The 144179-nt window shown below is 34.4% G+C and overlaps 7 protein-coding genes and 1 long non-coding RNA gene across 8 annotated transcripts in view; 5 read left to right on the top strand and 3 right to left on the bottom strand.

Annotated features, from left to right (window-relative positions):
• Window positions 1–19604, bottom strand: part of LOC136981801 (uncharacterized protein C3orf38 homolog) — a 21025-nt gene extending 1421 nt beyond the window's left edge. Inside the window, exons 1-3 of the mRNA XM_067278173.1 lie at window positions 19514–19604; window positions 500–641; window positions 244–428 (exon numbers count right to left, since the gene is read on the bottom strand). Coding sequence (XP_067134274.1) covers window positions 244–428; window positions 500–620 — 306 coding nt within the window. The 5' untranslated portion in view covers window positions 621–641; window positions 19514–19604. The remainder of the gene's footprint in view (window positions 1–243; window positions 429–499; window positions 642–19513) is intronic.
• Window positions 19605–19706: 102 nt separating this feature from the next.
• Window positions 19707–33043, top strand: Vps45 (vacuolar protein sorting 45). The gene is made up of 14 exons (XM_067278172.1): window positions 19707–19839; window positions 25105–25306; window positions 26763–26842; window positions 27194–27262; window positions 27333–27470; window positions 27552–27662; window positions 27729–27863; window positions 27935–28045; window positions 30209–30376; window positions 30452–30610; window positions 30678–30785; window positions 30857–30978; window positions 32452–32583; window positions 32660–33043. Exons 1-14 carry the CDS (start codon window positions 19747–19749, stop codon window positions 32721–32723), a joined length of 1692 nt encoding a protein of 563 aa, XP_067134273.1. The 5' UTR covers window positions 19707–19746; the 3' UTR covers window positions 32724–33043.
• Window positions 33044–44438: 11395 nt separating this feature from the next.
• LOC136981785 (uncharacterized) lies at window positions 44439–46109 on the bottom strand. Its single transcript, XM_067278158.1, has one exon. It carries the CDS (start codon window positions 46103–46105, stop codon window positions 44594–44596), a length of 1512 nt encoding a protein of 503 aa, XP_067134259.1. The 5' UTR covers window positions 46106–46109; the 3' UTR covers window positions 44439–44593.
• A 12637-nt stretch (window positions 46110–58746) lies between these two features.
• Window positions 58747–73635, top strand: LOC136981798 (QRFP-like peptide receptor). Its single transcript, XM_067278171.1, has 3 exons — window positions 58747–58841; window positions 72135–72565; window positions 72637–73635. The coding sequence occupies exons 2-3, from the start codon at window positions 72145–72147 to the stop codon at window positions 73533–73535; spliced, it is 1320 nt and encodes a 439-aa protein (XP_067134272.1). The 5' UTR covers window positions 58747–58841; window positions 72135–72144; the 3' UTR covers window positions 73536–73635.
• A 1619-nt stretch (window positions 73636–75254) lies between these two features.
• On the bottom strand, window positions 75255–82419 carry LOC136981799 (uncharacterized). The gene is made up of 3 exons (XR_010881771.1): window positions 82287–82419; window positions 80837–81138; window positions 75255–75365 (listed from the first exon to the last, which is right to left on the bottom strand). It is a non-coding gene; the product is annotated as an uncharacterized lncRNA (long non-coding RNA).
• A 7273-nt stretch (window positions 82420–89692) lies between these two features.
• On the top strand, window positions 89693–120855 carry LOC136981797 (lamin Dm0-like). The gene is made up of 11 exons (XM_067278169.1): window positions 89693–90227; window positions 100718–100850; window positions 103392–103541; window positions 108618–108788; window positions 112876–113001; window positions 114296–114516; window positions 114947–115181; window positions 117327–117431; window positions 117509–117625; window positions 117962–118084; window positions 119901–120855. The coding sequence occupies exons 1-11, from the start codon at window positions 89815–89817 to the stop codon at window positions 119940–119942; spliced, it is 1836 nt and encodes a 611-aa protein (XP_067134270.1). The 5' UTR covers window positions 89693–89814; the 3' UTR covers window positions 119943–120855.
• A 2611-nt stretch (window positions 120856–123466) lies between these two features.
• Window positions 123467–127360, top strand: LOC136981784 (U11/U12 small nuclear ribonucleoprotein 35 kDa protein-like). The gene is made up of 4 exons (XM_067278157.1): window positions 123467–123645; window positions 126519–126617; window positions 126695–126908; window positions 126981–127360. The coding sequence occupies exons 1-4, from the start codon at window positions 123535–123537 to the stop codon at window positions 127313–127315; spliced, it is 759 nt and encodes a 252-aa protein (XP_067134258.1). The 5' UTR covers window positions 123467–123534; the 3' UTR covers window positions 127316–127360.
• Window positions 127361–130129: 2769 nt separating this feature from the next.
• On the top strand, window positions 130130–141261 carry LOC136981805 (chymotrypsinogen B-like). The gene is made up of 9 exons (XM_067278179.1): window positions 130130–130569; window positions 138724–138890; window positions 138963–139194; window positions 139260–139373; window positions 139944–140163; window positions 140232–140364; window positions 140465–140630; window positions 140698–140840; window positions 140909–141261. The coding sequence occupies exons 1-9, from the start codon at window positions 130506–130508 to the stop codon at window positions 141068–141070; spliced, it is 1401 nt and encodes a 466-aa protein (XP_067134280.1). The 5' UTR covers window positions 130130–130505; the 3' UTR covers window positions 141071–141261.
• Window positions 141262–144179: the final 2918 nt, after the last annotated feature.

Here is a 144179-nt window from a genome sequence, read left to right as displayed (position 1 = left end):
TAAATGTCTTTTTCTGTTTCAATATTATACTAATAACAAAATTAATCGTTCTATATATTTTGTAATGATAAAATCTATGAGATGCAAAACTACGGACTGGAGGACAGAATCAACAAATATGGGAAGACCGAGAGAGAGGGTGGCGGTTACCACAAAAATCCGAGAAACCAAAGAATTAATTTTCAGATCTGAAGATAATTTGCAATTCAAATATTTACAATCAAATAAATAATATGAACTTACAACTTGGGTCGTATCAGAATTCCAAAATTTGAGACATTCCTTGATCACCATCCATTTTTCGGATGTTACAGAAACTATGACGTTATTTTCCTTTAGAAAATTAAATAAATATTCTTTCTTGATTTTTTTTCTTTTCAATAACTCGTAAGCCGACTCCGAGTAACTAATTATAGCTTTTATCGCTTCTGTCGGAAAATTAACAAATGTTAGTTTATTGTAAAACAAGTATGAGAAAATGCTTTTGTATCGTGCTTACCTTTTCTATTTTCTGCTTTAATTAAGCCTTTGGTAGTCGTAAACACGAGCGAATCTAGTGTAGAATCACTTAGTTTCTGGAGAATGCTGTTAATTCCTTCCTTTTCTTTCTCTGATAGCATAGTGTACTAGTTCTATGTCCACTAAAATTCAGTGAATAACAACAATTATAGCAATTTATATTATTGTAAATGCAATTTATATTATTGTACTATGTAAATAAACCTCCTGCAGGTTTATTTACTATATTCTGTAGAGGTGTACCAGTTAATCGCTAAACATACTAATGGGACTGGCTCGAGGGTTTGTGGCATAGGCCAATTTAGTTTTTAGCACTCGATCGGATTTTTTTATTCTAAATTTTCAAGCTTTACGAATTTTTCAAAAAGCATGTTTTAATGGAACATATTACTTCTGTTAATGCTTCTACTCTGGGGGAGAGGGCGCTTCACTGTAAAGTTCTTGGCTGCTTGAATTTAGCTCTGTGTTTGGATTATAAATTTTGCAGAATTTCTGTTATTTATTATAAGTGGTATATGTTTTTGGAATCTGTAGGAAATAAGGATTACAACGGTGCCATTTTTGTTACATTTGGATAAAAATCTCAAAAGTTATGACCTTTCGAAACTTTCGGAATTTGGATTCCGAAACACAATCGATTGATCACCTGATTGCTCGACAGGATCACCCCTGTGAGTATGCTTCTCAAATTTTATTACATTTGGACCAGTAATAAGGAAATTTTATCTACTTTCGGCGGAATTACGTCGTCACTTTGTGGGCTTCCGGCTGCAATTTCGGGAAAATTGTTGTACAGTTTTTGTGAGGACCGTAAAAGTTAAATTTGTACTAAGTTTCATCCCATTCGGTTTAGCCAAATTTGAATTATGGCGATTCTATTAAATTTTCCTGCACCTCAAGTTAATGTTCCATGGCGTTGCCATGGAAAAGGTTATTCTAGAATTCAAAATTCTATTTCAAATTATTCTATTTAATATTTCTATTTTAAAATTATTCTATTCAAAATTCTAGATTACAAGCTTATTTATTATTACATTATAGTACTTTTACATCATATATACACTACAACATGACTAAGTCTGGAAATTTGTTAGTCTCAGCTACCCGTTCCGCGGCTCTTGAAGTAATTTCAGAGCTCAAAGGATATATTACAAAAAATTCAACTGCTAAGTTTTCAACATCTAAACATACAGATTACATTCTGGACTGTATCAACCGTGTTATCAATATATATGAACAAAGCTCTACACTCAAACTGTTACATGAAATCTCAAGTAAAATTGACAAAATGTGCGACAACTCTGTAAAAAATGACAGTATACTAGTTAAGCAGGACGAGGTCCTTGAACGTTTAACTGCTCTTGATGCAAGTAAAAATGTCATTACTAATAATACACCTAAACTCTACAGCATGGCTCTCATGTCCGAAAGTAATGTTTCTATTAAACAGAAGAAAGCGCCTACAACGAGTAATGTTCTCTTGATTTACGATGCCAGCGATGACAAAAGCAGCGATAACATATGTAAACTTGTAAAGGATCGTGTTAATCCTTCAAAGATTAAAATTGGAGTGAATAGAGTTCGTCGAATTGGCAATGGGGGAATCGCTGTAGAACTGGAGAAAAACAAGGATATTGATATTCTTGATACGTATATCAAAGAACATATACCAGAGGTTAACACTAAACTTCCTAAAAAGAAGAGACCTCATCTGATGATTTTTTCCATCCCTAAACATGCTACTAAGGAAGAATTACTTAGCAATTTGTACCATCAAAACGAGTCATTACACTCCTTGTATTCTGAGGAGGTCTTTACTAACGAATTTCGTCTTAAGTTTACCACTTCGAAAAGACAAGGATATTTCCAAAACTGGGTTGTTGAGGTATCCCCATCAATGCGTAGACTTATATTGCATTTAGGGAAATTAAATATTGGCTGGTCACGCTGCAGGGCTGTAGACTTTTGTCCAGTCCTGCAGTGTTTTAAATGCTGTCGATATGGACACAGCACTAGAGATTGCTCTGAAAACATCATCATCTGTAGTCACTGCGCCAGGAATCATGCATATAAAGACTGTCCCAACTTTGAAGAGTTACCAACATGTATTAACTGTCGGCACAATCGCTTCGAGGACCTTAGGCACAATGCTAGAGATTCAGCATGTAAAGTTTTTCAACGTGTTAAAACAAGTCTAATAAGCTGGACTGATTATGGGACAGAATTATAGACACAGTATAAATGTGAGGCGCTAACGCCTACAGTCGCCACCAGTGGGCCTGGAGAGGATGACGTCAGGTTTCGTCAGATCTCCGCGCCTTTTTCGACCTGCCACGAGACAGTTCAGGTGTGTTCGACAAGAGCTCAGCTACCTCCGACTAGACAAAGGATTGTAGTGGCAAACGACCAAAGCCTACATTGGTGAGCCGGACATTAAAACTCATCGAATTCACAATTTCGCTTGGAGAACAAATATTTTACCAGGTACGTGACAAAATGAGCGAACCCGTGGTCGGCCACGTGGCCGTCAAGCCGCCGCCATTTTGGTCCGAGAACCCAGCACTCTGGTTCGCCCAGTTAGAGAGCCAATTCGTCCTCGCTAATATATCCCACGACAAAACGAAATACAGCCACGTAGTTGCGAGTTTATTGGAACGTATGGCTACCGAAGTTCAGGACATTTTGGCCGCTCCTCCGAATACCGACAAGTACAAAGCAATTAAACAGGCACTGATCGACCGCATGTCCCAGTCAGAAGCCCAACGTCTCGAAAAGCTTCTACGTACCGATGAGCTCGGCGACCGCACGCCATCGCAATTCCTTCGACGCTTGAGAACTCTCGCAGGTCACACGGTTACGGAGGACCTACTCAGAAGTATTTGGTTGTCCCGTCTTCCCACCGATATACAGAAGATACTAACCGTATCCGAGGGCACACTCGAATCTCTTGCTAAGATCGCCGACCACCTTAGCGAATTGTACCCCTCGACATCGAATATCTCCGCCACGTCTACGGCCTCTGCCACAGTTGATCCCAGAATCGCCGCGCTCGAAATGCAAATCTCCGAACTCTCAAAACAAATCTCCGAGATGTCACGACAATATGGCCGCTCTCCACCTCGCTGCTGGTCCTCGAGCCGTGGAAGACTCGGTCGACGCTCCCCACCTAACACCTTCCCAAACAATGTCTGCTGGTACCATGCAAAATTTGGCGCAAATGCCCGACGCTGCCGACCACCTTGTTCGATGGGAAACGAGAACGGGAGTCGGTAGAGACGGCGACTGATTCCAAAAATTTAAGCCGTCGCTTATTCATCACGGATCGTACGTCTAAAGTCACATTCTTAATTGACACTGGCGCCGATGTCTCCGTTTATCTGCCTTCCAAAGTGCCGCGCAGAAGACTATCAACTCTTTGCAGCGAACGGCACAGCAATCAAGACATACGGCTACGTAACAATCACGCCAGACTTCTCTCTTCGACGAAACTTTACATGGCGATTCATCGTAGCCGACATCACACAACCATTGATCAGTGCCGATTTTTTATCCCATTATGGACTTTTCCCAGACCTTCGCCCTGAAACAGAAACCTGAAAGGGCATCACCCTGACAGTTTCACTATTTAGACTTCATATCGCAATTCACCACGGACATCCGTCACGTCGAGGGTACAAACAACATCCCTGCAGATGCCTTGTCTCGAATAGAGCCTATCACACAGGCGATCGACTTCCGGGCACTCGCCTCCGCCCAAGAGTCCGACGACGAACTGGGACAGCTCCTCCGTTCCAATACAGGTCTCCAGCTTAAACGAATCACCATTCCGAACACCACGGCACAACTCTACTGTGACACATCCACGCTCAACGCCCGTCCCTTTGTCACCAAAGACTTCCGACAGCAGGCGATCGCCTCACTGCACGGGTTGTCACACCCCGGGGTGAGAGCCACATGCCGCCTCGTTAAAAAGTCCTTCGTGTGGCCCGACATCGAGCGTGACTGCAAAAAGTTCGTGCGTAGCTGTATTGCGTGCCAGAAGAACAAGATCACCCGGCACACCGTCTCACCGACTGGATCATTCGCCCCGCCAAATCAGCGATTCGACCACGTCCACATTGACATCATTGGACCGCTCCCGCCATCCAACGGCTTCACATATTGCCTCACGGCAATCGACCGTTTCTCCCATTGGCCGGAAGCATTTCCCATGTCGGAGATCACAGCTGCTGCCGTAGCCAAAACACTTTTTGATGGCTGGATCGCTCGTTTCGGCGTTCCACAGCGGCTAACGACCGATCAGGGACGACAATTTCAGTCCCACCTGTTCAAAGCACTCACAGCGCTGACAGGTACGTCGAGAATCCGCACCACCGCCTTTCACCCAGCCGCCAACGGAATCATCGAGCGATTCCACAGGCAAGCTCAAAGCAGCGATCAGGTGCCACTCTTCTGACCGCTGGACAGACGACCTACCCATCGTGCTCTTGGGAGTCCGGACCGCGTACAAGGACGACATCAACGCAACTGCAGCCGAGCTGGTCTACGGACAAATGCTGCGCTTGCCCGGAGAATTCTTTGTCAACAACAACGACAACACAGTTGATGCGTCCGATTTCGTCTCCGATCTCCGGGGCAGGATGCGACGACTGCGCCCCGTCTCACCGCGCAAGCACGGCAACCACCAAACGTTTGTGTTCCACGACCTACAGACCTGCTCCCATGTCTTCGTACGCCACGATGCCATACGTAAACCTCTACAGCCCCCATACGATGGTCCGTTCCAAGTACTCCAGCGCTCTGACAAAACGTTCAGGATTAACATCAACGGCAAGGAGGTGATGGTAACTATCGACCGCCTCAAACCAGCCTTTGTCGCCGACCCTACAACTTCCGTCCCAACCAGCACGGAAGAGGGACCCCCACCACCAACAGACCTCGAGATGACCCAACCACCCGTCACAACCCGCTCCGGACAATGGGTACGCTTCAACCTGAAGTATCGTTAACACTCGCAGGGGAGTACTGAGGCGCTAACGCCTACAGTCGCCACCAGTGGGCCTGGAGAGGATGACGTCAGGTTTCGTCAGATCTCCGCGCCTTTTTCGACCTGCCACGAGACAGTTCAGGTGTGTTCGACAAAGAGCTCAGCTACCTCCAACTATACAAAGGATTGTAGTGGCAAACGACCAAAGCCTACAAATGTATTGCAAGTTAATTTACACAGGAGCATTGCCACCAGCTCTCTTTTAGCCAGTGAAATCCATAAATATGATTTAATCTTGGTTCAAGAACCATACTGTATTCGTGATCAGCCTGCCTCTATTCCTGCCTATTGTTCTATAATTAAAGGTTCTACTAATACTCCGTGGGCTGTGATTATTGCTCCACATAGTAATATTCCTATACTTCATCTGACATCTTTCTGCACTGAATATATGGTGTGCATCAAGATATTCATTGGTGATATTAGATACATTATAATTAATATTTATTGTCCCAAGCCTCAGAATATTAATATCATTCTTTCAGATCTCCAAAATATAGTGGAATCTTACTCATCTTGCAATTTTATTATTGCTGGAGACATTAATTCTCATTCACCAGCTTGGGGTGGGGATATGCTTGACGATAGGGGCAAGACTTTTGAGGAGTTCCTGGCTCTGAATAACATGCTTCTCATTAATGATCCATGCTCTCCTCCTACTTTTAATAATGAACGGCATTTTTCTTGGATCGATGTTACCACATGCTCCAGTTCTTGCTTTACATTTATTACCGATTGGCAAGTATTAGAAAAGCACAACTTTTCTGATCATGCATATATTGTTTTCAAGATCTGTAATAGAGCTTTTTGTCCACCCCTTGCTTGCAGGGCACGGTTTAATCCCTCACGTGCAAAATGGTCTGAAATTTTTGATTATCTTTCATCTAAGATTATTTTTTCGGATTGTGATGTAAGAGAGGAGGCTAGACTTGCTACAGATCAAGTTATTGGGCACATCAACTTAGCATGTAATACTTTTATCCCCAAGACCATTCCCAAGCGTAGGCTAGTTCCCTGGTGGAATGAAGAGTTATCTGCACTATGCAGAACTAATACTCATTTACACCGTAAATACAAATGCTGTCGCAATCCTTCTGTCAGACAAAGGTGTCGTTCTGAATACTTGCAACATCAACGTATTTACAAAGATCGGATTATAAACATCAAATTGCAATCTTGGAAAGACTACTGCTCTTGTGCCTCAGAGAACCCTTGGGGCTATCTAACAAAAATGTGTACTGGTAAATTAAAAAAGAGTACTATTCTTACGACAATTTGCGCAGGAAATTATAACACTACAAACTTAGAAGATACCGTAGAGACCTTACTTGACAAGTTTTGTGTGGATGACACTGAAGATGAAAATTCTATATGGCATAAACGTTTGCGAGATGCTAGGTCACTTCCATTCTCTTCCTCTAAGACTGATCCCTTTTTTACACATAATAAGATAGACTCAGCCTTCAGAGAGTTAAAAACAGGCAAAGCACCTGGTACTGATGGTTTGACTGTCAATATAGCAAAAATGTTATGGAAAATTATTCCGACACAGCTGTTTCAACTTTATAATATGTGCTTGCGCCACGGTGTCTTTCCAGAGCTATGGAAAATGGCACAAATTGTCCCTATACCTAAATCGTCCTCTTCTCAAGATCTGAGGCCTATATCTCTCTTGCCTATCATGGGAAAAGTTTTGGAAAAGTTAATGACTAATCGCCTCACATGGCATCTAGAATCCTCAAGCAAACTCAACAACTTTCAATACGGTTTCAGACATCAGAAATCTACAACTAACGCTATTGAAACGGTGGTACAAAAAATCCAGAGCCTATTAGAAAATAACACCTATGTTCTTGGATTGAGCTTGGATATAGGTAAGGCTTTCGACTCAGCATGGTGGCCTTTGGTCCTTCATCAGCTTAGGAGCTTTGATTGCCCAAGTAACATTTACCAACTCTTTAATGATTATCTTGATAATAGAATTGTAACCTTTACTGTTGGTCACCTTTCTTTTCACCGTAATGTCTTGAGAGGATGCCCCCAAGGCTCAGTTTGCGGGCCTTTACTATGGATTGTACTTTTTGATCGATTTCTTTGTCAGGACTTCGGACAAGACGCTCTGATCGCCTATGCGGATGATGCTTTTGTTCTCTTTGGAGGAAAGTCCCGTGCTGACTTGGAAACTAAAGGGAATCTTGCATTGCAAAGAATACACAATTGGGGGATAATGAATAAACTTTGTTTCAATGCCGAAAAAAGCAAGGCTATTGTGTTTAGCAAACCAAGAAAAAGGAATCTTTATGCACGTGTTCCGACTCTTCGGATGGATGGCAGACATATAAAGGTGGTGAAAGAACTTAAATACCTGGGGATAATTCTAGACCATAAGTTGTCTTGGAGTAATCATATTGATTATATCACCAGACATACTGGATACATCATGCATGCTTTTGCCAAGGTGGCTAGGACGACCTGGGGCCTTAGCTACAAGGCTATGGAAACAATTTATGACAGCATTTTTCTACCTGTTCTAACTTACGGATGCGGTACCTGGGGCTCTGCTGTTGAAAAAGTACACCCAAAAAGAAAGTTGATTTCTGCACAACGTAGAGCTCTGCTGTTGATTACCAAGGCATTTAGAACATCTTCCAACGCAAGCTTGCAAGTACTTGCTCGCAAACCGCCAGTCGACAAATACATAAACTATTTACATAAAATCTGGTCGATTAAATGTGGTAATTTTTCTGCTTCAGTGTCAGACCTCTTCGATGGGGAGTCTTGGGAGGAAAACATTCCATATAAATATGCCATAAGTCCTTATACTAACTTTAGATTTAATGAGGTTTCTTCTACTGACTGTGTCATCACTATTTATACCGATGGTTCGAAGTGTGACAGTCATGTTGGGGCAAGTTTTGTAATGTACCGCAATGAGACTGAAATCTTTTGCAACTTATTTAGACTCGGTTCACTCTGTAATATTTTTCAAGCGGAACTTTATGCAATTTTGCAAGCAATTAAGTGGTGTGAAAGGGTAGCCAATAATACTAAAATTGCGATTATTACTGATTCACTCTCATCTCTCTCTGCGATTAGGAGAAAGTCTGCTCATCCTTTAGTATTCAATATACAACAACTATTAGTGGATACAGATAACGAATATTACTTTCAATGGACTCATTCTCACTGTAACAACTGGGGCAATGATCGGGCAGATGAACTTGCCAAGATGGCTGCCGAGGATCAGAATATAATTATCAGTTATAACAAGGTCTCCACAAAAGTGCTGAAAGCCGTTCTATGGAATCAAATGATCGAGGATTGGCAAAGAGATTGGAATTTAAATACATCAATAACTAGACAATTCTTTCCTGACATCAAAAAATTTTTGCACAACACCTGGATCGCTGTTACTCACCACTCTGTACAATTTTATACCGGACATGGTCGTTTCAATTCTTGTCTTACTCGTTTCACATCACACACTGATAACCTCTGTCCCGTTTGTAATGTTATTGATGGTAGTTTACATTATATTTTTGAGTGTCCTATGACTGAATGTGAAAGACACTATTTACGTGCTCTTCTAATCTACAAAAACCGTTCTTGGCCCTATGAAATACAAGACCTAACAATGGATAAGGACACACATGATTTACTTTACCAACTATTTGAAAAATATTTTATAATCACACCTATCTCCCGAGTCTTACTCATTGGAAAGTTTTACCTTCCTAATTGTCTATTTCTTTGTTGTATTATTTGATTCATCATTCGTTGAATTGGCCACAGTCCCAACTATTCACAGGACTTGTGGTGTCGGACATGATTCTTTCGGTCAAACCGTGGACTTTGTGTTTGGCTGAAAATACTTGTCTGTTCTGGACACATGTACTTCTGAGAATATTAAACCTGAACCACTTTCATTGATTGTGATATCATATGTGTATAATATACTTAGAATGGAATTTGTGCAATGTAATCGCCTCAACATGACGGTTGGACTTCGGTGTGGATGCGATTCCTCGTGGCGCTAGACGTGACTTCCTCAACTACACTTGACCTACCGTCATCATATGTGACATCCTCTGTGTGTATGGACTTCGTTACTTTACTTCGGAGGTATTTTGTGTGCAATGTTTTGCCTTATTTCAACTGCTGGATTTTAGCAGCTTAAGAAGAGATTCTCTTTTCTATCCTCAGAACTTTACTGTGGTTAGAATGACATTACTACTGATACGGTTTGCTCATTCTGTAAACACTTCGTTTTCTTAATCATCTAATTTAGGTACCTCTTTGATTTATCGTCTTCGTGTTTGCAAGACTTCAGTGGTATAGAGGAAATGTCTTTTTTTTCCTGGTGATATTGCTGCTGATAAAATGACTCTATTGTGGTCAAAGTGACCTCACAATACAGATATAGACTGCATATTCAACAGTATAGAAGAAATGTACTCGTTTTCCTGGACAGTACACCTGCAACTGACTGTAGTATTAGACTATATTTTGTTACCTTATACAGTCAAACCTGTTTTTATGCGCTCTTTTTATGTGCGATTATTTAGTTGTGCGATTCTTTTAATGCAAATTTTTAATCTTATGCGGTTGTGGTGTGACGGGTTAACGAGACCCACGTGTTACAAATAAAATATATCGGACTATCACAAATATTAAGAAAGTAATAATAATATTGATTTATTATAACAGATGCCGATTTACAGTTTACAAAATTAATACAACGTACACATATCGCGTTACTTTTAACACAACAATGGACCGTAATTTTCCGACAATTATAAGTTTCGGATCCACAATCCGATTGCATCGGCATATATAACTGATAGATTTAAATTATACTAGGCTAGATTAATATTAAGGTTAGTAATATTATAAAAATACTCCCCTTTTACTTCTCCCGTCGTTTGTTAGTTCAGGATCCTTTGTTCTCGTATCTTGTGGTAGCGACACAAGGGGAAGGGAGTAAGTCCGTATAGCGGGAAAAATATTCACCTCACCAATATAAGGGTTCTTTGTAGAGAGATAAGTGCGATCCTAATTCGTAACCTTCCCTCTGCTTCTCACAATCACCAAAGACGACACTATTCTCCAACGTCTGCACTCCGTAGCACCTTTCTCACGCTTCTTCTTACCCACTTCCACGTGCTTCCTCCTTCGCCGTCGTGACTCCGAATGACGAAAGTTGACCCCTTCACCTGGGTAGGTGACCCCACACTCGCCCAAAACACGCCATCAAGTCAGTGTTTTACGGTTGAAAGAATTAGATATTTAGGGTTAGTAGACTTAACATTAATTCTAAAAATATGACAATAATAAAAATAATAATAATGGTGATGATAAAAATATACATAATTACATGGGGGGGCTTCACCCACCACATCATCCCCCACCAACAGGTATCTTGGTTACATTGCATAGATTGACAAATCACTAGAGTCCATGATGTAGCAGGTGGTAGTTGATGCGCCGACCTCTCAGGTTGTACGGTTTGGGGACCACCCCCAGCTGATTTTCCTCCGGCTGCCTTCTGGCCACTTCTTGTTGCGACCCTGTTGATTTCTGACACCCTCTCTGACTGTCTCTGGTAGTTGAGATGATGCGGGGATCGAGTTCGTCGCCCTCCTCCTCATCCATATTAGTTGATCCGTGGTCTATTTGCGTCACTTTTGCCTTCCCCCGGCTTTTATAGTTCCTATCGGGGTGTGGCTTGTAATAAGGTTTAATCCTGTCTATGTGAACGGTTTGTTCTTTGTTATTGTTCCCAGCACTGATTCTAATGTTAACGTCATTAACTATACCAGTTATGCGGTGAGGGCCCAGGTACTTAGGGGAAAATTTCCCTTTCTTCGGGTCGCCATGGGGCCTCAATAACCAGACTCTCTGACCAACAGCGAACTTTCTCAATTTCCTCTTTTCGTTCCAATATTCGCGTGCTTTTCGTTTTCTTTCCTCGCTAATCCTCCTGGTAGATTCATATACTATACGTATCTTATCTACGAGTTGTTCACGGTATGACTCTACACTCTCAGCTTCTCTAGACGGTGTCTCGATATTAACTTCGTGCGGGAAGGTTGGGTCGAATCCATACATAATGAAATTTGGCGTGTCACGTGTCGTGGAATTTACGCTATTTCTATAGGCAAACATTGCGGCAGGTATGTATCTGTCCCAGTTACGGTTGTTGCCATCTGAGATTTTCGATACGATGTTTACTATTGTTTTGTTGGCCCTCTCCACCGCACCATTTGACGTGGGCCTATACGATGTGGTGACCTTCCTTTTTATTTTCAGGTTGGCACACAGTTCCTCCATAGTCCGGCTTGTTAAATTTGCTCCCCTGTCCGATATCAGAGTCTGCGGGCAACCAAAACGGCAAATGACATGGTCAAACAAGGCTTCTGCAATTATTTCGGATGTTTGTTGTGGGATGGGGATGGCTTCGGCGTACCTCGAGAAGAGATCGATCACCACCAGGATGTACCTATTCCCAAGGTCTGATTTAGGCAGGGGCCCAATCAGATCCATTCCTAGCACTTGCATTGGGTGACTGACTTTATTAAATTCCTGCACTGGTGCTTTCCCTTTGTGTCTGTTATATTTTTGGCAGACAGTACAGGACTGGACATACTCCTTAACTCTATCCCACATTTTTCTGAAATAGTATCTCCTTTGCACGTGCTGGTGAGTTTTATACACTCCACCATGTCCTGCCAGCTGGCTATCGTGGTGAAGGCCAATGACCTTTCCAATTGCGTCCTCCCCTACACACTCCCTAAAGCGGGACCTGTCACTGTCATTACCTCCCACGAAAAAGAGAGAGCCATCGATTATGTCAAAACTAGTAATGGGGAGGGACGGGTTGTCACCGTCCTTCCTGTTCCCTTGTATTGTGCGCTTTATGGGCCCAAACATCGGGTCAGTTTCCTGAGAAAGCACGATAATGTTACGTATGTTCTCACACTCGTTACTAGCCACGTCCGCACTTCTGCTCTCGGGTCTTGACAAGTAGTCGGCAACGACGTTATCGGCTCCTCGAACGTGTCCGATTGTGCAGTCATACTCTGAGACTTCCAAGGCCCACCTCATTAGACGCCGATTGTTGTTTTCCATGTTCTTCAAGAACATTAATGGGCGGTGGTCAGAGAAGATCCTTATTGGTCTCCCGAGGATGAGGTAGCGGAAGTGTCTCAGTGCAAATACGAGGGCCATACACTCTTTCTCAATGGTTGAATAGTTCAATTCACTCCCATTTAATCTCCGACTGTAGAACCCGATTGGTCTCACCTCCTGGCCCGGACCTTCTTGTTGTAGGGTCGCTCCAATGCAGTTGTCGCTTGCATCCGTATATAGCTGAAACTCAGCATCAAAATCAGGATGTCCCAGTGTTGGCGCCCCGGAAATTATGGCCTTTATCCTCTCGAAGTCAGATTCGTGCTCCTCGGTCCAATCAAACTTTACACCTTTTCTAGTCAGATTTGTTATGTTATTTATTAGCCCAGATAGACCCTTCATGAACGGGCGATAATAATTTATCATCCCTATGAATCTTCTCACTTCTCTCACGTTTTTCGGCGGCTTTATCTGTCTTATCGCCTCCACATTCTTCGGGTCAGGTGAGATACCTCTTGCGTTAATGATGTGTCCAAGGTATTTTATTTCCCGAACAAACAAGTGACACTTTTCAGGTTTTAATTTGAGCTCGTGATCTTCTATTCGGCGGATGACATCGTCTAAGAGTTCAATGTGCTCCTGTTCTGTTTTCGAGTAGAGTACGATGTCATCTTGAAAGACATAACATCCGTTTCCTATTATATCGAATAGGATGGTGTTCATCACTTTTTGAAAATAGCGTCCACTATTCTTTCCCCCTTGCGGCATACGGCAGAGTTGGTACTTGCCTGAGGGGGTAGTAAATGCGAAGATTTCTCTCAACTCTTTATCAATCGGGATTTGGTAATATCCCGAGCTGAGGTCCAGCACAGAGAATATGACACTACCTTGGAATTGGGTCAGAATATCGTCCACTCTGGCCATAGGGAAGTCTTGGCCAACTATGATCTCGTTGACTTTCCGTAAGTCAAGAGTCAATCGGACATCTCCATCGTCTTTTTGCACTAGGTGGATTGGGGAATTCCAGGGGGAGGTACTGTTTTCAATTATGCCGGCTTTCTTGTAATCGTCAATCTTTTGTTTTAGTTTTGGCAACAGGATGTGGGGGATCCTATATTGACGGGTATGTCTAGGTCTATTGTCCGTGATTTTGAACTGGTGAGTAAATTTCGAAGTTCCGTTTAAGTCACTCACGTGTAATGAGAAACATGCCCTATGTTTTATAATTATGCTCCTAATTTCCTCTCTCCATGGGCTATGTACACCAGAGAGGTCCACCTTGTCTAATAAGTCGTCATTCACTACTTCATTACATGATAGGGCAATTGTCTGTCCCATTGAAGCGGGCCTTACACCGTTTTGTACCATATTATCCAATTTCCTTATGATTGATCTATCCTTGGCAAGAAAATCAATTCCCAATACACCAAGATAATCCCTCGTGGGTTCGATATTGTGGACGATGAAATCATGACTCACTTCCCTCCCTTCCGAGTTAACCACGGTCAGTTCAACTCCTGTCGAGCAGAGGGTCGATGTGCTGTTTATTCCTTTTAGTAATACATTGATGCGGTGGGTTAGCGCACCCGCATCCTTAATTCCATTCACCAATCCTTCGTCGATTACTGACCGCTCAGCACCTGTGTCAATGAGAAATTTCACAGTTTGATTGCCGACTTTCACTGTGCACAAAGGTAATCCACCACGACCCTGTATCAGACTATTGGCCATCTTTACTTGGCATTTACCCCGTTGATTCTGGCCTCCATCATTGGGGTTATCTAGTTTAAATTTCCTTGCCATTTACAGTTTTTAGATATATGACCCAGCAGATTGCATCTATAGCATCTCGGCCCTGCTCTTCTCTCCTCGTTACCAGCCCCAATCTGAGTTTTTAGAGCACCGATGGCAGCCGTCAGCTTTTCGATGTCATCTCTCATTTGTTTTATTTCTGCCCGATGCTGTTCTTCTCTATCATTATTGGCACTATTAACTCTGCACTCTTGGGGCTCGTCCTCAATGGTCGAAGAGTTAATCTCACTTCGTTTCGAGTATCTATCCCTTTGTTTGACTATTCTCTCGGCTAACTCCACAGCCTCTTCTAATGTCTGCGGATCAGTATGGATAACGTCTTTTTGTATGTGGGGTACTAGTCCTTGCAGGAACTGATCTTTTAGCATGTCCCCTTTTATGCCTTTATATAGAGGGGAGCTCTTTTCTAGGGTTTCCATTGCGGTTTTTAATCTACAGGTGTAGCTCCTGATGGTCTCTCCTTTCCTCTGTTCTATATGAATAAAATTCTCCAGAGCGATGTTAGTATTGCATATTTGTGGGGAGAAGTGTTCAATGAGGTCTTCTTTGATTTTTTCAAAGTCCGATCCATGGAAGGATTCACTTTCGAATAAGTAGGTGAGTGGTCTACCCTTTATCCTGGCTCTTAATGTTACGAGTTTGGTTATCTGATCCCATTTCGCTAATTTGGCAACTTGTTCAAAGCAATTAAAAAACTGTGCGATGTTAATTGATTCCTTTTCGGCAGAGAAGAAGGGAATCATTCCCAAAAAACCAGAGACAATCGGGGCATCTTGCTGGCTGCTGGAGGGTCGTTCGTCCAGAGTTCTTTGTTCTTCCATAATTTCCGAATATACACAATAACAACAATATTACACTTATATATATATACACTAATAGATTCGATACGTGCGAAGACACTCGAATCCTGTCGCGGACGCCAATTATGTGGTGTGACGGGTTAACGAGACCCACGTGTTACAAATAAAATATATCGGACTATCACAAATATTAAGAAAGTAATAATAATATTGATTTATTATAACAGATGCCGATTTACAGTTTACAAAATTAATACAACGTACACATATCGCGTTACTTTTAACACAACAATGGACCGTAATTTTCCGACAATTATAAGTTTCGGATCCACAATCCGATTGCATCGGCATATATAACTGATAGATTTAAATTATACTAGGCTAGATTAATATTAAGGTTAGTAATATTATAAAAATACTCCCCTTTTACTTCTCCCGTCGTTTGTTAGTTCAGGATCCTTTGTTCTCGTATCTTGTGGTAGCGACACAAGGGGAAGGGAGTAAGTCCGTATAGCGGGAAAAATATTCACCTCACCAATATAAGGGTTCTTTGTAGAGAGATAAGTGCGATCCTAATTCGTAACCTTCCCTCTGCTTCTCACAATCACCAAAGACGACACTATTCTCCAACGTCTGCACTCCGTAGCACCTTTCTCACGCTTCTTCTTACCCACTTCCACGTGCTTCCTCCTTCGCCGTCGTGACTCCGAATGACGAAAGTTGACCCCTTCACCTGGGTAGGTGACCCCACACTCGCCCAAAACACGCCATCAAGTCAGTGTTTTACGGTTGAAAGAATTAGATATTTAGGGTTAGTAGACTTAACATTAATTCTAAAAATATGACAATAATAAAAATAATAATAATGGTGATGATAAAAATATACATAATTACATGGGGGGGCTTCACCCACCACAGGTTTTTTTTGTGCGATTTTTTATTTGTGCGGTATAGTTGGCGACTAGTCTCATGCGATTCATCATGTCTCACGTTGACTTATTATAGCTAAATAAACTTATTATAGCATAAATGCACTTATTATAGTAATATTATTGCATGAATATGCGAAAAATGAAATAATTTACTTTTTAAGTCAACAAAACACCACCTGGACAAAAATATGTAAAACAGACGATAGACCAGACGATGCAGTCAAGTGCTGACATCTGTTGTCAATAAATTCTATTTCGTACGGTTTTGAGTTATTTTCTATGTGAGACTTTTTTTATGCGGTCCCTGTTGACCGCATAAAAAAAATATTTTTTAAATTGTGTTGCGAAAACTATTTTTTTACAGCCATTCGTGAAGTTTCGTGCGATTTTTTTTTAATGCGTCTTTTTTAATGCGGTCCCTATCCCCCGCATAAAAACAGGTTTGACTGTATATACTAAGGATATGTAGTGTAAATACTGTTAACACTTTTGTATATAGCATATCTCTTATGAAAAATATTGTATTTGTTAATATTAATCTATATATATATGTATATCTATATATTATGTTTGTAGCTATTCCCATATCTTACATATTTAAAATTATCATTGTATTTTATGTACAGAAATTATGTTATCTGTAATACCTTACAGTTTGTGATATACTAGTGGTGGAATGTTCAATCTGGGCAAACTCACATTGTAGGGGTTTTTACTGTATCTTACGCGAAAGGTTTCAAATTTATGGGTTCATGCCATAACCTTTTTCCCGGTTGTTATACGTATCTGAATTTCGTATTGTTATCAAATGTTACCAATTGTCACCAACGGTTAATAACTTTGTCTCCTCTTATTTATCCGCAAATCATCTGATTTAGAAATTGTTCTCACTTATTGATGTATCTAACTAATTTATGTAAATCTACATTGTCGGGCTTTATTGTATTGTACGCTAAATATTCTATTCCTACAGATTTTATTGCAGCTTCTCCAAACTGCTATATATTTTAATATTGTAATTGTTAATACCTCTCGTCTATTAATAGCATCGTTACCCCTCTTATTACTGTAAGAAAATCTGTTACGTGATCTAACATTCTATTTTGTACATATTGTATATCCTTGTTCCTTGTATGTAACCCTGATAATGCTTTGCGAAATCAGGGCATATAACTCTGTTATGTTAATTAAATCTAATGAATGAAATAATGAATGCTTCTACTCTAGTTCTGTTTAATACTGTTACTGTTTTTTACAATGCTGGCACCCAAGCCTTTGATTGTACCTAGTAGCATAGAGCAAGTCCTGTGTACTAACTGGCTCCTCCACCGATTAATCCTCCAATAATTGGAGTAATTGGTAAATCATTTCATTGGAAAAACATATTTTAGTAATATAAAACTCATTAGTTTAGCAATTACTAATGGAAAAATGCGAGTACTAGAAATATTAAAACAATCGTGCCTATTTGCTCCGAATGGCATCGGTATAAAATCACCAAGAACGTATAATCTACATTTGACGTTAAAAGCATAATGAAACGTTATTCGGCGGTGAGAACCTTAGAAATACTGTACTGTGATAATTCTGATTACACTATTAAGATGGTAGGTGTAATATGGATGTAAATGGAGTAACTTAATGTATTTTATAATGAATTAATTTATTCATTTATGAAGTAAAAAATTGGAAATATAAACCCTCGGTACGTCACAAATATTAACATTCATAAGTACATAACAAAGATAACCGATCAAAACTCGACCGACGAAGGCATTCAGCAGACGAGTTTAACATATTAAGGGGCACGTATTTGACGGATAAGTTTTTAAGTAACAATTTACGGATTAATGTTAAATAAAAACAAAAAGCGTGCGCGACAAGCCCCAAATTAAGTTGCAGAAAGACACGGTAAGGCAAAAATCTAAAATAAAAAATAATTTTACTTTCAAACAAATAAAAAATTTTAACGAACAGACAAACATTTTGCATCGGGCCTATTACTAGGTCAGAAACATTTGTCCATTTGTTAAAATTTCGTGCCAGTTTGAAAGTAACGTCGTGTTTTTGTTATTGAGGTATATTATTTGGATACGAAGTTGTCGAGAACCTTCAACGAGTATCAAAATCCATATTTATTCGTTATTAGGATCGAAGTTAACTGACAAATAACGTGACGTTCTATTTGAATACAATCACGCAAAGAATAAGCCAGCTATTTCGGATATAATCACACAAACGGTAAAGCCAAAGAATGGCTTTACTCCTTGCGTGATTATATCCAAATAGAACGAAACTAATTGACAAATAATGCAACAATCTTAATAAATTGTCAGGAGTTTGGTTTGACACCAGATCATTAACATTTATTACAGACGAGATCACTCAAGAATTGGAGGTGACCTTCCAGTTTGTTTATTTGTTTTATTGGTATACGGAAACGCGACACATGGGCTATCTGTCAAGAGGGGAGTGCCTCCCAGGAGATCTTTATGTAAAACTGGATGTTACTAATGTGAAGAAAACCTGGAAAACTCCACATGGCCATCCCTGCGGCTGGGTGCAAACCCCCCACGGTTAGTGTTACCTTAGGTAGCCAAGATGGCGGCTCGTCTCCGATTCCAGCAAGGAAACAGTGGGATGCACGTTCTAACCTAACCTATTCTAATAAATTACCATAATTATTAGCAACCAAATTATTAGAATAGGTTAGGTTAGGTTAGAACGTGCGTCCTACTGTTTCCTTGCTGGAATCAGAAACGAGCCGCCATCTTGGCTACCTAAAGTAACATTAACCAAACCGACTACCGACTACCAGTATTTGGTGGTTTTATCCACTCCACTGGTGGGCATGCAACCTGACAGAGACATTAAGGGAGACAAAGAGAGTCAATAAAGTTTAAAGGATCCCTGCAGGGCTGCCCGATGAAGTTTATTAAAGGACCTCTCCAGATAGGACACCCATACATATCCAGAGCTAGAACCTTACGTCATTTGGGATATCAGCTTGACACTTAATCTGTACGCAAACAGAATTTACAACTGATAACGCGCTTACATCAAAAATTAAGTCGATTTCGCATAAAAATTTACGTTCAAAATACCATTTCAACGATTAAGATTTCGGCAAATTTCAAAATTATCGTAAAATAATTAATTTCGCTTTCAGAACCATCTTAAAAAGTCACGTGTCCGTTCGTTCTTGGCAAAATCTGCTTTCCGACGTCAATAAAAACGTCAAATTGACGAAATAAAATAAAAATAAACCGACTTACGAATCGAATTTCGGTAATTTAACATCGGAACGAATCCTAAACGTAAACCTCGCCGTTTCGAGGGTCTTCCCGCTACTACCACCGGAACTGGCAGGTGGCGCCGTTGTAGTTCCTTTTCCGGTCGTCAAACTCGGAAGGGAAGATGGCGCCGTTGTAGTTCCGTTTCCTGTAGGGAGGATCGAGGTGTGCGCATTGTATGTTTCTCGAATTCGTAAAGGATATAAACCCCGAAAATGAACGTAATCACGGCCATTAGGTTGTATATTAACAAAATGATCGAAGAATGTGGCATAGGGATGAAAGTACTGCTTATGGATAAGGAGACTGTAAGTGTCTACGTCATCTGAAATGTTTGTTTACATATCGCACGCGCCGTTTAACGGATCTTTTAGTGGTTTTTAAGTAGTTTTCTAGACGAAATTAAATCCGTATGCATTCTGCTGCTTTATCTTATATATAAAATTCTCGTGTCACAATGTTAGTTACCTTACTCCTCCGAAACGGCTTTACCGATTTTTACCAAATTTGATATGCATATTCAGTAGGTCTGAGAATCGGCTACTATCTATTTTTCATACCCCTACACCATCTCCCCCCTTTCAAAAATATATTTATATATAAATTAAGGCTTTTATGTCCAACAGATGGCGCTACCTTCCGACGAACTAAGTTTGCTTTTCTGTCAGGCATTATGCTTTTCTGTGAGAATGGACTGAAGCAGATCATTTTCTATCTATCTATATAAATAATATATAACGTTCGTTTGTTCTTTTCTATGTTGTTTATATTAGTTTTAGTTTACGTTGTTTAGCATCGCGCGTGAGTTCTTTTGTATTTTATTTAAATTTGAAATTGGTTATTCGGAACAGTATTCGAATGTTGTTAGCCTGACGATGGCCATGGAATGGGCCGAAAACGTTTGTTTATGATTAAAGTTAAAGGTTCTCAGCATCAAGGTGTTGTTGTCTTACAGTGTAATAGAGTCTGAGTGAGGTTAGGAGAATAACTATTAATTATTCCTATTTTATTAAAATTATTACTTAATATAAATATTAATATAAATAAAATATAACGTTCGTTTGTTCCTACCGATTCCTTTGAAATTTTGACACAACGTTGCATTCGAATACGCACGTGTTTTTATATAATATACATGTCGAAATTCCCCCCAGTGGGGGGAGATGGACGGGATTAAGGCTTACCGTGAAGAACTCGGCTTCTATTATACTATTTTACATGCGTTTTTTGCGTTTTTAATTGCGTTTTAATAGGTTACGTCAACAGAATATACACTAAAAAGGGATTTTTCGATATTCCCCAGCGGGAAAAGTGACGGGATTAAGGCTTACTGTGAAGAACTCGGCTTTTATTATACTATTTTAGATGCGTTTTTGATTGCGTTTTAATAGGGTACGTCAAAAGAATATACACTAAGAAGGAATTTTTTGAAATTTCCCCCACGGGGGAAGTGTTACACATTTATAATAGATACATTTTGAGCCACAACAACGCGTGGCCGGGTCAGCTAGTCTTATATATAAAATTCTCGTGTCACAATGTTAGTTACCTTACTCCTCCGAAACGGCTTTACCGATTTTCACCAAATTTTATATGCATATTCAGTAGGTCTGAGAATCGGCTACTATCTATTCTTCATACCCCTACACCATTTCCCCCCTTTCAAAAATATATTTATATATGGATTAAGGCTTTTATGTCCAACAGATGGCGCTAACTTCCGACGACCTAAGTTTGCTTTTCTGTGAGAATGGACTGAAGCAGATCATTTTCTATCTATCTATATAAATAAAATATAACGTTCGTTTGTTCCTACCGATTCCTTTGAAATTTTGACACAACGTTGCATTCGAATACGCACGGTTTTTATATAATATACATGTCGAAATTCCCCCCCAGTGGGGGGAGATGGACGGGATTAAGACTTTATACCGTGAAGAACTCGGCTTCTATTATACTATTTTACGTGCGGTTTTTTGCGTTTTTAATTGCGTTTTAATAGGTTACGTCAACAGAATATACACTAAAAAGGGATTTTTCGATATTCCCCAGCGGGAAAAGGGACGGGATTAAGGCTTGCTGTGAAGAACTCTGCTTTTATTATACTCAGCTTTTAGATGCGTTTTTGATTGCGTTTTAATAGGGTACGTCAAGAGAATGTACACTAAGAAGGGATTTTTTGAAATCCCCCACGGGGAATGTATACATTTATAATAGATACATTTTGAGCCACAACAACGCGTGGCCGGGTCAGCTAGAAATTACCTAGAAATAATTTATATGGCAAAACAACGTTTGCCGGGTCAGCTAGTATTTGATATATAATGCATTAGCTTACGTAAACGGTTCAGTGATCGAACGTCTTGGAAGGAGTTACTTTTAGGCCATTTTTACTGTGTACCAATTATACAAATCGGCTAAAAGTAACTTTTACTCGTGTATTTTAATTAGGATTCGTTGTTAATATATGTACCAGGCACCGCTTTATAGTTGGGTGGAAATATATTCGTATACAATACTTCGTACCGGGCGGAACTAGGATTGACGGAGATGCCGGCACCCTCTCTTGTTTGGGACAATGCGTGATGAGTTTGCCCACTTTGCTGCTAGCCTACCTTCTCTCTTAGACGTCCGCTTCTCTTGGTCTCCGGGCAAGTGCCCCGCTTCCCTTGTTGCGTCCCTGCTTGGTACGTGGAGGGATTCGGATTTAAGATTTTGCGGATGTTTTTAAATCTGTACTCGATAACCTTACATTATAGATGAAGTTAACTCGATAGCTAGAACCGGTAGTGTCTTTGACACCGTGGACCAATGCAAACACCTAAGTGTCTTGACATATTATTAAGAACTATCTGGATTGATTCTAGTTACAAATTCTATACGTCTCCTTATCATAAAGGATACAAGCATTCAAAACAAACTCTTAAAGAATAAGCATTCTGTTTCTAATAGCCTAAGATGAAAGAAAACAAGATTATTCTAAAAATCAAACTGTTTTTGGACAGTAATCGAAATCCTTGCAAATTTTCTGCTGAATATTTGAGTGAACAAAGCTCAGCAAGTATGCAAATTAAGATCTTTTTAGTTAATCACATAAAAAGTTTTTATTTGGCTGTAAAAGGATGTTTTCTTTCTCAAGTTACGGGCAATCAAAATGTGGCTTTGGTTCCACCCTAATAATTTTTACTCAGACTTTGGTGAAGATTTGCGAATAGAGTACATTTTATTAGAAGCTTATGTTAGAATATCCGAATTGTCCACTTGAAACTATCTTACCAAGTTTTATATTGTAATTGATCTTAGTCAAGGAACCATTAAATAACAAAGTTGGCTGTTTAATTACTGTGCATGTAGAGATGACATGATGTGCCTTCATGTTTTGGCTTACATCTTAGTAACTATGCGATACATGGGGCTAATATGATCGAATTTTATTGAAATCTGAGGGGGTCGAGCTGGGGACATTGGTCAATTGATCTTAGCAGTAAAAAGTAGAATATAGAATAATAGAGAATTGTACTGTATATAATAAATATTATGTAAAAAGTTAATTATCTATAGAAAACAAATACAAGGATTAATACTTCCTATGGTGTATAGCCTACAGAATGTGATTTTGGCACGTGACTTAGATTTTCAAGAAATATTAAGTTCAATTTCTCATACCAAAGAGAGGAAAATCTCGTATATCTACCACATTTTGAGACTAAAAGGTGGAGAACTTCAAACTCTGGCCAACAAACTGACAACTGTTTTCGAAGGCGGATTCTCAGTCAGAAAGACAAAGAGTTGGCAACTGTAAGATATCATTTACTACTCCATCTTTGCTACCCTGATGACGATTGGTCAAATTCGGCCCCGTCTTGTGGTTCATAATATGCTAGAGTTGTGTTGACAATCCAGCAAAGTCAATAATTATGATTGCATAAAATAGCTTTCTAAGACAATGTTTATCTCCGATAGTTCCCTTGTAACTATATATTAGTGATGCTCTTCAAGCTTTATATTCATATTTAGTTTTAAATTTGTTTTTCTCATTAGAAACACTTATTTTAAATGCTATTTTATAAAAATTTTTTTATTGGTTTTTCACTTAAATTTTCATCAAATATTTTATGTTGTTTGGCAGTACAGGAGACAAGTTTTAGAAGGAAATATTTACCGAAAGGTCCTCTTGTGTCAATGTTGTGCTGACTGCCGACTAAAGAATGATTTACAGTCCTTGCACATGCTGCTTAAGAACAGCGATGTTTTGAGAAATATGACGTAAGTAGACATGATAGAGTGTATTTACTCATTAGACAAGCCTTACATGGTACAGTTTACCACTTTTATAGTCTATAAGTAACAGAATAATAAATATTTATGTATCTAAACATAGAAAAGGCAGATTATGCAATGGTGCGGCTTAAGAACTGCTGCAAGTTATCCATACAAACTTACAGTAATTACAGCACTATCTAATGATTTTGTAATATTGTTTAAGCAATAAATAAGAGAATTTGCAGGGTTATATGCTAAAATTGTAACGGAATCAGTTGGAGAAAGGACAGTTTCTTATCCATTTACTTAATTGATGTCGGAAAAAATGTGCAGGCTTATCTTTTTCTCGACTGTACGAGTAAGCTGTACATCCTTTTACCGAGATGGTGTGCTATAATTTTTACATTTAATACCGCTGATATTTCTATGTATATCTAAAATAATGTTATATGCTTAACATATTTTCCAACATACCTAATTGTGTGCAAACTATTCAGCTTGTCAAAGACGTAGAAATTGCGCAGTAATTCACAAAGTAACTGCTTTGGTAGTAAACCACTTGATCATCTTGTGCACCAGGAAATGGTTTATTTTACTTGGTCGAGGTTTGGCAAGAAGAATCTAAGGGTACCGAACACGTCGGAAACAAGCACTTTTTCGAACACGTCAAGGCTTTCGAAATCTATAAATCGGCACATAAGGGGTATTCTATTGACTACAAGGACACAAACCTGACATCGAGTGCTGGAAGTCCTAGTTTGTATTCTATGCAATGTAATGCGACATGCATTCTTTTGATTTTTGTCTTTTAGTTTTACTCTTGTCACAACTATGTGGCATACTGTAGGATCTTTTATATTTAAACTGTGTTTGGCATTCATAAATTTCTGTTCTATTTCCACTGGTATTTGAAAATGATTGATGTTTGGAACATCGACCAGATGAAGGTCATTAAATATGACCAAAAATGTTAGATTTCCAGTTTAATAAACATTTTTTTGCAGCTGTGCAAGGTTGCATATCGACGATTTAACCGAATTGCATAACAGCAGATTGCCGGATTGTCCAATAGTTACAAATGAAATTTGGTCAGTGTATTCTCTATTGTAGCTGTTACATGAGATCAAACAGAATTACGATAAATGAGATTAGAGTACTACCAGCAAAGATTTTGAGATTTCAACTAGACTCAAACTTGAAACTCGAGTCTTTGGAGTTGCACGCTTAAACTGTCTGAACTTCTAGCCGTTATAATGTAATTTTATCATGTCTAACATGCAAGTATATAATGGTTGATTTCTTTTTTACAGATTAGCATAGTAAGCTTGGCATTCGCACAGTCCGAGATCTTACAGAAAGAAGTATACCTGTTTGAAAAAATCGAGATGGCCAGTAAAGACAGGGACAGTCTAAAACATTTGAAGTGCATTGCATTTTTACGTCCCACCAGGGAGAACGTGGAGTTGCTGTCTCAAGAACTCAAGGCTCCTCGTTACGGACAGTATTTTATATGTAAGTAAACTCTATTGCTTTCAGGTTAAAATTTTTCTTACTGGATTTAATTGCAAAATGTTATGCTATTGAAAAATTGATCTAGCAGATGCATAAACTGACATACAGATACACTAGTAACTCTGTAACAGTAACAGGCTAGAGACGGGCTCACAGAATATTGAGGCCATACAACAGTGGAAAATCGGAAAAGACTATTTTGAATTAAAAGTGTGGCCAAAGAAGGACGAAAATCCCAAAAGGCATTTCGTAAGATGAGAAAGAGTGTAGCCTGATAGAGAGTTTTGCAATTCTCTACACTAGTATTTCTGAACTTTTCTGAGGCTGTGGAACACCATTCATATACTTTTTATTACACAGAGCATTAGCATCAGTATTGATAAGTTTATTAAAATGTCATTTAAAATTACTTTAGTCCAAAAGAAATTTATATATTATTAATACACACTCAGAAATGAAATAATTACACATGAAAAATTTATTAGTTCCATTTTGGTCTTGTCAAAATAAATATTTTGATCATTGTTTCATATCATGTCAGAATATCAAATTTAAACTTCAATATTCCTGTGTAAAATAATCAAAATCTCTTTTACCTTTCCAATCACTTTTTTTCTAGATCTAATTTTAGGTCTTCTCGGCTTAAAACTCTTAGGTTCGTTCGATCTTGGAATTGGTGGCAAGGCCGAATCTGGTGGGAACGGCAGTTATGCTTAGCCTGTTTCTCTCTATGGTTGCAAATTCGGTGTCCTCAAAGTGGAGTTTGCACAGTTGGCAAGTCGAATATAGAAATTCTGTAGTCTTGTCAAGAAGATCCACTCTTCCAGAATTTAAAATCCATTTTCTGCATCTTTCTTTGTCTCTCAGAAAGCGGAAAAAGGAAAGTCCGACGCATTTATGATAAGAGTTTGTGCAATCGATCGCACAGCAGAAACTTGGTCCTTTTAAAACGAATTTCTTCTTTGTATTGCTCGTCGCTACTCAAAAGTTGCGACATTAAAGGCAGTTACGAAACATCCTAGTCTGTCCCTTCGTCCGAATCAGATCTAACTTGGCGGCTTTTCATGTGTTTTAATGTCGAGTTAAGTAAACATTTCATAAAGCTTATCCTCCTTTTTGTATTCCATGTTTACTATTCTTGGGAAACAATGACATAATAAACTAATAAACTGAAATGTATTAGATAAAATAGAAACGTGGAATTGTCTACGAATGTGAAAATTCAAATAAATTTGCAATAAAAACTTTAAAATGTTTCCTTTTTTTTTTTCTTTTGTGGAACTCAAGGCCTATGTTCCACAGAATATTGGTTAAGAACCACTGCTCTACATATATACAGATGTAGAGCAGTGGTTCAAAAGTGTATCAAAGTTAAATTATTCAATATATAGTATTATTTGAATATGCAGTTCAACTTATAATAAGAGTTGTTTCTTATTAATTTATTTTCTTCCAGATTTTAGTAATGTTATAAGTAAAAGTGATATTAAACTCTTGGCTGAAGCTGATGAATATGAAGCTGTTAGAGAAGTAGAAGTGAGTATGTTATATACTTATATACATATTTTGTATGACTGAATTATTTAAGTCCATATTTATCCGTGGGATGTGTTGATGTATCCGAAGCCTGTGTGGTGGATTCGGGAACACCACATGCATTGAAAATCTGGTATTTTTGCATCAATTCTAATATTGTAAGCTCTTTTCTCTAGGTGTCGGTCATCGAGGCACATTGATAAATTGTAGCACAAATATTTTGTTATGTGATGGTGCAGTGTTACCCCAATTTACAGGATGGTGATTATAAATAGGAGTGGTTGTAATTGGAGATTGTCTGCATAGATAATTTTTATTATTATAATTGATAAGATTATGTTTAAATTACAGGAATTTTATGGCGACTTTGTTCCTGTTAATTCCCACTTGTTTTCGTTGAATATCGTGGGATGCTATCAGGTAACATCATCATTTACACTTAAATAATTTATGTTAGATATTCAATTAAAGAATAACATAAAATTTACAGAGACATGGTTGGAATCAAGTTCATTTGCAGAGAACAGTTCAGGGTTTGACATCAGTCTTGCTTTCTCTAAAAAAATGTCCGCTCATAAGGTATCAGGCCTCCTCGGAAGCGGCAAAGAGGTTAGCGGATAACGTCAGAGTAAGTTTAAGGATGCGATACTCTCTCGATACATTTAATTATAGTTATTAACAGTTTTAAAATGATTTTATTGTAAATCAGCAAGTGATATCTAAAGAGGCGGCGCTGTTTGAGTTTCGAAGGATGGACGTCTTGCCGGTTTTATTAATCTTGGATAGAAAAGGTGATCCCATCACGCCACTTCTCAATCAAGTGAGTTAATTTTATGGGTTAAATTTTAAAAATGTAACAAAAGCAAGTAAAAAGACATATTTTCAGTGGACTTATCAAGCCATGGTACATGAATTGTTAGGAATTAATAATAATCGTGTGAATTTATCCAAAGTTCCTGGCATCAGTAAAGAACTACAAGAAGTACTTCTGTCGCCCGAATATGATGAATTTTATGCCAAAGTAAGTATTTTGTTGCAATTAAAATAACCTGTTTTTATTTTCCAAACATAAACTAAACCATCACCTTGTAGAATATGTATCAGAATTTCGGTGAAATAGGAGTTAATATCAAAGAATTAATGGAAGAATACCAGAAGAAGACTAAAAATCAACAGAAAGTCGAATCGATTGCTGATATGAAGGTAAATACCCAATTATACATTTTTTCTTTCTAATTGTTATCCCATTTATTCACAGAGTCTGCTTGTTTGCATTGTATTCACTATTTCTTGTGTGGTAAAAATTATATTTTAATCAGTTAAGACTATCTTTTGTCAACCTCTGAGCTGACACTTGTGTTTTTAGTTGTGATGCCACAAAACTGTACAGTGTATTATTTCAGGTGGAAATCTGTCAGTTTTTCTACTGTTGACTGTTGTGTACTATTTTTCTATTTGCAATCTCATCTACAAAGTGTTTGTTAAAGCATTCATTGGTGAGCAAAGGTTGGCTGTTGCATTTTATTTATTTAGTGTATGGCTTATACGTAACACAAACAAAGCATAACAAAATGGAGTAACACAAAACCAGTAATGAAATGGGAAAGTAAGAATTAGTAAAACTATATACAATTAAACAATTATAAAACTGTGCAATTATGAGACTGCACATATACACAAGAATATAAAGAACGGTCAGAGCTGTAGATCTAATTCGTTTATCCACTTTACGACTTCTGTGGTGCTCATTAGAATGTCATTCCAGTCACCAGGGTAAGCCTGCAGTCTACACTCACGTGCAATGTGCTCAACGGTCTGACGAGGAGCATCGCAATCACACTCTGGGCTTGGAACTTTCTTCCATTTGAACAAAGAGTCTCTACACCTGCCATGTCCCACCCTGACACGGTTTAATGCAGTCTGTGTTTTGCGAGGTAAGTCGAATTCCTGGGCTTTTCCTCCACAACAGAACAAACTGTGCAAGTGGGGCCCCGTACATATTTCCCAATGGTTTTTCCACAATGTCATGTAGTCACCATCATGTAGCCATGTCCATCTGTGCTGCCTGAAGGGTTGGATTCCAAGATTTCAAAGGGTCAGTACTCAAAGATGGAATGTCTTGGTGAACTTGGAGCTGAGGATTTTTGTTTATCTTTAGGGACTCACGAACAAGGGCCTTAGATTGTTGCAGGTCAGGTGGCATGACTCTCCCCAGTAATGACAACCAATGTGCTGGTGTGGATCGTATGGTACCAGAAATCGGACACATCGTAACATTAAGCTGCGTATCACCCAGTCTTGTATGGGAGTTATTCAGCCAGACAGGGGCACAATACTCAGCACACGAGTAAACCAGTCCTAAAGCTGAGCAGCGCAAGGTGTTAGCAGTTGATTTCTACGTGGTTCCACAAAGCTTCTGTATTATATTATTTCTGATCTTAAGCTTGCCAGCAATGTTTGTTAGATGCCTCTTAAAAGACAGTTTGATCAAGGGTGATTCCCAAGTATTTAGGGTACATATTATATCTAAAAGGTTGGTTACAGAAAGAGACATCCAGTTTTGTATTTGCTAGCTGGTTGTTCAGGTGGAAACAGACACTTGTTTTGGTGGCACTTGGAGACAATTGTTATTTTTTGAACTAGTATTCCATACTCTCTAGATCATGTTCCAAAGTTTCTTTAATTTGCGCTAATTGACTGTGTTGTGCAGCTATTGTGATATCATCCGCATAGCAGAACTTTCATGATGTAGTAATTTGGAGATCAGAAGTGTATAGGTTAAATAGTAAAGGTGAGAGCACAGATCCTTAAGGTAGTCCATTGCATACCTTCCTGCCTGTGCTCTTTTTATCCCCCAGAAAGACTTGGAATTTCCTATTGCATAGCATGCTGTTGACAATATGGGCTGTTGCTCTGCATGGGATGATCTGCAGAAGTTTGTATATCACATCCTCTCTCCAGAGTTTTTCAAAATATGTAAATTCTACCTTTATAACCTGATATAATCAACGTACCACTAGTTAAGTATAAAGACAGTAGATTACAGGCAATACAAAATAGACAAATTAGTAGATTTTCTGCCTTATTTATCGTCGTCACGAATTGGCCATATCAACCTGCCATTAGATGAAAAATTTTATATATTCTCAGTTCTAAGATATTCTGAATTACATTTTATTTGAAACAAATTAATGAAAAATTCACAAGAAGTAATGTTTTCAAGCCACAGGAGGTAATCTTTAGGAACTAAAACAAAGGTTGCATTAAACTAACAAAATTCACATCTAAATTCACCAGGTTGCATTGTAAATTAGATAAGAAAATATATTATTTTAATCACTATAATTAAAAATATGTATTTTTCAGGCTTTTGTGGAAAATTATCCTCAGTTTAAAAAGATGTCCGGAACTGTGTCCAAGCACGTGACTCTAGTTGGAGAGTTGTCTCGTCTCGTGTCTACTCGCAATCTCTTTGAAGTGTCCGAAGTCGAGCAGGAGTTAGCTTTTCAACACGATCACAATGAATCGTTAAAGGTAATTAATAAACTAATTTGATTAATGCAATTAGAAATATGCTTATAGTATTCATATCACTGTACTAATTTATAGAAAATTCGAAGATTAATTAACAATGATAAGATATCCGACATCGATGCCATTAGATTAGTAATGCTGTACGTTTTGACTTACGAGAAACACAGTAATAACGATAAGGCGGGATTAATAGAAGCATTGAAAAAGAGAGGAGTTCCCGAAAAAATGATTAAGGTAACTTTACTTTGTTTAGTAATTAGTTTTAATTACGTGTAAACAAATAAACATATTCTACTTTCAGAGGATCAATTTAATATTAGAATTCAGCGGTAGCAAATATCGTACTAATGAATTATTTACAACAGAAAATGTTCGAGCGATCACTAGAAAAGTTATTAAAGGTTTAAAGGTAAGTTTAGGTATTGATTGTATGTCTACGAAAATGTATTTTACTTGATAGTTTTATTCCTTATTTTATAGGGAGTAGAAAATATTTATACGCAACACACTCCTCTATTAAAAGAAATATTAGAAGACGTTATTAGAGGTCGATTAAAAGAACCCGCTTTTCCATATCTTGGAACAATACAGCTGCGTGAAAGGTATGTTTTATATGTGTAAACTGAGACACAATTATAAAGTGTTTATTTAATTACATAGTACAAAAGAAGAGCATGCACAGGTTTAAAATGTTGGATTACTTTATGTTACATTTAAGGCATGTCACAATTAATAAAATTTAGTTTAAATGATAAGGAATTTATGCCCATATAAATAAATTCAAGTTCCTCATGGTTTTATCATTCTTCTCTTCCTATTTGGAATCCCTTCTGTTTGGTAGACATATAGTTTCACTTTTATAACTCAATTTAAAGATTCTGCTATTATTTGGTGTCAGATTGACGATTTTGCACACTGAAACCAATTCTTCTCAGTACTAAGGTACTTCTAGACTATCTTCTTTGTCTATCTCTGTGAATCCCTTCACAGAAATAGACAAATGGTGGCATTCTGTGACATCCTGCCAGACTTTCCTGAAGGGATTTGCAAAAATAGAAAATGGCGATCTCTAATGGAGGGTAATTAAAGACTACTGCCACAATGTCACTCCCCATTTCTATGTTCCATACAAATTTACCACAAAAGACCAGACGTGCAATTAATTCTAATTAATGTCAAATACCTGGAGTCTAAATGGAACCTGGGTATCTGTCAAGAGTTAACTGCATCAAATAGGAATGCCTGGTCCAAATAACAGGTACACTGAAAATTTCGAACACAATGAACCTCTGCAAGCCTTCATATAAGATATTGGGGTAGCAATTTGAAGGCACAGTAGTGTTTTCTGGCATTGAACTACAACTGTAAATATTTATGTATCTGTCTGAGACATACCAATCTACAGATGTAATACTGTACATCAACTCATATACCTAAAAGATATGAAATAGGTATACAAGTTGATGGACAGACTACGTCTTCAAATTAATTTTCGTAAAATTTCCATCCGACGAAATTCTACAATATGAAATAGGTGTTAAAGATGACAAAGCTTTTCAGTGTAATACATTATGAATTACTTTCTAGTATTATGTATGAAGAGGAAAAGTTTATTTCTATACCTAAACCCTATTGTTTAATTTGAATTATTCGAAGAAAGTATCATCCAGAGCAGTGGTTCTCAATCCATGGTCCGCAGAACACGGGTGCTCCGTGAAACCACTTCAAGTGCTCTGCGAAAAAATCAAATATACAATTAAAAATTGCTGCAAAAGAAAAATCAATACAATGTACAATAATTTTTGTATGGAAATGTAATCAGCAAACGCCAATGTCGTCATCTACTAGACCGAGGGCGTTTTGATTTCAATAAAGGTTTGTCACCACTGCTTTAAAGCCGACGTATTGTAAGTGTTCCACAGAAAAAAATGTCAAAGTTTAGTGTTCCCCGACTTCTAAAAGATTCAGAACCACTGATCCAGAGGCTCAAATCTGCCTTTGATGTATGCAGAGAATCCTCAGAATTAGTTATCTCAGTTTGTTTTCTTCATTAGTTATCGAATCTCTCTTTTCAGGCCACAAGATATTATCGTATTTATGATAGGAGGCACGACGTACGAGGAATCATTAACGGTGCATCAATTAAACAACACAAATCCCGGAATTCGAATTATATTGGGAGGTACTACAATTCATAACTTTAACAGGTAAAATATCTCTTATTTCTCTCTCTATTTAACAAAACCTTACAAGCTTTAGATTACATTTAAAATCAATTTCTAGTTTTCTAGAAGAGATTAAATCCATTTTGGATTCGGGAATTGGCCAGAAGAATCCTCGATGGTGATTTAACGACCAAACTTTGTTAATTTTACTCCACCGAGTACTCTCGATCTGTCGTTCGGTTGCTATATTTATGTTAAAAAATTAACTTAATGTTGTACTGTATACATTGTTATTTTTCGTTAACCATTCAAACTAAATTATCGACAGACAAATCATTATAAGTACAGAAAAATTAATCCCGAGTGCTTGGTTTCGAGTTACGTGTGCAGCAATATCAAGATTTTGATAACGTAACTATTCATTGAACTGTTTGTGTAACTATGCATGTAATTGGAGACTAAGTATTCTAATATTATTAAAAATTTAATTTTATTTAACTAATTCAGATAGAAAGTAATTTAAATATCTTGTAAATAGTGTAATTATAATTGAGGTATGAAAAATCAGCTTTAAAGTAAAAATTAAATCGAAAAAGTTTAAGAATTGAATTATCATTCCTATTTTATTATAAAAATTTTTGTATAATTTTATTTATTCAGACTCATTGAGTTTAAAATATACAGGAAAACCTCATTAAATTCATATTCCGATACTCCGATCAGACATTCTGTTCGGAAACGATCGTAAAATACGGTTCCAAAGATTCGTACTCTAATTAGATATTTTAAGAAAGGATAAGTAATTAAATGTTATTATCTTTAGAATTTAAATTAATTTATCAATTCTAAAACATGAATTTTTATTGATTAATAATAATCTGACAGTTTATATAGGAACATTCAAATCGAGTTTATAGAGTTGTTGCTCACACTGTCATTTAGGTAGAAGTTTTATGGTTTTGATCCATCAATTTCTACTTTTAAAATGCAAAATATATTTTGTTATAAACTTATGACTCGTGCAAACGTTTAATATTTTTCATTAATGTTAATTTAATGTGAAATTTATACATCATTCCATCATATCCATTCACTTGCAGTATGAGTAATAATAACCTTTGTAAAAAATTAAATTTCACTTATCTTGCATACAACAAAGCCAGATAAAATTTATTGTTTATGCTATCTGTTAATGACGGAGTATGATCGAGTTTCGAATCTGTACAGCCCTTTACTATAAAAAGGTTGCCCACTCTCCGCTTAAGACGGGGACACACGAGCGAGTAAAGTAAGTTTGTTAAAGAGTGATACGTGCTAACAGAATGTCTAAGAACGTCGGCATATCTGTATATCCGTCGTACGAATGTGCCGTACATTATACTGTCGTATGTCGTCTAGGCAACATATGTACAAAAGTACATTCATTATAATGGACATGCTTTATACGCTCGCGTGTTCCCGGCCTTAATTGTATCGTCTTGACGACAGTCAGCTTTTATCCTATCCATATTGATTTTATATAACAGATAACAAGCAATAAACAACAGATGTTAGACTTTAAAACATTATAAATACACAAATATTATCATTTACGTACATCTAAAATGTTTAAGACAGCTTTTCCCTATGATATCGGCAGGAATTATGCAGAAAAAATATGCATACAGAAAGTTCTCCGGGTATGAATTGAAGCAATCTGTGACCCAAGACTAAACTTACTTTCCAAAATTTAAAGGCGTTCCCACCTGGAATGGTGGAGGAAGACGAAAATGTAGCCTCAAAAAATGTAAGGTTTATAAAGTCTGATTCCTTTGGTTATTGCTGGCTGTTAATTATTAATTGTGAAAGATAATAGCAGCTATAATGTTGTATAGCTTATTTCTTTATTTATCCATACAAGTATTATACATAAGGTAAATTTCACTAAAAAATATTATAAACACAAGATAGTAAACTTGAAAATTTTACTTATAAATAACAAAAACTAAGCATTGAGTTAATAAGTTTAGTTAGTATCAAGCCTAAAGAATTTGTAACTAATCCATTAAACAGATAAAATAATTTCAAAAGTCTATACAGTTAATCATAGAACTCATGAGGAATTTGTGATGCCGTGAATTGCCAAAAGTGATTTGTGGCATCACCAAGTGACCTCTCAACATTGTACATTCCTTAAGTTACATCTTGTGAGTTCTACTTTCATTTGATCACCCAGAATAATACACATAATTGTGGTCTTCTATGTTATTGATACATTTAATTGTGTTTTTTCTAAAAGATACAAGAAATTAAACTAATAAATGATGTTTTCCTGTATTCCATAATGATTTTGTAGCTTTTGTAATGCTATTTTGATGTTAAAATTATTAAATTTTATATGTATAAGTGCAGCTAGGTGTTTTGCTTGTCTCCATCCTCTCGACGTATAGCTTTGATATTGAATTACAAAACATTTGAAGTTAATAATTTATAAGTCTAATGTTTTTATAAAATTTATATTCTGTATGAGCTGTTTACCATAAAAAATAATTTATTTATGCATTTTTGACATTTCTAAAATCAAATTCTGTTATCGATAACGTCATAAAATAATAGCTTGTATTGAAATTTATTTCAAATTCAAATGATAATCTGAAATTTCTGGAAAATTTAATAAAATAATTTAAAATGTGTCGACGTGATTTGAATCAACTCTAATCAATATATTGTTCTGTTTATGTTCTAGTAATAACTGTTCTACTCTGTGGTGGCCTGGCAGAGAAATTCAAAATATCGTGCCGTTGTGAGTCTAAGGCCACTATTTCTATATCTGTGACCGATTCTATTACTATCGGAGCTTATTCCGACGGTAGGGAACATCACCATTCCTCCTTACCATTATAGGCAGCATCGTGGTACGAAACTTGTGCATTCTCACAGTCCCACACAAAGAGATATACTTAAAGAAGCATTATGCTGGTTAACATATAATACTTGATACCTCAGAAATACACCATTATGGGTCCATGGTGCCATGTTTCTAAACTGGTTCTATTACCATTATGATCCTTACACAACTTGTGCATTCTCACATTCTCACAGAAATGCTTACAAAGGCATCATGCTTGGTTAACACTCTATCCTCGATACTTCAAAAGGGCCCCATATTTATATTTTCAGTGTACCCTGCAAAATATGGAAAGTTCTGCAACCGCTCGGATGTCTATTGTTTTGGTTTTCGAGAGTAAGTAACGAGAGTAAAGTGGTTGCCTCCGCCACGCACCACTTTTGAGGCCTTACATATTGAAGAAACTATATGTTGATTAAGTAATTAATTAATTTTACTTATCAGAAATTGTAAATAATAATAATAAATAAATATTTATTAGTCATATTAGGCCATAGCCTGTTATTACAAGGAGTTATTACATAGAATATACATTAATCATACCCATAATAATAACATTTGGTATTATCTGTTCATCTTATTACATACATTGATTGGATCAATTCAAATACTACGTTTCAATCGTAACAGTTAAGCATTGTTTTTACTTTTTAGATTTTGATATATTTTTTTGTTCCTTATATACAGTATACTTTCAACGTTGACTCTGAGTTCATTTTTCTAAAATACTGTAAGTTACGTTGTTTTTTAATCTTATGTAAGTAACAATTATCAAACCAGACTTGTTTGGGTTGTGTTTTATTATTGTTCCAGGAGATTTTGTATCGAAATTGATCTATTATATTCACTAAGTTATCATATTTCTGAACAGCCGTTCTATTACTTTCATGATCTTGTAGCATTAACAATTGATTGTTGAATTCATTTTTGAATGTTATCGGATTAAAACTTTTTCTCGTCTCTCTCAACTTCTATTAACTTTCTTAAAAATCAATTTAAATAGAAGAATAAAAACAACGTAAATTTCATTAGAGAATCAATCAGTGATTATTTACTTTTAATTAAGGAAATGACTTTAATTCTCAATAAACAATTATACATTTGCCCGACAGTGTAAGCATTAGGTATGTCTTTCCGCTGCCTTACAGGATCCGAATTTGATACTGACAGACTTCATCTCACTGTCCGGCTGCACCTGCTGTGGGCCTAATCGAATCCATGATGGAAATGATAAAAGGCCTTCTTAATATTTACAGGTGGAGAGTTTTAAAAACTCCTCTGCGAGATATTCCTAAGAACCTGTAAGGAATCTTTTGCATCAGCATTGATTTTAAGGGGATTAAGGTAAAGATTTCCAGTAGCATTTCCTTTTTTGTACCATAAATAGGGTGGAGAGATAGGTATTAGTTATTAATCTCGTAAATTTTCATTTATAGTGTCTTTTCTTTTTTTTCCTTGGATTAACACAAAGACCAGTATACGAAACCAACCCAGACATTGCTGAAGACATTGCAATTACTGACATTGCAGGTGTAAAATTACTCAAAGTGTCTGCAAATATGTGGTATGGCTAAGTAGCAAGTAGGGAAAGAAGCAAACAAATAACACGTTCCGTTTCATTTAAAACGGATTGAGTTATTGACTCACTCTAATCTACACGCACACCTACTGAAGAGTTTAAGCTTTTATTGCTGCCAGAAGCCATTTTGAATATTTATTGTTATCACGCGACATTTTAGTGTTTTTTGCGGGCTCTTTTCAAGAGTTGAGCATTATTCGTATGCCAAGCCCTCTAAGCGCAGGCCATGCGCCAATGGACAAGTCGACATACCTACACGTAACCGGCTCTTGATAAATTTGTGCGGTAGAAACTCGATTATCCGGTACGGTTTTCAAAACAAATATTAGACTGTGTAGTGTTATACATACAACAGAGGATTGTAACTTGCACATAGACTAAATTCTGCATATAACTGGAAATTACTACATAACCTGTCGATTGTAGCGCCACGAAACTAAGTCATACAGGTAGCAAACAACACATTATTTTTGAATAAATTAATTTAGCATATTTTCGAGTACAATCATTGAATTAGTATTTATAGCTCATAAAAGTAAATGAAAGTGCTTGATGTATCAAAACACAAGAGTTTGTGGATTATCTAAAAGATCCATGGTCCCATACAGTCCGGATAATCGATTTTCCACTGTGGCAAATTCTTTATCATGTCAAGAATTACGAATTACAAGGATCGATAGAATCAAATTTCTGTATTCAATTTAAATCGTGTCGTCGTGTAGAGTGGATTCTCGTATTACATTGATAAATTTCTAAAATGGACACTAGATGGACACTAGATGGAATAGAAACGCCTATAGGCAGCAAGGTCTGTATAAGAAGGTCAGGACACGCGTGACTTACTTTTTGAGCCGCCATTTTGGAGTATTTTGAGTCGCATGTTTTAAGCAAACTTGTACGAGCAGTCAGTTTTATACGACATTAATTAAACTAAAATTGCATAAATTCATTGATTTTCAGTCGAAAACATAATAATAATTTCGGATGATTATGCAACCCCAATTTTTTGTAACTTTTCGATCAAATAGTTTAAAAGAAACAATCATTCATATCATTTTCTGTTGTGATTGAAACTAATTATATAGGTGCTAAAACTGATGCAATTACGTGTATAGGCACTTCGTAAAATAATGCAATAACATCAGAGAAAATTTAAAGTATAATAAACAATATACAATGAAGTTATCCAAAATTTTATTTTAAAGCATTTACCAATACAATATTAATGCATTTAAAAAATAAATACTGGACTAACGTTTAATTAATGAACATTTTTGGCTTTACAGAGGCTTAAACGTCATATTTTCCTAATTATATGAAATTTAATCAAAAAGGATAATATTAAACACAATTTAATGATATTTTTAACAGAGCTTATCTGAGACATAACTTCTTTCTCTGTAAGCACACAAGATAAAAATAGGATAAAAATATAATAAAACTATTTCTGGAGGTCAGCAGAAGTACGCATAAATGAACTTTTGCTTCCATACAGTTTTTTTACACTTAAAGTACTGTTCATATCTCTGGCAAAAATATGCAGTCTCACTGAAAGAAAAGTTGAGATTAACAAATCCTTGATACTGTGGTGACAAGAATTTTGTATGACATGAGTTACCAACCCTGAAGTGAGTTGTAACAGATTTTCCTTTAAATTGTCTTTGTTTAGGAATGAATTAATATGCTTCCTAAATGTTTTTTCACTTTCCCAAACAATGTTGAATGCAATCTCTGTTGGATGAACCAAATTACCTTTACTTAGAGTAGTGGTCCATTCATGAGGTAATGTTATAGAAGGCTCTACAGTACAAATAGATTGTATGCAATTATTACAACTAATTATTTTTGACTCTCTTACAAGCTTATGAATTACCCATCCTGCTAAATAATAAAGTCCTGCCATCTGCAATTCATTTAAAGACACATTACTAGGACAACAATTAGATTCTAATTCTGAATGTTCCTGTAATGGTTTTGTGTTAGAGAAGAATTCTAAATAGTATTCATCATCATCAACATCGTAAGATGATGAATTAGGCATATGAGTATATTGTGCAATACTGATCATTCTAATAACGTGTCTAAATTTTACAGGTGTAGGATGGCTATCACCCGTTTCACGAATTTGTGAAAATAAATTCTCAACACAATCTGTTGATAATCTGCTTGTAAGCAGATAATCAATTAACTGTCTGGAATGAAGTTCCTCAAAGAGTTCCAGAGCACTTCTAGTTGATAACTGTAAACCAGTCTGGATTGGTTTCCAATGCTTTTTCCCTCTGAAACTTAAGGTTGGGAACCACTTTAAAACTTCCTTCAGATGGTTAATTTTGTCATTGTTTTTTCTACATAAGGAATCATTTTTATTTCTACTTGTCATAACTTCAAACCAATTGTATATCTGATTAATGAACCAACTAGTAGCTATGGCTTCTTCAGGCATGGTTCCAATTGATATACAGAATAGCAATGCAGATGAAACTACATTTGAAAACAAATGCCTCACAAGTGGAACTCTCATTTTTTCAAAGGTGCTAGGTTCAATTACCTTCCTTGATAATTTAGGAGCTATAACAGGCCCACCTCCTTCTTGTTGTTTTATTAAACATTCAATATGCTTCATTGAAACTATTCCTGACTTTAATCTTTGTTCTGATACAACTTCATCAGCTAAAGAAATGTTTTGGGCCAACAAACAATTTCTTATATTTTTTAGTATGTGAGGAACATCTGCTACAAAATATACATTTTCTTCTTGGGTAGAAGGATGCCTAATTTTACAATTAACATGATTTCTAATAGAATGGATTCCAATAACCCCCCACATACCAGTGTTGTTAGAGCCCATGTCACTGGTTACACATTTCACAAGAAGTCCTTGTAAATACAAACTTTCTATTACTTTTTTCACAAAATTCCATAATTTGTGAGAATTAATTGAATTGCCTGTTAACGCATATGCCACAACTTGTTTCCAGTGCAAAGTTAAGCCTCTTGCAATAAAAACAAGAGCATGTGTTGCAACTACAGGTTCATCAGAATCAGTGAAATCTTTACTTACTAACCCAACATATCTCTTTAAGCCTTTATCGTATTCAATATGTGGCCTTAACTGCATTTCATCTAATGACAGTACACAAAGTTTGCCTTGTTCATCAGCTGACCGTAATTTAACTCCTAACCACTCAATAATGTCGTACTGAATTCCCTGAGAAAATTTGCACGATTCAATCCTTCTATTTAAAGTTCTTGAAGAAGGCAAAGGAAAATTCGTGCTTCGAAGGAATTCGTAACCTTCGTCGCCCACTGCACATTTAATTTGCACTGCTTGTTTTATTGTTTGATTCGTCCAAGTATATGGGTTCGTTACAGATACTCTCTGCAAATATTGGATTTGATCCGGTTTCAGAAATAAATTTAATTTATTTTCCATTGCTTCTTGCCTTTGAGTCAGTTTTTGTATCTAAAATTTAAAAAATAAATTATATATAGTATCTTTGAAATCTAATACAGCTATACTTAAACATATATAAGATAACAGCAATATTATTTAATGTTTTCTGATTTCTTTATTGTTTTCATTACATAAAAGTATAGTCAGTTTTCTACTCAAATATCAGAATTCTGATTCATAATATAAGATATCACTCCATGTTTCACATTACAAAATAAAAGTTGGTCTAAAATTGTTTTAAATGTAAATAAAACATTTATCTGCAGTTGTAGTCTCTTGTTTTCTAACTGAAGTTTTTCATTTAGTTTATCTGAAGTATTTTCATCACCTTCTTCACTTGTTTTTTCTGTCATGGCAAGGTTCACGGAAGACTCCACTAGAGCTATATAAAAAAATACGTTATAAGTCAAAACATGTTAAAATAATTATTTTTTCGTGCCATATAACGTTTCTCGCAAAAACAGACAGAATTGAACATACAAGATTTTCGATAACGGCCAATTTATTAAACACCGAGAATACTCATACAAAACAGTCATCTTTATTTCGGATGAAAAAAGAACTAGCTCGGCAATTAAATAATTTTACCATTGGTTTTTCTATCTTCAGGAAGTTTTTTTCCCCAATAGGCCTCTTTATCGTAATAGATTTAGGAGGATTGGGCACATTGAAAATTGTGGGAACCACATTCCATTTTAGCAGCTTCCTTCCGTCAGCTCTTTTCGGTTCAAACTGCGATTCTTCGAAATGAAGCTGAACAACAAATAATTTAATGTGAGCTCACGTATACATCTCAAAGACAGTACCTATAGAAAAATACATGATATACACTAACCTCACACAGTTGAGAATGTTCAGTTGGCTGCCACTTAGCACGTCTGCAGTTCTGCACCCATTTCGCTCTCCTCTGCTTATCTGCAGGAAATCTGAACAATCGAACCTTGGAAGACATACTTTTACAATTAGGTGCCACACAATACCCCATTGCTTAACGTTTCGAGTATGTATATACGTAATTATATTCGATTCGTGCACGAACCACGTATGATGAGCTCAATCGATTAGTTCCAAAATGGCCGCTGCCACAAAGAATCACGGAAGCGTGTCCTGACCTTCTTATACAGACCTTGATAGGCAGGATACATAAAGTGAATTGTGGCACTGCAAATTCATGTGATTTATTTCCCTGCACTGCCGCGCAGCAGATCGTGCGCTAGAACTGCGCCTTATATTGAAAGTACGTAAGTTGCTCAATATTTCGTCGAGGAATGAGTTTTGCGTGTAAGATCTCAGCGCTGTATTGAGTGCCTCCCAGTACTGGAGGTATCATGCCTCCAGTACTGGATCCACCCGCAAGAAACTGCATGAGGCATTCATTTTTAATGTTGCAAAAATAACTCGAGTTTTCTCTCTTGCCCGTACAGTAATACAATATATTACCATGAGAAATTCATTGGGTGCATTTAGTGCCAGGTAGACAGGAAGCTGCCATCTTGCAGTTTCAGTGGTATCTGTTAGAACAATGATGAAGCAATCGTTTAATTTACAATTAAACTTTATTCTAATCTAAGACCATATATACACTTGTTCACACATCCATAACTTGGCGCGCAACTTAACAGATTTCTTCCCCCCTCAAGCTGTCTTACACGGGATGTTGCCAGTTCATACACAATTTGCTATGTCGACACGTGCTTTAGTTCGTATTTCCCACAGTATCGCTCAAGCTATACTCGGATATTGTATTGGAATATCGGTCGACTTATACTGTACACGTGCAAGAGCAAATCCATCTTGCTGAAAACTGTCATTTAAGTAAGAATTTCCAATTAAATGCGGAATATCTAAGAAAACGTTCTGCAGCACGAAATATGTAAATATTAGCATCTTGGACAGTGTAAATAGTGATGAAATGGATCAATTCATATAATAATTATCCATTTTTAATGAGAAAGATGAGTAGACAGCCAGACATTGATTGCAGCCCAAAAGCTCTCTTATGGAGGATGCAGGATTGAATCTGGGTAGGAAATTTTCGGGTGATCCATGTTTCTTACGGGGATTGGCTAAATTCGTGACAGATATGTTAAACAATACACTCTTAACTATCCACACATTTTAATTTTTTCTCATATCCCGAAGACTTTCCATGGCAATAATTGAATATCACATAAATTAAATCTGAACTTTGAGGCTGCCACACCGTATCATACTGTAGTTTGTTACGGCGAAATCTTACCAAATTAACAAATAATTAAGAAAACAATGCGGTGCATAGCTATTTTGCAGCCACTCTGTGCAATGTATATCAAACTGTTGGCTTCGTTTTATGGTTTGAAAAAGAACGAAGTTTATACGAGAAAATGCCTTGAGCCAAATATGTAAAATCAATTTATCGGCAGTCAGATGGAAAGAAACGGGACTCGACATATAATACTTTATTGATACAACCAGCCCATCAGAAGTCAAGTAGATAAAACCACTCAACATTGATCGTGGGTTCGTACCTGGCCAAGAGTGGAGTTTTCCGGGTTTTCTTCACCTACATAGTGGCCAGTTTCTTAGAAAATCCTCTGGAAAGCATCCCACATGGGCAGATTGCCCATGTGTCGGGTTACCATAACGGAATAAACCAAACCGTACTCAAACTCAAGTCCTGCAGAATGGCAGATTAGTGTCTTTAAAGTCTTGCTTGTTAGTTACAAATGAAAATTTATTCATATATTTCAGGTCTTAAAGGATAAAGGACCCCATTTAAAATTTATTTTGTATACTAGTACTTTCTATATATTAACAGGACTTATTATACTGGAAACTATGGAGAATGCAGATATTTAGTCTTACAGATCAAAAATAAAGTTCTTTATATAGTTCACCCGAACACATACACTTTAAACACGTGTTTCGGAGTTGTTCGTCCCTCCTCAGCAGGCCTTTAAACGACACTTTAACCACGATTGGTGGATCTCTCTACCGTTGTTGTTATTCATTTTATTAGTTTGCTTAATATACATATTAAATACATTATATGACTAAAATAAGGCAAAGAACAAGCGAAATAGAAACACAAAAACAACAAGAAGAAGAAATAATTAAAATGTTTACTTTAAACGATTACCCGAAATGTATAATAGAAAATTGGCTTGAAAAACTAGATAATGACAAACAACCAAAATCAATAGATAAAGATTAATAAAATATTAAATTCAGATATGTTTCAAAATTGTTTTAAAGAATTAAAAATGTAATTAAAAATAGAATCAACTTAATACCGGAAAAAATAAATTCAACTAAAAAACAATTATGTTACAGAAAAGAAAAATATGATATAACAGAGGAGAAAGGAATAGTATATCCATTTGATTGTAATTGTAATCCAAGAAAACATATATAGGAGAAACTAAAAGAAAATTAAAAATAAGATTAAGTAAACATATCGGAGCAATCAAAGGAAACTATGCAAATTCGGCAGTAGCTGACCATTGTAATACAGAAGGTTGTGCAATTGATCTAAATACGGTAAAAATTAGAAAAAAGGAAAAAAATAATTATAAAAGACAACTGTACGAGCATTTAAATATAATTAAGCAAACTAATAAAATGAATAACAACAATGGTAGAGAGATCCACCGATCGTGGTTAAAGTGTCGTTTAAAGGCCTGCTGAGGAGGGACGAACAAGTCCGAAACACGTGTTTAAAGTGTATGTGTTCGGGTGAACTAAATAAAGAACTTTATTTTTGATCTGTAAGACTAAATATCTGCATTTATAATTTTCCAGTGTAATAAGTCCTGTTAATATATAGAAAGTACTAGTATACAAAATAAATTTTAAATAGAGTTAGAAAGGACAAAAAGGCATAATAATTAGATAAAAGACCCTCTTTAGAAGATCGGATACCCTTTTTGATATTCAAATGAAATGTACTCGTTCGAATAAAACTCGAAATGTGACTAAAATTTAAAAATATAGCCGAATTGTGATCAAATTTCATGTTTATATTTTCGAATTATGCATTTTTATAATAAAAATCAAGAGATTTCAACATTTTGTAATTATTTTCTGCAAATGTAATGCGCGTATGGATATAATCTGGATACATTTTCAGCCACAGAAGATTCTTCCTGATTTCTCAAAATTGCATTTCGTCTAAGGTGATGCTAATTTGATCGGAGGGGACGAAATGCCCCAGAATTTCCCAGTAATGAAACCGCACGCCCATGTTTTTCAACTTGATGTAATCTCTGACGTGCTCTTGTTCTCTTTCCGATAAGACGCTCCTATTGTAGATCATCCAAAGACTCTTTAAATTCGGAGCTTGATCTATAATGCAATATATGGACCACTTATTGACGTTCTCGCAATTGTGAAGTGCGAGTGTTTGAACTGTTTTCAGAAGTGGTACGATCTCTAGAATCAGGTCGTCGTTCAAACAGGACAGAGAAGAGATGATCAACTCATTCAACCTGGAACAATTCGAGAACAGGGATGACAGGCAATCTTCCCAAGGATCGCCTCGAATGTTTTCCAAATTTAACCTTTCCAGCTGTTGGAAGATTGGATCAAACTGCTCTATGGCATCGTTCTTCTTGAAGTAAAGATGGCGGATCGAATAAAGTCCCAGAATCCTTAAGTTGGTGCAATGTGTTCCGATTTGATAGAGGTTAACGTACTCGAAATTGTTTAACTTTAACTCGCTCAGTTGTTTCCCTGCAGAAAACAGGTAACAACTCACTCCCTCGAAGGTCAAACTCGAATCGCCCTTATGAATGGTGATGGACAAACGATTTAGACTCCGGAGTGATGACAGTGTGTTTATGAGATCCGTTTCGTTAATAGCTACTTTATATAAACACAAAGTATGCAATTCGGGAAACGACAGCAAAATATCTGGAAGATCCATTCTGTCTTCACTAGGAATCAAACACAACTCTCTGAGATGCAATTGTCTGTTGTAATTGCGCTGTACGAAATGGCATACAGCATTCACGTAGAGGTTTCTTTCCACTTGAATCTTCATAAGTGGTACGTGTTCCAATACACGAACGAGCCCGTTTACAGTTATAACAGTACCTTTGACCTTTAGCACCTTTAAATATTTACACCTCGGGAATTGCGGATCCTCAGAGTCGTAACACAGCGAACTTAGACCCGCATCGGTCACCAGGCAATATGATAAATCGAGGCATTCTATGAGAGGGCAATGTTTGCCAATTGTCTCTACCGTGGAATCGTTTGCGTTTGTTCCACTTAAGCTTAGAACTGAAACATTTGGTAACAAACGGATCAATTCTCCAAGATTTTGTTGAGTGATGTTTGAAAACCCGAACCTTGCGTGAGTGATTTCTTGAGAGAATTCGGAAAATCTTCGTATGGGTATGTCGTGGTTGTAAAATGCTAAACGTAGTGTTTTAATTCCTTTCCTGAAGAAATTGCAAAGTACTTGAGGATCGAGATCGGAGGGTGCAAAATTCAGAAGTAACTCGCATACAATTGGAGGAAGTACAGAAAATAAATTTTCGGTATAAATATTTCGTCTCTGGTAATAATTAATTATATCTTGCAGATGGGCATTGATATAAATTAGACACGATCGAAGAAGAGGACTGTAAGTTTCCATTGTATAACTGTGAACAATTGGCATTTCAACAAAGAGAAACAATTGATTGTTCGAGTATTGGATTATTAATTTAATACAAAACTAACTAAGCGTGCCTTTTGGACTTTTTCGGGAGTGGGGATTGGTGAGGCTGAGTTCCCATAGACGTAATGTTGTAAATTGCGCTTTTCTTAAATCTCTTTTCGGCAGCATCATCAATCTCTTTAATTTAATGCCCGAACTGTACTGAAACAAAGTCGAACAAACCGAAACCCTCTTTCGATTAATATATAGATTTCACTTAAAACTTTTCAAAATTTCATTGAAATTCCTGTTCATTCATGATTTATTTGCATTATTTTTTCCATACTTTACAGATACTTACGGAGTTTCTTCTTTCTCAAACTTCGATTTTGTTGTTTTTCTCTGGGAATTATCGCCCCAAAAGCAATTAAAATTTCTCAAGCGTTTAATTGCTCCTGGGAAAGCATTATCATTCATAAAAAATATTACACCACAGCAAAAATACTAATACTTTTCGTTTTTAATAAATCAAACACCGAGTGGCCGACCCACCAGTGGTCGGATAAAACCGCTGAACACCGGTCACGTGGAATTTTTTACGTGTTTAGCATCTAAATGGGATCCATTCATACCATCAAAATGCTTTTTTCCGTTTTAAAATGGTTTAAAATATAAAAATTTTTAAAAATAAGATATCATAACAGATGTCGCCACACGTGCCGTTTTAAACGTTGCCGGAAAAGTTAAGCAACTCGCTGCTGGATGTTTTTAATCGATAGTTTAGCTTCACGTATTTAGATAATCACTAACAGAGCGATATTGAATGTTCATTCTCCTATTTCTATGGGGTAAGAACGTTGATTATCTTACCAGTCTTCACCTATCGTGTTCCCAGAATTGTAGTACGTACCGGTACATTATTAATTTTAATGCCATTTTTCTTCAACTCTGTATTCAATTATACAAATAGCCGTTAAGTAAATCCTTCTTTTCCAATACAATATTAATTCTGGCATGAAAGAAAATTGTATTAATTTTAAATTATCGTTGAATGGAATTAAATCCTAATCTTTTTTCAACATTTAATTAGTAAAAAAAAATGGAATGAAATGAATAAAGGTAGCTTATAAGATTAATTTAAATAGATTTAAATTCGAGATTTTTTCCAATAAAAGCCTTAATAAGATATGACGTTTGTAAATAATTTCTCTTTAAATATTTAAATGAACTAAGAAGCCAATGGCTTAGCTTCACACGCCATTTTGTACAAGTAAACACGGGTTTTATAGTATTATGTCAGTTTTATATCCGCTGAGCACCGTTAAATAAGGTTTAAATACATCTTTGCCACTGTTCAATACTATTATATCTACTTTAAACACTACTTTATACTATTAAAGATTGATTTTATATTTGCTTAAGTCAGCTTTATTAACCAATTTATATTTTATTAAACACAGTTGTAACCTCTTTAAACACCATTTTACGCCTTTAAACAGTGAAAGAAAACAAAAATAAATCCAATGACCCATCCCATAAGAAAACACGTGCAATTATAAAGTTTTCTTATTGAAGTAGATTAATTTAAATGTATAGGCTAATTATATTAAATTTTAAGTATTTAATTCCATTTGATAAGTAAATGAAGATTACATTTTTTTCTCTCCTACAGTAAATCAATAACATATAACCAAGTTTATTTATGTTAATTAAGTTTTTACTTAGATAATCCTCAATGAATAATTTGTTACTATCGAGATGAAAGGATTTTATTTTATTTACCCTATTTAATGCAATTTATATAAATTAATTAAAGTAAAACATGTGATTTGCCTCGAATTTTTTGGTCTCTTGATATTGTCGAAGAAAACAAAATCCGGTGGGATTCTGTTTTATTTGCCATTAGATACATCATATTTTGTTTGTGTCTAGTGTTTGGAGACATTTATCCAGAAGTGCTATGGTCACGTGTCTGATACTTGAAGTTTTCCATAGAAGGGGCATTCCTTCTCCCCCTTCTACCCTTAAATCCGTCTCTGTTCTATCAAAAAAGCTATACCACAGAGCATTGTCTCGATGGCAAACTTCTATTATAGAAACTATTGTATACTCTGTTCTATGACGTAACTTCAATCAAAGAAGGCGTTAATTAAGAGGATAACTCCTTTGATTGGCCAGACGTAACAAGAACCTCTCTGTAAACAGCCTAAAATGTCAAATTGTTGTAAAACTGTTCGTAAATTCAGAAATATTTAAATAAATACTGTAATACAAGAAAATAATCGATAAAAAGTAAAGGTATATCTCGTTTATCTCATTTTATTTTATAAGTTGTCAAAGAATGAATAACGCTCATTAGCCAATACAATCCTGTCATACGATTATTTATAACCGTGCCCTTCAATTATTTATAACACAAAACAATAGTTATTTCCATAAATATGTTATTTTCCTCGATGATTAAATATTTACTACTCGAATCAATGAAAATCATTAAATTTTACCAACTTTCAAGTAACCTTGAAGACTTCTATTCATTTTTATTTATCCACCATTTTATTTTATTTTTAAATAAATAAAATAAAATATAATTGCAATTTTTACAAATTACTACTTTAATTCTTATTTTTTAGCAACTAATCCAAATGGCAATTTTTATATAATAAGAGGAATGAATAGAGCTTTAAACTTTGTAAATAATTTAAATATAGGTTTTTAGGACTTTTAAGATGTTTACGTCGTAAATTCATTAGTTTTTTTTTATTGCTTGTTTAAACTTAATTTAATTTTAATTGTTTCTTAGTTCGTTGTGTGGCGCTGCAGGTTTCGAATATATAGGTGGCGTTAGATACACGGGCGCCACATACAAATCGATGAAAGCGCCATCTGGCTTCCTTTCTCAATTTACACAAATATGAATCGTAAAGATGAATACTCAATATTAAAGATGAAGTTTCGTTTTGTTTTCTGGACACAAGAAGAAGAAAGAAGCAATGGAAGGATGTGTCTAAGAATTTTTTATATGCGCATCATTTAATATACAGTAGAGCATCGATTATCCGACTCAATTGGGGACTGGGGTTGGTCGGATAACTGAAAAGTCGGATAACCAAAAAGTATGAAAAAATACATTATTAGTATAGCGTATTAGGCCTGGTTTAAATACTAGCCTCCCTTTCACGATCGAGCCAGTGCTGCCAGCTAAAACATGCAAAAATTTAACAAAAATAATATTAAAGTAGCCAAGACATAACCAAATATTGTAGCGCCACATCACTAGCGGACATTTGAATTTGCCGACTAGAACGCGGTCGGTTAACCGATAAGTCGGTTAATCGGGGGTCGGATAATCGATGTTCTACTGTATTTTCATTTATGACATAATTTTACTCAAGTTTATTTAATAACATCAGGTAGAGAACAGCGAGAAGTGTTTATTATATACAGTAGACTATAATTTTTAATGGACACCATGCATTGAGTTTCTACAAGTCCAGGTAGTCTAGTTTTGATATCACTGAGATTTTTGGTTTGACGCCTTCTGAGTAAATATATTTGGCCATTTATGAGTTTGTCTGTATGTATTTGCTTATATTCATGCTGTATAAATATCACTGTGCAGCTTGAATATAGCGATATACTGATAGTGATCAGCTAATCGGTGTCTTGACCGTTTCCATTTTAAAGTAGGCAAAAATGGCGAATAGAAGGGCACGGAAAAATTTAGAAATCCAAGCATAAAAAGTAAGCATCATCCGCATTAGATTCGAAGTCAATGACGTAATCTCGTATTGTTCGGTTCGGTATGTAATTACACTCTTCGCATCAGTCACGTTACGTCATTGAAACTTGTCCTTCTCCTGTTTCCCGGGATCGATAAAGTTAACGAAGTAAATAAACACTACTTCATATGGTTCTTTTGTTCCTTCGGCTAAATATAATTTTGTTATTATGAAAATGTCTAAGTATCCATTTACCTTTTATGTTTTCGTTACAAAATCAAAATCAATAATTAAAATTTTCGATTGATTTGTAAACGGTTTCGTTATAAAATCTGCATTTCTGAACTTCTGTTAAAGTTTAATCAATTTTTATCATCTGTTCAGCTTTTGTACTTCTTTTCATCTATCCGGATCAGGAGACTTTCGGATTCTAATCCCTTCAGCTTCTAGTCTAGTTTCTTCATCTTTTCGTCTGTAATTCCTTCAGTTTTTAATGTAATTTCCTTCGGCTTTTTGTGTTTATTTGTATTTCTCGTGATGGAGACACTTCATTCCTTGTGTTTCTAATTACAGGTGTTTTAATAATTTTTATTTACTACTGTTTGTTTCAGATAGTGTATTTATTGTCGGTTAATGTTACCTATGGTTTCAAAATGGCGGCTCGTCTCTGATTCCCGCAAATAGAAGAAAGGAAACAGTGACTCACTGTACGTTCTAACCTAACCTAACCTATTCTAATAATTTTGTTGGTAATAATTATGATAATTTATTAGAATAGGTTAGGTTAGGTTAGAACGTGCGTCCCCATTGTTTCCTTTCTTCTATTTCCTAGAATGAGAGACGAGCCGCCATTGTGGAACCATACGTAACATTAATCTTATTGTCTAAGCTTCTAGTTTCTTAAATCTGGTTTCTTAATATGTGTAGTTGTTTTACATCGTTTAAACAATTTATTCGTGTTGTTTTATTGTAAGCAGACCGCCTGTAATGAAAGGCACGTGTTTTGTGTTGGAAGAAAAAATCGAGTTATAAATAGAGAAAAGTCTTCGTTTCTCCCTCTGTTTTCTATTCATACCGCATGGTTTGTAGCTGTCCATTGAAATCCTCTAGCAAAATTCTCCACTTACTTGACCTGTTTGTAGCATTCATAAAAGTTTTCGATTTCTTCTCCTATAGATCTGTTTTCCCAGGGTTTCTTGGTAAGAATTACCATTCTCGATGAGAGCCAATTCGTTTCCTGGCGTACAAAGTGTACAATTAGATAATGTTCTAGCATACGAAATTTTCTATCCATTCTTCTCTTTTGTTTCAGTTGTTAACTCTTTAAATTCTTAATAAGCTTATTTCGTACACAATACCTGTAAACTTTCATTTGGTATATTTTATTATCAAATAATAATCTTTAAAATTTGATTTTGTATTCAAGTATAATTTAATATGTGACAAAATAAAATTTTCGTATCTGTATGACATAAGTCAACTTTCGAGACTGATGAGAAAATAATAAAGTTAATAATTAAATACACAAGGTTTCATTAATAATTGAAAGGAAATGAAATAAATTAAGAACAAGGATAGTTGTGTTTATAATTTATTTATTATCAAAGAAATACGTGAAAGATACGTGGCTTCTTGTATTCAAGGACTTATTTATGTGTTACAATAGGTATAGAGAAAGGGTCTCTTACACGTGGCTGAAGGCCTTAAGTCTAAATTTCTTTTATTTTTGTATAGTTACAGCGTAGTATTTTTTAAAATACAAAATTATTACTGATTATCAGATTAAAACAAACTAAATCTATTTTTGGGGCCTTAGCCCCAGCGCAGAAAGTTTAGTATGGTTTAATGGGATACGGTAACTCAACACGCGAGTGATCTGCTAAAGTGCATTCCTCTCGGAAGGTCGTTCTATAAGAAACAGGCCTCTATTTATGTTAGGTGAAGAAAACCCAGAAAACTTCAGGCGAACACTACCAGTGTTTAATGGTTTTATCCATTCGGCCACTGGCAGGGGCCCCAACACAGAAGGGCCCAGACATTTAGACTTTTATTTGAAAACAGTGATGACAAATCTGTTTTTGTTTGTTTCTTTATTGAATTTATTCACATATTTTTATGGATTTCAGGAAGGGGTGGGCTTGACATTTGCGTGTTCCGTCCCTGAATCGACTCTACTCGTGGAAATAAAGAAATGTTGGAAAAGAAATCGAGAAACTAACGATTTCTGCCACACAAAATGAAGAACTTATGTATACTGGCGGGTTAATTTATTAATGCTGTTTTCCTAAGTTTCATTCAAATACGAATGAAGCGTATGTAAATAGTATGATTAAAGACATTTGTATTTACTTTCGAGTTCTGAATAAAATTTACATTTTAAAGCATTTAACTTAATTAAAGCTTGTAAAATAAACAAATTCTACTTCCCGAACTTTTAATTTCTTTTCTTGTTAAGTACATTGGGGTCCATGATTCAGTTAACCATGGTAAAGAACACATTGATGCTTTAACACCTAAATAGAAGCGAGTTTTTTATACAAAGTCCTCCTGGAGCGCATTCAAAGCGATTAATGGAATAAGGCAACCCATTTGAATATTTTCGTAGTAATAATTTAAAACTGATTAGAAGATAGGATCTCTAATTGGCTTAAAGTAATAAACTTTTAGCCAATTAAATCTTTGGTTACAACGGTTAAATCTTTAATTAACAATGACCGCCACTTCTAAACACCGACCATCTTTTACCAGAAAATTTATTATTTTTACAAAAAATGCATAAAAAATAACCTTCGAACAACGGCCATTTCTTACGTTTTCGTCACTGGTCGTTATTCAGAGCTTTAACTGTATTAAATTTTGTAAATTGGAGCATTTTCTTAACAAAAAAGGAAGGAAAAGAATTGCGCAATGGAGCTGAAGATGTCCTGTTGTACTGTTCTTTTTCTTTGTTCCACTCGATCAATATTGTACACGTATAAATAAAAATACCCAATTACATATTGCTCGGATGTCTATATGTTAAATATAAAGTAATTTTTTGTATAAATTAAAAATTATAAAATATATGTGAAGTCAAAAAACACAAAGCATACTTCCAATACAATTCCAACTACGTCAATCACTCGATCTTTACAACTTGATCGATGTAACTATTAAACAGTTAAACTTGTTTAAATAGGAATCGATCAAATCCAGAGAGGAGAACACGTGTACTTCTGTGTTGACCTCAATTATTAAGCTCTTCTGTGTCTAGAGGATCCCAAGTGTCCCGAAGACCAAATGGTGTTAAACCTAACAAATTTTGGGAATTTTCTGAGATCAAGATCGCGATATGCAGAATGGATACTTGTCTTTATTTGGCCCCTCTTCTGGACTCAGAGTATCTCCAAAATTCATTTATATATAAATATTTATTTATTTAAGGGCTTTAAATCTGTTGCGGCTTGGTTATTGATTTTTATTCACGCATTTTTATAGGTTTGTGCCTTTTCTCGACTCTTCCAGGTCTTATATCCATTTATTACGTATAAATATTAGATTTATGATCCCAGCTGAATAAATAAAAACAAATTTTCGAATATTTGTTGAGAAAATTGTTTTTTAAACATTTTTTCTGCTGTAGCGTATTACATAAAAGTGATTATTTTAGTAATTACATTTATATAATACGAATTATTGGCCAGTGGCGGAGATATATCTGTAGCAGTGCCATAACTAGGGCGGTGCCGGCGGTGCCCAGGCACAGGGAGTAGACCCTGAGGGCGCAAAAATGACCTGGACCAAGTTTTGGGTCATAGTTTCGGGGCGTAGTTACAGATGCACCGGGCGCATAAAAGGCGCTGATCTGTAGTAGTGTCACAGTGTGGCAACACTTCTCCCCACAGTAGTTAGTCTCTTGGACTGGCAGTACTGTTTCTCGCTACATTTGAATTTGTAACAGTCGTGCGTTTTAGACACGAATAAAACCTTTTGTTAAGGTGACGTCTTTGTCTCTTTATACTACAATATCCAAATACATATACGTTTAAGATAGGTTTTTCTGGTTAATGTTACCTATGGTTCCAAAATGGCGGCTCGTCTCTGATTCAAGAGAACAGAAGAAAGAAAACAGTGGGGACGCACGTTCTAACTTAACCTAACCTATTCTAATAAATCACCATAATTATTACCAACCAGAATAGGTTAGGTTAGAACGTGTGGCACCACTGTTTTCTTCTGTTTCCTTGAATCAGAGACAAGCCGCCATTTTGGCACCATAGGTATCATTAACCGTTTTTCTTGTTAAAATCTAAAATAAATATGAAATCATTAATAATATTTATAAAAAATAACAATATTCTTTATAAACTTTCTGCTGTAATTTAAAATTAATTTATCAAAATATATTATTTAATATAAAGTTCGAATACAATAATAAACATTAAAAATGTATAGTTATTACATAACTCTCCAACTTATAGATCGCGATTCCGTTCGCAATATCCAAAAGCATTGGAAATTTCTTAATGGATAAGCGGGTTGAAAAGTGTTAGTGTAGTGCTTTTAATACAGTAAAATATATGTTTTAAGTAAAACGTAGATTAAATTTAAGCCAATAAATGTATTAATGGACGTGGGCGTGGAGGAATCATTAAATATCTACGAATTTTACTTCAACACTAGAGATTTTGTGCGCGTGGGTGAAGAAGTAAATACTAGAAAAAAAATATATCTTATAACTAGTAATTAATTTAGTTTCTTTGATTATTTTAAGAAATTATCGCCAGTTTTTTCATTATTTATACATTAAACTTCGTCAAATATTTCCGGAGGATAAATATTTAAGCTCTACATTATAAATCAGCTTTGATTCTAAGGTAATTTTCTGTTTGTTTCGATTGTTTACAGCTATACACTTTATAACAGTGGTTGTGTTATCAGTGAAGGGTAGATTATATAACTAACAACAGAATCTTTCTATTCTCTTCAAGATTTTAAGGCTATGTTGATGCTACGGTGATACGCTGACCCCTATATTAATGGTCAGCATCAACATAGCCTTAAAATATACAAGAAGGTACCCTTCTTGGTAGATCAGCTGCGTGTTGAGTTACCTTATTCCATCACTCAAATTCTTTCTTTTGAATTTAATTTAATAATACAGAAGTAAATGAAGAGTTGAAGAAACATAGAAAAATAAATAAGAGTTGCTAGATAAATAGCTTACCAGAGCAATTACAACAGTAGCAATCATAATCATAACGTGGAGGAGACTCCGCATTACGAAACAATTAGATAAAGATGGCGATTACAAAGCGGATTACACAGCGTATTAAAGTAATAATCTTCGAATTTTTTGGAGGAATTACAAGAAAAATGCCACCATTTCAACGTATTAACTGTCAAAGTTTTCAAGAAATAGATGGCGAGTCACTTATCCTAAGAGAATAATGCTTCCAAATAACAAAGGTTAAGAGAAGGCTCTGAAGGCCGTGTTTTCCAAGTTACAGTTTACATAAGTTTAAAAATATCTGTGTTTATTTAGGGATGAATGTAACAAATTTATACTTTCATGACGTTTCATATAATACAAATTTTACATATTTATGAGAGGGAAGGAAAACTTAACACAAAATAATTAATAACTTGTAAAAAAACAATATGTCACCTTGGAAACTATTGTGTAATTCGAATAAGGGTTCACGTTTCAAAGTTTTTTTGTTTAACACAAATGAATTAGATAATTGTCTCTCGACCGAATACATCTATAAAAATAATTCAATATTTATTACTTATATAAAAATGATCACTAATGTATAGGGTTTCAAATTCATCGATATAACAATTGAAAATTTCCAGTGTCATTTTCATTTAATTTATCAATTATTTATTATTTTTTCTGTTTGCTTTGTTACTTTTCTATACTTAAAGATAATTCTATTTTGAAAGAAGACAAAGAATCCTTTACATAGCTCCAAGAAGAGGTGCTCCTTTAAACAACACCAGAAAGAAGCGATCCTTAATGCAACCTTCCAGAAGAGGTGCTCCTTTAAACAACACCAGAAAGATGCGATCCTTAATGCAACCTCCCAGAAGAGGTGCTCCTTTAAACAACACCAGAAAGATGCGATCCTTAATACATCTCCACGAAAAGATGACCTTGATGCAGCCCCAGGAAGAGGTGTCATCAATTAACACTCGACAACACTTCTTTCCTCTACAGGCAGGAAATCTTTAATAAATTCACACTGCTGCACGTGTTGATGCACTTGTCTTCATTATATATTTGTTTAATTCAATTTAGTATTCTATCCATAAATAAATTTACATTTTGAATCAGATTCTTATCAATTTTTGAAACTATTCGTTTTATTAAATATGAAATATTTTATTTTTAACTATTTTATAAAATTGCATTTGTGTTTATGAATAGATTATAAAAGACACTCGGTTAATAATAAAAAGGTAGAAAGATAATAATATTTTAAAATACACTAGACGAAGGATTTGTTTTTCATTTATTTATTTTGCTACAGGCAATGTGAATGAAAGTATTAAAACAAAGTTGTGATAGGTAGATGCTCTTTACACTGCTACACCAGTTACGAAATTATCTTGCTCTGTTTACTTTCAATTTTCTTATTAACTGCAACTTCTAAATTTATTTACATCTCCCTCTTAACTATTTATGAATTATCTTACGCGAGTTCTCATACATTACCCGTATTTTAGCACCCTTTACGTAACACGTGGGCGTTCTGCTAAGGGGGTGCCTCCCAGTTTCTACAGGAAACTGGCATCGGGAGGTGCTTGTTTTTTAATGTAGAACTAATCCTACACGAGTCTAAGACCTGGAATTTAGGTGTTAGACGTGAAAATCCTCCTGGGAGATGCTCACTAAGTGGATAACACTACCGAACATTGGTAGACAGTCTGAGGTACCGTAGTTTTTCGGGTTTTTTCACGTGTCTAACACCTGAATAGGACCATTTCTATTGATAATCAACTCGGGATGTGCCCATTAGTACCATTTGGATAACACCACCGAACATTAGTAATAGTTATGGCTTCGCATTTCACCAACAGTAGGGTTTTACGTGTTTTCTACACGTTTCCATCACCTGAATAGAATATTTTTTTGAGAGTTCTCCCTGGAAGCAGATCGCCCACGTGTTGCTTTCTTGTGTTCCAACAAATCATACCAAGTTGTTACAATCTTCTAGCATATTCTTCTGCAATTGCAACTTTGTTTACGGCAAACACCGAACTTTCCCGAGCACTTGTTGAATAAGTGTTTAAATCCCAATCCTTTAACAAATCCTCAACAATTTCTAACAATTAAATTGAAAATTGCCACTTAATTACCGATTTAACGCATTACATCACAATAAAGATTTCAAATGTAATTAAGTTCTAAAGACTGTAAATTAAATTTAACTGGAGGAAAAATTAATTTTAATAAACTACGTATAAAATTCTCAACAAATTGGAATTATATCGATTAAATATTATTTAATTTTCTGGATTTCAACAGCTCGAAGCGCTCAAGCAATTAAATGAAGTTGGACAGACAACCGCACGATCGATACTCGAAGTCATTTGAAAAATACAATTAAGGTATCTCAGTTTTTAATATTGGCTGTATTGTTCTCCTTATTTTTAAACAATAAATAAATACTACTATGTAATTTACTGATATGATACTTTTATGAAAATAAACACACTAAATTGTCGTATAACCCGCGACATATAACAAATTTTTACACAAAAATAGGCTATTTACGCCTTGAAAGCTTGTGTTTTGTACTGTGTTATCATTGTTTCTACTCCTTGTTTGATGTATATTTACTCCACGCTTTAAATACTTTATAAAGGTCGTGTACGATATGTACTTTGCAAGACAGTTACAGACTTTGTATTAGTAATTAAAGTGTGCACGAGATGTACAACACTTAAATTATACGTAAAATGTATTATAATAATAGAATTTCTTCTTTAATTTGTAGTAGAGGGTTCACTCCATATCAACAGATTACGTGTCTAACACCTGATTAAGGGTCCAGTTTCTATTGAAATGCCCGACTGAATAAACCCGAACAGTGGTCGTGGGTTCGCACCTGGTCAACGGGTCGCGACACGCGACACGTGGGCGGTGGAAGCTGGTCCCTATTTAAGTATTTGACACTTGAAAACCCTGAAAACTGAATGGAAGGCTCGAAGCCAAGACCAATTAAAAATAAGAGCACAAGAGAATGTGCAAAAAGTAAATAAAAAGTATCTAGCAACGAGTTGCGTAACTTTCCCAGCAATATTTAAAATTGCGCGTGGCGCCATCTGTCACGAGATTTTACTTTTAAAATCTTTTATCCACTGGTAGGTTAATTTAGAGAGTAAAGACCAGTTTTATGAGAAATTGTAGTGATGATAACCAGAATCTTCATGCTGTATCTCTCCACCCTGTTGACCGTTAACCACCAAAATTTAACAACGTCGAACCCCCTAACACGCAAAACTCCCTGCAAAATTTCGGAAATCTTCGGCAAAAGACACACGAGTTATTAAGCTATAAAGTTTATGAACAAAACCGTGCCCCCATACACTAACGTACAGATAAACCCCAATTTTTTTGGTTTTCTCTACGTTTGAAGGTCCCCCGAATCCAAAAATGTAAAAATCTTTTGGAGGGGATAATTTTCTGACCCATCGCCATACTTTTCTTCTGTTATAGGAAAGTAAAAATACACATAAAATGAATAATACAATAGAAAAAAAAATCAAGTTTTTTAATATTCTTTATTACATAAACACGAGACGTATATTAAATTCTTAATATAATTCAAATTTAAATGATCTTTCGTGTGCTATTAGCGATCTTATTGGCTGCTTTGAATCGTCACACCGATCGATAACACTATATATACGCGGCTACACAGGGGGTATTGTTACTCAACTCTCTTATGCTAAATGGAGAGTATCGACGGACGAATGTACTCTCGTGTAAATTTCTACATGAATATACTTCCTCCTTCTGACACACGGCTCCTGTTTACCTTAAAGTAAGTTTTCTTGTGTTTATTATATACGTAAGTTATTGTTGGAGGGTTGTAGATGTTATACACAATTGTATACGTTTTAAGGTACTAATTTCTTCTCTTCGTCCCTTCCATCATCGTGTTTCTCGTGGCTTAAGGATGATGACGACAGGTAAGGATAGAATAAATTGGTACCTTCAATAGGATACTGTATATCATAAGGTACTGTAAGATTCTTTACCAGTGTAGATAGGATGTTTCATTTTGGGGTGCTGTTACTCTTCTTCTTAGTCCCTCATCATCTTCGTTATTCATCTCTCTCCAGCAGTAAGAATGATGATAATGACGTGGAGTTTTGTGGTAAGGCATAATGATGATGATAGGTGAGGAAATATGAATTGGTACCTTTGATAGTATGCTGTATATCATAAGGAATTACAGGCTACTTTATACCAGTGTAAATAGGGTGTGAAGGGTATACTCTTTATTTTGAAGGGTGCTCTTGCTCTTTATATTTCCTTCATCATCATCTATAACAGTGGCTGGATTGATAGAGTAAGGCAATAAAACACAGGAGAGTGCCTCCACGTGTGTAACACCGGGCTCCAATTCAGGTGTTCGTTTCTCAAGTGCGAACCCACGCGTGTTCATTGGTCATACGTAAATTATTAACACTCTTACAGAAAATATCGTAAGGAACTTTATAATTGAAGGTGTTTTACACACGCGTACACTTTTCAATAAAGGAAAGTTTACAGTTTACAGTGTTTACACACGTGAAAAGTATTTAATAAAAGTAGACAGGAGCATTCAAAGCCGCCGATTTTGATTTAAAAATAAACAGATATTGATCTCTCTGTGCAGTAAAATCGAACTTTATGCAATTCTTGAGGGGGAGAGTGACAGAAAAATTCAGTTTTAGGCGATTTAATAAACAGAAAATCGGTATCTGTTGTTTAATTTTGTATACTTTTCATTAAGATTTGTAATTTATGTACAGTACAATACGTTCGTTAATGGTTACCTCTTGAATTTCCGAAGCGACGTTTAAACATTCATTAATGTCGAATAACAGGCTGTAAATGAAGTTTATTATTACTAAGTTTATCCTATTATAGCTCCTGTTTATGAATTGTTTGATAGTTGCATCCCTTTATTAAATACATTCTTTACGTAATTATGTTATGAAAGGATTGACATGGCAACTCGCTGTGTGTATTTATTATTAAATTCCTTATATAGACGTAGCAGTGTTACGTATACGTGTTTCTGTAACAAAACATTCCAACAATTTGTGGACTTTTTTATTGTTTCCTACACTAAAAATGACGTAATATTCGTCTCCGTATGTAACAAATGTAAGTTATTTTATCACTGTGTAGTCAATTATTGTTGTGTTAATTGCCGTATATCTTAAGTGTTCATTTCTTTTACTATTGATTCGAATCCCTTTCTACGAATAAACTGGGATTTATAACAATTAATGGAACAATAGACATTAAATTAAGCAGTTTAAAGTACTTCTGTTCTGTTTATTACAGTGTTTATTTATTGTTTGTTGTGCCTATAATTACAATTTCTGTTGTTGTTTAATTATGAAGACAGAGTGAACAGAAAAGAATAGAATTTTTGTTTATTCTGGTGTCAGTTCTATTGTTTCTCTGTTTGTCCTATTGTTTTTATGTATTTTTTCTATTTGGTGTTTATAATTTTAATATCTATTGTTGCTTGCTTACTACACGAATTAACACCGAGCGAACACTAAAATAACCAGAAAAGAACAGAATTTTTATTGTTTTATTCTACTGTTCATTCTATTGTCTGTGGTGTTTTTGTTATTGTTTGTTGTGTTCATAATCGTAATTTTTGCTGTTTTTATTGTTGCTTATAACAAAAAACAATAGAACAATTATTATTCATTCTGTTGTTTGTTGTTCACTTAATTGAATAAGTTTTATAGAATAAACAAATTTAAGTCAATCCCCTCTAAATTTGTTTTAGTGTAATGAATCCAATACACTTTTAAATAACATTTTCGATAGTATTTACTATATTTTTCACCTGTTAAATTGATTATTTCGGTAGTAAACCTAATACATTTATAATTACACTAGATAATTAGCATTTTATTATTTAAATTATGCAATATTCATTGCATTATTTGCTTGAGTACAAAATCAGATTGTATAGAAAGTCCAAAAATGTAAACATTTTGGGGGGACATTTTTTGATTTATCACCATACCGAAGGGCCAATGTAAGAATAGAATAAACCACCAAAATTCTATTGATTTAATTACAATTTACAATTTAATTACAATTAAATGATGAGGTGAGGATTATGTAATGAAAGGAATCCGATGCCAAATCCGATGTTTCCTCGATGTAAACTTGAAAAAGATATATCAAAACAAATAGATATTTTAATATATTTCTGTATAAATTCCTTTAATAAAGTATTAAATCGTTCAACCTTAAATTCCTGATGAAATTCAATATCATCCATCGAAGTCTCGACGAGATATTTATGGATTTCTATACTTTATGTGGAGACTTTACTTTTGATGATTATCTTCTTAAGTTACGTCGTATTTAATGACATATAATAAGGAATTTCGTAAGAACTGTACATAAAAATAAATGAAATTCGATATTATTTATCGGAAGAAAGGCGCGGATGGAATTTTGGAAATTTCATTCATCTTAATATCATAAAATGTAAATTGGGATGACCGGAAATTCCCTTAACTGCCCCAAGTAGTGTTGACTTTTTTCGCGAGGATGTTTCCTTATTAAAGATTGGTTCGGGGGCCCTAACGGTGGGGGCCATCAAGCAATTGCCCTCTTTGTTATTAAGATAACGCGCCGCTGATTTGGGACGGGAGTAGAACCAAAGACGTCTTTGGCATCGCTTTGCGACAGGATTCGAATCTGCAACTTTCTCATTTCGAAGCCAGTTGCTCCATACATTAAACCCCCAGTTTCAAGGTACAAGGTCTCCCAGTTGTTACGTTGCATCATTTCCATCAATCAAAGGAATCATTAATAGTATTGTTCACTCCATAAGTAGCATTGAAGAAGTCAATTGTTGCATTTGATAAATTAGTTTTAGTGGATGAGTCTGTTAACTAGTATCGTATTGTACTGTATAAAGTAACATAACGAATAAGTGACAGATATTATAACACAAGAATTAGATTAAAATTAGAAGAGATTTTGAAAATTTACATTTTTCTAATCAATTTTAAAACTCCATATTACTAAATTTAAGTAATATTCTTGAAAAACAAATTGAACGTATATTTGTTGAAGAAAAATTCGGTAAAATAAATAAATAACTCGTACAATTTTTATGGTTTACTTCCCTAATAACTTCAAATCGATACTTTCTGACTGAAGTAAAACGTCGACAGACATTGAATTTTCCATTAAAAATGTTCTTCATAAATAATTCCTTTTAGAGAAAATATTGTTTTCTTATTTACTTCATGAAATAAATAAATATCTTAGAGGAATTTACATTTTTTTTATACATTTATTTTTGTATGTCAATATATAGAAAGACGTCATTCCATTCATTGAATATGAAAGACCTGATTTTGACGTCATTAAACACTACCCCTTATTACACAGATGACGTCAGACTGTTATTAACCCTTTTGGAATCGACTGTATCAATTTTTTTTTTTTTTTTGTTGTAGTGTTAATTACGGCAATAAATGTTCCCAGATATCGATTTTAATACTTCTGTATCAAACCTCACGCAGATAGTGTTTGTTAAATGAATATAGGATGTGAGGGGATAAGGCAAGGCAACACGTGAGATCTGCCGAGGAGGGGCTACTTTTATATAAAATTGGCACCAATTTAAATTGTTAAACAAAGAAAGAACGTCCGGAAAACTCCACGAATGTGCCACCAACTACCACCGTTTAGTGGTTTTTATCCACCGGCTCACTGGCGGGTTGAATAGTGTTTACTAGTATCCAAGATACAGGCAAATGGTTTGATTGTGTTAATCGTGTGTGGAGTGGGTTGATAGCGATTGAATAGTTTGGCGTATTGAATGTAGTAGTGGTAAGTCTTTCGTAGATAACGTTGTAGTGTTATAAGTTTTGCTACATTTCCTCCTTTTCATGAAATTTTCTACGGTTTTCAGTGGGTGACAGAGCTTATTAGTCAACGTGACGAGGGCGTTATAAGAGGGATAAACTAGAATAAATAAAAGATTAAGTAAGGATTTAATAGTTCATGCCACATTCAAGAGATGAAAGTGTTAAATCCTATTAAAGATGTGCCTGCCTCAACGGTTTCGAAGAGGGACTCGAGGTCCGAGATGTAACACATAAAACATTTCCTTATAGTTATCATTAAAGTCAGTTTTTGCCTTTGGTATTTGAATTTTAAAATGAGTTTTAATATCTTAAAGGTCAATTCTTTTCAGCCGTTTCATCTGATAAACAAATAATTATAATTTTAACAAGGCTTTAAATCTGCCAGAAAATTCAATTTAGTGTGGTTGATTGCATTCGTTTTCTCCGTCTGTAAAATTTAATTACAAATAAGAAAGAAATTTTTCTTTTTTTTTATATATAAAAATTTAATGTCGTTTAAGTTGAAATTAAGTTTTCGGAAAGTAAATAAACTTAATTAAATTAAATTAAGACAACAGAAATTATTATTATTTTTTTTACAAGAATTTAAAATTTATAATACAGAATAACTGTTTAAGCAATTTATTATTTTGGAGATGTCAATTCGGTCCCCGAGCCTCACAGCACTAGAGCTTTGGGGAGTTCAGGATTGTATCCAAACAATCGAAAAATTCCAAGAAGTTTTTGGGGATACGTCGAGCTCCGTCCCTCACCGCTTTGCCTTCCCGATTGTGGGTCTGGTCGAACCCGGGACGGGCCCGAAAAACACTCTTATTGCTCAGAAAGGAGTACCAAGCGGCACCGGTTTTGGGTCTGACCGACAAGCTTGCCGCATTTCCCAAGTTTTCTTCGTGTTCAATCTTTATAATTCAAACTAATACTTACCATAGACTGTAAAACTTATGTGTGAGGTTGGCAACACTGAAAATGACAACGTCGAGCCACGTCAGCAGCCCCTCTGCATTATTGTAGACTTCCGTAACACTGGCAACTGTTAAAACGCAGTTTTGTCTTGTCGTCGCCTGTAAACACCTGCATTAAAGTACAGTACAGTAATTCTGTTTCTACAATATGTCGACTGCGATAGAAACACAAAACTAATCCTTCGGTACATAAAATATCCACGAATTCCTGTTATCTAATGCATAAAACTTCTCGTGTTTAGTTATGTTTGAAAGGGTAAAAATGTCTCTTTACACGAGTGAAATTCATTTTATTTTGATGTGTCGAAAGGAGTTTATGTTTGTTTATGTTCCATTAAGTTTAAGTATTCAAATATTTAACTGTCGTATTTGTAGAAATGTTTTTTTTTAAAAAAAATCCTACAAACAACATCAAATATAAATAAATTGAATAATCAATTGGAAAATTATCGCAGAGAATTCATTCATTTTATATTCCATTCGTCTCTAGAAATTAAATTCACAATTCCTGACAATAAAATTGCCTAATTATGAGATGACACCTGTAATTTAATGATGGTGTTACTACATCTAAAGCTGTGTTATTTATTTTAAAAAAACATAGATAAAACGATTCGATCCTAGTAGATTCTAAAATGGCGTACAGTACAGACAAACGTACAGTCAAAAAAGAAGAAAAGAATAATAATTTAAATGGTTTATATTGTTAGATTTGAAGAAATAGAATGATTTTATTTATAAACGTACACTTTCTCTATAAAAATATGCTTGAAAGAAATGGGAAACTGATGTATAGTAATGTATTTTTAGTATCAATTCTGCTGTTGTATAGAAAGTATTTACAATTTTAAAAGGTATTTATTCAGTGTGTATTTTCTTTCGGGGGAATTTATATTCTATAGTAAATAAATTATATTTATAAATATTTATTAAAAATTGATGTGAAATTCAACACAATGATGGTGTATCAACGAACTTCTGAAAGGTAATTTACCTAACAATAGAATTAATTGAACCTTCGCAGTGACGTAAATTTCATTCATTTTGTGTTAAGCTCTCACTATAAAACTTCCGTACGGTTTGCAGTATTGAAAAATGCATCCTACGATCAATCGTCTGATCAATCAATTCCGGAGCATTATTAGAATTAATGCCTGAATAAAACGAAAGGAAACACTTATGACAAGCTAAATATACTCGATTGCCGGGTGTTACTGCGAATTTACACCACGAGCAATGGGATGAAAGAATACTGCAACACGCTTTTTCGTTTCCTAATTCTGGATGAATGGCTCGAGTAAATGAACTTTAATGGCGTAATTTAAAGATTTGGAAGGAAATTAACTTGAAAATAAATTGATTTGGTCGTTTCCTTTTCTTAATTTTAATCATCTGTTTCTAAGACAATTGAAAAATGAATTATTCACAGGAAGACGATTAGAAAGTGGGCGTTAGTTGACAATTGAAAGAATAAACACAGAAATTATGTCTAAAATTGAAATTTAAATAATAAATATCTTATTGTAAAGGTTAAATGTTCTCTTCTTAAGGACTAACAATAGAGAAAACGAAAATTAAAATAGAACCTTCAGATATTGAGAATTGAAATGGACTCCACTCTTCTCTGAAAGCCATAAAAATTAATCTTTTCGCCACTTATCGGAAGCTTTTTAATTTAAAATATGAAATTTGGGGGTGGTCCAGGCATATAGTTCTGAAGACACTCTTCTATTTGAATCCTCTTTCGAAAAGGACGTTTCAGATAGAAGAGTTTGAATAATTAACAGGAAATTAGATCTTTTTACGGAAGGAAACACGATACGATACATAAAAAACATATTTTGTAGCAACAGGCCGTCTTTTGCAAATAACAATGCTACGTTATCGCGTGTCTATGACAGAGAGAAATCGAGATTTCACGTTTATTACTAATAAAACCTTTGATATTTAAATTATAAATATCTTGAAAACGTAGTTTTCAATCCGATTATAGTTTCTTTTTACGAAATTTTCTAAAAACAGCAATAGGGTTTTATATCAAAATGCATTTTACATGAGATGTTAAGCTTGTTTTCAGACATACTTGGAAGATTTCGTATCTGTAGAGCATTGTTGACATTTTGCTAGTGTTGTAAGTCGAGTATACGAGTAAAGGAACAATGGAACATCCCTTCTCGTACATTTGATAAAGAAATCCAAAGGAGCAATGGATTCAGAAGTCATCTCTGTAAACAATAGATCGCTCGTAAACCCATAGTTTCTCTTCTTTACCATAAAAACAATGGATCGCTCGTGAACCCATTGTTTCTCTTCTTTATCATAAAAACAATGGATTGCTTGTGAACCCATTGTTTCTCTTTTTTACCATAAAAACAATGGATCGCTCGAGAACCCATTGTTTCTCTTCTTTATCATAAAAACAATGGATCGCTCGTAAACCCATTGTTTCTCTTCTTTACCATAAAAACAATGGATCGCTCGTGAACCCATTGTTTCTCTTTTTTACCATAAAAACAATGGATCGCTCGTGAACCCATTGTTTCTCTTCTCTATCATAAAAACAATGGATCGCTCGTGAACCCATAGTTTCTCTTCTTTACCATAAAAACAATGGATCGCTCGTGAACCCATTGTTTCTCTTTTTTACCATAAAAACAATGGATCGCTCGTGAACCAATTGTTTCTCTTCTTTATCATAAAAACAATGGATCGCTCGTGAACCCATTGTTTCTCTTTGTCATAAAAACATTGGATCGGTTCGCAAACAAACATTAAATAAGCAATGGAAACCCATTGTTTATTTAGTGTTTGCCATGGAAACAACGAATCGCTTGTGAACACATATTGTCATTAGTTTTTCTTTACCATAGACCTCGAGGACGTTACAATGTGGCTAAATGATACAGATAAATGGGGAGGATTGAATTAGATCGCCGCAATAAGCCAACGCAACACGTGGGCGATCTGCTAAATAAGTGCCACCCGAGAAAACTTTCTATAGTAAAACTGGCCCTTGTTTAGGTATTAGACAGGTGAAGAAATCCCGGAAATTTCCATGTGGAGATCCCGTTGATGAAGTGCCAACCTACGACTAGCAGTCAGTGGTTGTATTCACTGAGCACTAGTTTCAGTGGTAAATAAACTGTTAAAAATCAATAGAACTAAATAAAAAATGCAAAATTTCATTTTAAATTTAATTGCAAAATTTACTTTCATTCAACTTTCTAGTAATAATTTATGTGTTTTATCAATAAAAGTAGAAAATTAAAAAAAATCTTTTACTTTAATTACTTCCAAACTGGAGATTGTTAACATCAGTGTAATGATAATGTTTAACTACACTTCAGATATTTAATTTACTTCTTCTATTCTTAATCTTCGGGTGGAAGCAAATTTAATTTTAATCTTGGAACGAAATATTCATTCTAACCAGTTTAATTTCCACTTCTTAACGTTTCTACAAAGGTTTAGCTGGATTAACTGCAAGTTATTTTAATGACGGCTCACAAAAATAAAGAATTATATAAGGGATTTAAATGCCTGTCTGCTTGCTTCCCCATTTTCAGTTACCTATAAAGGAATTGACTGAGGATGGGAGAGCAAGTAGATAGGAGGAACTCTCTCAATAAGGAGTTCCTCCAGTTCTCCAGGAGGAATTACCAAAGTAATTCCATTCATTCTGTTAGCGTGGCCAAACCAGAGTAAGGCAGTATAAAAATTAACTTAATTCATCAATTCATACTAAACAAATATACTTTATTCATTAACAGTTAGTTGATACTAGTGAAAATATATTGATTTTAAACAAGTTTGTTTCACACTAATTGAAGTCTATTGTGTTTATTATTATATAAAACTACACTGTTTGCTTCATAAAAATAAACATATCATGTAACTATTCGCTAGGGAAGTAAAGAAATAAAAATACTATATATATACAATACATACAATTAGCATATATACAGGCTTCAATCACTGGCGGTTTAAAGCATAAATACTATGAATACAATTTAAAAAAACTCCACTCATTGGCTAAAACAGAGGATCTCGCGCTTTTAGGGCCTCGTATACTCCAACCAACACTAGTTAGGCTCTGTAAGATAAGGTCTTAGATAAAAGGGCCTCGTATCATCTAACTCTATCGCCGAAGGTGGCACGTATATATATATAATTTTATATTTATATTTACTGTAATTTCATCAATTAATACTGTGGTGTGGTGTTTTTAGATCTTTCATCTGTATTTAAACATGTTCGAAACCTTAAACTGGCGATTTAATTGAAAATATGGCCGAATTTAACAAACTTTTTCTTAAATTTTAATTTAAATTTTAATATTTAGATAATTAATTTGTGATAGAAGAAATTACAATGAAGTGTTCGTTTATTGTCATCTGTAATAGAAATTATTTCTCGTTTTCAAATGAGGGAATAATCCTTCCACGCAATAACAGAAGCCACAAGAAATTGTCTGCATTACTTAACATATGACAAGTCAGGATTCCTTCCTTTTTTTTTAATCGTAATTACGTGACATACTTGTAATATTTTTGGTATTATCTTTGTTAATTTTGACTTTAAACTTGGTGTGGTGCTCTCGTACCCGTTTGGTAAAAACAGCATTAATTTTATGGATTTCTGTGTGAGTAGCAACACCACAACGCTCAATTTTATATGTTTTAAGAGGATTTCGTGCATACAAACTCACTGAAAATTTTCAGGTATTAAATATTTATCTTGATGAAAGCAAATTAGTAATGTAAATCTACTAGAAATTGTTATAAATAGATTTCTATATCGGCGAATTATTAACGATTTCTTGTTTCCTCGATAGTTATGTATTTAGTGTAATACAGGATTATGTTATTTAAAAATAGGAATCTAAATTGGTTTATGTAACGAGTCTCGACGGGGAATTATTGTATCGAATCAAATGGAACTAAAAAGAAATCTGTAATTGGAAAAGTTATTCTAAAAAAAAAATAACCCGTTTAATTAACGTTTTTACACAGTTGCCTCGCTTTACGACCCACTTCCTAGAAAATCGTTAAGCGAGCCATTGTTAACGCTCCAGTAAACTCGTCGTTAAGCGAGCCAGCGTGTTACCTTTAATCATTGTCCCGGAACCGTCGCAAAACGAAGTTACCTCTCGCTTTAAGCCTAGTGTTAAATTGAGATTATGTTAAATAGTGTGATAATATATGCGGTTATAATAGAAAATACCAGTCGTAAACACCGCGGTTCTGTGTAGAGAGGAATTGCTTAGTGAACATCACAAAGTTTTTTCTTGTTGAATCAATGAGTGAAGTACAGGATAATCGTACAAACAACGCGTTCGATTGTGATTGACACGTAGTTTCTAATCGTACACAACAATAGTCTTCCATGAACATTCCTCTGAATGCCAGACTAATGATTTAAGGTAGAAGAACCTTGAAGAATGTTTGACTTTGGGAGTTGTCGCGGGTCCTCGTACACCGGTATGACCGTATAATTACATTTACATACTTGTACGCTCGTGCACAGGGTGTGGAACTACAACGACATCTAGCGAGAATACAAAAAAAATTCAAATTTCTGTTTAATTTGGAAGTAAATTGCTTCTGAGAGAGGGTGTATCTGTCTAAAGTATATTAAATTTATTTATTTTTTATCCAGTTTAATCACCGACTACAGAAATTACAATCGGGTAATGCTATTTCTCAAAAGCGCTTAGACCACCCCTGCATATAATCAAAAGGAAAGCCACGATACAGTACCCCCACCAGTGGTCACAAACATCATTGGGTCACTCGGTCGGGGGAAGGGTCTTTCGGGATTTATTCGTGTCTAACACACAAATAGGGGCCAATTCACCATATAAGGTCCTTCTGAAGGCACTCCTTGGCAGATCGTGTTGCGTGTCCTTAACTCATCAACGTACATACATGCTTTTTTGTTTCCACGTGGGATCCGAACTCACGTCATTTACTAACAATTTGAGTAATGTAATCGTAGAAGTTATTAATGCGCTAACCTCCCGGGAGGACTTTCTATCAGAAACTGGTCCCTATTTAAGTATTAGGCACCCTCCCTGAAAACTCCGTTCGAACTCCTACCCAGGGTTTAGTGACGGGCGTTTAAAATTTACAGAAGGGTTATTATCTCATTAGATGACAGGTGAGTTCAGTTAATAGTGAGAGCAAAATTTATTAAAAGAATTTCATTGCAGGAGCCGAACCCACGTCCTAGTAAATCGTGTGGTCTTATCAAGTACGATAAAATCTACACTCGTACCTTATCTAATTAAATCATAAAATATATGGACGTTAGTTCAGTTCCTGCGTTGAGATCCGAACCCACGACAAGTGTATACGTTATACAATTCAAACATATTCGCATAAACATTAATTTTTACTATTTAAAATGTAAAATAATCTGTGAATTTTAGTTATTTATAAACAATTCGAACTGCATTAAGTTTACCTTTTTTACTGGGGGGAAAACATCAAGTAGACTAAGTAATGCTGAACACTCGTCTGGCATTATTTTCTTTCGTATAACATTTTGAAATAAAATGAAATTCGAGATTTAAAAGGGGAAAAAAAACAATAGTTTTGTACTTAAAACTTTAAAGATTTTTATAATAAAATAAATAAATTTCTCTTGGTTTAATGCATTAGATTTACATTTAAAAGCCCACTCTTTCCGATTTCTAATCCAGGTTTGTGTATAATAAACTTACGGTGTGGATTATATAAAAGAATATTTTCGTTTTCTATAATTGTTTTTATCTTGTTTTAGTTTTAAACCATTTAATAAATAAAAATCTTCTGTTATATAAACACAGCAAGAATTTTACGACTCGGAAGTAAAAAGAAGAATTTTTATTTGTAATCTCTATGGAGAATGAATTCTCTGTAGAAAATACAACTAGAAAGAGAATTTATAAAAGCAGTTTTCAGTAGTAAAAAAGGAATTATTACTTATAATTCTTCTTTTCTGAAGTGAAAAAAGCTGTTTATAAAATAAAACCTGTGAAGGAATTAAATCTTCCCTCCTACTAGCTACCGAGAGGATAAAAACCACGAAACACTCGGTGGCGGGTTCGTATCTCACATCGCTCACCACTTAAAGTGGAGTTAATACTGGTAACTGCCAGTTGATCGTGGTTTCACGCCTGATCACATGGAATTTGCGGGGTTTTCTTCACGTTCGTAACACCTAAATAGGGGTGCCCCCTTGGCAGATTGCCCACTTTTGCTGTGTCACTTTTCATTAATCCAATCCTCGATTGCTTCTGTGAAGAATTCGATTGTTAAGAAGAAATTCTCCGTAGAAGCCGGTTTAGTTGGGTGGAATACGGCAAAGCAACACGTAGCTCATCAGCCAAGGGAGGACTTTCTATGGAAATTCGGCCTCTAGGTGTTAGACACTCGAAGAAAACTCACGCAACCAGCAGGTTGGTTAGGTGCGAACCCGCGACCAACTACCAGTATTCGGTTGTGTTAACCACTTGTCCACTGATGGTCTTATAAAAGGAACTGCTGCTTATAGAGATTTAATAACCAGAAATTTCGATTAATATTTAAATTCATTTTTAAGTAAAATAGCCAAAAGGTTACAAAATGTTATTAAAGGAGCGAAAGATTATGAGCATGAGAAGTGTGCTGAGAGAGATAGATGGTGGCAGAAGCGAAAGAGGTATAGCCTACACCGAGGGAGCTTCAAGAGGAATCATAGTAAGAGTGTAAATGAGTGAGTTCCCTCTTGCCTGATGCCCACAGCTTCTATAAAATGGGCTTGCGTGTGTGTGCGTGTATACATTGTGACTATAAATTTACATTAAATATCATTTGTTAGATAAAATAGCATATGTATACATACGTAAATGCATTTTAAAAACCTTATAACAATAGAATGAAACGTTAATTATGCAAAAAACTAAAGCAAGTAAATTGAATATGATTAAAATAGTTTCCTTTTTGATTTAATTTTAGATTAAAAAAGAGTTTTTAGGACACGTTATCTTAATATTTAGTCATTAATTCTTGTTAGTTCATGAGAACGAACTCAACTGATAACACTAAACGGGGGTACTGCTTGGTTCATTTACATATTCGCTTGCTTAACTGTCTGAAAAAACATTAAAATTATTTTAAAATAACGACACTAGAAGCCTATTTTCCTAACATTACGTATTTAATTTTCTATTTTATTTTTGGCATAAAGGAAATAATACTGTCCCCACTTCTTTTTCAGGTAACACAGTATGGAATCTTACTTCAGTGCCTCATCACAGGTTCAAAGTTTTCCTCGGGTGCACACGTCATCTCATGTAGGAAACGAGAAAAAAAGTGAAATACTCCTGGCAAATCACACTTCTTGGGTCGAGTTAGTAGACGAATTCCGTCTACGATTAACTAAACTAGACGACATTGTAGTCCTGATCCTATGTGCCCTGTACGTTGCTGTTTTTATAGTAGGACTTATTGGGAATGCCGTGATTGCCTATTTCTCTTCGAAAAATAGATTATTCCCACACCACTTGCAACAGAATCGTATGTTGATTAACCTGTGCATCGCCGATCTCATGGTGATTATCGTTTGTTGCCCCACTACCATCTACACAACTATCAGTAAAGTATGGACATTCGGTTGGCTCTTGTGTAAATTGTCTTCGTATCTGCAAGGTAAATCTTACTTTAGAGAGAGTTTTTATGTGTTTGCACGAAATATTTTGATGATCTTTTTTGAATTTCAGGTGTGGCCGTTACAGCCGGGACCTTATCTCTGGCCGCTCTCAGTTTAGATCGTTACTTGATCGTCTATCGCATCTCCACGTTTAGGAAGATGAACAGGCGTAACTTATCCCTCATATTGATAACTACTATTTGGATAATAGCAATTTCTATTCATTGTCCCATTCTGTATGTTAAAACTACTCACGAATTGAAGGTGGGAAATTTAGAAGTTGCGTATTGTTACGAGCAATGGAATGCCGAAATAACGAGGCGTTTATATTCCATATCCACTCTGATAATAGTTTATGTGTTACCCTGCGTGACATTGATGATATGCCACGCATCAATTAGCTGTACCCTTTGCACGATTGATCGCATTGAACCCAGAAAGCAAGCATTAGCGATGAGTGATATTAAATCGGGAACGTCGTTTCGCATGCAAACGTATTGTAGTCATGTTTCCGAGAAGGGAACATCGAGTGGAAGAATGACATCGGTAGTTTCTCTAGAACCCAACAGACAGACGTACACTCAGACATTCCGCACTAGAAGGAGATTAGCTAACGTGTTAATGGGTCTCACTTTATGTTTCGTAGCTTGTTGGTTACCGTATAATTTCGCTTCTGTTTACATGGATTTGAACCCGAATCATAGTGTTGCCTCCCTTTTACCTTTTACGCTTCTATTAGGTCACGCTCACAGTGCCATTAACCCAATTGTTTACTGGTTACTCAACAAAAGCGCCAGAAACAAAATACAAAACGTGATCAGGTTTCGATCGTCAATTGCTAAACAGTCACACTTAATGCCTGTCATGTGTTTTCGATTTAATATGCCTTCCTCCACCAGCACTGATTTAGCAATGATGAGATACCAACCCCGGCCTAAACAATCATCAAATATGTGCCTATCGTACTGAAAACTGAAATCCTCCGCACATATATTTAAATTCTATTGTTAAATGTAAATTATTTTAATTAATTCGTCTGTAAATCGGACAATACTTAAACCCCTGCAAGTATTCCTGGTGTATTTGATAAAGTATTATACTACCGAGCCTACTTAATGCTGTAAATTAAGATATACAGCATCGAAGCTGCTTAAAAGTGTAATTTCAGACACGAAGTTTGATACAATACAATACGTTAATAAAGTATTGTGATGCTGTAAATAAGTTATAAATTCGATTAAATAATCCCGTCAGCTTAATTTTCTTCCAATAGAAACTTTTGTACATATTCATTAACCACGTCAGAATCAATTTGGCCCGTAACAAGCGTTAAATGTCGTGATCTTTGTAATGTTTATATCAATGTAAATTGATAAAATGCACAATAACATACCGAATTTTTGACTCGAAATTATACAAAATTCTATTTTTATTTTATTCATTTTAAGTGTGAATTTGTATACGTGAAATTAAGATATATTTTAATATATTATAGTGTCTTGAATTTTTATAAACGCTCATAACGGGGGACGATACCAGATCCTATGGGTCTAAATGAGTTCCAAATTGTTTACAAAATGTTCCAAATTTTAACTCCTAAATAGTGCCACCCTCGTAAAGTGCCAACGAATACCCATTAACACAGTATCTGTGAATATACCAAGTGTACGATTTTGCATAGTAAAAACGAGTCACTCTCGATTTAGCGCGAAGATGGTGGCGCTAAATCGAAGTTTGGCTGTACATATACCACTTTATGAAAGAAATGTTTATATTTTATTAATCTATACTTTGTAATTAAATTCGTTTTGAGTGTTATCTAGTTAATTCGTACTTAAATCGTTTCGATCTCACGTAATTTAAGATAAAATTACAACCAGGACAATACTGAAAATGTATTTTTATGAAAGTCTGCAATTATTTTTTCTAAATGTAATTTTATTTTTATTTTCAAGAAGAATAAACGATGCTAACTTAAATAAGTTCTAGTTATTTCTAATATACGTTCTTGCCTGAAAATGAATAAAACTAGACACTACATTCAGATTAGAGATTAAATCTTGTTTAAGAAAGCAAAAATTCATATTATTCTGGCCATCTACAGCTTATGAACAATAGTGTTAAACGAAACATTCAAAAAAACCTAAAATTCTCCGTATGACACTGTTCTAATGCTTCTAATTCCTGCACCAACAGTTCAAACGGCTGGAATTCCTTACACTACACTGTTCAAACACGTGAAATTTTCTGCACTCACTGTTCAAATTCCCTACACTACACTGTTCAAACACGTGAAATTCCCTGCACCCGCTGTTCAAATTCCCTACACTACACTGTTCAAACACGTGAAATTTTCTGCACTCGCTGTTCAAATTCCCTACACTACACTGTTCAAACACGTGAAATTCCCTGCACCAACTGTTCAAACGGCTCAAATTCTTGACACGTCACTGTTCGAGGTATACAAAAGCCAAAATAATGTCCATACTCAACTTACGCGTTTGATAATTTAAGAAAATTAAAAACATTCAAACAATACTCTTTCATTGTGTCTTACTTAAGGTTAACACCAGCTAACAACGATTAAAGTAAACGTAAATATTTACTTTAATCCTTATTACATTAAACACAATGACTATTATGAGAAAAATGAATTTCATAACTTACCAACATCAGGTACGAAGGGTGAAGTTTCTTGCGGTTGTTGTTAACTTTGGTAACCTAGCTTTATGACGTAATAGTCACTCATACAGCTAGATAACCAAAGAAAATAGCAACGCCTGATTTCCTTTATTCGATCTACAAGAAAATTAGAAAAGAAAATTTAATTCATTTGCCAGAAAAATATCACATTTAAAAACAACTGTGCAAAGTGCTGTTATAACATTTGATATTATGAAACTGGTTAGATGAGCAGGAAGTTTCTTTTCTAATTATTTTTATAAAACCTGAAATAAACTTATGAACTAGTTTTGATATTTAAATGTTTATATTCTAAGAATCTACTAAACTGGTTTTATTAATTATTCAAGAAGATAAAAAGGTGTATATGTAATATGTATTTACACACACTCACGCAGCTAGAGCTTAGTTTTAATGTATTGATCTTCACTTTTATATAAGAGATTTTGTGCTGTTTAATTACTTAAAATGTGTTTATATCGCACTTTTATATCACTCAAATACCTAATTAACTCGTTTGTAATTAAACGAAACATTTAAACAGTTAACAATTAAAGTTAATTAAATCATTATCTTCTAGATGAAAGGGTCTGTAGAGGTCTTTCACACGGTTTAGAAAAAATCCAGCAGCGAGTTGCGTAACTTTCCTGGAAAAAAAGGGTGAAAATTGTGCCTGGCGCCATCTGTTACGAAATTTTATTTTAAAAATTTTAATTATTAATTATGGAAAAAAAAACTTAACTTTCACAGTAGAGGAGTTTTATGAGAAAATGTAAATGGTAATTATCAGTAAAATCTTCGTTAAGTGAGATTCTACTCGAGATACGACACGCGGGACCCCCTACATCTCCCCAACCCCTCGACCTTTAACCACCAAAATTTAACAGTACCGACCCCCCTAACACGCAAACCCCCCTGAAAATTTTCAGAAATTTTCGTGAAATGGCACAGGAGTTATTAAGCTTCAAATATGGCACCCCCGCATTATATTTCTCTACGTTTCGAGGTCTTCGGGGGGGGGGCATAGTTTTCCACTGTTATATGTAACACAGGGAAAGTAAATTAAGTATATGCAACTCTGAGTCATTTTTAAGCGTGTTAAAGACCCTACAATGCACCACCAAACCCTTTAAACTCGTGGGTTTAAATAGTCAATTAGCGACTATGGACTTAAATTTCTCATTTATACGATTGCCATTCGTGTAATATTAATTACGTCAAATGGGCACTAACTATATTTAATATAATATTCAGCTAATGGGCATTCCATGCTAACAATTTTCTTGATTTATCTCTTTTAGTGAATGTCACGAAAGTTTCAACGAGTTGTAAAAATAAGGTAATGTCCTGACCCGAGAGAAGAGGGCGAATATGATGTCCGGTATGCTGTTTGGACAGCATTCCATCGTGAAACTCGCGTGAACCTGATAGTTGGGGGTTAAGATTTTGTCTCTTATCTCTTCCCTCCCATGAGGGGACATTGACCAATGCATTTTATATAACGTTACGAGAGTTCACTTCATTGTCCGTGAACTTTACGTGGCACTCATTTTTAACCCATTAAGAAACGGCGCATTATAGAATCCCTTTTATTTAAATTGCTTGCGTACGGCATATCTTGTCTTATAAACAGCGCAAATTAATTAGAATTTCTAACGTGTCAGATGTTTAAACAAATCCATGACGTAAGAATTGTGTGTGATCAGAACACACCGGAATTGTTTCGTCATAAATCAAACGTCTGTGGTAATTGTGTGTGAAGTACACAAGGTAAGAAAATGGATACAAGATGGGCCAGACAATGACAAGATAAAGGTAAACACAGGACACACGAAGACGTGACTAAGATTTAACAAAAACATTTGAAAAAATCGCCATGAAATTCTATTTATGGTCATCTTGTGTGTTGAAGTAATTCTTTATATTGTTACATAAATTCACTTTATTTAATCTATAAAAGTAGGCCTTGCTATTAATAAACGTTCCTGTGGGAAGATTCATCATTGTTAAGGATAATAGCCCTAAAATTAACAAGGAAAGTGGAGTCTTTTGAACCCTCATAAATCAGCTTATATTTATATCAGAGAAAAAATTACACGGAGTTCTCTTTAAATTTACGACACTATAAATTTATAACGTGGGACGTTTTCTTCCAATTAAAAATGAAAATATATCAATAAATTTATAATATAAGCTAGCCCAAAAGTCTGTTACGTCTATTTATTTTGTACGTATTACGAGTACGTTTATGAATTTCAATTAAGAACTGGAGAATTGAAGGATATTAATATTTAATTACTTGAATATGTCGTAGCTTTTAGTAGTCCCGCGCGATTGTATTTGGTCTATTTTGTCAACCATAGAGGGTTTGCTAAGTATTAATATCAGGGGCCTCGTATTTTTACACGCACGACTATTTGGGGTACGCCTGTTATATGTTACATCTTAGGTGTCTGTAAACCTAGTCTTGATTAACGTATAAATACATAAATACAGTAAACCTGTCTAAAACGGAAATGAAACGAAACTGTGCATGTTCTATCTTAAAATAAACACTATTTAAAACGGAAATCTGATTCTGCTTTACACAGGTTTTTATTGTACACTTTGTTAATTCATTTTAATGTGTAAAAACGAGTGAATTTAGCGGTAAATTTAACAAAAATCGAATATTTTCACGTATAGATCTACGTTAATCGAATTAAAAATGAAGTATGGCGCTCATTCTCGACTGACGAGAAGTAAATTAAGTATGAAATCAATTTTACTAAATACAGCATGTCGGGTTCGCCCATTTTGTGTCTTACAGGTATTAATAAGCCTAATACTGTTACAAATATATACAAAAGAGACCGAAAAGCCAGTTAACCGTTGCAGAAATTGAAGTGTCTGTAACAGTTAATTGACTTTCGGGCCCTCCATTGTTTAATTGTCTCGTTAATTAAGTAATTTAGCGTATAGGAACACGAAGTGGCCCTATAGTTAAGGTAGTATTTGGCAGAAGCAAGGATTTAGAGTAATTCGTATAGGAAAGAAATCGATTTTGTAAAGTGGTCGACTGACTTTGAGCTACCCACTAAATATGTGAAACTGCCTACACGCTGAAACGAATTTGATTGTAATAAAGTTGGCAGATTTTTATTACTTTTCCATTTTTTTAAATCAATATCCAACAGAACTAATTAAGCGCCGTACTTGATAATTTATTTATTAACTTTTTACTGGAGGGGAAAAAAACCTGCATTACATAACCACAGAATTAATACTTAATTAATTAAGAATATTTTATAATTAATTTTTAATTAATAATTTAATAAAACAGTTAATTTGCGTATGTACAGAGTTGAAATATTAATAATTATTTTTTCATACAAAATATCAAAAATTCTAGAGGATTTTAGAGGATTCTGGAGGTAATTTTAGAGGATTCCGGAGGAAGAATTTAGAGGATTTCTCACAAAACTTATTTTCTAAGAGAATTTCTATCTCAAAATCTAAAGCGCACAAAAATAAAATTTAATTACATAAAAATATTATAAATATTAAGTTTCTAAGGTAATTAGAACGTATAAATACCTTATATAACTCGATAAAGTCTGGAATTTTTAAACTAAACAGAGGAAAAAATGACTTTTTTAGTCATTTGATTTGGGCAAGTGGGAAAACTCCCATTTAAGCATAACTTCCAACCATAAAAAGAAATGAGTAATGAATTTTCATTCGAGGTCAACCGCTTCCTACCTTAAAATATGAAACAAAATGTATTAAATTAAAAATAAAAATAATAAAAATATTCGTGTACCTACGTTTCATTTTCAAATTAATTAATTGAAAGAATATAGTTTTTCTATACACTTAAAAGAGTTAAGAAATCAGTAAATGGGGAAATTTTAGTTAAAAATTACTTATTTAAAGGAAATCTTCAAGGAAAATCCTTGTAAATTATGTATAATAACTATTAATGTACGGTGTTACGTAGTAGTTTTTAAAACTAGGTTAATTATTAAACCGATCCCTGCAGTATTTAATTACAATTGGGTAGACCATTCTTAAATTTCAACAATACTAATCAACATTTTGGGATTTGAATAGAGAGAAAGAAAAGAATAATATCTGGAAAATCGAATGAAAAATAATTATTCTTTCAATTTGCATCGTCTCAATGCCAATGCAGTTTTTTTTCTTTTTTATAGAGAACTCAATTCTCCTTTTTTCATCCCGTAAGATCCTGTGATCAATGTCCTTCGCGTGACAGATTTATGTTTTTAAGATGGTATCGGCTCCCTTCTATGCTTCTATACCTGTCCTAAAAAGGGTCTTAGAACTTGGAGTACCTTCGAATTAATTGAGAAAAAATAAAATAGGAAAAAAATCGTCTTTGATAGCCAGAAAAGACCTAAATTTTTATATTATTTTACTTACTTTTAGCTCTTGTTGCATGCAAGAGGCCCTCCTATACTACCTGTTAATATTAAATTTAAAAGCGCGAGGCCCTAATCTATTCTTGTTTAGCTTATGTAAATACCTAATGGTCCTCTTTATTATACTCACACGTAACTAATCCAAACCTCTAAACAACGGCCATTGACGGTATGGCCGTTGTTTAGAGGTTAACTGGCTTCTGCGCCACCCTCTATTATAAAGGTATGTAAAACTCGTATCATTTCGAGCTAAATTGTGCTTCGTTATTTGCAATTTTATGAGTTATTTATATTATATTTTGAAAAAATTACTACAAAACTGTAGAAGGGACCCGTAGAAATGTGTAAGAGGCTCTTCTACAGCTTACGGACACCTCTCCCTCTACTAAATGAATTTAAGTGTGTATGGCCTTACGATTTAATTGTCCCTTAACTGTATATCGCGTGTATACGTTTGCAGCTTCGTATTAAACATAAAAAGAAATGATTTATGAAGAGGTAAACTTTATAAATTATTAGTTATGTGAATGATAAATTTATATAAATCAAATTTTGATTTATAACGCGATACAGGTAATGATACAGCATTTTATTTAATGACGAATCACCAATAAAATTTTAACATGTAGAAAAATCTATGATTATATGAGGAATCCGGATAGTGGGCAATAATAAGGCACGGCATGATTGGTGTATATATATTAAATAAGGTACAACAATGGGATAAAAACTTTAATGGACTCGTTAGGGGAATCATTGGATCAAAAAATTGCAACAATTTCCAACAGCGCTTAGGGAAATTCCAAGCGGTTACTATACTTAGAAATTGTATCAAAACAACCTGTTTAGACTACAAATTCTTACTGGATATATATTATAATTTTGTATTAAATTAATTGAATAAAAAAAACACAGGTTATTGAAATACTTAACGACAGATGGCACTACAAACCTGTTATTGTAGTGTCTATAAAAGTTTAATCGTCAGCAATAAAATAAAAGTATAGCTTTAGTCAAGCCATAATTTGCAACTAAAAAACAAAAAACAAGCAGAAAAAGTAACATTAAATAATAATATTTTAGTTACAAATTACATATTTTACTTGTTTCCCCTTATTGCTTGTGTTTAAAAATCATTTTGTATGGGTAAATTAAAGTAAAACTTACCTGTAGATGACGTTTGCTAGTGTATATATATGTAAGATCCAGAAAATTAACAGAGTTAAGAAAGCAGGTGCAGTCTGTAAGAGTAACATCACCTCAATAGTTGGTTTTTTCCGTGATGTGTGGCATCCGCCTCTATGATTGGATAAAAGTAGCTCGAGAGGATAAGACGCCCCTTTGACCGATGCGTCGGCATGCATACTAACTAGTGTAATATCTAGCTTACCTGCGTGGTTAGTTCACCTTGATTGTATGTCCAGTGTTTTGGGCATGTGACAAATAATGCAGAGGCCCACCGCACTCTCCTATGGATAAAACACATTCCAATTAATCTAAACTGTATAATATTTTCTTACTTTACTACTCTAAAACAAAGCATTATTATAGTTTAATCGTGTAATAAATTTTGCAGATGACGCAGCGTATCTTCGTATGTAAATATTTCTGTTCTTTTTTTTACACACTAATTATGTACAATTAAATATATTAGATTGTCTATTATTGCCAATAATAAAATATATATTTTATGTTCATTTATAGGAGAAATTGGAAAGTGCGTCACGTGAGATTTTAAGGAAAATTTTCCAATTTAATACCTTAACACACAAATATTTAATTACTGTTTAAGTGAATAATGCAATATATTTAATTACATATTGCAACCTTCGTTGATTTCCGGCACTTTTTAGCCGTGAAAAAATACCTTTTCATAAACAATTGCTTATAAAAATCATTTAAAAAATGCTTATTTTTCTTTAATTCATTAATGCCACACGACATAAGATTTTTTCCTAATTTTATACATGATTCTAATTATGTAGAATGTGCTTCTCTAGCATCGATTACAAGCATTTAGTGCAGAGAATTTGCTTAGTAATTTATAAAAAAATAATATATAAATTATTGCAGTATGTGCGTATCGGTGTATACCAGTCTTTATACTTATCTATAGAGGAAATATTATAAAATAATATTTAAAATATACCCAACTATGTGGTGATGTTTATAAATAACATCCATGTGCATGTACCTATACATTTAATGGCTTTTATTTTGAAAAAATATAAAGGTGAAGGCGTATTTGGAAATTAATATAATTGCACTGTAATCATTAGTAATATTTTTAAAAATGCTTACAATTGTAGCCAGTATTTACAAGTTTCCTGTGTAGATATAAAATTATTCACGTGCTTGTCTTCCATTTAAATCATATAAAATTTGCTAGGTGATATTTAAAATGTAGTTATACTTAGGGTGTGTTTAAACGTGTACAGTTGTTTCCTCTACAGATATATAAGACAATATCAAAAATAAAATTATTATGGATGTTTCTGAGCAATATTCACATGCTTGGCTTGCATTTAAATCGTTTAAACTTTGCTAAGTAATATTTAAATAGTGTTTATACGTACAAGTTTCATATACAAGAGAATATTAAAGTAAATATAATTACCTCGCTACGTGGCCACGTTTCTAAACAATATACAAGATGAATAAGGTATCAGGTTAGAAAACAGAAGGTCGTCTTATCATTTCCAATGTCAACTAGCTTAAACTTACGGTCGTTCACTCGTTACCACGTCTTAACAAAGACTTGCATACCTTTAAATTGAGTCAAAGATAAATAAATAATATATTAACCATTATTAAATTAGTCTACAAAAGTATAATTACGCTACGGTTTGTTTGTTTTTTTATTGTTTTATATTCATTTAAGTCCTTAATGGCGTACACCTACAAGTTCCTCCTTTTAAGGTAAAAGTGTTTGTTGTAAGGTTGACCTTCGTTATTGGCCTTTGACGTCCAGTCGAGGAAGGCTGGTTCAACCTGTTTATCCATTTCTGCATCTTTATTCTGCCTTGTAAACGTTCTTAGAAATATCTAAAACTTTAAATCGGCTTCAAGGACGAATTCAAATTTTCAAATTTCTAATTACAAGCCCGTTCCTATCAATAACGATATCAAATTTACGTAACTGTTTTCCTTCTCCGGACAAAACGATAAAAAAAGAATAATAAAAAATCAAAATAAATTTAACTTCGTATAAATAAATAAGTAAAACTGCATTAAATTACATTTTTAAAATTTAATAACGAATTTTAACCAATGGCGTAAAAGTAAAGCAGACGACTTTTTTCAACGTTTTATATCAATTATTTTATTTTTTTATTTTTAAAATTCGTAAAATTATTTAAAATAATTACGTTTTATTTTTATTGTTTTAAAAATTTAATATTTTATATTAAAATTATTATAGGAATATTAAATGGTTTAAAAATAATTTTTAAATTTTTTTTTAAGCATCGTGTGGCAACAGTGTAAATGACCTTCGAATGTCATTGAATACCGGCTGTGTAACTAGTTATTCAACTCTTGGAGGTGGATGAGGGTTTAATTTTTGTAAATTTTATAAAACTATATTTGGTGATGTAAAAACAATGAAAGAAAAAAATAATATACAAGTACACGAAAAAAAAATCTTCACAAATAAATGCTTTTAGGGGTATTAAATATAGCGCGTTATATGAATTAATTTTATAAAAGTTAAATATTTTTATACAAAAGAAATAATAATAATTTTGGTTTATAAATTACAACAAACTAAAAAATATTTTTATATTTTTAACTAAATTATTTTATTTTTAATACTAAAATTGTGATATTTTTTGTGGCTCCATCTATCGGTATAAATCCAACAAAATGTACATTTAATGACATTTATTTCACACTAAAAATGATTTTAAATTTGATTGGATTTGTGTACATTTTTATGTCAATTGAACGTTGTTTTTTAAAATTAATCACTCTTTAATTTAATTTTGAAAAAACAATTTAATTTTTTTAAATTTGAAATTTGTAACGTTGAAGAGATGACGTAACAACATGCGCTTGTCCAATCAAATCAACAGACTCATATATTCGTAAGAAATTTATGCGGAAACTTGTTTAAAAAATTAAATAGATTGTTGCAAACAATTTAAATGATTTCGTAATTAATAAAAGTAAATAATAATATCATTATATTTGATTTTATAGATAAATAATTATTCGTACGATTAAGTGTTGCCAGATCTCTATATTTTAAGTCAAATATGACGTAAAATTCTTGTTTCCTACCTTCAATATTATTCAACTCTTAAATATTATAATATTATTATTAAATTCGAAAATGTCTACAACGTTACATTAAGATGGAAGATTATATATATATATTAGACAAAGAGAATAAAAATAAAATTGGACAAGCCGAGTAGTGTAGCTTATCGGGGGATTTATAACTGAATTTATATACGCAGGAGCCATTTGGGTTAAGAGAATCATTACATATGACATTATGAAAGTCTTGATTTAACGTTACTTCCACTCCAGTTGCGGTTATAAAAGCGGGTTCGTGAGTGTAATTTGAAATTTCCATGCAATCTTTCTATTCATATTAATAGAAAGGAATCTTATGAGCAGCGACTGTAAAAAAACTCATCGCCTTGAGGATCTGGGTTCAAATCCTATCACTGTAGATCCCGGCTTCGAATCCGTGTCGGGAATTTTATGAAGGGTCTAATGGGCATATTCTACACCACATCGAGGGCCTGATTGGTTTGGCCTGAAGTTTTATGATAGATATGATTAGAGAGGCCTTTTAGTGCTTTGTCTTTCATCCTTCAACCGTCATGCTAATCAGCTCGTTGGTAAATTAGACTTGCAATGTGCAAAACTGTGGTTGGATGATAGTAAGTATACATGATTTATGATAAACTATTATAAATGACTGTTTTTCTTGTGTTAATAGAAGGGCTTTGTTCTACCTAAAAGATAAAGACAGTGATGACAATGCTTCCTTTTAGGGTGATACACGAAAAAAAAATGTAGGTGGCGAATTTTTATATTCGAGGAAATTAATATTCAGAATACGGGGCTAGGACCACCCATTACTTGAACTCTGACCACACCTATGGGAGTTGGTCTTACATTCCTGATGTGTTGACCGGCAAATCACTCAATCAATCAATCATTAGAGAATACTCGTTTAAAGTGCAGGCTTGTTAAAATTAAACAGATGTTTATAGCTAATGTCACTGCAATTTGCATATTACGTAAGTTGTGAAGTAACATTATAATTTATAAAGAATCGCAAAATGTGTTTAATGTGGATTAGCGACAAGTTATGACGCTGATGAGTTCGCACCTAACGAAAGGGCTGACCACGTGAAGTTTTCTTCACGTGTCTAACCAACCAAAAAAAGATTCAACTGAAACCGAAAAGAGGTTACAATCCAATGGTTAACTTAGTGGAGCAATAAATGGAGAATTTGCAAGATAGATGTAGTGCGCGTGCATTATCGTAGAAAATGAACGTGTCCTACCCTACAGTGGGAAAAATTTTGCAGTTCTACCACTCCAGCATATCTTGTCACGAATTACTTTCCGGTGTTTATGCTCAGACGAAATCATTTGCCACTTCATTCATACGACGATAAATTCTGGGATGATGATTGGCGATTCGTGGTCCTGGCTAATTCTATGGCCCGATAAAGTCCATTTTAAGTTGAATGGTATGGTGAACACAAATGCCGTGTTCGATCTGGCGGAAATCACACGTTTATCAACAAATTTCCTCGCATCAACCAAAAATCACAGTGTGGTTACTGGTTAGGGTTCACGGTATACTTCATCATTCAACAGTATGAAGCGTTTACGAAAATATGCTTCATACTGTCAACGCACTTTAGCAACAAATTTACTTGAATACCACAATTTTTAGGCAAGATGGCAGTATCTTTGGGGGTTTTGAAGTGCTAAGCCTCCTCAGCTTTAGTCAATATCTCACACATGCGTTATATTTAAGTGCTTTTTAGTGCATCGCGTAAAATTATACTAGTGTTAACTTGTTTTACATTTGGACTGTACCCAGTAGGCTTAGTTCTGCCTGCGTGTGATGCACACCTTGCAAGCCCGATTGTGGCGACTTGCTTGGACATTTCAATGTGTACAATTTGGCATGTGTAATTGTAATCTACGGAGGGTTACAATTAGCGGAATGTGTAATTTCCAGTGGCGTAACGTCCATGGAAACTGTGGAAGCACCGCTTCCCATGTATTTTCTAAAATATAAATACATTTTGCGCGATTTTAACGTACTTTGAATTACTTAAAATTAATATTTTACAACAACTGCATTATGTATTTTATTACAAATTTCTATACTTGTGGAAAAAAAAAAATGATAATGGTCCAATGTTGCACCAATCTATAATATTTTGTTCATTATTCATTTTTCTTGAAATGGAATAATTCTTGTCGTCAAAAGTAAGATTTATTTCACTTAAAATAGTTGCAATCAGGTAATTCCTAGCATTATCTTGGGCTGTATTCCATGTAAATTTTGGCAATGAGCAACCCGCTGTACAAATTTACATTGAATTTACCCAACAGCAGAAGGTTAGAAAAGTAGAGAGTTAATGGAAAGTAGAGCGATTGCTTTTGGCAATGAGCAACCGCTCTACGTTCTCATCTTTACCTTCCATTATAAAAAATTTTATTTATATACGAGCGTCCAGAAACCTTCCTAGCATTATCACAATCGATAACGATAACAATAACAAACCATAGTCACGAATATCAATTACGATAAATGGCATGGAGATTAATTTAAACGTGGTCATCGCCATGTTTCAATTCTACTGGTACGTATTTTAAATTAATTATCAATGATTCAATGAAAATCCTACGGCGTTCTAAAGGGTAAAAGAAGCTTCGGAACAAGAAAAATTTGTAAAAGTCAACATAAATTATTAATTAAACAGAAATTTACATGTTTATACATCATAGTATCCTATCTTACAACTTTAAAGTGGTTCGTAGAGATTCGTCGTAAAGCGAGTCGTATTATATTGCATAAGCCCAGTGATATAAATTCAGATTGCGTTCTTGAAGATAATAGTTTTTCTTATACAGTGCCACACAGAAATATGCAAAAAAAATATAGTGGGTGACTACATCATTTCATAAAGTTATAATAGAAAATTAATAAACGCAAAATATTGTGAAATGAGATGTCGTAAAGCGAATTCGTGTAATGTTGCGCCATCTGTTGTCGGAAAATAAAAATGCTTTCGATAATCATTAAATATTTGAAAATTAAAATACCTGTACACGTATCAATACAATTTCAATTAAAATAAATAAAATAATAATTAAAAATAATTTTTTACATAAATATAAAATTGTAACATATATTTTATATAACTGTATACTATATAGTATATACATTGTCAATTAATAAAGAAATTTAATTTAAATTAAGTTATCAGAGCTAAATAAATGAATTCTAGTATTTAATTTATAAACTATTTAAAAATATTACTCCTATTTATATTAGATGGAAAATACAAGATGAATGATGCATAAGAATTTCGAGAGGGCCTCCGTGTCAAGACATACCTGTTTGAGACCGACAACTTCCAGAGAAACGATGCTTGGCCTCACATTACACAGATAACAGTAAAATTACTTACTAAACTGTGTTAAAACGTAAAATAAAACGTTTATTTCCCTCATTTCCGAGTACAGTATTTATTGTATTGTGGAGATGATATTATGCTAAAAGTTCTCCAGCATCTTTCAGCATCCCTAAAGAAGCTCAAGAGCTCTTTAGCTAAGCATAATCTATTATACAAATATTCTTAATGTTAAGAACATCCCAAGAATAAATATATTAATGAGAGAATTTATTCTATTAATACTCTGTTAAAAATCCGACAATACCTTGTCAGTGTCAGAGAATAGCCTGCCATAGCATGCAGCGTTAGATAATAGCATGCAGTGTTAGATAATAGCATGCAGTTAGATAATAGCATGCAGTTAGATAATAGAATGAAGCATTAGATAATAGCATGCAGCGTTAGATCATAGCATGCAGCGTTAGATAATAGCATGCAGCGTTAGATAATAGCATGCAGTGTTAGATAATAGCAATGCAGCATTAGATAATAGCATGCAGCGTTAGATAATAGCATGCAGCGTTAGATAATAGCATGCAGTGTTAGATAATAGCATGCGATTAGATAATAGAATGAAGCATTAGATAATAGCATGCAGCGTTAGATCATAGCATGCAGCGTTAGATAATAGCATGCAGCATTAGATAATAGCATGCAGTGTTAGATAATAGTATGCAGTGTTAGATAATAGCATGCAGTGTTAGATAATAGCATGCAGTTAGATAATAGCATGCAGCGTTAGATAATAGCATGCAGCGTTAGATAATAGCATGCAGCGTTAGATAATAGCATGCAGTGTTAGATAATAGTATGCAGTGTTAGATAATAGCATGCAGCGTTAGATAATAGCATGCAGCGTTAGATAATAGCATGAAGCGTTAGATAATACTGTAAGCATCTTCCCAATACTTTAAAAAGCTAAGTGCAACTTGAAGAATACATACATCAATTATAAAAGTATCAATATTTATTCCACAGAGTGAATATATGAATTCTCTCAACATATGGAGAATTCAATACTGAGAGAACTTTTTGCAGGATGATGTGAGACACTACTGGAGAATAAAATTAATATATACAGAGTAAATATAAATGCTCTCAGGGATGCTGAAATAGCCCATAATGGTCTCAAGATGCCGAGTGTATTGAAGAATATGTACAGATACATCAATTATAAAAGTACAGTAAAAAGTCGTTTATCCGAATCAATTGAGACTGGGGTTGTTCGAATAACCGATTATGTACGAAAAAATATATTAACCTGTCCGATGTTGAAAGTTTTCTCCGTTGCGTGTCGCTTCGCGTTGAATTTTCGTCGATTTTAAGCCTAACGAAAATTTTTATAATAATAATCGAGGCTATCGTATCGTTAAAAATTATTTCTTTATTTTGTACAAACAAAATAAATATATTGAAAAATATAAAAACATAAAAATTATACTTTAGAAGTAAATCTAGTATAAAAAAAGTTCGATTCAGCACGACACAGTCCGACTGGAAAGCGTTCGGATAACCGGTGTTCGGATAAACGACTCTCTACTGTATATTCATTGAATATATGATTTCTCCTAATATATATGGGGAATATATGAATGCCGAGAGAACTTTCTGGAGAATGAGGATGATGAGAGCCTTCTGGAAAATAACATATAGAGGATGATGAGAATAATCTGAAGAAAGAAACATTTGTTAATATTCCTCTCAGAGGATGAAGGAATGTTATAATTATCAGTTGGAGTAATTCCCCCCGCATGCCTCTATTCTTAGGTTTCGATGTTAAGTATAAATAGCATTATACAAAGATATAAACTGTTTCCCAACTTCTTTGTTTCCTGTTTGTAAACAACGTTTCGATTGGACATTTAACTCGGATTTAAATGTCTGAAGAGTGAACTATTAAACTTCGCATCCGATTTATAAATAATTAGTAGAATAACAAATACATTTTTTATAAATTATTTAAATAAAATATTTTAAGCAAGGATTTAATTACGTCACGCAATCGACCCTCGAGAAATAGATCGCGATGACATCATGGCGATTCTGTTATCGAAATATGTCACGCAAGATCTTTGAATAACGATGACGTCATCTCCGACTTAATATATGCCGCGTGACGTTAAAATCTAGTTAAATTAACTCGAAAGCGTCGGAGTAGGTAAAATAATTCATCTTTCCGTATTCTAAGCGCCGTAAAAATTATTTATATCGCCTATGTTCTTTAATAAAAAAAAACCAATTCAAACGAAGTTGGGGGCATGGTCACGTGACAAAAGGATGTTAACCGGCAGGCCATTGGACAGAAAATGCCACATGATTTAAATCCGACCAATCGGGCGAGGGAATGGGATAGCGTCGGCGAACCAAGCGGCGCCTTCATTCAGTCGCTTAAATCGTCGGCCATCTTGTGTAGCGGTAGGGTGCGGTTGAACCGGTGAGTCGAAATTGATATTAAGCGGTTATTAATCGATTGCGGATAAGAAAATGGCGACGAAAACAACAAGGAGAACGACCACGACCACAACAACAACGTCGCAGCAGCAGACGTCGGCCAGTCAGACACCTCAAGTGTCATCGTCCATCGAAAAAACCAATTCGCCATTAAGTCCGACGCGTATGACTCGGATACAAGAGAAATTAGAATTGCAGAATCTTAACGATCGTCTGGCTACTTATATCGACAAAGTCAGGCGATTGGAGGCAGAAAACAGCCGTTTGATCCACCAAGTGCAGAGCAGTCAGGAGACTGTCACCAGAGAAGTGACCAGCATCAAGTCTATGTACGAGCAGGAACTGTCCGATGCCAGGAAACTCTTGGACGAAACCGCTAAAGAAAAGGCTAAACTGCAAATCGAAGCGTCTAAATACAAAACCGAAGCCGACGAATTGCATTTGAAGTGAGTATAATTTAAATATATGCCATTGTTTATTCTCGTTATTCGCGCGTGTGTTACGTCACGGTTCATTCTTTGTGTAATATATGATGAATCGTGACACGTGCAGAATTGCCGCGTTGACGTAATCTTTGCTTGTCCTTTAGGAATTAACTTATTTGGATGTTCGTCGGTTAAACCGAGTAAATTTCTGGGTGCGAACCCGTCTCCCCTCCCTGCCGGTTGTCTTTGCCGTCGAGATCCGACCTTCTTCCTCGGTTTGCGAGCAGTTCATTCCTTCCTTGTGAAGCTCCGTCTTTTGCCGACGGAGTTTTGCCACGAAGGTCCGGATGTAAATCGAATCTCTTCAAATCTTCCACCCTTCTGATGAATTGTCATTTCGGAGACTGGTCGGCGGAGGACCCGGCTCTGGATTGGAACGTCCGGTTCGCCTTTGCAGATATCCGTCGTTGCGGTCTCTGGACGTCCCGACGGTGGACGGCGGGATCCCCGCCGTTGGAGTCGGAAATAAAGTTTAAAGCAATAAATGCGAGAGTACGCAAGTAAAAATATGAAAAATTATTTAAATTTTATGGATGTCTATCTGTTTGGATAAATTAGACTGGAATGTCTAATTTATCCAAAATAATAACTGCGGGGAATATCTGAGAAATTGTGTATTATAGATTAATAACAATGTATTTGTTGATAGACAAATGAATGTGCGGTTGTATATATAGAAATGAGAACACAAATTATTGTCAAAATGATTTCACGCAAGATCACATCTATATACTTGATTATCAAGTATATAGTAGATAATATATATGTATGATCTATAAATAAATAAATATAATAGATCAATAAATAAAATTTATAGTTTTAGATAAATATTTATTTATCTAAACAACACTACGGCTATTTGCTTCGCTGAGAAATTTATTAATTTAACTAACGTTTTCGGCTTATTCAATAAGCCATCTTCAGGTTTTTAACTTTCGAACAAAAAACAATATCGTTCTATTAAAAGAATACCATAGTTTGAAAAAATTCAAATCATTAGTAACGGTCAAAAAATAAAACAAAGAGGATGAACATGGTAATAAAAATAAATAAATATACATAAATAAATAAAAATGGTAATATAAATAAATAAGTATACAAAAATATATAAAAACAAAAAAAGAAAAAAAGAAAAAAAGGAAGAACGTGGTAATATAAATAAATATACAATAAAATCGTAAAAGATACAACAAATGTAAGGTAAAAACGTTTTACTCGTGCCCATATATACTACTATCTATCCTAACCAGAAATACTTCCCCATAGAACTCACGTGTCTCTTATAAATTTTTAACTGCATATTTCCAAGCTGAAGGAAGACCTTCTGCGTCCCTTGCGTTAATACATTTATCTCTTAGTTTGCTTCTGTAAATTTCTATCTTTTCAGCCGCTCTTGCCAAAGTTGGGGAGTGTACCTGCTTTATGATTTTCGCCTCATTCCAATGTACTAAGGATCCCTCCGTCTGCCCCATCTGGGCTAATACCGTCGTGTTGGAACCTTTTCTAATATCATATTTATGTTCCTTGATCCTTATTCCTAGGTTTCTAGTAGTAACCCCTACATAATCTTTATTAATACCTAATAGCTGGTTCTCGTAGGGAATCTTATACACACCCGCCTTATCTTCTTTTTTAACTAACCCTTTATCGTTTCTAAGTATTTTATACAAATTCGGAGCTCTTTTCAAGATCACCCTTGTATCCTTAGTTCTTGCTATTTCTTTCATAATCCCTCCCAGATACTTATTGTATGTAAATTTCGTGTATCTGTAAGGCCCGTGCCTGGTGTTCTTATCATTACTGGCCTCAAATTTTCTAATAATTCCCTCAATGACTTTCCTCCTATAACCTAATGTTCCTGCTATCTGTATAATTCTTTCTATCTCTGTATCCCGGTCTATCACATTTTCACAGTATATAAAGGCCCTTCTAACCAATGCTCTAAATGCTGCTAACTTATATTTATAAGGGTCATTAGAGCTTGCAGGGATATATAGTGGGCTATGTGTAGGTTTAATGAAAACGCCGGTGGATATATGCCCTTTGTTAAATATAACATTAATGTCTAAGAAATGTACTATCCTGGAGCTTTTCTGCTCTAGCTTCAGGTTAAGGCCCTCTTCGTTCTCGTTAATTCTATCTACAAAGTTAGCAATTACTCGATTGTTCCTCCATATTATAAAAACGTCGTCTACATATCTCTTGTAGAATACTATATCCCTTTCGAAGCCCCGCAATACCTTTTCTTCTACTTTACTAACCACAAGCTCGCAGAGGAGCCCCGAAATTGGGCTTCCCATCGGTACTCCCCTTTTTTGCTTATATACTTGTTCTTCGTACCCGAAGAAGGATTCGCAACATACTAGGTTAGCCATTTCTATAACCTCATCTCTGTGTTGTGTTAACGTTGGGTTATCTCTGAACAAGAACTCCATAAGTGCTTCTACACAGGACTCAATCTTAATAGACGGGTACAAACTTTCGTAATCTAACACAGTTCCCACTTCTTCATCCTTCAAAGCGATGCTTTGTAGCTCTTTAACTACCATAACAGGATCCTTTACCACTAATTTATTATTTTCCATCCGTGAGGAGAGGTACTCTTGTAATCTTTTTTCCAGGAAAAATGTAGGTGCTCTTCGTTTTTCCACAATAGGCCTTATTTCTTTTCCCTCTTTATGTGTTTTGGCGAAGGCAAAGAGTCTAGGGAGCCCTGGTCTAGGGTTCCGGCATTTACGGACAAACGGTAAGATCCTCGCTAGTTTGGTTTCCTCCAGTTTTTTAACCCTTCTATCAATAGCTTGAACTATTTTACTGTTGACCTTCACACATTCCGTTTTTCTGATATATTCCTCTAAGGCTCTATCATATGTTTGTTTCCTCATTATGACAATTTGTTTGCTTTTATCTGCTCTTGCCGCAATCAAATTATTCTCTTTTAACCATCCCTTGGTATACCTGATGTCCTTGCTATAGCTTCCTCCTTTCCATTTATTTTGATTTTTTAACACAGTTTTCCAACGAAAATAGTCCTTCTCCACCGGGTCCAAACCACTAATTCCTCTTTCGATCTCCTGGTAAGACGTTTCCCATATCCCCGCATTCTCCGGGACGAAGTTCGGGCCTTTGTTCAGCAGCTCTTTTACCCTATTGGGTACTTCAATTTGGTCCCATACTACGTACGTTGTAACGTTCTTCCTATTATTTTTTGGAACCTGCTTATAGATAATCCACTTCATTCTCTTAATATAGCGTTTCTTTAAGTTCTTGTAAACCTTATCAGTAAAATGTGCCACTCCTAAGTTCATGTCCATAAGCTTATCAGGCTTTTCATTAAAAACTTTGTTTTCCAAATCAATGAGGTTTCTCAGGACCCCATATTTTTTGTTTTTTGTAAATTTAATGGATTTCTTAAGGCACGCAAAACAAATTAAGGTGTTTGTTTAAGTTTTTTGTATATTGAATTCTGCTGGGTACGAGTGTGGTTTATTTAGATAAATATTTATTTATCTAAACAACACTACGGCTATTTGCTTTTTTCCAAGTGTCAAAACAAATACATATACGAAACACAAACGCAACAAAGAAAAAAAATTCATAATGCAAAACTAAATGCAATTCAATTTTTTAACAACTTGATTAAATTGCCCATAAATTCTCAAATTTTTATAATCTTCTTTTAAGGCATTTGGATTATATACAAATTGGTAAATCGGTACGCTTTGGCCAAAACGGTACTTACGTTTCGGTAGAAGCAAGTTATTTTTTCGTCGAGAATTGTAATTGGAAGGCCTGAAGTATTTTTTAGCAAACTACTCAAAAAAGATTCGTTCTTGCAAACCTTTATTAATTTAAAGCTGTTGAAAGCAGTTATTATTACTAAATATTCATATATAATGACAATTTATTTGGCAGTTTCATTGTTTGGGTCAAATATATATAAGCAATTTTGGAAAATGCTACAAGTAAACACTAGGCCACAATAAAACATTATTAAAGCGTGAGGTGGCTTACCTGCCAGACATCAGTCTGTCTGTTAGTCTGCTCGGTAAGTATCGAGCAGGCGTAACATTATATTTTGAATTCAAATATTTTTGTGGAAGATGTGTGTGCGCATTTCCTAATTCACAATATTTAAGTGCTTTTTTGTAAGTAGTTTATGAAGGAAGTATGTAGATGCATCACTATCGAATTACTAAAGAATTCAGTTTCGAAAGAAGAAATTACGATTGTTTTAAAAATTTGTACCAGAAAATCAACTGTTTTGAAAGTTTATTTGTTAGTTAATTCGGCATTATGCGATGATCTTGCATTAGTCTTTCACCTAAATGTGAACAAGTCAATATCACGACAAATTTGTCTTGATTTATGTCAAATAAGGCTTGCATTGGTGATTACACCCACCTTACTCGATGATTATTTTGCAAATATCGACCACGTGCTTGTCGATTTTTGTCGTGCCGTCGACAGAAATTAGGCAGACTCGTGGATGCGTCTTGGTTCCAATATGTTATGTTTTTGTATGTTTATTGCGAGATGTTTTCGGCACGATGGTTCGAAATGTTAATCCACTCTTATGAATTACACAATGAACGACTTTGTGAGCTGTTGCATTGTCAGATTGTGGAAGGAAAGTAGTAATGTGACCATTGAAAATTTCTGATGGGGTGAATTAGTTTGTGTTTAGCTTTAGACCTATCTATATTTGAAAAAAGTACTGCCATATTTATTACTGTTTACTCAGTTTCTAATTTAAAAAGCCTATTTATTTATATATTTTATCAAATGATGGTATAACAGTGAAGGATGTACCTTTGTGGCATTTATTAGGGTCCTTTTACCATTTTTATACTGTGAATTGGAAAGTAGAGTGCCTCAAAGCATTAATGCATAAATTAAAAGAGCTTCTAGTGTTAATAAAATGTGTTTATTATTTTTAATTAATCTTACCAATAAAAATAATTTATTGTGTCTTACCAATAAATAAAATGTAAACATTTGTGTCACTTGAAAATATGGCAAACATTTGAAGCTTGCATTGTTGCATTTATTATAAATTCTACAGATTGTGTGTGCATGACTATTCTTTTATTTTTGTCAATTCATGTTTTATTATGAAAGATGATAAAGTAAAATCTTAAGTCAAAGTTTAAGGGATGAAGAATTCTCTAGAAATAAGATTCTTGAGAACAGATTTTTCAAGAATCTGTTCTCAGAATGATTACAAAATTGTATACAGTTTATGGCACTTTTGAGTGCGTCGTCGTGATGTTCTCTGCATCCCTGCTGGAATGCCAATAATGTACCGTGTTAGTAAAATGATGAGATGCAAAGTTGTAATGGTGCAGGGTTGCGTTCGGCGCAGAGTTGTCTGTATTTGCACACGCCATAAGAGAAAATAAAGATTGCGGACCTATCAAAGGTATCCTGGTAAAATAGGTTTGAGTTAAGGTAATGACAATATGGGAAACCCTACATGCTGTGCCAGTGATCTGTAGACCGCTTCGAGTTAACACAGTTTGGCATAGCAAGGTTTTACTCTTGCAAATGTTGTGCTCTGTTGTACATCCATTCATATTTATTGACTTCACAATTCATTCCTTGTCGTATTTTGTGTATTTAATCATACTTGTTTTCCTAGGGACCCCTTGCCTGATTGCCTTCATTGTGCCAACATAGTTGAAAACTTGAAAATACCATTTGAAATCATTGTAGTTAAGGCCAATTTATGGTCTGATGCAAACACTCAAACTAATTTAGGGTTTGGGTATTCACAAACATTTTTAACTGTCAAAGATAGGAGAAAAATTTAAATTATGGAGAAGAGTCTGGCAGAAATAAACTCTCTTCAAATTTATGAGAAAAGCTCTTAAATGATCAGATTTTCTGTAATTTTATTTGAAATTCCTCGTTCTATACCCAAAATTATAAGTTTTGTCTGACGAAGCAAATAATTACCAAATTTGAAGTGAAAATCACATAAACTGGTCTTGCGTGCTTGTTAGAAACTTACTTTCCGAAGAATCGAATGGTAAAAATACAGTTGCAAGCGGACAAATGCCAAACAGTACAATTAGCATCACCGTTTGCATTGTTTTCCTATGAATTAATTTTCTGAAAAGTAGCATTCTTCGTCCCACCTCAGTTTAGTGCCAAGTTTTCCACGTATCGGTACGGTAATATGGTCCGCACCATATAATTCCTTGTAGCAGAATTAAACGTACAATTTGCCTTTTGATATCCGTCTATCTTTACGCAGTACGGGCATATCCGAGTCGTTGTCGACCCTTTGTTTCCTTAGATTAGATACCATTATTCGGATTATCAGAAAGATATGCAACAAAACGACTTATCCAAACACAATTTAGCTTGGATATTTATAATATTTTAAATGTACCTTTCTCAAAACCCAATGTAGGCTTACAAAACACAGTTTCGTGTCGTTAAACACTACAAAATAGGTTATATACACATACAAATGTGAGGAAACTTTCATAATTTATTATTCACCCTTTGCATAACTGTGCCAAGGATGTGCCAACCTCCTAAATATTTTGATAATTTTTTCATTTTAACTGGCAAATTCCCGTGTAAAAGTGTTGCTGTTCCAATATACGGCTCGTATTTCACGTCTGGTATTTTTATTTTATTGATTTTGGTGGTGTGCAGTTTGATAAGGGGGTGCTTGTGGGGAAGCGCACTTACAGAGTGACCTATTTGAAAGGAAAGTGGAGTAGGTCGAACGTTTCCTAGGCGCATATTTTAGGAACTTTCGAGCAAAATGAATCGATATCGCTGCCACAACACACACTAATGTGTCCTCTCACGTGTTTTGTTTGAACGTGTAGTGACCGGGGGAGAGTGGTTACCGCCTAAACCAGTTAAATTATGCTGTTAATAATAGAATTAGACGGCGTAGCACCCGCCGAAAACCGTTGAAAGACGTCCAAATTACCGGAAATGGGGTCGAATTATCCGAATTTGGGCATCGAATAGCTTGTCCTGACCCCGTGACGTCATACTCTAATGTGTAATTCTTTAATTTCGAGCGATTTTTTTCGTGATTTTTTAGAATTAGACGACACGTACTGTACATCAGAATTGGCGCGAACGAGCCGTTTCCATCCGGTCACGTGTAAGAGTAAGAGCACCGTCACGTGACTGAGCGGGAAGCGGCAGCACCCTTTTTCCCGCCAGTCTGGTTTTTTTTTTCTTTTCAGTAAACAGATTAATTTTCGCGGTTATTTAACGTTTTATAAGACGTTTTATAATTATTTTGCGTAAAAAATTGGAGTAATGATTATTAAATTTATTATTTATCACGTTTTATTCGCTTTATTAGCATTTTTTTCGTGTTTTTGTAGAAAGTGATGACTATTACTCGTCAAATATTGAGTGAAATAGCATTCTGTATCATTATTTAATGAGTTTTATTAGTTAATTTGACATTTATGACGTATTATAAATCGATTGTTTGCATTTTTTTGGGTGATATCGTTTATTTCACTTATCTTTTCAGTTTCTTTTGCTGTTTGCACAGCTTAGAGTCACGTTTTTCATTAAAGGATTTCGATTTTTTACATAATTTTGTAGTTTTTACGTTTAAAAAAGGTCACTTTTTCTGTAAAAGTGTTCAATTTAAACATATTTTTTTTTGTAGAATCGAATTTTATAGGTTCTGGAAGGAGGTACTGTGTTTAAACTGTTTAAAATTAATATTTGGAGTCCAGTATATGAATTGTAAATCATTGGATGTGACAAATTTCCTGTCCTTTATCACACTTTGCTTCCTCCTGTACATAAAGTATGCTGAAGCTTAAACTTACATAGCTATAGTTCTACTCTTCTGTATGAAAAATACAGTTGTATATTGATTTATTTGACCAGCTTCTTTAAGAAATGAGATTTCATAGTTTAAAATGTGCTCTCTCTGTTATGTAGAATTGCATTTGGTATGTCTGCCAATTTATAGCTCTAAAATCTCTAAATGTACTGTACATCATACTAATTAGTATTTTGGTTTCTACTATGGCTGCCCTATAACCGATATTCTTTTATGCCGTCGGAAATTATCAATGGGATAGTCTCTGTATATTAATACAAAAAAATTTTAAAGATTTAGTGTAAACAAATTATGTAGCAGCTGCAATGGTGGTCTTTAGGAAACGAGAACAACCTTGTGTATATTGTTAATATGCAGAAATTCCGTCTTTCAGGGGTGAAAATAAACTATAATAATAATCATATTTTTAATATAATCAACAGTGATTTTCTCAAGATAGTTGAAGGATTGAGTATTAAAATAACAATTTGTTTGAACGATAGAAGACTACTAGTATAATAATCGCCTTAATATTCGAGCGGTAATATGGCTATAATCAAATAAATAGGCAGTCGTTGGATTATTAAATTAACTCATTGGGCTTTGAGATGTGTTTTATATGTATAGAAAACTATTAGAAAAAATGTATGTATAATTTGTTTATATTTGTAATAGTAATGCCCGTACAGTTGAGGCATCGACCTACCGTTCTAGGACTCGGAGAAGAATCTGGACAGGTGGAAGACCCTTGGAATTATTTGAGGCGGTTTGTTATCTCTCGCCACCCGGCTGTCCCAATGCGAATCTGGCTTCACTCGATTAAAAAGCCCTTTTAGTGTCCGCAAGGCAGAGAATAAAAAATAATTGTAATAGTAAAAAATTAATCGGTACAAGCTAAAATTTTATAGTAATAAGAATGCATTTAGGTAGAAATTCTAGAATTTGAAGACAGTCGTCCGAAAATGCTCATTCATTGAAAATTATTGCAGAAACTAAGGATTACTTGTTTCCGAATCAATTTGGAATTTATCGCGTCGAGTTGCTTTTTCATTTATTCACATTTCAAATAACTCCACACTCGTTAACTTTCTGAATTTTTAAATACAGACTTGTCGGCGGGTTTCTGATAATTATCTTCGAAAGCGTGGCACAAGATTTTATTTACATATTTGAATAATAATTTTAATGAAGTAGAAGGATATTATAGATATGATGCAGTAATTTTAATAAATTTTACTTTAAAAAAGTTCATTAATGTAACATCATTCAAAGTACAGATAACCATTAGTTAATGTATGTTTCTTGAATGTGGTACCTTAAGCAGCCTCATAGTAATTGTATTTGGAACCGTATTGTACCAAAACAGTAGTGTGTAATGTGAAAATGACACCTAATTAATTAACGATGCACATTAAAATGTGTTAACCGAGAGTGCATTAACCTAATTGCTTATGCTAGGTCGAACTTTATTATATCCTTTTTAATTTAAATAAATAATAACATTTCGTTGTAATTTAATTTCGAATGATAAAAGTATTTAGTACTGGTTATGAGTCTAATTAACCGGAGCTGGCGTTGTGCCATGCTTTTTGATAAACAAATAGCAAAACGAGATTTCGCTTCATTCGTAGCTTAAATTAGAAAAATAGTTTAATGTCATCTGAAAATACAAGTTATTCTTTTTATAATGACATAAAGATTTATTTTTTTTTGTAATTATTATTATTATTAATTAATTGGTGTTATTTGACTGTTACTGCATTTAACAATGGTTAGTGTGTAAGTGAAGTAAGAAATGCAGACTATTTAAACTTTACTGTATGCACATAATGATCAAAACAATTAAAGTTTAGTGTTTAAAGCACTTGTTAAGAACGATGAGGATTGCGAGTTATCTGTTGCTTAAATATGCCCACTTTAACCGAAGATAAAGATAATTACATCTGAATTAAAATAGGTAAGGTGGATTTTAACTTAAATGTTTTGGGGTCTTCTAATTTTGAAAACATTAAATGATGATAATGCTATATATGGTTACAATAAGCAGTGTGTTCCATATAATGTTAGGAAATCTTTAAGTGTACAAGTATGGTAAAGTCGTTATACACTGACATGCAAGGTAATGAATGCAGCATGAAACACTGGAAAATAAAACATGCACATATTGTAAGAGTCCATGAACGAACGTACGAGAAAGATCTATTTTACCATTCGTGCTCGATGCACATGTTGGCATTTTGTGCTTTATGTTCGCTTACGCATAAGTCGTCTTACAGCGCACAGTTGTTTTACTGCATACATTGTATTTGTATCTAAAGCTTTCTTCATTCATCAGTTACACGGGTGTATAAGGGCCTTGTATATTAAGATACCAATAGTGTTTGTTCCACTTGAAAGTTTTCTACATTTAATTAATTTAATAAAATTAAATTTAAATAATTTTAAATTGGCAACTTGACCTTTGAGATAGTGACAGGCACGTATGCAGTTTCAAGCTGGTGAACCACCATTGTGTTAAAGATAGTCTATTAATGTAGGTTCTATCTTAAAATAGCTTAAGGTATTATAAGTTTTTTAAAATAAACAAATTTGATTGTATCCAATAAGTATTTACGATTGTTTTTTATAGATTGGGTAAAAAAGAAAAGGATTTGGCAAGTGCCGAAAAGAGACTGATCAATTTGGAGTCTTTGAATCAGGATCTGCAATCCAGACTTAACCAGGCAGTTGCTGAAAGAAAACGAATGGAGGAAGGATTAAAAGTAAGTTCGGTTATCTGTGACAGAGAAGATATGACTTAATGGTTGCATTTTAATTAAATATTGGAAACTGCTGGCATTTTTGGCACATTGTTAGTGACTTAATAGTTGAATCTGATTTAAGTTCAGTAAACTTAGGTATTTAAAATTGCTTGGCAATTTGTAATTGTCGGTTACATTCCAAAATTAAATTACGCGTGTTGAGTTTGGATGACATAACTGGTGACGGATATCTAAATTAGATGAGCGTGCAGATACGAATCTGCACACTCATCTAATTTATAAAATTATACCTTTTATAAAATAAATTTCCTAATTACAGAGATCTCTGAACATACACATCTATTCATAATTCAGATTACTGGTCACAAAATTCCTTAATTAATACCATTATACCCAGAAAATTTCGGTGATTTGAGACATATTAAGCAAAATAAATGTTACATAATACTAAAAAATTGATGTGAATCCAAAGATTGTATATATAAATGGAAGGAAAGAGTGTGCAAGGAATATTTGTTTTGAGGCACCCACCTGTGGCACAACAGATAAAACCACCAAATGTGGTAGTTGGTTGTGGATTTGTGCCTTACTTATTAGGCCTGCTGCACAGTTTTCAGGGTTTTCTTTGTACGTCTATCACTTAATTGGACCATTTTCCCATAGAAAATCCTCTCAGGAGGCACATCTCCCTACTGCACATATTGCAATACCTTCTTCCATCAAACCAAACTGAAACTTTTTAAGCTGAAGAATGTTAGTATATTATTAGGAAAATTATGACTAATGTATAATTAAATGTATGTAATGTATAATTTAAAAATTATGTATAATATTGGCTGGTGATTTAATATTACTGTAATTTGTATAACATTATTACCAAATATTGAATCACCAGCCAACATTATACATAGGATAAATACAATGCAAACTTGTTTAACTGCAGTAATGATGAAAGGGATGTACCTCAATAATAGAATTAGCATTTATGGCACAAATATATAATAGTTTTTGTAATATTCTTGCCTCGAGCCTGTGTGTGATTAATTATAGAGGTCTTTTAATGCAAGACTGGAAATAAAGTAGCCAGTTACCTTTCTGTAGAAAGATGAAATTGAAACTAGAGGGACAAGAGTATGTTTTCTTCCATGAAACTGTTGCTATATAAAGTAGAATTTTCCATTTAAGTAAACTGAAATCCTTGTCTGCGACTGGATAGTGGATTTGCTTAAGTTTTTCAACTGCCTCCCCAAATTTTACACATTTAATTGCATAGAGAAAGAATGTACAAAATTCTGTGCATTGTAACTCGTGTGACTATTTTTATGTACAAATTCCTTTTATTTAATGATCTTGAATACCGATACTCTGGTCGATTGGATACCCAGTTGGTCATATTTCGGCTAATGGCATTTCTATTGTATTGTATTGTACTGTGTATGCCAGCTCAAGCTGCTTTTCTCAAAGTGAAACGTTACAAAATTAAACACTTTGCACCCTACGCTCACCATTCAAGAATCTAGAAAAATTGTATTTATGTTCTTACGTGTATCATCTAGCATTCAGGGAAATCATGCCAGTTTGATGTTATAGCCACACAAATTACTGTAATTAGTGTGGATACTTCAAGTTGACATCAATTTTTGCACTTGAGACACTAGTAAGTGCAAGAATCTAAATTAGACTAAAGAGAAATATATAAAGCTCTACGATTTTCTACGATTTTAACCCAATAAAGCGGTTCAAATTGGATTTATTTTGTGAAACTTTCTTAATGAGTGTGTCGTAAATAAACGTTCATAATCAGTGAAATTAATGGATAATTAGTGGATGAATATGCATTGTTTGTATAGAAGGAGAGAGAAATTTTGTTTCGAGTCATTTCTATATCTATAGTTACTAAATTTAGCAAATTTTTTTTAATCACCAATATTAACAAGAGATAGCAAATTTATGTATCTATTATAGATTTGTTATCATTATTATCATCAAAACATTATCAAGTTCATTAATATATTTAGCATAATACAGTAAACCTGTCTAAAATGGACACTTGCCTAAACGGATAAACAATTTTGGAATGCTGCAGTTTTTCACATTAAACTTTACTGAAAGCCAGAAACCTCTCTGACGCAGAAATGGAAGAGGCCTTTAGGTATGAGAAAGTAACACATTAAGTTTGTCCATATTAACATAATATAATTAGAACTTTGGATGGTGGAGCTAGGCACTAATTTTTGGCACTCGGATTGACTTGTTTGCAGTTGTGCAAATTTGTAGAGATAGCATCTGAGAAGTATTCGAATACCTAGCATGAGTTCTCGTTGAACGGCTGGAATTTACATTCGAATAGTTCTCGATTCTTGCATTTGAATACTCCCATCGTTAGTCGAAATCACTTTAAACCTTTATGTATTATTATTCGTTTAAGATTTTTCCATTTTGTATTATGTTAAAATCTACAGTTTCTTTTTCTATATATATAATATGTTGTATATATATTAAAAATAATAATAGTGATTTTGTGAAATTTTTCTTATTTAGGAGGCAGAAGCTGACAGAGACAAATTGAATAAACAGTTGGCAGCGGCCAAGACACAGTTGGAAGAAGAAACCTTGATGCGAGTTGATTTAGAAAATAGAGTGCAGAGTCTTAAAGAAGAACTCAATTTTAAAGAATCTGTACACGAAAAGGTATTTTTCTTTCGATAAAAACATTTATTAATACGGTGTTTATTTTCTTTGCATTGATTACAGAAGGTAGTTGAAAAGTATTGTGCAGTATTTTGTTATATTAGAACATTGTGGGTGAACTTTCTAAACTCTACAGCCCTTCGATATGATATCCTCAAGATTAATGCCGAACAATTCGGTCGATATAGCCCAGTGTAATTTGGTAATTGCTTGGTGTTAATCTTAAAGATTGGGTTAAACAATGTTTATATTTGTATACCCTTGCTTGTCAGTCATTTGATGGTATTTTGGGAGGTCCTTTATTCCCTTTGGCTCTCCTACTTTGTTGAGTTCCTGGATGTTCTGAGTTGCATCCAGAAATGCTTGTAAAACAATTGTGGGATGCTCATTTGGATGCTAGATGTCACTGTTTGGTAAAACTAGCACAAACTTCGACAAGTACTGTACAAATCTCTGCCAGTGTTTTTCCACTTAACATTTAGATTTTGATGAACAATTGCTGATCGTTGCATGTCGCAGTACACAAACTGTGCATTGTTTGTTCTAATCCCTTGCCTGCCTGGAATAATATTAACAAACAAATAAACAGCTGCACTTGTCTTTAATTACAATTACACAAAAAAGAATGGGAATTATTATGTCAATCATGTCTGTTTCCTGGATATGCATTACTTTTTGACTGGCCTCCATATTTTCTTTTTAATGAATACAGTTTTAACAGAATAGCATGTAATTTACTTAAATTAATACAAAATATTAAATTGTAATGTAGATATTTTATAAGCAATGATACAGCCGAACAATTTTGTTATTTACAAATTGAAACTTTTCCTACATTAATAAATATAACTGAGACCCAAAAAAGTAATAAGGTGAATTTAAGAAAAGAATTCTTTTACCTCTACATCCTTACTGTTTTACATTTTGGTGTATATATTGTCTACTCTGACATTGTTTATTAATAGGACTTATTATACTGGTCAAGTTTCTGATTAGCAAAGAGAGATCTAAGTCAAAATAGACCTATGAGTAAGATCTCCTCTTTTTGCTAATCAGAAACTTGACCAGTATAATAAGTCCTATTATTAAGAAAAAAATATTTATTCCTGTCTAATATATAAATAATAGAAAAGAAGGTGCAATGTCATTAAGCTTTCTGTTAATTAAAAGACTGAATTAGAAATTTCATTTGTGTATATTGAATGAAAACAAAAACTGGTTTTTAAATCAAATGAAATGTTTACAGGGTGAATGGTAAAGTCCTCAAACACCAACATGTGTCGGTGATGCACAACGTAAGACACTGTAATGAATACAGCCGGAAGATAGGAAAACGAGAATTATATATGTTACAAATAAACACGTACGATATGAATTAGAATGCACAAATGAACACACAAGAAATACATTTTACCATTTAGGTTTGATGTGCACATTAGCATTTCAAGCTATTCATGTATGCACGTTATCCTTCCACATTACATTGGTCATGCTCTATGACTTTATAATCAACATTTTCCATGTACAAATACAGAAAGAAACTAAGATTTTAGAATGTGTCGGCAACCCGTAGTGCTTTGAGAACATTTTCGAGACTCGGTGCAGTACGGAATGTCTCTGTCGAAAAGTTAGTGGCAGTTAGTTATATCTTGGCAAAATGTTTTATTTTTATTTTTTAATTGCATAGCTGCCAATAAAAAAATGAAGTGTGATATTCTCCATCATTGATCATATATTTTTGTATTGTTGAATTTGTTTTCCATAGCCTTTATTTTAAAATGGTTGTCTGAGAGGCTTAGAGATATTACGCAGTCATTACCAGTATGTTTGTTCTAGAACAATGGTTCCCAAATTTATTATGCCCATGGAAAAAACTATAGCAAAAACCTGACACTGAACCTCAATGAACCCTCTACACAACTACATAATAGCAAAATTACAAATTTAAATATTAATGTAAAATATTTACATGAATATTATTGAGGAGGGATTGGTGGAAACATTGGATCTGAAATGCATATAAATAAAACATCTGGAAATTAAAATTGTTTGTGAGTAGTTCTTGAACTCAAGTAAAAAGTTGGATTAGAAGGACATAACAATTTGTTTATTAGCCCAAAAAACCCTTTTTTGGTGGTTAGATAAGTAAAATTAAGTTTTTTTATTTTATATATTAAATTTGCGTAGAAAAACACATTTTTGATCAAAATAAATGAATTATTTATATGTATTTTTAGTCATTAAATAGTTTTTATAATTATGAAAAACGCCAATAATTATCACTGTTTTAGAAAAAAAATAAATGTATAAAATTCTATAAACAAACAAAATAAATTTTAAAATGTCATAATGTATGCAATAAATAAATCGCAGAGCCCATTTTCAAAATCGGCAAGCTTTAGCTAGTATTCCCATTGTGCAATTCTTGTCCTTACTTGTATTTTATGTACTTATTTATACTTATATCTTATTCAGGATGTAAAAGTGATTACCAATTTATTACAATTTATTTTCAACATTTGTAGTAATGAAAATTGAGCCTATGAATGGCCAAGTGGGTCCGTTTCCCAAACACTGGAAGTTCGGTTGTGGGTTTGCACCTGGCCGTGACGGGCTGGCCATATGGAGTTTTTTGGGTTTACTCCCCATCTATAATGCTGATTACTCTTAAAAAGACCTCCCGGAAGGCCTTCCCCTAGGCAGATTAGCCAAGGATTGCATTGCTGTAACTTAACAAAACAAACATAAAGATTGGTCACAATCATTTTACTTTTTATTAAACCTTTTGCAGACCCCAAATTAGTTTTAATTTGTCACAGACCCCGTTGGCGGTTTCAAGGACTCCAGGGGTTCGTAGGAACCACTTTGGGAAACATTGTTCTAGAAGCTCAATGAAGTAAGGTGTACAGTTGTAATTTAATGGAAGAGAATATTGTTATAAAGTATTGTTTTTCCATTCTATGATGATGATTATTTTTTTTATTAAATAAATGATAAGAAGTAAACACGATGAAAATGCACTTTATAAGTGCATCTGACTTGATCAAGCTTAATAGGATTATTGTATTTACTTTATTTGAGATGTTTATCATATTTTATCTGAATTATATCACACTCTTAATTTTGTTTCCTTAAAAATGATTGCTATCACACTTATTACACGAGATAGAGATCTTCCTTGGATAATGCCTGCTTCTAACTAGCTTTGACAGTAAATTACATTCAAGGTAGTACTCAAATGCTTCTTTTAATTACTCTTTCTTTCTAAAATGTCTTTAAATTATGCTAGTTAAGATTTAACCTAAGTTACTCTTGTAATGCTTACTACATTTATATCTTAAAAAAGTATCATTTTAAGATCATTAATCATTAACTACAGTATATTTAAAATATATTTTTCATTTATATATCATTAAATATGTTGAAGTTTTGTAATATTAAAAGATTACCAAGATAATCTAGATTCTGATATCTACTTTGTTTCTGATCAGAATCCAATAACAGTGAATTAAATTAGCAGAAAACATTCGTTCTGTTATATATTAAAGGATATAGTTCCTTAAATTGATATGCTGTACAAAAAATACAATAAAGAAAAACGTGAATATATGCAGAAAAGTACCAAACCATCATATATGTGGGTGATTTGGTACTTTTTTGCACTAAACTTATGAATATCTTTATTTGCAACACATTGATATAGGTATTCTTTGTATATAAATATAAACTTTCCAAAACCTGTTGTATTGATACTAAGCCAAACAATTGCCACAATTGATTGGGCTAATGTCTACTTTTAGTACCAAATTACTTAGTTTCTAATTATTAAATATAGTATATTAATAGTCCAATTAATTATGGCAATCATTTGACTTGGTATTTCTTGCATAACACAGTAGTTCCAAAAATGTGCCTTGTTATGCTATACAAAACGAGGAACTAATACAAAACAGGGTTAGGTTCCAAAAGTTAACAAAAGTATACTATAGTTTTTCATTACTACTAAAAGAAATACATTTATTAAAGCAACTGATAATTTATTTCAATCGATAAGTAACTAACAATTGCAATTAAAATTACCATGGTTAAAAAAGTTTAATAACACTTACCTAAACATGTTTAAATAAACTTTCCTAAATACGAATATTAATCTATAAAAAGAAAACACTGTGACAGTCTTAAATGCTAAAGTCCGAAGGCAATGACGACGACGCATGGTTGTACAAAAGACTGGATGGGAAAGAAACAAATTGCACTGTTGGCTTTTGTTAAAGTAAACCCAACGAAAGGCACAGGATAAATTGAAAATTTCAATATTCTAAATTCTATGGGTAAATTTGAGATGACACACATGCTTACTTGAAGAAGAAAAACATTGAATGATGGAGTTTGTAGTTAAAAGTATGAAATTTTGTACAAAGGATTTTCAAAGTTTGCGAACTGCATTAGAGTAAAAATGGAATCTTTGTCATACAGGAAATACTCCCAATTTTCAAACTGTATTATACAAAGGTTATTTATTTGAAGTTCATACACTTGTACACTTCAGCTAATGGATGAAAATTTTAAATTCTCATATGATAGTTTAGAATTTGGGTAATGACAAAATTGGTTATGGAAATTAACTTCTGTCTGTTTTCTGGTAAATTGGTGGTTTTAAATAGTGTTTTATGCAAACTTGCTTAAATCCAAAAGTCAATAATTTCTGCATGGACAATATTATTTACGTCACGTATATTCTTAATGAAAAATGTTTAAGTAACAAGAAACAGTCATGACATCTCACTACAATTCCCTTGTTTTTTTTTGTTTATTGTTAATTCAATGCCAAGAATATTAAACACTCTTTTATTTTGCATCAATTTATGTAGTAAATAAATTTCTAGTAATTAAAACAGCTCAGAAATTTTGCTGTACTTTCTTATTCATTTAGTTTGATTCTTAGAATCGGATATTTTTTCTCCAACTATACATATAAATCTATAATATATAATGTATATTTATTTTCATTGGAATTAAACATGTGCACAAACCTTTCATTTTAAGCTAATTTATATGAATTTGTTTATATTTCAGGAGATCTCCGAAACCAAAATATGCAGACAGACCGAAATCTCCGAAATTGACGACCGTCTGAAAGAACACTACGAACAGCAGCTGACCGATACTTTGAAAGAACTTCGGGAGCAATATGAAGTTCAAATGAAAGTAAACAGAGAGGAAATTGAAAATTTATACGAAAATAAGGTATGATCAATTTTTATTTTAAGTAAGAAACACACAAAATGTCTTAATGTAAGATTAATGTCGGTTAATTAAGTAGGATTAATGTTAATCTTTGTAGTGTCGTAATATATTAAGATGTAATAAATGTTCAGAAAGTTTAAAATTTATCAATACATTTATTTTTAAAAATGTTCCATACCTTCACTTATCACATTTAGTCTGTAAATTTTGTGTGGTTGAACATTCCTCAACTTCAAAAACCTTATTATCAATTGTATCTTCATAACTGGTGGACTGCTCGATTGTTTTGAACATGATAACCGATTTTTAGTGATCTTCAACGTGGAAAAAAAAAACAAATATAGTTAGGTTACTCTGTTCTTGAGTGGAAAAAGTAAATGTGCATGTGTGACCTTGACATTACCGAAATGCAAGGGAGATACACACAAACAATACTTACTTTCTGGATGTGCCTCATAACTCTGCCAATTTGAACAACCCCTGCACAATAATTAGTTCATATGCGCGGTGTATTTCTTATTCGATCAGCTTGCCATTGCTGTACTTTTTGTTTTCATTTTGTTATTTCTATCCCAAAAATTTTCACTTTGGAACATTAAACAATGATTTTTATCATAAGGTTAAATAAATAAATAAATCCTATTAATTTTGGGAAAGAACTGTCATTCAGATTATTGGTTATTTTATATTCTGTTTCAAATGCCATTGTAAATTTTGGCTTGTCTTTGCATCGAGTCCCTTCTCTCGTCAACTCGGCCAAACCCGTGACGGGTTCGATAAAGCCGTTAGTGCACGTGTGCAGAAACAATAAATAAGATATATTGAATTGTATAGGATTTATTTAATTGTCAAGAAATTAGATATGGTTAGTTACTTAAAATATTGTTTTTTATGTACACTCGTAACTTAATTATTCTTTTATTTGAATATTCTTTCCTATTAAAGTTACTGTAATGTTGACTCAAGACAAACTCTACTAAACATAGGAAGGTCAAAAGGCATTTATTACAATACAATAAATAGGAAGCTCCTATTCCTACTTTGAAACTGAATAAAGCTAAACTATGCTCTAAGCCAGTGATTCTCAACTTTTTTTTCCGTAACGGTACACTTTTAATAATTTAAAAATTTGGCGGCACATGCGCTTACTTCGGTAAATACCGCAGGACAACCAGTCGATTATTTAGGTCACATTTTCTAAACGTCTTGGTAACTACAGGCAGCTACCGGTAACACCGGTTACAATTTCCAAACGTGCCCTAGGAAGGTAGGACCAATTGAACTACTTGTCTGACGTCGCTTATGTATGAGTATTCACAGTGGTGGCACACTAATGTGCTGTGGCACAGTGGTTGAGAATTGCTGCTCTAAGCATTTTTGACCGTTCGGTGTGGGTGTGCCCTTAGAAACCATTGAGCGTCTTCATACATAAATGATGATTATGTATAAAAATAAGGTTAAAATTATCCAATGAAAAATGATTAAAAATAAATTGAAGTTTGGTAAGAGTATTAAGTATGTAATGTAATAATAACAATACAGTAGTAGATTGTCTGTTATGACGAAATCAAGGATAAATTTAACTTTTCCTAAACTTGAAGTTACATTTGTACCAAATTAGATAAATAACACATTAAACCTCTGTCTTTCGGCATTAAAATTTTAAAATAAATTTGTCCTTATGTACAGGCTAGCTTGTATTCATCCTTGTAACTTTTGGTGCAAATAGAGCTATAGTCTGTATCTACGGGGATGAGCCGGGCACAATATTCTTGTGCCAAGTTTAATGATATTGATTCTTTCGTCCAAAAAGTGCTATTTCCACAATATACAGTAGAAGGTATTGTATATTGTGGGAATAGCACTAAAAAAAGGAAGAAGTTAGTATTTATTCAATCTTAGCCGTAATTAGGCCTCATTTTGTTACGTATTGGTCGTATTTTCACAAAAGACAGTCTCATCCTGTTTATTAAATCAGTTATTTTTATGCAGAATCTGCTAACATCGAGAATGTGTATTTTTGCTCAGAGAAAACAAATTGTATGATTTTAATTAAATTTGTTTAGTAGCTGTATATATGTTTAATAGGTGGTTGTCTCTTTAATCCGAAAACATTCGGTAGACTAATTAAAGAGACAACCACCTATTAAATTGTATGATTTTCACTTCATGTGAAGATTTCGTGGAACAAAAGTGCCAATAAAATTAAAGATGAGTGTACATAGATACGAAGCATCTGTTTGTCTGTCTTTTTGTTTTACTTCTTTCCTTAATAGTGAGTTGTGCATTTTTACAGGTTAAAGTACAGTAGTTGCTGGTAATTAAAAGAAATAAGTAAGTAAATTTATATGTTGTCGTCTTTAGTATTTCAGCTAGACTTGTCTACAGTTCAGTGAAATATAATTATCAATTTGAATGCTTATTTTAACAAAAGAAAGCTATACTTACTGATAGCTTGTTAGCATTTTTGGCATTTGGAGAATGCTGTAAATTCCTATAATCAGATGTTTAGCTTTAAAATTTATTCCGAGTTTCTCCAAAAGAGAATTTTTGTCGTCGGGAAATAAAGGTTTTACCCCAGATTGCAGACTTTCTTTCATTTCTTCACAACAATTGTTAATGAGATTAGTAAAGAAAATAAAATAGAAGCTATATACATGAACTTTCAAGCTTTAGAAATTATTTGAGATATGCAAGCTACTTTGGAAAGGTGCCATGGTCTAACGTAGAGTATGGAACGGTTCCAGTTTTATTTATATACTCACAATGTATTATCGGCAGCACGTACAATAGTGGCTTAATACTAGAATGAAAGTTTAGAGTAGTGATATTGAATTAGTCGAAGGTACGTATGATCTTCCTTTTAAGTCGGGTTATTGTTTACGGTTAATGGATCTGGTGTATGTGGTATCGAGGACAAAATGCATTTAAAATTCTTTAATAATTCATGAGTATTTGTGTGTATATGAATAAATATATGCGAGCTAGTGCAATTTCCTTATACGGCACATTTTAGAATGACTCTCAAGTGTCTTTATGTATGTGGATGTATACACTATGCTATTTGTATCATAATATGTGACATGTTTTTAAAATTTTATAACTATTTTCTGTTATAAAAGTGTCATTTTATGCAGTAATGTTAAAAAATTCCACAAATAATAGTTTAATTTACTGTTTTTTCCCTACCCAGTGACACACAAAAGGGACAAGTGTGTTGGAGACTTTTGTGCTGCCTCATACTTGTAAATAAAAGATATTTTTATAAAGCTTTATTTGCATGATTTTGAAATGATGCTTAATACATTTATTCGGGTTACAGAAACATACCATTGATAACCCAGAAGTCAACGGTCGAGTTGTAGTGGCAGTGGGATTTCTAATTATCTGTATTTTGTGTGTGTAAAGTATAAATGTTGATACACAGGTTGAGTCAAAAGTGGTAGGACAATGTTTGGAGCACTTAGAGAACTTCAAACATAGTTCCAGGTTTGCATTGATGTTAATGAATGGGTTGACCACAAGATGGAAAACTGTCTCAAAATTTGACTGGTTGTCAAGTAATTAGTGTAAACAAAACCTTGTTTTGCAATAAAACAAGCTTTTAGTATCATATCATTTCATTATCCTACTGACATGCCTCATATTGCCCTCCTACGTACATTGATTACGTGTGTTGACAGATGGATGAATGGGATATTAAAGTATGACCTACCACTCTGGGGGACCAGAATCAAATCTGGATGGGTTGAAAATTTTTGGGAATTTTCAGGGGCCGTCCATTCAGATAAGTTGGACCTTTTTTGGACAGAAAAATGAGTTAATGTTTCATCATGTGCAAATGAGATATTGCAGGATAAAATACATCAACACTTATTTGCGAAATTTTAGATTCAAACCGTTCATGAGGCTTTACAATGCAAAGAATGTAGATTTAAGTTAAATTTTTGAAAACAAATTGTAATATTTTAATAAAATGTATATTGTGTTAATTGTGCTTCAAGGACTGGTATTTTAACACTCGGAGAAATTATTTAGGTCATAGTGTACGTTATTAATTATTTAAACCTTATCGTTACTCTTTCAGATGGCAGATCTGCAGAAGTTAGTGGATCAGTACACTAATAGTTCTCATAACGTTCGTGATGAACTGAGAACCTTCAAGACCCGTGCAGAGTCGCTCACTTCAAAATTGGCAGATTTGGAAACGCAGGTATGTTGGGTTATTTATTTATTGAAATTAAAAAAGGATAGAGTCAAACATTATGCAGTTTTTAAGATGATTTACGTGTTGTTCTCACAATGTTTTTTCAAGTTATACTCTAGAATGACAATTCTCAAACTTATTTGACCTGCAGACCACTTAAACCAAGTTATGGTCAAAATGTGGATCACCTCTGCCCTTGTCTAATCTTCTAATTATCATCTTAGATGCATACCGTAATGTTTACTCTCCAATAAATCAAAGTAAGAGATATGTGATGCATGAGAATGTTTTCTCTGGTTAAATGGCATATGATATTACATTTTGGGAAAAGTGACTAGTGACTAGGTTGGCACAAACACCGCTAGTGGTCCTTGGATTGTACTCGGAGAACCATCGTTTTAGACATAAGCCGATAATTTCATAGATAGACGTAAAGATTGAAAGCTTGCGGTCTCTGTTATCTTAAATGTGTGTTGAGAGATAAAAGTTTTACATTAAAGAAGTGTATATTTATAGATAAAATATATATTCTTAAAAGTTTAATTTACATTCTTTAGAATTTAATATTGAAACAACATTAAGTATTCTCATATCGACCGATAAATGTAACACTTAAGGTTTATTAATCTTATTCGTTCCGACATTCTTCCATCCGACACTTGCAGAAATGAAATTGTACAATTTCAAATTGCATGTTGATTGCAAGTAATTGGAGTTAAATGGCTGACACATACCATATTAAATTTGGGAATGACATTTAGTGTCATTGTAATTTCTACTTATTACTTTAAATTAAGTGTTTTTTCTCATTTAAATAACCGACAACCATTTAATTTTCCTTAAATTTTCAAGATTGAATTAACTAATTGAAACTAGGTTTTACAATTTTGTGATGTACAATTATAATAAATGGAGATACTAAACCTTTAAATGTAAAGTTGTTGTTGATTTGTATATTTTGGAATTTGATCTAAAGTTAGTGGATTAAGCCGTTATTCTGTTCTAAGCTTAACAATTCAAAATTTGTTTTGAAACTTAATTAAATAATTTCAAAAATCCTGGACGAAAAGCTTGAGGCCAAATGGTTCTCGAATGGTTCTAACAGGTGTTATGGAGTCATTCGGCAGTACATTTTGTGGCACCTGGGCTCGCAGAAAGGATAAAACCGTCGACCCATCAGTAGCTGTGTTGGGTTTGTGCTCCCTGATGTGCCAGTTGTGTCACATTTTCTGAGTTTTAATGTATAGTTTGTTTTCAAGAAACATATACAAATTAATTGAAAGCAATTATTTTAATGCAGAATGCCTCGTTGCAAAGTAGAGTCAGAGACCTGGAACGTCTTCTGGAACAAGAACGAGAGTGGCATCAGGCAGCTCTACAGGCAAAAGAAGAAGAACTGAAAGTGCTGAGAGAACAGATGGAGCGTCAGCTGCAAGAATACCAGGATCTGTTAGACATCAAGGTTGCTTTGGATTTGGAAATTGCTGCTTACAGAAAACTTCTGGAAGGAGAAGAATCTAGGTAATGACGAAGTATAAAAATACTAATTAGATTTTACTCATCTACACACTGGTGACTTAATATACCCTGTCATGTCTGTTTCTGTTTATTGACTTATCATTCACCTTATTCGGATACTTATCCACTTTGTTTTGGCTTTTGCCAAACTGCAACGACCGAAGATTAAGCAGTGTTTACTCGGAAACAAGTACAAAATAATGCAGATTGAGCCAGTTTATTGTCAACTCCCTGTTTAACTCGATGGCGTACAATAAGACCAAATAAAAGCAATGGAATACAAAGAGGAATGATAAGTTGCAGTTCACAGGTTTGTTGTGTTGTCGTTATGTTCACATTTTATCAGTGTGTCTTATATTGAGTCACTAGTGTATATGTCTATATGATAAAATAATGCAGAAAGTTTCAAAGTTAAATCTTTTATTTGTTTTAGATTAAACATTTCAGTTACCAAAACTCCTATATCTGAAGTCGTAGCTCAGAGTCGCAGCACGCCCGTCAGACGAACACCGATGCGGGGCACGAAACGTAAGCGCACCATAATGAGTCAGTGTGAGCACAAGAGTTCTAGCGACCATCAGGTTTCTGCGTCGGCAAAGGGCGATGTCGAAATATTCGAGCACGACATGGAGGGAAAATACGTGAAATTATTCAATAAAGGAAACAAAGTAAGTATTATATTTTCACTGATATTATTATATATTCTCTCTCATAATTATTTACATATTAAATTTGAATAAATAATAATTTAATCTTTCTTGTCTAAAATATACGAAACATCCTGTATCTAAACACTTACTAATATTTAAGATTGGTATACATAATATAACAATTGCTGACACTTCATTCACAAAACATACTAGGACAAGATTTGTCAGCAGTGTGAATGTTTTTGCAATATGTCACGATACGAGTCGAAAGCAGTTTTACGTTCGTTCAAGAATGGCAAAACTGTAATCTAATGTCTTTCCAGTTTTGTTGTTGACTGGTTTGAAAGTTCAATAATAAGCGAATTTTCTAACAGATTAGATTGTCTGTGATACAGTTGTGATTTGTCAAATCAAAGTATCACGTACGTTCGAGCAAAGCAAATCCATCTGTATTGCAATTAACTGATAAGATGTTGGCGATAGTCTTATCATAAGATTATCATAACCAGTAATTTAGAGATTTTAACACTAATAATTTGCTTATACAATAATGGCATATTGTATCCAATACGTATTCAGTTATGAAAATTATCCTCTGATAAAATAAACAACCATTCAAACTTCAGCAAAAATTCTTTAATCTTAAGAACGTTTTCAAACGCATTAAGCGTCCATCTTCTGTTACGCTTAATGCGTTTGAAAACGTTCTTAAGATTAAAGAATTTTTGCTGAAGTTTGAATGGTTGTTTATTTTATGATATTGTCTCTTCAGTAAGCAAGTATAGTTTTATTTATCCTCTGATGTTTCATTTCTATTTCCTTGGATTGTGAAGAAGATTAAGAAATTGTTTTTATGAGATTCCACTTGCTTCATAATTTATTATTATATCTGTGGTTAATCAATCCACTAATCAATTAACGAATCATCAGATTTCAGCTTTCTCGGTTGAAGGGAGTGTCCTTCCAGTGTGACGTCATGGAGATTGAATATTTGTCTCTCATTTAAAGCAGAATTGTTAAGCAGTTTTTCACAAAATAAGAGAAAATTCAATTGTCGAGATCTAAAGACCTAAATCATAAAATTAATTAATAGCACAAATGATAAAAAATGTCTTGCAAAAAACATACAGGATGGCAAAGAATTAATATTGTATCATTAACTACCCGTTTTGTTTTAATATTATTCATATTTGCTGTAATGTAATTACTATTCTTGCCATCTTGTATGATAATTATGGCATTTTTCTGGATGCAATTTGCCACATTTTGCTTTCGCATTCTCAGCAGTCAATAGAAAAAATGGATATGTTTGTAAATGTTACGTTAAAGTAAAGTAGTTTAACTAATTAGTCTGAAATTCTTGTTGACTGCAATTTGAAAAAATTGTAGACCTAGAAATTCCCACTTTCGTCTGTCCATCTGTCTGTGTTTCCTTAATCTCTAGAACGGAGTTAGTTAGATGAAAGACGAGATCAGACTTGGAAACTTTAGGGGCAGGAGCCCTGATTAACTATATAAGAACTTACAATGCAAATGGGAAGGCACGTTATTTCAATTCAAAAATTTTCTCCCAAAATGTATTAGATATACAACTGGCATGACTTATTGTTAAAGGAAAAGTATGGTGTATGAGGACTAATCACTAGTAATTGGAGGTGGAAAGAGTATATTTTAAATTCAATGAATTAAAAATTTGATTAAAAATTTCAGCCCAGCATTGTGATGATGTCACAATAAATAATTGCTCATTATAAATAAATTGTTTTAAAATACTTTTCATGCCTGGTTCAGTTTGTCCATATTTTATATGATCGAAGGTGATGCTGGCTATGTATTAGTGATGTAGATGAATTTCCACCAATTTGAATGGATAGCTCATTGACAGGATTTAATTGTGTTGTAAATGGAATTATTTTATAAATATATAGCTTATATTCATTGTTATTCACTTAATAAAGAATTCAAAATATTTTATTTTTCACCTGTTTATAAAAGAATTGGTTTCCTGTCTCTGAGGAAGGTTTGACTACCCTAATCAAGAGTTGAATTGTTCATTATTTAATGCAATTCTTTACATCCTCTTTTATAATTATGATGTATGGTATACAAATAAGTCAAATTATTAATAAATTCATTTTAATCGATTTACAAAATTAATTTTAGGAAGTTCCAATCGGCGGATGGCAGATCATTCGTCACGCTGGTGACAAAGAGACAAATTTTAAATTTCACAGAAGCATTGTCATCAAACCTAATACATATGTCACAGTAAGTTTTTAAACAAAATTCATTTGTAATATTTATTATTCATCTTATTGTACAAAATGAACAATTGTATACTTCAGGTCTGGAGTGCAGAAAGCGGTGCCAGTCATAACCCACCTTCTGATATCGTAATGAAAGGTCAGACATGGTTTGTCGGAGAAGATATGATCACTACTTTAATGAATAATAACGGAGAGGTAAATTTTCAATTGTATTTTAATAAATTACATAATTGTTTTACTAAATTGGAAGAAGCAATGTCTTCACATTTTGTCCTTTTTGAAACACCTGGGAACACGAGTTTTTTTTACGGAGTTGACTTTTTATTAGAGGCAACTCTTCTGCCTCGACGACGAGTAATTTCTAATAAAAGTTTGACGTTTGACTCCGTCTTAAAGACAAAGGTATTTTAAAAAGGATAAAATGAAGACGTTTCTTCTAATTAAGTGAATAATTTTATACATTATTGTTATACTGGTCATTTTATTAATTAATAGAAATAATCATTTTCAATTCAAAAATAAAATCAATAGGAAATGGCCATTAGGCAAACAATGAAGAAGGTGCACAGTTCTACTGCCGAAAGAACAATGGAATCCGGTTCCATATTCGATCAGCAAATTCATGTCACAGGAGAAGATATATATCATCAACAGGTACGAATATAATATGAGTATACTGAAAGAATTTTTTGATAGAAATTTATAATTGTATTTTTATTAAGTAATGAATGTAAGTAATTTGTTTATATGTGAGCAAACTTGCATCTTTCTCTGAGTAATTGAGTAAAGGAAAAGGGACAGAAATCAAAAGAATGTTAACGGGAGGATAATTTACGAAAATTGATAAAATTACAATATGTAATTTTTTTGTACAAATTAATGTTTTAAAATTTAAAAATACAGTCAAAACTTGTATAGCACACCCATAAATATTACCACTTATGTAAGATGGCCAGTTAGCCAAGATAATGAAATGTCAACCTACCACTTTGGGGTACCACACTCAAGATTGAATCTGAACAGTGAAAAATTCTTGGGAATTTTTCATGGATAATTAAGTCCATCCTTTGCAACCTGGTTTTTGCTTTGTGGGCTTGGTCAATGGGGGAGGAAAGACTTGGTACCCAGGGGCACAAGAATCAAACAAAAAACAGAGTACTGTACCTGTACAAAGTATCAATGAATACTCATAAATATTAAATAGAGAATCCTTTGACAACAGTGAATTACTAAATGTACAATTTTGCATTGTGGATGACATTATTGCCAAATCTGATGGAGGGTTTAAATTTGAGTTTTAAAGTGTAGATCTCATTTCTTTACATTATTTTCAGTTTGAGATAATTTGGTATAGCACCACATTTACAAGGGAAGGCTTGAAATGTGTTTCACAGAATTTGATGAGCTTATTCTGCGGCGCTTGAAAGTATCCCCCATAGAACCACGGGTTCCACTTTGCATTTTCTTTGATAAAATTGCAATTTTAGTTCACGGCGATGGAGTGGATTTCAACCAAAACTTGAAATAGCTAGAATGTTTGATAATTGGCAAGTAGTAGTAGCAGTAGCAGTGGCTGGTGGTTGAGTGTTTGCCTGCAGATTCTTGTGTATTTGCATCCACCGAAAGTCTTTTAATTTGGTGATCCTTTATTGATATTTCTCAATATAACCTATAATGATTTTCCAACTTATTGTATGTTCAGTCAAATAATATACTTACAAACAAGGAGTATAATTAAGAAGGTAGTGAATTTTTATATATAGTTCTCCATAATCATTTGTATCACTAGCAAACTTTTATACATACCAAAGAGTGGTATCATAAAAGCATGCAAAGCATGTTGTCTTTCTCCATCATGCTCACCAAATAAATTGAGAATTTTGGGACAGCTACACTTACTGGTAGTGCTAACTCTAAAACACACATCATTAACATTTAGAAAAGCATGTTTTCTGTTTTTTTAGTTGTGAAGGCTACTGGGCACACGATGGCATATCATTAAAGATAGGTGCAGATAACTGATTGTGGACCTCAATTTTTCATAGAAGTGTCAAATTGTCATGGTGGCATACACTTGGAAGTGACTTTTACAATCCACTGAAAGTGATCTGTTGTCAAAGGCAACACTTTTGCATTGTATATGTCGTAATGGGTCCCCGAAACGACCACACACAAGCTCAGATCGTCACCTAAGTAGGAGAGGATCGGAAATGCATTTCCGAGCCTCTCCTAGTTAGTTTAATCCAGTTTTGGAGGCGGACGGATGGTGTGCTAAATCGAAGCTCGTCTTTACTGGCTTTGTATTTATGTATAGCTTATTTTGCGATAATTATCGGAGAAACATCAATTTTGAATGTGGGAATCGGAAAGCGAGTAAAATATTTCACCAAATGCTTGAGAATGTTTTATATTATATTCTAAGTGATTTTGATCATAAATTTCCAAACTTAAAATTAAAATTTGTTTTCAGGGCGATCCAAACAACCCTCAAGAACGGTGTAGCATCATGTGATCGGCCAGTTCGTTACGCATATTCTGATGGTTTCCTCCTCAGTGAGAAGGAGCTTATCTACACATCATACAGTTTCCTGTCAGATGTTTTTACTAGCAGTGCAACATTACTGGTGAATTCTGTCAAACGAGAAATCTCATAATTACTTCTCGTGACGTGCGTCATACTTATTTTTGTCCCGATGCCCTCTCGTTCGTTTTCGTCCTCCCATTCTCTTATCTGCGACGTAACTATGGCAGGTACGGTTGATAAAATTATTATCGATTCGAAATTCATTTCATTTAGTCATTAAATTTTATCAAGAAATTACTACCTGTCTTAGTTTTGGTCGAGACTAGCAAAACAGATGTTTTAAAAATGAAATCAGGTAGAGAAAACACAGGATAAAATAAAATCACAAAAAAAAATTGTTAATATTTTTAGTGGAGAAACTGTAAATGTAATTTTATTATAATTTTTTATATATAATAATTTGAGTGAGTTAATTTACTTGTTTTTTTGCCTTTGGATCTGTTGTTTTTTGTACAAATTAATTATTTTGATTTAAATTTTTATGACGATTACGCATTTTTCTAAATTAATTATGTTAAATTTTCCATCATCACGAGCCCTCGAGTCGTTCATATATTTTTGTAATATTTATCCGAGCCGACGTTTGGTCTTCGAAATCTGCGGCGAACGTTCCGGTGCCGGCGGGCACTCAAAATTGTTGCCGTTGGAACGACAGTGTGCCATTCTCATCTGTATTTCGATTATCGTCTTAAAATGTGTCTTGTACTCATCCCAAACATTTTAATAAGTTTTCACCAGTAAACACTGCGTTAAAAAAATTCATTTTATTTCAAAATCATCAATTGTACTTCAATGTTATGGAATAAAGCTTTTTAATAAAAGATTAGAAATTTTTTTTTAATTTGTAAATTGGCATGTGGTTTAATTACACAAGTCCTTTAAGTTAATGTCAACTTTTGGATCAAGCACTTACCAAGTGCTGTTGCGCACATCATCATAACAACTTCACCTAGTTCTTTGAAATGCACTTTATATTAGAAGTATTTATATTTCAGATTAAATCAATCTGAAATATAAATGTGCATCGATCTACGGTAATAGAAATCAATAGAGAAATTTATTCATAGCATAACAGACAATTGGTGCAGGAGATGTTTTCATCATACAGAATCTGATACTCTGCCTGTCATCTTTCTTTTAATCCCACCAGTTGAGTAAATGAAACCACTGACTGCTATTAGTGGTGGTGTGTTCCTTGCCAATGGGTTGGCCACGTAGAGTTCTTGGGTTTTCTCTATGTATCTAACACCTAAGTAGGAGCTAGCTTCTCATAAAAGACCCCGTTGGCAGAGCACCTAGGTTTTGTGTTGCCATATTCCATTGAACCAGAGCAAATCGAACTTTCTACGAGTTATTTTGTGACTTACTGGCATATTCTACCATTCTGCATTCTGGAGTGCCAAATCCGAGCCAGACCGGAGTAGTCTGGCTCAGATTTCGCACTCTGGTTCATCTCGGTTGTTTGATTGGGTTAAGACGGTGGCTCTATTCGGGTCAGCCTTATGTGAATTCTATGTGATGCTGTTATCTGACTACAGCTTCAATGATATCTTGCATTTTGGCCAAACAATAGCATTTTGAGTTCCGGAGAGTGCCAATATTACACTGTAGCTTGTGATATTCGGATTGCTGTCGATTCCAACCGGCTGTGGCTCACTCTGTATCATCAAAAACCGGTTTTGCACCATTAAATCATAATGACCAATATACGGTGTACAGTGAGCTTTTTGGTAACAAGTGTAAAATGTGATGTCCCTTATATACCGAAACACATCACTGATTCTATGCTACACGGATGTCCATAAGTGGACGGAAGCAAACGGAGCAATGCACGAGTGATACGTGCATTGCCCCGCATTTGCTTCCGTATACTTACGAATGCTGTGTCCGTTTGCCTAAATAGCAGTCAAATTGCAACGGCACGATACCTTTGGACCATTATAATCGATCAAAGTCGACTGCGCCCACTAAGTGAAGTATATGGTGTGCATCATAGAATTAATAAATCTGTACATAACTAAAAACAACTACTGTAATAACCAATATATTAAAATCTCTTTGATACCTATTTTGCACCCATGTCATTTATGGCTGGCAGATAAATTCCCGAAATTTTCCCATTGATTAAATGGGACACAGGCTTCTATTTTGTGATCACATCAAATATGTGACTATACTTTTGGATCTTCCTTATAAATCAGTCTCTGATACACGACTGTTTTCACATACCTAGATGTGCAGTTCCTTCAAATGCAATTTCTTTGCCATATGGAGTTGCTTTATTCGGTTAATGTTACCTATGGTAGCGAACATGGCGGCTCGTCTCTGAAACGGTTGGGATGCACGTTCTAACCTAACCTATTCTAATAATTTTGTTGGTAATAATTATGGTAATTTATTAGAATAGGTTAGGTTAGAACGTGCGTCCCCACCGTTTCAAAGACGAGCCGCCATGTTTGCTACCGTAGGTAATATTAACCTTTTATTCTATTTCCAGTCAGTGATGGATTGTCTTTCGGTGACCCCATACATGGCGTTGATGATAGAGATATAAGTTTTCTTCTCTGGAGGAGGAGGAATTAATTCTAGATGGGGAATCCCCATGAATATTTTTGCAGACGTGCCATCTAGAATATATTCTCCGCTCCTGACTATCAGGTTGGGGGCTGGGTCAAACTTACGGTGGCTTTGGGAAAATCCTTTGTAAGTAGGATTTGAGTCAGAGTTCTCAAACAATAGAGTTCCGAAGACTTAATTAATTAAATAAATTCCAATACTGTGAAGTCGTGGAATATGTTAATATATTGAATTATAAGCCGTTGAAGTATTTTATAATCGAAACATTTGAACACCGGTTCTTCCCGTTAAATTTAACGTAAATCAGATCTTTTGCTGCACGAAATCTAAGGTGAATATAAAAAAAGTTTTAAAAGCAATGGTAAAAGTCTACGATTAAAAATAATACGGGAAAAGTTATTCATTTTTAATTATAAACGAAAACGCAGAAATAGCACAAATCGGCGTTTATTCAACAAAGATGGCATTATATTGATATTGAAGTAACGGACCAAAAATGGCGGCTTATTAGCCCGAATAATAGAGCAAACGCGTGTCCGATTAAGTACGTTACTATTGGAAATTAATAAATATCGCTATTTAAATTTAAAATCAAGGTTATTTCGGCATATTAAAATGTTTACAACAACGAAAACAATTCCACCGGAAGCACAAAAATAAACCAACGAATTTTTAATGGCAACGAAAGTGCGAAATGAAAACAGATTAATACGCAAATGTTAAAATGATAATAATACATAGTGTTTTAAAATAATTATAATTTTACAGGTGAAACAAAAAATAAAAGAAAGTTTAATGTTTTTTTTTTTTTTTTTTTTAAGTAAAAATAAGATGGAAATTCGGGTGGCAGCACTGTTCTCGAAATTGACAGTGTTTGTCGTGGTGAGTGTGGAGTGTGTTTGAGCTTGGAAGTTCGGTTCAATGCGTGTTAAAAAGTGCGACAATGAACGATTCTTGGTCTCCGATAGCCAGAGTTTACGATCCTTTAAAAGCCGGCAGCATCGATGGGACGGATACGGAACCTCACGATCACGGAGTGGTCAGAGCCATGGAGGTGAGGGCAGAAAATCACACGTTTCTTTCTTCTTTAAAATTGGGTATTTTTAGTAAAATTATGTGCTTATAATGTCTATACTATCTAGTTATTTACTACAAATGGTATTTATTTAATGGCTTTCTTTCCACAATAATGTGCAAGTTGTGCCTTTAATATATTTTGGATAGTTAATTTACATTATATAAAACCCTGGAAACGTTTAAGAGGCAAGATGTGAACACTGAATGAGAGGTTTTCTACCCCCAGAATTGTAGACCCACTGTACGAGCAGAAGAGTCCAAAGAACCGTAGTCTTACATGCCGCCCCTGGCGGCACGCTTGGACGATGAGAAAGAGACAGTGCGAGCTATAAAAATGGGCATTGTATGTTACGTGGGGTACGTTACGTGTATGCTGTGATTTGATGTCGAATTGGTGGGTGCACTTGGGGCTAACTTGGCCTCGAAAACTGGGAGCGGGGTTCCGGTCGACGTACCGTGAAGTTCCGCGGGTATGTTTCTGTGCGAGTGATGGAGAGCATCCGGTGTTGTGTGGGGTGTGAACTTCATACTCCTAAAACTGCATGATATCGAGTACTCTGCAAATGGTCGAGTGGACTACTCGGAGCCGACGTTATGCGAGCTAAATAATTAAATGCAGTAATCTTGGTGACGTGACTCCCAATTGTGCACGATCTGGAAGTGGGCTGTATCTTGCTTGGGGTCGCATATGGACGTGTGGTTCCTTTGACTCTTTTGCTCTTGTGGATATGGTCTGTGGTTCCAATAGAGCTAGTGGAACTGCGTTGAGCGCCACCTGTACGCGGGCAAATTAAACTTTTTCGGGAAAACACGAGCGTCTTTGGGTTAGATACGTACTGAGACGCGGTGCTTGTTTTCTGCCTGTGATAATGAAAAACAGCTTTCTGCCAACAAAACTTCAAAAAATAACTGTTGTGTGGTCGGTTGTAATGTTACCTATATTACTGAGCTGCCAAGTACAAAGTTTTATTCGTTTCCGCATGAATAATAGGCCTACCCCGGGACGAAAGAGAAATGGCTGACTGCAATTTAATTCCTGAGGTTAATTACATAATGATGTGTTGCATTCTAACCAATCTCCAATCTCCTGTTAACCTTAGTTGGCTCTATTTTAAATTTAGTTCTCTAATGTAAAGTTTAGTAATTTTCTTTTTTTATGTTATTTTGTTAATCTGACAGATATTAATTGGCATATGATGTGACATTTGAATTTACGAGATCTGTGGAAGAAAGGAGTAAGAAGCAAAATTAGTATTTTGAGGAAATGAGGATCAGAATTTCCCTATTAATACAATACTATTAGCTATTGCTATGGTCCTTATTGAAGTTCCTTTATATATATGGTTAGTTACAAATTTCATTATTTACCATGAAATAGATATATAGTTTACTTCTTCCACACCACCCTTTAAATTGTACAAAATTAAGAGTATAATAAATATAAGAATATTAATACTGCTCAGTCCCAATGATCTACAGTCACTTCTCGAGTTACGACCATTCCCACTTATGACGAAAAATTTCATTAAAAAATTTTTAAAATGTATCAATTTTTTATAGGTTTTGTGGAATATATATCATATACATATATATCTTGCACGCTTTTGGCAATTGATTGCGTCATCTTTAGTTTTGTTCTGTAGTTAGTTACCCTTCGCGTGTGCTTGTGTAAGATGGCTAACTGTTTTGTTGAAGTATAGTCACTTCTTGACTTACGACGGGGTTCGGTTCCGCAACTTCGGACGTAAGTCGAGAAGTGACTGTATTGACTAATGCAGGCATTACTTTGACCTTAAACTGCAGAATATATGTATATATTATATATTATTAAATATATACTTATAAATAATATATAAATTTAGAATTTATCAAATTTCTATTTATTAAAATATAAATAGTTTTACATGTAACATACAAAATTCATACAGGATAAATTCATATGTTGCAAGAATGCTATTATTCCTCAACAACAATCAAATGAACAAAATGATGAAACAAAAGAAATGAACATGAAGTACTGAACTTTAAAATTATCGCATTGAAAAATCACTGGTAAGATCGTCATCATCAGAATCTTCCTCACTAGAATGTTTTTGTATGGTTGAAGCAGATGATGGTTTCCAAGTGTAACATTTTATCATTGTTGCTTTTAAGAACTCGATTTTGTAGTTTAATTTTTATTAAATTTAATTGCAAAAAAATACGTTCAACTGCTGCACTTGAATGAGGAAGCAATAAAAACATCTATATACTGCCAAAATAAAGTAGAAAAATATAGAAATATAGAATTAAAATGAATGTTTTGAAAGGTACTAAAGATATTATAAATAGGATTTCATAAATAGTAGTAGGAAAATGGTGTTGGGTATCTTGATACTGGAACAAGTAAAAAGATATTAGATTAGTACAAAAGTATTAGGTGGAACAACACTGGTGCCGGCTTTGTAGCCCCGATTCTGTTACTCGGCGTCACCGCTAGAGGCGCCTCGATCTAGTTTCGTCGTTCCTTCCACTAGCTCTATAAGGTCCCGACTGTCTCCTATGGAGGTGTAATTATACCATTTAAAGAGTAGATTGAAAGGAAACAAGTAGTCTAGTTTGTGGCTTCTGTCACTTATTTTTTATATAGTGTTATGTAACCTGGTGGTATTCACTTATTATGTTTGTATTAGTTGGATTTTGTGTGCCAATTCCAGTGACATTTGTTTAGAGTCTTGGTCACATCTATAAAACTAGAGTCTAAGTTTTGGGTATTTACGTCTCCGGTTCGTAAACATATTTTGATATCCCAAAAATATGTTTTAAGCTGAATTTTATATCATTATTTGTGTTTATATTTTTTAATTGTAGGTTGAATACAGACCTTACGATTGTGTTACAAACGATCCAAAATTAACAATCTTTGTAGCCAGACTAAATCCTCAGACAACCGAAGAAACGATTAAAAAAGTATGATTCTTAAATTTGGAAATATTTTGAAAATCAAATGTACATTTTATAATGTAAATAAACATTTTTTTAATCAGTTTTTCTCGACGTTTGGCAAGATTAAGAGGTGTCATCTGATAAGAGACATTGTGACGGGTTTTTCTAAAAGATATGCTTTTGTGGAATATAAAGACAGAATAAGTGCATTAGAAGCACATAGAAGAGCTTACAGGGCAGAATTGGACGGAAATAGCATATTTGTCGATTTCGAATGTTCGAGAACGCTTCCCGGATGGGTACCGAGGAGGCTTGGTAGGTCTTGCGTTCAAAGTTATATTTTTCAAAGTTAATGCTTGTAAATAATTTTAGATTATATTATAATAGGAGGAGGATTTGGCGGAAAGAAGGAGTCTGGCCAGTTGAGATTCGGAGGGAGAGATCGTCCCTTCAAGAAGCCGATTCTGTTGGCTCCGAAGAATGTTCACGAACACAAAAGAGACAATCCCGACTCGACCCGGGACAGAGAGGGAATCGGCTTCCACGGCTCGTATAACGACAGAAGCGGCAACCGGGAGGGAAGCGGCTCTTACGACAGATACGAAGAGAGAAGTGGCGGGAGGAAAAGGAAACACAAAAAGCATCTTAGCAGATCCAGATCGAGATCCAGATCCAGGTCAAGAGAAAGAAAGAGAGATAAACATAAGAAGAAACGAAGATGATTTAAGGCATTAATAAATTATCATATATTGTACGTATCTGTTAAACACGTTTCATAATTTTTCTTCCAGTAAGTTTTAGAATTAAACAATAAACATTTATTTAAATATTTATCTAAGATTAGGTTATTGGATAGGGCAATACAATACTTGAGTGGGAAATCCATTCCTGGAGGATTTTTTATGGAAAACTGGCTCCTATTTACATGTTAAACACAAAAAAACTTGAAAACTCCAGCTCATTGGTCGGGTCTAATGTTTTTCTATCCGAAAAGTAAAGAGTATAACTATTTTAATAAAATTATTCCCCAAACATTATTTAGAATTTGAGCATTCCCGACTTTTGGGAAACTCGATACTCGGTCACAACACTTTGATATCTCTGGATCGTCTAAGTATGCCGAATTCAGACTTTTACATTTTTGGCTGACGAGATATTGTCAGATAATACTTTCTGTCAGTTTTGGTTTTGATTATGTGAAAATCATTCATAAAAGGAATATTCAATGCATGTGTGATACGCAGAGGCATTTCTCTGCATATCATATGCGATGCTTACTGATATTTTTTGGATGATTCTGGCCTTGCTGAAGTTAATTGAGATGGAATTGGATTGGATGTAACATGAGCGGCCAGGGCAGTGGCTAGATTAGACTTCCTCGTGTCATTTTAATGTTTCTTTAAACTTGTGTTCGGTGATTTCTTAGTTATCCCTATGATTTTTAACTGGAACACACTGGGGACATGCAGTGGGTTGATAAATCTTTGTTATTTTTTAAGATTATGTATATTTATTTTATGTTCATTGTAAGATTCTGAATATTCATTGTCTGCTGTTTAATGTGTAGTTTTAATGTTTTATTCATTGTAACATATTCACTACATGAAATTGACGCTTTCCTACCCCAAAAAGACATTTTCTTATTTTTTATTTAGCTTTGGGAACAGAACTCCCTTTATAACGTGCAATTCTATTTGATTTTTGTGCACATTTATTGAAACACATTACATTCAACATTAAGAATTATTGTTTATGTATTGATGTAGTTAATGCTTACATCAACATTTTCTTCTAAAATGGCATTTAATGAAATTACTAAATTCAAAAAAAGCAACAAGCAGCTGAAAGGATGAGGAGTTCCAAAGTCGATCGATCATCCACAAACTCTTCCAAGTGTTACGCACGCTTTTAGAAGAATCTGTGAAATGACAGATTTTAAAACAAACATTTATTTAATATAATGAAATTGCTTTTTGTCCTTGGTATAATTAAATTAATTAAAAATCTACCTCAGGGTATTTATTTAGGTGTTTGTGCTTATTATCACTGGTTTGATAGACATTTAATTGTTTTAAATAACTGGTTTACATTTTCAATCTCGTTACTGGACCATCTTCAGGTGAACGGACACGAGGATTGCCAATGCCAGCTGGAGCAGACACGTTCGAGAAAGTCTGCTGCTCCGTCCGATAACATCACAGTTTGTCCTTCACTTGTTTACGGTATCCTGTTTTTTCCATCTAGCATTGACATCCGTCTTTCGTTTGTTTACCCCTGAAAATCGCCCATTAATATGATTGAAAATTGGCATTTTTTTCCAACTTTTCCACTGATTAAATGTGTGTTAATGCTTTAGTTGAGCATTCTTGTCAAGTGAAATAAGTGTAAACTGACCAATTTCCAGATTTTATGAAAAGAAGCTGAAAACGGCTCTTGCTCAACTGAAATAGGAGGTTAAAGGGACTTTTACAAACTCCACAATTGAAATTATCACTACAGTTTAAAATTGAAATGATGACAAAAGCTTAACAGGTGTAATTTTGATTAATTATTTGAAGACAAAGTCCTTCCCAAAATAAGGAACCACCATTTATTGTGTTCTGGACATTACATTTTTGGCGACTGACCTTTCCTTTGAGGCTACTGGCCGCCAAACATTCCTTTAAAAAACACAAATATAAAGTAATTAAAAATATAAACATTTTTAAAAAGCAGTTACTGGTGATATACGGACGTCTTCTATTCTTCCATCATACCTTCTTGGGGTCGTTTCGGCTTTTATCTACGATGAAATAGGCGCTGGTAAAATGTAGATGAGAAAAGCCACCCCCTGGTGACGATACTTTAGAAATATTTTTGTAAATCTTCGTCCGATGGCGATAATTATGATTAATTATTTGAAGACAAAGCGTAGATAAATCATCGACTAAGTCATCGTAGATAAAAGCCGAAACGACCCCAAGAAGGTATGATGGAAGAATAGAAGACGTCCGTATATCACCAGTAACTGCTTTTTAAAAATGTTTATATTTTTAAATTCCTTTAAAAATGTCAAATATAAAGGAATGTTTGGCGGCCAGTAGCCTCAAAGGAAAGGTCAGTCGCCAAAAATGTAATGTCCAGAACACAATAAATGGTGGTTCCTTATTTTGGGAAGGACTTTGTCTTCAAATAATTAATCATAATTATCGCCATCGGACGAAGATTTACAAAAAGGTGTAATTTTGTCAAATTATGAGAAATTTCTGACCTTAAAAGACTATCCCCTTTATCTCCTCACCCTGTTGACCTTTAACCATGAATATTTAATGTATAGAAACAACCTTGCCAAGTTTCAAAATTTTTGGTTCATTCACATTCGAGATATAATGCAAAATAGATTACGCACGGAAACACTGCATTTTGCAAGGGCTTTTTACATTTTTGGGACGTAAATTTCAAATTTGAACGAACCCCTTCTTAATTTCAATTGGTTAAAATCCCGTCAATACTACATAAATCATTTAAAACTTATGAATTTTAGTTTATTTTTAAGTTTAAATGTACAAGCATTTATTTTTTAATTCAAGAATACAGAAAAATAAAATTAAGTTTATCAGTTTCACTTATCTATCTTCCATGTATTTCACAATAATGTAGATAATTTCAAATTTATTAACTTTATCAGATTTCGGAGTAGAAGGGGTGGGTTTTTAAATTTCATTCGCAATGGATCGATACGAGATCATTCAATATAGGTTAAACGTAACTACGAAACCTCTAAAGAAGAGGTCAAAGGCCATTATAATATTGTAAAACCATTTTGTAGTATTTATAACATTATAACCTAAACCGAATGGGAATAAACAGATGTTTGCTAGAGATAAAAAGTATATAAATACATATCTTTAGAAAGAGATGTGTTAGGCCAAAATGATTCTAACAGCACATACAATTGGTAGTGTCTTCTTCCTCTACACTTTTATCTTATGTAGGGGTAAGTACTTTTATACCAGTATATATTAATGTTTGTTGCATAGCTGTATTCTTTTATTACCGTTTTATCGCCACAGAAAGTTTAAAAAGATATAAAGCGTATTATAATTAAACAGAATACTTTTAATTTCAATAATGAAACCAAACGTTTCCACATGGTATGAGTTTAATTGACAATACTGAATGATCTAAGAAAAGATGAAACATTGGCAGAGTTTATGTTCCAAATTGGTGTTGTAAAGGTACAGAAACCATTACTTCTAGAAGATACTTGCACAAGATTCCCGAAGGACCCGATATCCATATACGCGGTTCATAAAATAGCTAGGATCTTGAGATACCATAGAAAACAATGCTCATCTTTGGTTCCTCATATAAAGATCAATACTAGATTTGATGTTTATATGAGGAACCAAAGAACCAACCTAATGAAATTAATGAAAAGAAAATATGAGCTTTTGTACTGATGCTCTATGCTGATCATCTGCGTAATTAAAACAATGTACTTTTAAGAACATAATCAGAATTTATAATGAACGTATGGTAACTCCACGTCGGTTAATCGAGAAACCAATCGGGTTATGAGTCTACAGTAATTAATTTTATTTCTGCAGCAGTTAAGCTGGAATATAGGAGTTAAGGAGAAAAGTGATAAGGGGTGCTTTATCTTTATGTACACAAGGCATACATTCACACGAAAATATCTAAAAATTATATTGATAAGAATAATTTACAGCTCTAATTATCAAAATGTAATTACCAAATTGTTACAACGCACCCAACAGCCGTAAGTGAACGGGTTCATTTTAGTGGCGCTACTAAAATTTACCCGTTCACTTACGGCTGTCGGGTGTGTTGTTACTTATATTATCGGGTTTCGTTGGTGTTTATTTGTTCACCAAATTGTTCTTACTGTATTTAACGTTTGAGTGTTTTCTTTATTTTTTTACTTTCCTGGCTGTTATCCAGTATATAACAGAGGAAAAGTGTGGCGATCGGTGAAAAAATGAACCCGCAAGATTTTTACACTTGGATTTAGGACATGTTGAAACGTCGAGAAATGGAAGAAATTCGGGGTAATTTCTGTATGTAATGGATGTTTGTTTGTGTGGGGAGCACGATTTTGTTCACCTTTGAAGCTTAATAACTCCTGTACATTTCGTCGAAATTTTCTGAAACTTTGTAGGGAGGTTTGTTTATTAGGGGGTGGATGCTGTGAAACTTTGGTGATTAAAGGTCGAGGGGGTAGGGGAATAATGGGGCCGTGTGTATCTCCACTAGGGTCGGACTTAATGACGATTTTACTTGTTATTAGCATTTACAATTTTTTATAGAACTTGTCCCTACCTCAAAATTAAACTTTTTGGTAACACATGGGATTTATTTAGATCAGGTCAGTAGTTCAGGGAAGGAATTAATTTGTATTGAGCAGTGAAGTGGAAGGCTAGTTTGATGACGTAAGATTCAAGATGACGGTTCAAGCCCACTCCCAAAATCTCGCGCACACGGAAATAATTTATTTAATAAACGTATGTTGTTTATGCCGTCAGTGTGAATGCAGTTAAACAATGGCTGGTGGTAACTTTTGTATCTGGTTTAAATCCTTGGCGGCTTCTCAAACACTCGCGGCAATTATCGTAATATTCAAATAACAGAATACAATTAAGTGAAATCCAGTTACTTTTATTTTATAAAAATTATGGTTTGTACAGAAGAGAATTTCAAAGACCACACCTCAAAAATCATCAAAAAATCTCTTGACTTTCTATTCTGGTATTTTGATGTGAATTTCACACCAATTTCGACACAATCATTATTAGTGTCATTTGCGTGTAATATTTTAATTTCGAAAATACCTTAAGAAAGTTAAGTGAAAGTTATTTGGGTATTTTTCAGATTGACATTACAAATAAAAAAAACATCGACGAGATTAACATTAATATAGACGAGAAAGCATTACAATAGGCTTTATTTGTTCTAATAACAATAAAATGCAACACGAAGGCGAAGCGCCAAGGGAGCGGGACTTTTTATGGTAAACTATTTTCTATTTAGATGTTAGGCACGCGAAGAAATGTCAATAAATTACGAGTAATCTTTGGCTTTATCCACAGAACAACAGTCTTACAAAACAAATTAGAAATTTACGTCATGGCTGACATACCTATCTAATGGTATGTCAGCCATGAAATAGACACAATATTTCCAACGGGATAACATTTGAAAATAATCGAAAATGGGATGGAAAAGTGATTCAATTACGGTTATTTTTAAAAATTAATGTATTTGTTTATTTATAAATGTTATGTTGACACCCAGGTTAATTGACAGTCAAAAGATTAGGACGTCTGGTTACCTGACTTGGAACTCCAGCTTCGTGATTCAACAGGGATAAATACAATAAATTTTTCTTGTGTTTTGCAAGAGAAAAGGGGACCCAATTTTTCTGGCCAAAAACAGTTTATTCAGCGGAAACCATATTATACGATAAATGTACAGACAATACACTCGTATAAATTACATCGCGTGTACCGCACATTATGAAATACATACGGAATAATCAATTGAAAGGTATATCATAGTGGGTCATATCAGTGAAAGAAGACATATTCACGGTAGGAAAATTACACAGGAATCAAATACACGGGTAAAAAATACCGAAAGCGTTCGGCACACAACATGCAAAAGTTCAAGACGAGCCAATTGATTCGAGCAGAATCTTAGAACACCGCTGCTATAATGGAAGATTTCCAAGAAAAGAAACACGGCTTTACAATATAAGTACCGTATACTGGAAATTATACGAGACTACATATTTTGTCTATTGTACGTAATGTCAATGGACAACACGGCTCGCCCGGAATATATTAAAATACTAAAACCGTAGCCAAGGTCAGTAATCGATGATATCAGTGTTCAAACTAATGGACAAGATGCACATATTCAAATATGACGCGCGAGTCTAAGTCGGAGGGTTCGGATGAGCAGTGTTCCAAGTGTATTCCAGGATAACGAAAGCAGCATAAACCAACGACGAAATTAACAAGAGGACCAGTAGCAAACGTCATTAAATTTATGACAAGGAAAGAAAGAAAAACATTTAAAATTGCCAACTATCAAAATACTGAAGAATTTCATGCGAAAAAGGTAGTTTAAAGCGTTTTCAAGTATCGAACTGTTTAAACTATCTAAATTTGTATGTAAGTTGGCGCCATTTATTTTGACATTGTCACAACACCGAGCTGCAATCTTTTAATTTAAAAATTTACGTGATTTCCGGACCAGACAAAGTTTGTATATAGGCAATCGGGCTATCCAGCTCCGAAGGTTTCATACCTGGTGGCTCGATTTTTATCTAACTAACTCTTCGAGATTAATAAAGGACAGGAAGACTGACAGACTGATGGAGCGAAGACTGTAAGAATGTACAGGTCTGCAATTTGAGAATCGCTGCTCGAAAATATAATTGCCAAAGGACATCTGGAAATAAAAGTTTTAAGTTTCTAATTTCTATGTCTCCGGGAGGAAGAGGACATTGTCCGCAAGGTTGACCATCCGTGGAACAGGTGACGGACTTTTCCTCAATTTGTTTACATGAATCAGTACTGTAAAAAACGAAAAATTACGTGTCATTTTTCTCATTTTTATCAAAACCTTAATTGTTAAAGCCATACTCACTAAAGTGATTTCGTATTCGTACAGTTGAATGTAAATATATAATATGAAAGAAAGATATGGATTGAGGAGCCACTTTCTACAGGTGCAGAAGATTTCGCGTCAAAGCTGATGTATTCATTATAATCAAGTTTTAAGTATTACTATTTTCTCCAGGTGGCAATTAATATTAGAAGGGTTTAATGATCTGGAAATGGAGATAGGCAATATCAAGTACAGTGGAACCTCGCTTAACAAGTAATTCGCATAACGAGTAAGATTGTGGAACGAATTATGCACGTTAAACGAGGTCCATTGTATTAAGATAACTATTTATATCAAACTATCTGGATTGGAATACAAAATCTATATACACATATCGAGTGAGTAGAATAATGTTCCGAGTTGACCAAAACACCCTATTACGAGTCCAACTCTTACTAACTAAATGGTCCTGGATACAATCACCGAATGAGAGAGCTTACATTAATCATTAAAACGAAAACTCTATGTTTGAATTCTGTTTTCAGGTAATGTGGAGTCCAGGCTTTATACTAATTAACCTCAATTTATGGAAGATTGGAAACAATGACAACGAAAATTGTTATATTTTAGCTGTAAATAATGCCGAATTTCGATTGAAATTTATATTAAAAACTATACATTAATTGCAATTTTTTAAATTAATTTTGTGTGGGTGTAACAGATAGGCGAAATGCGTGTCTGACTGTTCATTCCCAAGGTCCTAGTGTTCATTCCAGCTGTGACAAAGCCGCTTATGACGCACTCATAAAATTAAGTATTTAAAAAATTGAATGCATTGTTTGTGGAATATTTAATTAAATAATGTTGTGAATTTTATCGTTTTTAAATATAATTTTATATCGCTTCTTTAAATGATAAAATACGATAAAGTAAGTAAGGAAAGTTGGCATAATTTAAATAAACAAAAATAATAATAATTACAAATATACCCCCTACTACTAAAGAAATATTAATGGTAACGTTCTATCCAATTAAGCAGTGACTCCCCGCCAAGTAAAAATGTCAACGACCGACTACAAATAGAGGAATGAGAGATGAATTTTAGGGTCGATTTTAGTGCCCCAAACACCCGAAGTAATTCGGAATATCTGGTTCGAATTGTTTTCTTAGGAAGTGTGCAATATTTCAAGATTTTCTATTAAGCGGTGTCCAAAATAGAAGCAATTGATAAGAGCGACAAAAGCGGTATTTTCTTCCTTATTTTCCTTCATTCGGCACTGAAGAAGCTGGTAGAGAACACAACCGGATATAGAAAGTCCAAATTTAAAACTTTATCCTCTCTCGTTATCGGTGAGATGCCGACGAAATTTTCGGGTCGATTGATCAAAGTTCAAGGAATTTTGATCATTGTTTGAATTGTCATAAGTTTTACTTGGCGCAAGTTTTTTAAATCTTCGATGTTTTGTTTGAATATTATTAATTCTATTATTATATAGTACAGGTTCGCATACGAAACGTCACGGGAAACATCTGTTTCAAACATTTAACACGTGGCTGTATTTATTCTTCGATATATGCATATATAGCAGGCAAAAGTAGTGTATTGAGGTAACGTATCTGAAAGTCTATACTTTTACTGCAGCATTCGTTGCTAGTAATCGTGTTTAAAAAGATCTACTGTCAACAGAGAACGATGATAAGATTAATTCTATTCCAATCGACTATCATCTCCGTTGTTTTGGCTGAACCCATCATTTCTGTAAAGTGTGGTATTGTATCTTTCTCATTTGGCTTTATTGTTTGTTTTATTTGGTTTTACAAGGTTAACAGGATTATTATTGCAGAGGAACTAACAAATGAAAGTATCTCCATAAGTAGGGTAAATATCGATCCATATCCCATCGTACTTGGGAATAATGAATCCATCAGCTTTGACGCGAAATCTTCAGCACCTATAGAGAGTGGCTTTATAATCAGTATCTCTCTTTCATATTTTATATTTACTCATGCTTGTCCGTATTATCGTCCATTTTGGTGAGTACCGCTTTAACAATTAAACTTTTGATATAATTGAGAAAATTTAAACGTAATTTTTCGTTTTTGACAGTATTAATTTCTGTGAATTGATTGAGGAACCATCTGTCACAGGTAAACGATGTCCTCTTCCTCCCGGAGACATAGAAATTAGAAACTTAACAGTTTTATTTCCAGACGTTCCTTTGGTAATTATATTTTTGGGCAGTTATTCTCAAATTGCAGACCTATACATTCTTATAGTCGTCTGTTTGTCAGTATGTCAGTTTTTCTGTCCTTCATTAATCTCGAGTTAGATGAAAACCGAGACATCAGATATGGGAATCTTCGGAGCTGAATGACCCCATTGCGTATATACAAACTTACAGTCTAGACCGGGTCACGCTAATTTTTAAATTAAAATTGAATTACTTTTCGATCCCATTATTAATGATTGTAAAATGATACCCGGTTGGAAATGCTGTGTCTATTTCGTGGCATACTATTAGATAGGTCAAGGAACGACGAAATTTCTGATTCGTTTTGTAAGACTGTTGTTCTGTGGTTAAAGCCATCGAATGCTGGTATTTTACAGAGATCTCTTTGCGTGCGTAACACCCAAATAGAAAGTAGTTTACTGTAAAAAGTCCCGCTCCCTTGGCGCATCGCCTTTACGTTGCACTTTGTCGTCTTATTAAAAAAATGAAGTCTATTATAATGCTTTCTCGTCCGTATTAATGTTAACCTCGTCGATGATCTTTATATTTGTAATGTCAATCTGAAAATTACCCAAATAATTTTTACTTTAACTTTCTTTCAGAGTGGTAAAGGTGAACTCGAAATTAAAATATTAGACGCAAATGACAATTTAATGGGCTGTGTCCATGGTCCTATCGGGTTAAGGTCTCCTCTTAGAATTATAACGTAAACAAACGTTAAAACCGAATTTTTACCCTGGACCATAAACATCCGAATTTTAGTACGACCAATGCCACATATATATGAAAATAATCGTGTCAACGTTCAAGATTTGTGTGAGAACCGAGGGGGTTCGGCTCGCCGCCGCACCCCACTTACGGGCAACAGGATGGTAGATCCCGTTCACGGTTGTCGATGAATGGCTAGGAGGGCTAAAATCGAGTGGGCAGTGCCGTGGGTAAGTCGATAAGATGTCGGCGATACACGAGTAACCAACCATTTAAAACAGACAGAACAAGTTTAATATGAACAAAAAGTGATTACAATTAGAAGAATAAGGCAGAGCTGTAACCGATAAAATAAAGCTCCGCCATCGACATAGAACAACCGGTCATTAATTCTGAGCGCGGCTAAGCTATCCTAAATATAAGTTGCCGAGAGGGAGAGAGTTTACAAATACTGTTCTAAGATAATACCTCGCGATGACACAGCTCCTAGATGCTTCTATTGACGTTGGCTGAACGGTCAGTGATCTAAAGCTGGTGTCTGGAGGGAGACAAATTTGGCAACGTAGGTATTGGCGGGTCATAAATTCGTTTGTTTGACAGTTTGTTATCGTGACTAATTGCCTATATTAACTAAGGTCGGCACTTAGGTTACAACCCGAGTAATAATTGTCGATTCGGAAGGATATTTGATCGGTTTTATCTGTCAAGAAATCGTGAAAAATAGGATGTGTGTGGATTTTTCTCATTTTGTCATCCTTTCCCCGTTTGACCTTTCGTTCTCACTTTCCTCGAGAGTTGGATTAAAATATTACTTTAAATATTTAATTATTAAGTAAAAAAAACAAAAGAAACATGGCTGGCGTTATTTATATTTAATAAATAAAAATATAAATACGACTTTTTCACACAGACAAGCACCTCGCTTTAGTCTTTCTTTCTCTTTGTAAAGCAAGGTGTTTACCTGTGTGAAAATGTCGTATTTATATTTTTATTTATTAAATTTAATTATTACTTTAAATGCTCTCTTAATTGGTCGAAATTTCACACCTGGTTCAATTAGATATAATGCAAAATAGATTTTACAAACACACTTGTGCTCTCGCACACAGCATTCTGTAAAGGTTTTTTCTTTTCATACTTTTGGGCTCATTGTGTTTCAGAATGTCTAGAAATGCAGAAACCAGGGCAGAGGATAAAAATTTGACCGAGAATCACACTTTCCCTGCGTTATATTTTATAACAGTGGGAAAAGTAATAACACCACTTTTTCATTCTAAATTTAAAATGGAAAAAAAACCCTTCAATACTATACAAAAAATCATTTACAATTTAAAAGCACAACTGTATTCGTTATTATTAATATCGTTCTTCTTGTTTCTTGCTACAATATGAAAGTTTAGTAACAAAGATGAAGCTAATTATAATTTAACAGAACACATTTCACTCGAATAAAGCAATCAAACCCTCTCACGAATTTGGTTCCATTGGGCAGATATTTTAACTTCTGAAAATAATAAAACAATTAAATAATGGATATTTTATGACATCTTTTTGAAATTATGCTTATATTTTTATAGCTTCTGATAATTTAAAACCCGTGGATAATACAATTGCTTGTGGATCCGATCGTCCTTTAATCGTAAAACGAAGTTTTGGATTTCTGATATCTCCAAATTTTAATAAATTTCGTTATGTTCCTCACTTTGCTAACTGCTCTTGGACTTTAGAAAGTCCTCCGGGAAAGGTAAACATCATCAGGTGTTCATTTATGGTTTTTTATGTCACTTTAAATCACGAATTTAATGCTATTTTTAAGGTTGTTACAATAAAAGTCATAGACTTTAGCCTTAACTTTAAATGCACGGAGTCAAGTGTTCGGATTTATGATGGAGAAGACGAAAATTCTGAATTGTTTGGGATTTTTTGTGGTACCTGGATATTTAGGAGATTCGTTTCTGCCGGAAGATATCTTCATATTAAATTCAATAGTTCTGATCGATCGTACCACGAAGGATTTCGATTTTACTTTGAGCATGACGATCCTATAGGTAAAAATACAAATAGTGTTAAAAATTTATGAAATAAATTTAACTTTTTCGTGTCATTTGCATAGTTTCTTGCAGTGATAATGAAATCACTTGTCGAAATCAAAGAAAATGCGTACCAGATGAATATAAGTGCGATGGAAGACACGATTGTATTGATGGAACCGATGAAGAAGACTGTGGTAAATGCCATACTAAAAATTCTTACTTATAAAATAATTTGAGCGAATTTTAATGTAAATTTGTGAACAGGCTATTTCTATCTAAAGTACACATTTCAAAAAGATTCAAGCTTTGAACTAAATAGCAGAATGGCGTCATTTGACATAAAAATTTCCATGGTTATGGATTTTTATTCGAAAAAAAAGTTACAGAAGTGTTCGCTAAGGCGGTAAATCGCGCTGCAACACTAGTGGATAACTCAACAAGTATCAAAATTTATGTTTCACACATTACGCTGTGCGGTTACACAACGCCAGTATGCTCGATATAATGGCCTTTGTTATTGACATCTTGATAATGCAATTATTTTATTGATGCGAGTACCACTATAATTGGATATGCAATTTAGAGATTCCATTATGTTTCTTACAACGAAGGCCATCATATCGAAAGCGCTATTGTGTAAACCAGTGTGTATCGTAAGTGTTGAGACATTTTCAGTTATCAACTATAATGTAGAAGCAACAACTAATATACATATATAAATATTTATATATTATATGTTGAATTTTGTTGAATTTCATTTCAAGTGGATACAAGCAATAAAGAACCATCTTCCTATTGCGGAATTCCTGTGATTCCACCAATTAAAGGTAACGATAGGATTGTAGGTGGAAGAGAAGCGCTACCTAACAGTTGGCCTTGGCAGGTATCTTTAGTCAAACCAGACATGGATCCATTTGGGCATCAGTGTGGTGGAAGTCTCATCAACAATCAATGGATTTTAACAGCTGCTCATTGCTTTAAGAAGTAAAACGTGTTTACAGCGTATGCAATCATTTAATTAACTTAAAACTCACAATTTTATATTATTTTAGGGCTTTAGATCCGGAGTTATGGGTGGTAATTTCCGGTAAACATAATAAACTTGTGAAAGATGAAACGGAGCAATATCGATACGTTAAATCCATTTATCCTCATCCTGATTATTATGGTTACGAGCCATATAAGGTACAATTCAGCCAAATTTTGTTTGCTCAGTTGAAAATATATCATGATAAATGAGAACGAAGTAAATTATGGTAAGCATTTCCTTCCATATTTAATTCAGGCATCCATCCCTTGGTTACGAAGAATGGCCAACGACATTGCTCTAGTGAAGTTGAATGCCCCTATCGAAAATACTATGTATGTGTCTCCAGTATGTATTACCAATAAAGACTTCGACATATCTGAAGGGAGTCTATGTTATGTCACAGGTTGGGGTGAAACATACGGTATGTACTATTTTGCTTATTATTACATTTACAAGAGATTAGAATTTAGTTTCTGATATTTTTAAAGGTACTGGCTATGAAATGGTATTGAAACAAGCCATGGTTCCAATAGTAGATCGAAATATTTGCCGAAAAAGTTATCCGTATTATAATGTTAGCGATAAGATGATATGTGCCGGTTATAGTAGAGGTGGTCACGATTCGTGCAAAGTAAGAAGTGAGATAATTGTCAATTAGCCTTTATTCGTGTGTAATGTGTTTATTTGTTTATTATGTAGGGTGATAGCGGAGGTCCTTTGGTTATGTTTAACGAGAGCAGATGGATTCAAGTAGGCATTGTTTCGACAGGTGGCATCTGTGGAGAAAAGTCACAACCGGGAATATACACAGAATTGACCCATTACATCGATTGGATACACTCCACACTGTGGACAAATTAAGTAAAATGACTGGAAAATTGTTAACTTTTCCGATTACAAGTAATGTTTTAATTTTTATACAATAAAAAGAACTAAGAGAACGAGAAAGAAATTTGTATAGATTTACGAATGCTTCAAAAACAGAAACTTGCAGTTTTTGTATGTTACATACTTTCACATAATTCGAATTAAATTTATACTTTAATCTGTAATGAGTTTTAGTGTTTTTTCGCATAAATTACACGTTAACTACTACTACTTCTCGGCATTACAGCCCATGTAGGGATCTTGGCTCTGACAATCGCACCCAATCTTGACAATCTTCTGCACGTTTTCTCTAACCATATTTCTGAGATCATCCTCCACATCATCCACATTCGGTGATAATGGGCAAAGCCAATAAGTCTTTGCCCATTATTATTTGAAACATCATACAAACTTTCGTTTTCCACTGTCTCTCTAAAGAGTTTTTTCCTGCCTACCTTAACATTGAAGTCCTCCAGCTCAATTTTCACACGTTGCCTTGATATGCAGCCCAGTTCCTGCTCCAAACTACCATAAAATACATTTTTCACTTCATCCTCATCTCCTTCCGTATGTGCGTAAACACAATCAGAAGCGATGTTGAAGAAACAGGCCTTCATTCTCAAAATATATACTTTGAGAATGAAGGCCTGTATCTTTTTGTTTACAGGCTTGAAGTTGAAAACTGCTGCTTTATACATGTTGGCGATAAGGAACCACCAATTGCACCACTGACCTATGCACTATACAGTACAGAATTGTACAGTTATCACTTCTTAAAATACCATCACCCCTTCCACCTGGTTTCTTGTATAGCTGCAATCCCTATGTTATATTTCTCCATCTCTTGCCTGAGTCCATGTAGAGCTCCTAGTTTATTAAAAGTCCTTACATTCCATCAGCCACATACATACCGTTTTTGCATTTCCCTTTTCCTCGCCTGGGTCGTTCCATTGTTTTCAGTCTGGCTATTCTGGTCCTTGAGTTTCATAACATATTAATTTTTCCGTTATGGGGTTGTTGGCCCTGTGAAAAACCCAAACCTGGAAAACCTTAAGGATTTTTTATGTTCTGTTTCCTAAAGATCAAACACAACACGTTAAAGAAAAGACAATATAGAATGGTTATCTTGAAAAAATGGGCGAGAAAGGAAATATTAAATTAAGAGATAGTGGAAAAGCCACATAATCAGCATAATTTACTGTTTCTCTTGCATTTTGTATTAAGAAGAAATCTTAATTAAATAATCTGTCATTAAAATACTGTTTTTTTTTTCTAATATACTGCAGACCTCAAAATTTAATAATGTATTTATACGGAAATGCAATTTACAGTACAGCATCGATTATCCGACCCATGATTAACCGACTTATCGGTTAACCGACCGCGTTCTAGTTGGCAAATTCAAATGTTTGCTAGTGATGTGGTGCTACAATATTTAGTTATGTCTTAGCTACTTTAACATTATTTTTGTTAAATATTTGCATGTTTTAGCTGGCAGCACTGGCTCGACCATGAAAAAGAGGCTAGTATTTAAACCAGGCCTAATACACTATACTAAAAATATATTTTTTTATACTTTTCGGTTACCTGACTTTTCAGTTATTCGACCAACCCCAGTCCTCAGTTAAGTCGGATAATCGATACTGTACTGTATAAGTTTAGTTCTGTATAAGTTATAAATCGATGAATTTTAGCAATACAGTAGAGCATCGATTATCCGACCCCCGATTAACCGACTTATCGGTTAACCGACCGCGTTCTAGTCGGCAAATTCAAATTTCCGCTAGTAATGTGGCGCTACAATATTTGGTTATGTCTTGGCTACTTTAGTATTATTTTTGTTAAATTTTTGCATGTTTTAGCTGGCAGCACTGGCTCGACCTTGAAAGGGAGGCTAGTATTTAAACCAGGCCTAATACACTATACTAATAATGTATTTTTTCATACTTTTCGGTTATCCAACCAACCCCAGTCTCCAATTGAGTCGGATAATCGATGCTCTACTTTTTTAAATTTACTTTTATTAGATTCATTTATATATTTCAATTAATATGTTCTCATTTTAGAGTATTATTAAGTTTTAGTTTTAAAGTTATATTCATTTGTTTGGATTTTCCTTTTTCCTTTTAAACCGGATATGTAAACGGTGACATCAGACTAGAGTGACGTAGCGGAAGTGTGGTGTCACGTGACAGGGGTCTTCTTTCTTCTTCTTTTATCCCTAGCTGGCATTTGGTTGCGGGTGTCCGCGCAACCAGTATGCTGCTGTGGGTGCCGCAGGAAGTTGAGCTTTCTCCACAATGCCCCTCCAATGCCCCCGATCCATGGCCGCTGCTTTTGCCTGGTTCAAATCAAGCCGTTGGTTCTTGAGGTCCTCCTCAACGTGTTTGGTCCACGTTTTCTTAGGTGCGGAGTGTTGGATTTTCCACAGAGTAGGTCGCTGACGGAAGAGCAATTGGTGGGGAATTCGGTTAATATCCATTCGGCACACATGGCCGAACCATCTCAGCCGTCGCTGTTGAATTTGTGTCTTAACAGATGGCTGTTGTTGGCATCTGGCCCGTACGGCATTGTTGGTGATACGATCCCAAAGGGAGATACCAAGAATCTGTCTCAAGCATTTCAGTTGAAAGGTCTCAAGTTTGTCCAAGTCTGTCTTAAGCAGGGTCCAAGTTTCTGACCCATAGAGAAGGATCGGTATGACTAGTGTACGGAACAGGTGGATCTTGGTCATCAAAGAGATGTTATTCTTTTTCCATACACACCATTTAAGTGAGGCAAATGCATGGGCTGCCTGTCCAATACGGGCATGAGTTTCTTTTGACGATGCCACTTTCTTCTCCTGGATCAGTGACCCAAGGTATTTGAACTCTTGTACCTGCTCGATTTGGACTCCATAAAGGTAAACAGTTGCCCGCGATCCATCCGTTGTAAGCACTTTGGTTTTGTCCACATTTATTTTAAGGCCATATGACTGAGCGGTAGTAGCTATATCATAAAGCGTGTCTGTGGCCACTGCATCGTTGTCAGCGAAGACGGCACTGTCGTCGGCAAACATTAGATCAGTTAGAAAGTGGCCATCCCCAAACTGGACCCCACGTTT

The sequence above is a fragment of the Centruroides vittatus genome, unplaced genomic scaffold (assembly GCF_030686945.1).
Source record: "Centruroides vittatus isolate TY-2023 unplaced genomic scaffold, ASM3068694v2 contig_794, whole genome shotgun sequence".
Lineage (NCBI taxonomy): Eukaryota > Metazoa > Arthropoda > Arachnida > Scorpiones > Buthidae > Centruroides > Centruroides vittatus.
This window is presented reverse-complemented; position numbering and strand designations above follow the sequence as displayed.

Bases quoted from the DNA above. Each gene is read 5' to 3' on its own strand.
- LOC136981805 (XM_067278179.1), top strand. From the start codon at position 130,506: ATGATTCTAACAGCACATACAATTGGTAGTGTCTTCTTCCTCTACACT. The intron at 130,570-138,723 runs GTAAGTACTTTT...ATATTTTTATAG, and splicing joins CACTTTTATCTTATGTAGGG to CTTCTGATAATTTAAAACCC. The intron at 140,164-140,231 runs GTAAAACGTGTT...ATATTATTTTAG, and splicing joins GCTGCTCATTGCTTTAAGAA to GGCTTTAGATCCGGAGTTAT.
- LOC136981798 (XM_067278171.1), top strand. From the start codon at position 72,145: ATGGAATCTTACTTCAGTGCCTCATCACAGGTTCAAAGTTTTCCTCGG. The intron at 72,566-72,636 runs GTAAATCTTACT...TTTGAATTTCAG, and splicing joins ATTGTCTTCGTATCTGCAAG to GTGTGGCCGTTACAGCCGGG.
- LOC136981797 (XM_067278169.1), top strand. From the start codon at position 89,815: ATGGCGACGAAAACAACAAGGAGAACGACCACGACCACAACAACAACG. The intron at 100,851-103,391 runs GTAAGTTCGGTT...TTTCTTATTTAG, and splicing joins GAATGGAGGAAGGATTAAAA to GAGGCAGAAGCTGACAGAGA. The intron at 103,542-108,617 runs GTATTTTTCTTT...TTTATATTTCAG, and splicing joins AAGAATCTGTACACGAAAAG to GAGATCTCCGAAACCAAAAT.
- LOC136981785 (XM_067278158.1), bottom strand. From the start codon at position 46,105: ATGCCAATTGTTCACAGTTATACAATGGAAACTTACAGTCCTCTTCTT.
- LOC136981784 (XM_067278157.1), top strand. From the start codon at position 123,535: ATGAACGATTCTTGGTCTCCGATAGCCAGAGTTTACGATCCTTTAAAA. The intron at 123,646-126,518 runs GTGAGGGCAGAA...TTTTAATTGTAG, and splicing joins GAGTGGTCAGAGCCATGGAG to GTTGAATACAGACCTTACGA. The intron at 126,618-126,694 runs GTATGATTCTTA...TTTTTTAATCAG, and splicing joins CCGAAGAAACGATTAAAAAA to TTTTTCTCGACGTTTGGCAA.
- Vps45 (XM_067278172.1), top strand. From the start codon at position 19,747: ATGAACGTAATCACGGCCATTAGGTTGTATATTAACAAAATGATCGAA. The intron at 27,263-27,332 runs GTAACATCATCA...TAAAATTTACAG, and splicing joins ATATCGTGGGATGCTATCAG to AGACATGGTTGGAATCAAGT. The intron at 27,663-27,728 runs GTGAGTTAATTT...ACATATTTTCAG, and splicing joins TCACGCCACTTCTCAATCAA to TGGACTTATCAAGCCATGGT.